The sequence below is a fragment of the Balaenoptera acutorostrata genome, chromosome X (assembly GCF_949987535.1).
Source record: "Balaenoptera acutorostrata chromosome X, mBalAcu1.1, whole genome shotgun sequence".
Classification (NCBI taxonomy): Eukaryota; Metazoa; Chordata; class Mammalia; order Artiodactyla; family Balaenopteridae; genus Balaenoptera; species Balaenoptera acutorostrata.
Genome location: NC_080085.1, coordinates 104,950,895 through 105,095,073, shown reverse-complemented (window position 1 = coordinate 105,095,073; position 144,179 = coordinate 104,950,895). Strand labels below are relative to the sequence as shown.

At 43.3% G+C, this 144,179-nt stretch overlaps 3 protein-coding genes across 11 annotated transcripts in view; 1 reads left to right on the top strand and 2 right to left on the bottom strand.

The window, feature by feature from the left end:
* ATP1B4 (ATPase Na+/K+ transporting family member beta 4) overlaps positions 1–2,959 on the bottom strand; it is a 20,910-nt gene extending 17,951 nt beyond the window's left edge. Inside the window, exons 1-2 of one of the 6 annotated variants that reach the window (XM_007178604.2) lie at positions 2,706–2,792; positions 2,096–2,252 (exon numbers count right to left, since the gene is read on the bottom strand). Coding sequence is in view for 3 of the 6 variants with exons in the window: in XM_007178603.3 (XP_007178665.1) it covers positions 2,706–2,768 (63 nt within the window). In the remaining 3 variants the exon portion in view is untranslated. The other 5 variants (XM_007178605.2, XM_007178603.3, XM_007178602.3 and 2 more) reach the window with 5 other exon arrangements.
* Positions 2,960–52,975: 50,016 nt separating this feature from the next.
* TMEM255A (transmembrane protein 255A) lies at positions 52,976–100,499 on the top strand. Its single transcript, XM_007178600.2, has 9 exons — positions 52,976–53,210; positions 59,738–59,880; positions 68,252–68,314; positions 70,498–70,587; positions 75,543–75,611; positions 77,839–77,927; positions 84,909–85,071; positions 91,371–91,514; positions 98,121–100,499. The coding sequence occupies exons 1-9, from the start codon at positions 53,153–53,155 to the stop codon at positions 98,277–98,279; spliced, it is 978 nt and encodes a 325-aa protein (XP_007178662.1). The 5' UTR covers positions 52,976–53,152; the 3' UTR covers positions 98,280–100,499.
* Positions 100,500–100,762: 263 nt separating this feature from the next.
* On the bottom strand, positions 100,763–117,235 carry ZBTB33 (zinc finger and BTB domain containing 33). Of its 4 annotated transcripts, none has more exons than XM_057537554.1 (4): positions 117,067–117,235; positions 115,706–115,784; positions 110,193–110,558; positions 100,763–105,766 (listed from the first exon to the last, which is right to left on the bottom strand). In XM_057537554.1, the coding sequence occupies exon 4, from the start codon at positions 105,762–105,764 to the stop codon at positions 103,746–103,748; it is 2,019 nt and encodes a 672-aa protein (XP_057393537.1). In that variant the 5' UTR covers positions 105,765–105,766; positions 110,193–110,558; positions 115,706–115,784; positions 117,067–117,235; the 3' UTR covers positions 100,763–103,745. The 4 variants fall into 4 exon arrangements, with proteins under 4 accessions (XP_057393537.1, XP_057393536.1, XP_057393539.1 ...); XM_057537553.1 differs by having other exon boundaries at positions 117,076–117,235; XM_057537556.1 differs by lacking the exon at positions 115,706–115,784.
* Between the last annotated feature and the right edge of the window lie 26,944 nt (positions 117,236–144,179).

Genomic DNA, 144,179 nt, shown 5'->3' with positions numbered 1-144,179 from the left:
ATACAGCGTGACAAGGCTATACTCTCAGCATTCAGTCTGCCCGGCGCTATCTAGCTCTTGATTATAAGCACTCTTGAATTGCTCTCTAGTTTGTTCAAATGTACAGCTTTATGTCACACGCCATATCAGCGCTGACAGGGACCTTGAAGATTCACTTCTCCATGTGAGGCCCAGAGAGGGGATAGGATCTAGCAGAAATCACTCAGCAAGGTCATGATAGAGCTGACAGTCTCAGAACCGCGCTTCCTGGTACCCTGGACGATGATGCTTCTCACGCTGAGCACAAGTGCCTAGAGGCGCTTTAGCAGAGGTGGTTTATGGAGCACGACGATGTGGTAGAGTCTGTGTTCCCAAGACACTGGAGGTGCTTATAATCAGAGATTTCTAACTGACAAGGACTCACAGAGTAAGGCTTAGGAAAATAAACCTGAATGGATTAATAAATGTTCTTAAACCTCTTTCCCTTGTGCGTGAACATATGTACCCATTTGACCTCCAGAATGACATTCTGAGCACCTGGGGGCAGGGTCCATATTTTCTAACTCCTTGATGGCTCTCCACAGTGTGGAGCCCGCAGCTAGGTAACCAGCGGGTACTGAACAAACGTCAGTGATGACTGCCCGACTGAAAACTCCTGAAGCAGAGCTCTGGGGGAATGCTCTCACAGAGCTTGCTGCTCTAGCCTCAGCACTCATTTGGACTGTAGTGGGTCGTCATCATGGCCCCCAGAGAATCTAATGCAACTGAGAATCTCAGAGAATTTGAAGTGTAACATTTCAACGTGGAGACATTTATATTCCCTTTATATTTTCTGGAAAACTTCCTTTTCTCTCCTTGTTGCCTCTTTGCCTGCCCTCCACCGAGGAGGCAGCTGGCTTTGGCCTGAGCCTGATCTTATTTGTAGATATGAGCTCTCACGATAATCCCATTAAAGATGGCTTGTCATTAAAGCTTTACCCTCCCAGGAAGAATTAACCTTCTCAGAGCTAATTTCCCCACGGCTCTCACACCGCCTGAGCTTCAGGAACCGCAAATACCTTTTCCCCTCTCCCCTGCTTCCAGGTATAGGAGAACCTCACGTTGTACAAGAGAGGCACTTTTGTGCAACTAACTATTTAACGGAATCCAGTAGGGAATCCTTTGGTAATGAGAGGGTCTGTTTTTGTCAGTTTCCTAAAGTGGCACTGCCCTCATGTGATAGTGTGTGTGAGTGTGCTGGGGCCATCGTGTTGCCCTAAAAGGAAAGAGTCTGAAGGGCAGAAGGTGGCTCCATTTTGAGCACTCTAAATATATAAACATATAAACAAATGTATAAACAAACAGTATGACCCGAAAGATAAATTCGTGCCCTGCATTAACACCCTGTAAACATTCGAACAGTTGGTTAATTGTCAAAGAGACATTAGCACCCGATTATTCACTGCATCAAATAATTTCTTTTTAACTTTGATCAAGTAGCCCCTATAAAGAGCAAGATCCCCTGATGCATTTAAAATCCAAACCAGTTGACAGATAATTGAAATTATACACAACGCTTTAGCAGCATTATAGCGAGAAGATGCCAAGTAAGGAATAGTTATGTATGCCCTACAGACTGTGACTGCTCTGAGACCTGGAAGGGACTTTGGGGATGTCAAAAGAGAGATTCTACAAACTGTGGCTGGAAAGTTACGAGAAGCCCTCCGCAGGTTGATACTGGGTTGGAAGAATTCGTGTCTTCCTCTGCTGGCTGTCGACAGTCTCCACTTAGCTCCCTGGTTATATAAGTGGACATTCCCCAAGAAAAATGGATTAAGCTTTGTTTCTTCCTGGGGCCCAGATCACAACCCTCTCTGGGGGAGATTTCAGAATATACCTCCCCGCAAAAAAAAACTACTGCATGCGGCATATATTCATGATTTCTAGCAAAGTAAACGCAAAGAAACTTTGGGTTCAAAAAAATTTCTAATGCACCCTGGAGATAAATGGTGACATTGAAGGTGGGGTGCGTGAGTGTTGGGCAGGGCGGGGTGGCAGGCAGGGAGGCAGTGGGCTAGGGAGTGGCATGCTGCAAATATGATGGAAAGAGCACAACATTAGAAGTCAGGAAACTTACATTCTCACTTTGGCTCTTCCAGTAACTTGCAAGTCACTCCTGTGCTCTGAGCCCCAGCAGCCTCCTTTACATAATGAGGGGTTCTGGAGAGATGATGTCTAGGACTGCTCCCAACTTCTATCTAGGATTCCATGCTTTTAGCCATCGTTTGGAATTTCTGCTTTAGAAAAGAGCAGCTGGGTTCCTAAGAAGCTACCATCCAAAGCGACTGAGACAGCTGGGTAGGCAGCGCCTTTCATTTCCTCTTCCCCTTCCCTTCTTTCTTGGCTAAATTTCTTGCTATCGGAATGAAACCTCTATGCCCAGACTCCAAAAGGTCTGTTGAAATTCTAGACTCCCACGAAAAAATTTTAGAAGCCCCCTTATTCTCTGGCATCTTCCCCTTCCCTTATGTTTGTTGCACAGGAAGAGGGGCTTCCTCTTTCAATCCAGCAATTTAGGGTGCAGTGGGGTACTGGGAGTCACTGCTCGAGCTTGAAACAATGGGCTTCCTTAAACTTCACTGTTCCTGCCCATCTTAAGGAGAAGCAGCCCTAAGCCACGACCTATACAACCCCCAACCCACCCCACTAAGAAGGGACAGCAAAATATTCTGCTCCCTGGGACTCACAAGTCTGTAGCGATAACCGTAAGGAAAGGCCGGAGCCCTTCTGGACCGGAGCTGCCTTCTCATGGCTGTTCAGTGGGCAAAGACGCGGCAGAGGCAGGCAAGTGGCTGAGAGCTCTGGAGCTTCTGCTGGTACAGGAGACACTGGTTGCTGGGGATACTTGGCGCCTAGTAAAAGTGAACCCTCCTGGCATGAGCCCTTCCCCAAAATAATCTAACATGCCCCGCTCTCATTGGTTGGCCCCTTCCCTGAATCAAAGGAAAGCCCTTATGGAAAAGCAAGCTCATCATTACAGGGAGGGGGAGATATTCTGGGTCACGAGGATGAGCGACTCACCCCCCCCCCCGAACTTCGTGTCTCTTCCCACTCCCTGCTCTTCTCTAGCGCCTGAGCTACTATGGGCCCAATGGAAATCTTAAGTTGTGTTCTTCTCAACTGAGAGTTGGATATCAGTGTGTGCAGGGGGTGGGGCGTGGGTGGGAGTTGGGGGTGAGGGGAGTTGGCCAAGAATAACTTTCTTTTTTCATAAGGCTGATCTCATGCAAAAGGATCTAGGGTGTCAGGAAAGATTCCCTTTGCTCTCCCCACCTCCCCACACACACGCACCAAGCCACCTACGATATTCCTTATTTGTGTCAATCCACCAGCCCCTTAAAGGTGGATTATGCGTTCTGATTTTAGAGGCCAGGCTCCTGCTTTGCCCCTCCCTGCCCAAAGAGGATCTTGGACATAAGAAGCCTTTTTCTAGCGTACATGTCAGCATGACCCCATCAGCACTACCCCTCACACACACACCCCTTGGAATCCTGGCCAAATTTCTGTAGTGGTTGAGATCTATATTTATCCCTTAGCATCAGGGCAGGGAACAAGCCAGAACTTTGCAGTGTCAGTTTCCCAGACATATATAACTCCTGAAGCCAATGTGGGATCCAACAAAAGAAAAATTAGTAAAAACAGCCAAGAACATTGTATAGCATTTTTGGTTTGTTTGGTTCACCCCACTGGAGCCTGGGTGGCTAAAAGGCCTAGGATGAATATGAGATCCTTCACAAATCCCCTCCCCCCCATTACACCCAGGTGACTGAGAATGTTGCAGGTACTGAGATTCTGGGCACATTCATAACCAAGAGAGCCAGCCCAACCTCTTAGATAGACAGATTTATTCATAATGCCAAGCCTAGGCTCTTCTGATGAAGACAGCTTCAATAGTGGTTAATTTAAAATATAGACTTCATTTGTTAGAACGTTATTACTCAGGATTCTTTCTTCCAGAGTCTCCCCCGATACCCTCATTTGAAGAGAAAGAGAACACTGACAAAGAAAAGAGAAACTCATTCCTCTTTTTGGATTTTAATAAAAGCAAAATATATTCCAGGGGATAACCTGGTCTCAGTAGACATTGAGCTTTATCTTTACACTTTCTCCACTCGAGATTTTTGTGTGATTCCTGATGTTAAGTATATGAGAAACCTGAAGCCCTTGGGAGCCTCAAAAACCAAACAGAGGATAGGTAAATTGGTCTTGTCTTACTAAGGCAGAAAAGACAGTACAGTCATGTTAGCAAGATTTAAAAAACTAGGAGTAGGGGGTAGCATTATTCACAATAGCCAAGATACGGATACGTGTCCTGTCAACAGATGAATGGACGAGGAAGGTGTGGTATATATGCATACAACGGAATATTATTCAGCCATGAGAAAGAAGGAAATCCTGCCATTAATGACAACATAGATGGACCTTGAGGGCATTGTGCTAAGTGAAATAAGTCAGACGGAGAAAGACAAATACTGTATGATCTCATTTATATGCGGAATGTAAAAAAGCCAAATTCATAGAAATAGAGAGTAGAATGGTGGTTACCAGAGGCTGGGGGGTGGTGGGGGAATTGGGGAGATGTTGGTCAAAGAGTACAAACTTCTAAACTTCTAGTTATGAAATGAATAAGCTGTAGGGAACTAATGTATGGCATGGTAATTGTGGTTAATAATACTGTACTACATACTTGAAAGTTGCTTTTTTTTCCTTTCTTCTCTTCCTAGTCTTCCTTCTCTTCCTCTTTTCTTTTTATTCTTCTTTCTTTTAACAGTGTTTTTTTTTAACATCTTTATCGGAGTATAATTGCTTTACAATTGTGTGTTAGTTGCTAAGAGAGTAGATCTTAAGTGTTTTCACCATAAAAAATAAATGGTAATTATGTGACATGCTAGAGGTGTTAGCTAGCACTATGGTGGTAATCATTTTGTAATATATATGTGTATCATATATATTGCACATATATACACATATATATGTGTATAAAATCACATTGTACACCTTAAACTTACGTAATGTTGTATGTCAATTATATCTCAATAAAGCTGGGAGAAAAAACTAAGACTGGGAGATAAAAGAGGATTTGGAGCAATGTGAACTCAGGTAACGAAATGTTCCATTCTCCAGAATCTCTCGTTCCCTAGCATTCTGGGTAATTTGGGGTTTGCCATATCCTTAATATATTTGCAGTGTATTTTGACTATAGCCCAGGCTGCCTTCTGGAATGCCAGCTGTTGGGTGGGGTAAAATAACAAAATCCCATAGGATCTCAAAGACAGAAATCTGTATGAGCTCACACTCAAAAGACTAAAGGAGAAACCATTCCTGCCAACTTTGGAAAAAAGCAATCTGCTTAACAGTGTAGCAGACTGGAGCCAGAAGTGGCCAATGGGGCTGCAAATGAAGCAGTGGCTACAGAGGCAAGAGAGGAGGGAGACAGGAGAGGCTTTGAACTTGATAGCAAGTTCAAAGGCAAATGATTCAAGTCCCTAAAACTATATGGCCAGTCCTTGTGCACAGATGTTAGCAGCTGCTTCTATAAGCCCCTTTTCCTGGTTGCCTGCCTCAGGAAAACCACCTGGTGGCTGATGGGGAACAGAAAGAGTCTTATGGACTGGGTTCTCCTGTTCCCAAAGGAAGGAAGAGAAGGTAGCACTTTTGAGAGATTCTTTGCTTCTGAGAGGGGCTAGTTTAAGGCATCTATTCCTGTGGGCTATTTACACAATCGTGTGTGTGTGTGTGTGTGTGTGTGTGTGTGTGTGTGTGAGGGGGAGTGTCCCAGAGCCATCAAAGAGCGGTTATGTACTTTCCCTGCCTAGGGATTGGCTAAGTCTTCAGGGAGTCTCTAGGAGGTCATGTGCAGTGGAGCTTAAGAGTTGTTTGCTGTTGGAGTCACCCAAGCATTGCTGAGTGCTCTCTAGAACCCCAGTCCCTTCCAGCAGTAGTGACCTTGAGGACTCTGAAGTCACAGGTGAGGAAACTCCAGGCTGGCCTAGGACCTGAGGCTGCCCATGAAGGCTGCCCAGCATAGGGTGTCATCTTCAAAATTTGTGGAGGAGGGGAAACTCATTTGGGACCGCAAAGATCAGGGAAGGCTTCCCAGAATAGGCGGGGTTTGGGCTGGACCTTGAAGGGCAATCCTTCAAGCTGGAACAGCTACTGCTCGACTTTGATGATGCCAGTATGGTCCCCAGTGCCCAAAGTTCCCCTCCTGAACAGCTAGCCTCTGAGTAGTGGCCAGCAAGCGTGGCCAGCAGGCTCACTGGCTAAGGCCAGAGGGTTTCTTTGACCTGAATGGTCCAGATAATGGCCCCAGATCCTTATTTCACTGAGTTCCAGGAAGAACCCTTAGCACATCACATTCCTGAGCAGAGTTTCCGTCTGTCGAGTACAGTTGTACAGTGAGCGATGCTTTCATTTCGAGGGACTGAGGGCTCTAAGTTGGTGACTATATAAGCTTAGACCCCCTAGGGAAACAATGAAGGCTTGGGAAATAGTGAGGTCCTTGTGGAGTTTCAAGCCTATTTCCAGTGGCTAAAAGGCACTAATGAGTATAATGCAGGCAAGAGACGTTGGTTCAAACAAACAACTAATTGGAATTAAGAGAAGAAGTGTGCAGAGGCCCCTAATGAATGGATATGCTAATTGGTCTTCTTTGCTAGCCCCTTGGGCTTTGGCTGTGACATAGACTAGCCTATTAGATGCCTGCTCTGTAATAGCTGCTGAATGCTGGGGCCCATTATTGCCATGGTAACATTGATGTCGAGAGTCTAGCTGAGCCCCGGATCTCTTAATTTACTACTCAGGCGGCTACAATTCTTTGGGTTTTATTATTCTTCATGCCCCGGGTGCCAGAGTGGCAGTGAATCATGCTTATTCATCCTCTGCACCACCCACGGTGTCTTTGAATAAGTCAGGGTGTCTCTTACTGTGTGTGATGAGCAGATTATTAAGTTCGAGCCTGTTTCTGCCTTAGCTAGACTAGTGCCTCTCAGAAACCCAATGTACCTCTCTAACCACTTGCTCACCTGACGCATCAGATGGCTTTTGGCAAGCGGAGTGATGGCACTGCAGTGGGCTGGCAGAGGCCCAGCCTCCCAGGAGTTTTGCGCTTGCTTGGTGGGCAGGGAGAAGCAGAGCAATATAGGTGGGACAGCACCCACCAGGAGAATGAACCTTGGAGACACATGCCATCCAAAGGGAGCAGTCAGAAGGGGAGAAGGGTCACTGCAGAGAAGGTCCTGGCTGGGAACTGTGGTGCTGGAAGTTTCAGTCTCTCTAGGGTCAGGGGGAAGGGCCTGGGTAGAAAAGGCGATCCCTCGTTCTTCGTGACTCCAGTGGAAGGGAGCAGCCCCCAAAAGCTAGAAGTTACTAGGAGGATGGATTTCACTTTATTTTCTCAAAGCCCCTTGTTTAAAAAAAAAAAAAAAGCTGGTCACAGAGACCAGCTGCCTCTGAAACTTAGTAAGTAACCTGTCACATGAGCTGCCCAAACTTTGGTCTCTCAGTATAGAGATGTTCTAAGATGTTCTAAGCGTGCACAGCCAGGGGTGAAGAGTAGGATGGAGGGTTTGCTAGATGACCTCTTAGGACTCTTCCAATTTTGAAATCTTTTGTGTCTATATATGATGTTGTTTAATTTATCAGGACATATGCTAAACTTGGGTGATACTTTATATGCACATGTGCTTGCTTTAACAGTGCAAATGCTAAAATTGGGATGATACTCTATATGTGTTTGTCTGTGTCTATCTCCAGCCATAGATGAAACCTTGCAACAGGTGCAGAGGTATTTTCCTGACACCCCTGTTGCTAAGAAATGGGCAACCTGAAACTAAAGATAAATCGGTCAATAACCCCCCAAATTACAAATGACTCTTGCTAGCAGGAGAGAGTCTTGGTTTTTGTGGGGTTTTTTTTTCCATTTCACTGCAGCATTTGACTGGGCATCCTCATGGGAGAACTGGCAGACTAGAGAAAACTGTGGGCTACACAAATTCAGAGCACCTTTACAAGGTTTTTCTTTCTGTTTATTGGGAATGGAGGGTGTAGGGTGAGAGGAAGAGGTTTTCTTGAGCTAACTAGAATCTAAGAGGTAGCATTTTCCCCTGTGACAGGCTGGACAGAGAGCTGTAAACATAAAGACAGTCAACCAAGTGTGCAAAGCACAGAAAGGGGCTGTTAGGCAACACCAGTCTTTTCCACCAAAGCCTGCAAGCCTGTTTATTATCAAGCAGCAGCATTTCCCCACACAAAGGACAATGATATTAATCCAACCTGAACCCACTCTGGATTCAGCAAGCACCAGTCAGAAATCACAGTGGCTCTCAGCTGCCTCTTAAATCAAAATCAAATTCATAAGCAAGAGCTTAAGGTCTCTCCATCAACATCCCTGCTTGGTTACTCACTTGCTGTAAGACCACAGGAATGCCAATTGATTTCTCTATTAAACCATCTCTCCACCTTTAAAGATAATAAGTCCAGTGTCCCTGCTTCCTCACTCTCAGGAATGCTGTGGGCCTAGAACTCTTCAGAAGAAAATGGCAAGAGAATTCTGAAGTTGGGTGGAATTATTGCTCATTAGGGAGTATATAGCTTAGTGTTAAAAGCATGGGCTTTATAAGTGGTACTGGATTTGAATCCAGTTCCCACTCTTAATAGCTGTGTAACCTTAGAGAAGTTACTTCACTTCTCTGAGCCTCAGTTTTCCCATCTGTAAAATCATCAGATTGGCATAGGATCAAATGATGTAATTTATGTACAGTGCTTGACTTAGTTCACTCAATTATTATTATCATTATTATTATTGATAATAATACAAACCAAACAAACAAAAATACCTTGTCCGTTTCAAGGGCGCTTCCTCACAAGGCCAATGACCAGAGTAGGGGAGAAAGCTCCCTCGGGTTGTAGGCAATGCCCCCATCTGGCCTACTAATGTCTCTCATGCTAGGGATTTGGGGCCAGGCAAGAGGGAGAGGGTATTTGGAGGTGGAGTGAGAGGTGAAATGTGAAGGCAGACATGCTAAGCCTGAGGTATTTTGGAGGCAGATAAGGCCTTGGAGGACCCTCATTCACATCACACCATGTAAAACAGCAGTTCAAACTTCAGTGCACTCAAGAATCACCATAAGAGCTTGTTAAATGTGCTCATTCCCGATTACTCCGCAGATTACTTATTAATTTCAAAGGGAAAATTTACCTTTGCAATGAAGAGTTCTAGAAGACACCACCTTACATAAGTGATCAAATTTAGCATCACCAATAACAGGGCAATTGCATGTGAACCTCCTGATGTGACACAATGGGAAGTAAACAACATTACTTCTGTAGTATTCTTGCCAAAGATGTTTAATATGAATCTAATCATAAGGAAGCAATCAGACGAATCCAGACTGTAAACAAGACAAAGGACCTGGACTCTTCAAAAATATCAGTATCATTAAGAAAAAAAGCCAAAGGTACTGTTCTAGAATCTAGATTAAAAGAGACTAAAAAGAAAAGACAATCAAATGAAATCCATGATTCTTGACTGAATCCTGTATCAACACAAACAGCTAGGATGTTTTGGAGATAATTTGAGAAATTTTGATATGGACTCAATATTGAATAATATTATTCTATCAATGTTACATGTCTTGGATGTGAGATGGTGTTATTATTATGCAAGAGAATGAGAGAATGCTTTTGTTTGTAGGAAATACATGCTGAAGTATTTAGGTGCAAAGTGGCATGATACCTGAAAGTTAATTTCAAATGTTGTAGCCAAACACATACATGTTTTTATTACATGTGTGTATGTGTGTATGGAGAGAGAGCATATGTGCAAATCTAAAATGTTAATTTCCAGGTGAAGGATATGCTGTTATTTATCATAGTTTACTTTCAGATTTTTCCAAACAAAAAGTTGGGAGCAAAACATAAATTCTTTCCTACAGCTCCATCCCACATGTGCCTTCTCATAGCCTCAACACTCCCTTGCACCCCGGTTCTTAGATGCCTAATATCCCCTACTGCATAGCATCAGGAGATAGTTGGAGTTAAGGAGACATGAAATCAGGGAAAGCTCCATGAAGGCAGCTACACCTGAGCTTGGCCTCCAGGGTTGGGGCAGGATTTTGCTAAACAGAGATAGCAGGAGAAGAACTATAAGAAAGAGGCAACAACTCAAATGAAGCTTGAAGAATATAGAACAGAGGTCCTCAACTTTAGTGGACACAGAGTCATGTGGGGAGCTTGTTACCTATGCAGATTCTCTGATCCCGACTCCAGAATTCTGATTCTGTAAGCCTGAAGTTGGGCCCAGAAATCTGAAGGTTTAAAGCACGAAGATGACTCTCCTGCAGGGGTTTGAGGAACATGATTTGGGAAACACTGGCATGGGCAGCTGCCTATTCCACACACACACAGAACTGGCCCTGTCTCTCTCGTGTTCACCTATGAATCTCTCATAGGTGAATTGTCACCAAGGCTGATGTAAACCTTCAGGGGAAGTCCTCTGTACTAGACCTGTTAGTCACGGTGTCTGCCGTGTCCAATACTCTGCTCACTGCCTCCTGGTCAGGAAAGCAAATCCAGCTAGTTGTGGCATAGGGGTGACCTTGACTGTACCAGGAATGGGCCGCAAGATTTGGTGACAGATAAGGTAGCCAGGCACAAAGAGTTCTGTCCAACAGGATTGATGGTATCAAGCTAAGGCAATCAGACCAGCAACCTGTGGAACTGTTCATATAGACTACGGAGAGAATTTTCTAGTCCCTGGCAAGAGGAGAATAGAGCAGACTTACAGAGGGAAGCAGGGCCATTATACAAGAGGAAGGGAACGTGATGCTGAGGACTAGAGCTGCTTTGGAATCTAGGAGTCTTCCAGGCTATGTGTATCATCATCATAATCTTTCTTTTCTTGAGGTATCCTAAATAGACCTCTGTTATCTATGATAAAAGGATTAAATTAATGTGCCTTCTATGAGGTTCCCAGTTCTTAGAGAACTGCTAATGCCCACACTGAAAAAGAAAGTGTCTCTGGGGCATGTTGCTGCTCACCTGAGGAGCTGGCAGGACAGAAATAAGCTAATTGTTTCCTTGTCTCTTGCCTCTTCAAACAGGCATACAGCTCAAGAAAAGAAACCCCGAGCCTACTTTCGCGAGACCCTCCTTATTTCATACATGCCTGCATCCCAAATGCCTCCCTTTCCTATCCCCAGTCCTCCTTGCTTGGTTCACCATGGTGGAAACTCCAAGTTATGTAGCCCTTTTCTGAACTGTTTGCTTCCCATCAACTCTGGCTCCAACCCAAGCGGAGCCCAGCTTGGTAAATCCATGCCTAGAAGTCAAGAAGTGAAACAATCATCCTCTGTTCAGACAAGAGCAACAGCTGCTAGAGGGGGTCAGGAAGGGGAGAGACGAAGGCTGTGGGGAGGTTAATTCTACTGCTCGAAACTGCCAGTGGGCCATTCGACCAGGAGAACTGGTTATCTGGCTGGACTCTCAGACCCAAAGGCACCAGCACATTGTAGATTTTGGATGCAGGGTGGTGAAAGAAAAATTCATGGTCCAGTCATACCTTAGGACTCCCAGTCCTCAGCTCTTCACAGTACATCAGTCCTTACACCACCCTTCCCCCCTGCTTTTGTGGAAGGAAGCATGATGTGGCTAGGCATTGACGTTGTCCTGCCCTTTGCCTCCGGAGATTCTGTCTTATGGCAGGATGACCAGAAGCTGTCAAAAGGAAGATTCCTCACCCTACTCCTCTACCACCTGAAAACTAGGACACTAGCCTCTGAACTCACTAAATAGACAAGGTATAGAGAGAAATTCTAGCCCCAGATCTGCTATGAATGTACAGTATAATGTTGGACTAGTTAGTCACTTAAACTCTTTGGACCTGTTTCCTCAAAGGGCTGTTGTGAGGATAGCATGCAATCACTCTGGTGCAAATGCTAGACAAATCATCAGGCCTTCTGGTAGAGCAGTCCTCTGGGGACATGATAAGGGGGAATGGCCTCACTCCTCCACAGCCTCCTGTTTCCCCTCTCCCCAACGCTATAGCGGCAGCTGTAGCTCCAGCTTTAGTGAACAGAGAGAACGATTGCCTGACCTCCCAACATTGTTGAAGCTAAAAAGAATTTGTAGATAATAAGAGCAAAAGACCTATATGAACAAAAGGGGTATTTGGGACTCCTGAGATTAGAAATGTCTACTGAAACCACTTTATACAATTAATTTTGGGGTTAGAAATATGTGGCAAATGTGATCTTGGGATCCCACCATTGTATACCCCCTGAACTACTACCTAGGTGGCCCAACAAGGATATAGAAGGCCCAGTGCTTTTTGATGTAGAGCTTGGCAAATAACCCCCAAAGAGCTAAAACTAGCCGGTTATTTATGAAGTATCTAAGGTGCTCCAGTTGTTGTGTCCTCTGGGAACTTTTGTTCATCAGGATGAATATGCCTGACAAAAGCCTGACTATTACAAGAACCATAACCCTGGGCAAATAGCGCGATTAAGCAGATAGGATGATAGATTAAAGACTTCCATTAACTTAGGAGACAGAGGGAAAGACAATTATAATCAGACACTTTAAACCTCTTCTCTGCTTAATGGAACACCCAAATCATCCAACCTGAAAAGTAAAGTCAGGTCTAGTGACACATAGGTATCGGAGAAGGGCAGGGAGGAATGACATCATACGATGCAGCAACTACTCCTGTGTACGGCTCAGGAAGCAACAGCATCCTGGGAAGAGAGTGTGGGTTCTGGAGCCAAACAGATACGGGTACAGTTCCCACTTCTGACACTTCACCTGTGTAACCATCAAGACTTGTGATGGTTCTGAGATTTTATCTTACTTGCAAGCTACCAAGTTAGCCTGCCACATTTTTTTCATGGATGCTGGCAGAAGACATGAGACTCCTGGGTCAGCAATAGTAGTAGCCAGAGTATAAGCTTTTTCTTGTGTCAGTTCCCCTTGCCCCCAAGTCTCATAGGAGCTACTCAGAAAGGGCCAGGTGACACGTGCACATGCAGTGGGTTGTGTTACAGGAGAGCAACACTGAGCTTAATGAGTCTGAATCTTTTATGATGGGCAGTAAGTTTGCCTTTCCATTGCTCCACAGGGAGACACTGTGTCTTCCAAAGCTGTTCACTATACAGATATCCTTGAAAACATAGTCCAGAACCATGTCAGTCAGTGTCTCTGTTCACAAGATGTGCAAAAACATGAGAGATCCATGGGAAATTGTCTCACAATAATGATCATTAGCAAGTTATTGAACCTCTTTGAACCTCTTCTTTTTCACCTGTAAAACATGTATTATAATATGGCCTATCTCATGGAGCTGTGAAGATTAAATGAATTCATACATGTTAAAGCACTAGACACCTAGAAGATGCTCAACAAGTGTTAATTTCATTCCTCTCACCCTCACTTTCTCACCACTGTTACTAGAAGGCCCTACTATTCCACACTTCCTGTTTTGTTCCTGCAGTCACTTCATGGCTTCCCAACGAAGACTTCAGTTTATTTCTCACCACCTTTTCTCACTCATTTGCTAGTTTCCATCTACATCCCGTCAGGATTTAAGTCCCGCTTAACTAATTAATTATTTATTTATTTAAAAGATATTGATAGGACACTGACTATGTGTCAGGTACTGTGCTGGGTGCTGGTGATACAACAAAGAATGAAAAAGACATGGTCAACAGCCTCATGGAGCATGCCCTTTCATTGGGGAGATTGACACTAAACAGATAACTCAGAAATTATTGGTCACCAAAAAAGCATGACATATGGAAGAGAGCATTATCCCCATTTCCCTCATTTGATCCGCACTGCCTCACTGAGAAACACTGTCCACGTAGGAGCATATCTCTTACCACTTTTCCTTGATGGAGTCAGCTTCACTCCTGGGCCCTAACTAGGTGAAAGGTCAATCTAAACTTGTGGACCAGCTAGGATGTAGAACACTGTCCAAGGAGTGGAGTCCTATTACTTTCCAAGACAGGCAGCAGCACTGGTGATAGAAAGTAGGGTCAGAGAAATAAAGCTTCTATAATCTGCTGAGGATTTGAAAGAACAGATCCCAGCTGACATTAACAGACATTCTTTAAGAGAAAATACAGCTGCCAAAGGTGGTTTTTGTTTCTTTGTTTGTTTGTTTTGGCTGCACTGCGTGGTGTGTGGGATCTTAGTTCCCTGACCAGGGATCCAACCTGGGCCCGGGTTGAAAGCGCTGAGTGCTAACCACTGGACCACCAGGGAATTCCCCAAAGGTGTTTTTGACAGCAAATCTGTTGGCCTTCACTTTTAAGGAACCTACACAGTGCCCTCATTTTTCACAATTAATTAGCTACACAAACCTTCCTCCCCTTCTTCAAAGGTCAGCCTCACCTCTGGCATATAAAGAAATGATCATGCACTCCAAACCAGCGAGATATTTTCTCTTCCTTCTCCTAGCTGAATATTTTTTTTCTCCAGTAGGATTGTAAGAACCTTGAAGGCAAGACCTGTACCTTACACTTCTCTTGTAACCCACTTCTACTCTTTCCCTTCCCAGCAAAGCCTGCATCTGTTCAGTGACAAAAATCTGTTCTCAAAAAAAAAAAAAAAACCTAACTAAAAAAAGGAATGATGGTGTGGAACGGCATGGTGTTTACAAGCATATTTGTGGTCATTTTATTTATAAAAATTCCCAGACTTCTCTGGTCAGTCACTCTTATGGTATCAACAAAAACATTTTTTTCCCAAGTATATTTTGTTAGCCCAAACAGATCCGTCTCCCTAGTTTCACAGATAGAAAGTCAGGTGTTAATTTGAACCAATCCCGTGCTAGTACAGTACTGCTAGGAATAGAAGCAAGGAAACATTATCCCTAACTCTCTTTAATCATTAGCTCGGTCTCTTTCTTAGTCTAATCCCTTTGATCATGAGTCAGGGACCTTTCCAAGCGGTATGCCAAGACTTATGTCACTGTTCCTCCCCAGGGCAGGGGGCAAGGCGTGATTAACTTCAGGGGAGGGCATGAGAGAGAAGATTGTTACCTCTCAGCTATTGTAATTTGGAGGTCAAGGGGAGAAGCCAACTCTTTGGAGAGAATGAGATTGGAGGGAACTTTGAAATGCTTGTAAGGAGACCCTCACAAGACGGGAAGAAGAAGCTATGACAACTGCAAAAATTAGCCCAGGCACTAAATCTGGCTGTTCACTTATCATGATTGAACCTAGGAGACTTTGGAAAGTCAATAATTCCTTACTTGGTTCTAGAGAGGAAGACGGTGTAATGGGGAAAGCATAGAATTTTGACTTTGATAGCCCACTATACTTAATTAAGTCTAAAGTTAATATATTGACATACCTCTTAAAAAGTGTGAGCAACTTAGAGCACTATAACTGTAATGACTTCTCTCCAGACATTTCCTCCTTTAAAAAAAACTGTGGAATATAATATACATACAGATTTTAAAATAGACTTTGTTTTTTAGAGCAGTTTTAGGTTGAGAGCAAAATTGAACAAAGTACAGAGAGTTCCCATATACCCCTTACCCTCCCCCACACACAACCTCCCCCACTATCAGCATCCGCCACCAGAGGGGTACATTTGTTACAATCGATGAACCTACACTGACACATCAGAATCACCCAAAGTCCTTAGTTTACAATGGGGTGCCCTCTTGGTGTTGTACATACTATGCATTTTGACAAGTGTATAATGGCATGTATCCACCATTACAGTATCATACAGAATGGTTTTACTGCCTTAAAAATCCTCTGTCCTCCATCTATTCATCCCTCCCTCTCCACTAACCCTTAGCAACCACTGACCTTTTCACTGTCTCCTTAGTTTTACCTTTTCCAGAATGCTGTATAATTGGAATCATGCAGTAGGTAGCCTTTTCAGATTGGCTTCGCTCACTAAAGTATATACGTTTAAGTTCCTCCATGTCTTTTCATGGCTTGATAGCTCATTTCTTTTTAGTACTGATTACATACAAATGTGATGCATAAAATATTATCGTGTAGCCTAATGAAAAAATTTTAAAAGCTAATGCCATAGGGAAACGACTACCCAGGTCAAGAAATAGGAGATTGACAGCACTCAAGAAGTAACCATCCTCCCGTGTGGACTTCTAAAAGACAACTAGTCTGGACTCTTCAAAATATAAATAAGATGAAAAGAAAAAGTGGAAGGTTTGTTTTAAATTAAAGAAATCTAGAGAGACAAAGCAACAAAATGCAATATGTGAACCTTGTTTGGTTATTGGTTCCCCACCACACACCACCCAAAAGAAGGCCCATAAAAGACCTTCTTGGAGAAATTTGAATATGGACTGTTTATTAGATGATATATAAAATTATGTTAATTTATTCAAGAATGATAATAGTATGGTTATATAGGAAAATGTCCTTATTTCGGGGAGATGCATGCTGAAGTATTTAGGGATGTTTCCTGATGTCTGCAACTTATTTTGATATGGCTCAGCAAAAAATACATATGGATATATATGGAAGTTCCACTTCTGGCAGGACAATGTGAGGAGCTCTGTGGACCAGCTCTCCAGTGAAACTGGTGAAAATTATGAAAAAATACATACAACCATTAAAAAATCTCTGGAAATTATCCTAAGGACATACAGAAAATGAAGAAACATCTACTCAAGAAAAAGTCTACTAAAATTTGATTAGAACATGGGGAGTATGTGGTATTGGAACCAAGACCCATTCCCTTCCTCCCCCTTTTCTAGCTCTGCAAGAAGGAAACTCCTCTCCGGATTGGTGCAAGCAAGAGCACAGGGCTCCACCTTTCCCTAGCTCCCAGTTGGAAGGCTATCTTCTTAGAAGGCGCAGGATGTAAGCTTTTCTCATCTTGCCCTTAGCTACCTGTCGCTGAGGCTAAGATCCAGTGACTATGGCCAAGAGGTGCAGGCTTCCTTCTTTTACCCAGCCACCACTTGTGGGATGGAGGCTCTACCCTGGGCACGGCACCGCTGACAGTACTGGGACCCCATTACCCTTGTTCTGGCTTGTAAGGTGGTGGTTCTGTGCTGGGAGAAGCAAGCCTAGAAAACTTGAGGCTACTGCCCTCCATTCCACCGAATACTAACCTCCTAGAAGCAGAAGAGAGGAAGGAGCAGAAAAATTATTTGAAGAAATAATGGCTAAAAACTTCACAGATTTATTGAAAAACATTTGTCTACACATCCAGGAAGCTCCATAAACTGTAAGTAAATACAAAACAAGACAAAAACAGGAAATGCAAGGAAATACGAAACAAGAAATTCATAAAGAACTCTTACAACTTGATAATACCAAGAGAAATAACCCAATTAAAAATTGGGCAAAGGATTTGAATAAACATTTCTGCAAAGAAGACATGCAAATAGCCCATAAGCACATTAAAAGGATGCTTGATATCATGATTGATCAGAGAAATGCAAATTAAAAGCACAATGAGATGCCATTCACACTCACTAAGATGGCTATAAAAAAAGGTCAGATAATAACAAGTGTTGTCAAAGACTTGATAAAATTATAACCCTCATACACTGCTGGTGGGAATGTAAAATGATGCAGCCGCTTCAGAAAACAGTCTGGCAGTTATTCTAATGGTTAAACATAGAGTTACCACATGACCCAGCAATTCAACTCCTAGGTACATACCCAAGAGAAATGAACACACATGTCCACACAAAAACTTATACACAACTGTTTATAATATAGCAGCAGCATTCACAATAGGTAAAAGGTAGAAACGACCCAAATGCCCATCAACTGGTGAATGGATAAAAAAGATGTGACATATCTATACAATGGAATATTATTTGGCCATAAATAAGAGAGAAGTGCTATTATAGACTGAATTATGCCCCACTCCACCCCCGCAAAATTATATGTTGAAGCCCTAACCCCCAATGTGACTGAATTTGGACGTAGAACCTTTAAGGAGATAATTAAGGTTAAATGAGGTGCTAAGGGTGGGGTCTTAATCCCATAGGAATGGCATCCTTGTAAGAAGAGGAAGAGATACCAGAGATCTCTCTCTTTGCAGGCACACAGAAGAAAGGCCATGTGAGGACACAGTGAGAATGTGGCCATCTGTAACCCAAGGAGAGGTCTCACCAGAAACCAACCCTGGTGGCACCTTGATCTTGGACTTTCAGTCTCCAGAACTATGAGAAAATAAGTTTGTTGTTTAAACCTCCCAGGTTGTAGTATTCTGTTATAGCAGACCAAGCAGACTACTACAATTACTGACACATGCTACAACATGTATGAACCTTTAAGATACTAAATGAAAGAAGCCAATCACAAGAAACCACATATGATTCCATTTATATGAAATGTCCATAATAGGCAAATCTATAGAGACAGAAAGTATATTAGTGCTTGTTGGGAGGATGGGAGGATAGGGAATTGATAGCTAAAAGTATGAAGTTTACATCTGAGGTGATGAAAATGTTCTAAAATTGAATATGCTGATGGTTGCATATATTCATGATTATACTAGAAACCATTGAGTTGTACATTTAAAATGGGTGAATTGTATGAGATATGAATTACATTTCAATACAGCTGCTAAAAAATATATGTAAGTATACATGGAGAAATATAAAGCAAAATGCCAAAATGTTAGCAACTGTTATATCTAACTGGAGGGTACATGAATGTTACTTGTATTATTCTTTCAACTTTTTCTGTATCTGTGAAATTTTCCATAATAAAAAATTGGAAAAAAAATAGAAGTCCTCCAGTGTGTCCCTTCCTGATCACTCCCATTTTTCCTCTTCCAAGAAATAACCAATATCCTGACTTTTGTTAATCATGTCCTTGGTATTCTTTATAGTTCTACCACCTCTATGTATGAGTTCCTAAACAATGTAGATTAGTTTTTCCTGTTTTTCTGCTTTATATACATGGAGTCATACAGTATGTAATATTTGTTCTTGGCTTGTTTCCATCAATGTCATGTTTGTAAGGTACATTCATGTTGTTGCATGTAGCTGTAGCTCATTAATTTTCACTGCTAAATAGTTTTCCATTGTTTGGAAATATCACAATGTTTTACCCTTTCAACTGCTGGTCAAAATTCAACTGCTTGAATTTTGGCTTATTCAAGTGTAAGGGCTATTAAGACAGTGCTGCTAAGAACATTCTTGCACATGTCTTTTGATGAACATATACACAAATTTCTGTTGGGTGTATACATAGGAGTGGAATTGCTGGGTCACAGAAAATGCATTAGTTTCAAATCTGCTAGATAATGCCAAACTTTTTCAAAATGGTTAAATCAAATTACATTGCCACTAGCAGTGTGTCAGAGTTTCTGTTGTTCCATATCCTTGCCAACAGTTGGTATTGTAAGGATTAAAAAAAAAACAAAAAAACCAGCCACCATTCTGGTAGATGTGTGGTGGTATCTCATAATGGTTTTAATTTGCATTTCTCTGATAAAGTTAAGGACATTTTCATATGTTTATTGGCCATTTGGATTTCTACTTTTGTGAAGTAAGTGTTTATGACTTTTTGCCCATTTAAAAATTTTTCTTATCATTTTCCAGCAGTTCTGTATATGTCCCAAGTCCTAGAACTTTATTTGCTACATATATATTACAAATATCTTCTGCTACTGTATGGATCAATTTTAATTTTCTTCATGGTATCTTTTAATGAACTGTTTAATTTTAATATAATCAAAGTATCAATTTTTTCTTTTATGGTTAATAGTTTTGTGTACTGTTTAAGAAGTTCTTAAACTTCCAAAGCTGTGAACATAATCATTTACATTGTAAAAGCATAATTTTGCCCTTCAGATTTAGATGTATAATCTACTTGTACTGATCTTGGGGTATTAATTGAAGTAAGGGTCCAATCTCTTTCCTTTTTTCCATATTGGTACCCAATTGTCCCAGCACCATTTTTGAAAAGAAGCATCTGTGTCTCTTGGCTATTCTTTCAAAAAGAATTTGCCATCCAGCTGCAAGGAGTGCAGTTAGCTGTCAGCCTCAAGGTGCAGCACGTTTGAGATCGCTAAAGCATTTAAGCAGAAGCCAAGCTCTTCCCACGCAGCCCCTAGCCAATGAGTGAGCATGGGAGGCGTACTAAGGCCTGATCCTTTCTGCCCACTGAGGGATTCCTCTAATGAACTCTTCATCCAGGATGCCAAAACTTTTACAATCTGAGGTTCTCCACGCCCAATCCTGCTTTCCCTTCCTTTCAAACATTACCCTCCAATAAACCTCTTGTACTTTGTACTCCAGTTCAGTGTCTCCTTACCAGAGGACCTAAACTAACACATCTGCTACCAGGAGTGATCCAAGAAACCAGGCAGTAAAATGGAATTTGGGAGATGGGATTACTCACTACCAGGCTGTCAACGTAGACCCCATCCCCAGTGGTATGTGGGGTACGGATTGTCCCAGGCACCAGATGGTGGCGCACTTGCTAAAACTTTCACAAGCCGTGTCTTGGGGAAATGTTCTGTGGAAGGGAATGCCTTGCCAGTGCAATGATTCAGGCTTTTGGGAAATGGGTTGGTGCGGGGTGCGGGGTGGGGGGTGGGAGGGGAGAAGAGGGAATCATACAAAGACAATGAGATTTTCCAGCTGTCATTTAGTTGCATTGATACCTACAGAAGGCTAATGAAAAGGTGAGGGCTGTTAACAAACAAATACTGTGAAATCCAGAGTGTCTCTTTGGTAGCTTACACCAAAGTTCTTATCTTCTGCAGTGGAAGAACAGAAAAAAAATCTCAAGGCCAAACTCAGGATTTTAAAGAATCCAGGTTCTTTAATCCAGGTTTAAAACTTCGAATCCAGCTTCGAAGATGACTGTTTGGTGGAGGCAAGGCTATTTTGTTAAAATCAGAGTCTTGGTTGGGAAAACTTGGGACACATGTTGATGAGTGACCCTGAACATTTTGACGTCTCCCTTAGTCCGTTTGGGCTACTATAACAAAATACCACAGATTGGGTGACTTATAAACAACAGAAATTTATTATTCACCTTTCTGGAGGCTGGAAGTCTGAGATCGGGGTGCCAGCATGGTTGGGTGAGGGCCCTCTTCCCAGGTCTCAGACTTCTCTCTGTGTCCTCACATGATGGGAGGGGCTAGCGAGCTCTTTGGGGTCTCTTTTATAAGAGCACTAATCGCATTCATGAGGGCTCCACCCTCATGACCTAATCACCTCCCAAAGGCCCCACCTTCTAATACCATCACATTGGGCATTAGGATTTCAACATACGAATTTAGGGGGGACACAATCATTCAGATCATAGCAGCTCCCCAAGCTAGCATTGCCAGATTTAGCAAATAAAAATATAACAAAAATTAAAATATTGCATAGGACATACTTATACTAAAATTTTATTTATTTATCTGAAATTCTAATTTAACTGGGCATCCTGTCAATTATCTGACACCACTACCCCAGGCCCCTCTGCACCCTCAGAACCTGCACAGATGGCCCATTCCTTCTTCTTTTCTTTAATACAAATTTTATCCACATTGTTTTTTTAAAATTAATTTTTATTTATTTATTTATTTATTTTTGGCTGCGTTGGGTCTTCGTTGCTGTGTGCGGGCTTTCTCTAGTTGCGGCGAGCAGGGGCTACTCTTCTTTGAGGTGCACAGGCTTCTCATTGTGGTGGCTTCTCTTGCTGCGGGGCACTGGATCTAGGTGCACGGGCTTCAGTAGTTGTGGCACACGGGCTCAGTAGTTGTGGCGCATGGGCTTAGTTGCTCCGCGGCATGTGGGATCTTCCTGGACCAAGGCTCGAACCCATGTCCCCTGCATTGGCAGGCAGATTCTTAACCACTGCACCACCAAGGAAGTCCCCCATTCTTTTTTTTAAGAAATAGCACTCCAGCCCACCCCCATGTGGGAAGACACTGCAGAGGCCTCTTTCCCTCAAGGCAACAGGAGACCCCCCCTCAGGATCTGCCCCCACCTCTTCTCCTGTTGGGCAGGCATAGCTGCATAACCCATCTAAGAACAACATGGGCCTGATAGGAGAGAACAGGGCCTATAGCCCAAGGGATCCACACAAATTAGCTAGAATGTGTCAGCAGCAGTCAGAAGGGTATTCATGGGACTTGATTTTGAGGGTGCTCAATCAAGGGGGCCATGTCATAAGACTGGATAAGGGAGAGTTTATTGATCTGGGGGTACTCTCTTGGGTTACAAGGTCTAATCGTTGTAATAGTTCATTTTATGTGTCAACTTGACTGGGCTAAGGGATGCTCAGATAGCTGATAAAATATGATTTCTGCATGTGTCCGTGCGAGTGTTTTTGGAAGAGATTAACATTTAATTCAGTAGACTGACAAAGAGATCCACCCTCACCAATGTGGACAAGCATCATTTTAAAAGGCGAAGGAAGGGCGAATTTCCTTTTTCTCTTCTTGAGCTAGAATGTCCATTTTTCCTGCCCTCAGACATTGGAGCTCCTGGTTCTCAGGCCTTTGGACTCAGAAGAAATTATAGCACCAACTTACCTGGTCTCCGGCTTATAGACAGCAGATCATGGGACTTCTGGCCTCCATAACCATGTAAGTCAATCCCTATAAATTTCCTCTTATATATATCTATATATATCCTATTGATTATATTTCTCTGGAGAGCCCTTATTAATACAGATTTTGGTATTTGGGGTGGGGTACTGCTGTAACAAATACCTAAAAATGTGAAAGCGGCTTTGGAACTGGGTCATGGGTAGAGGCTGGAAGAGTTTGGAGGTGCGTGCTAGAAAAAGTCAACATTGCCATGAATGGACCATTAAAGGCGATTTGCGTAAGGGTGCAGAAGAAGGTAAGAGTGTAGAGAGAGCTTCAATCTTCTTAGAGAATACCTAAGTGGTCATAAACAGCCTGGTCACAGTATGTCACGGCATGGACACTAAAGGTCATTCTGATGAAGTCTTGATGGAAATGAGGAACATCTTACTGGAAAGTGGGGGAAAGGCCATTCTTGTTATAAAGTGGCAGAGAGCTTCACTGAAGTGTGTTCATGTCCTAGAGTTTTGTGGAAGACAGAATTTGTGAATGATAAAATTGGATATTTGGCTAAAGCTATTTCTAAGCCAAGTGTTGAAGGAGCAGCTTGGCTTCTCTTGAATTCTCATAGTAAAATGAGAGAAGAGAGAAATGGCTTAAAATTGTTAATCAAAAGAGAAACAGAAATTAAAAGTTTGGAAAATTCTCAGCCTATCCATATGGCAAAAAATGAGAAAGCATATTCAGATGAGAACACTAATAAGCGTGACCAAGGGATGCTTTGATAAGGGGATTAGTAGGGTTGTCAGCCATGGACTTAATCAGCCACCTCAGCAGGAAAACAGCCAATTTGAACTGAAGAAGGAGACAAGAAAGAATGAAAGGAAAGTTGTTATTAGACTTCTTAGATTTTGCAGGACGGGACCATAGAGCTATTCACCTACAAAAGTACAATATTCTTCAAGACTCTTAAGAAGAAGGACCCAAAGGCAATTCAGAGATTATCAGGGCTGCCTCCTTGGTTTCAAAAGGGGGGGCCATCTCCAGGGTTTCAACAAGCCAGATGACTCCCACTCAGAGGTGTGGGTGCTAGACCCCTGCTCAGTGGAGTCATGGGGGGTAGGGTCACCCCCAAGACCCAGACTGATAGAGCCACTAGCATGTGATTTCAGCCCGAGAGAGCTGCCACATGGTTCAGCAAAGCCATGAGAGTCGAGTGCCCCAATGTGTCCAGAAAGCAGGACCTCTGCCCCAGAGGGCAAAGCGTTACGTTAAAGAAGATTATTCTCAAGCCTTAGATTTAATATTGTTTGCCTTGGAGTTTCGACTTGCTTGGAACCTGCCACCCCTTTCTTCTCTCCTATTTCTCCCTTTTGGAATGGGAATGTCTGCCCTATGCTGGTCCCACCATTGCATTTTGGAAGCACATAACTTGTTTGATTCCACAGGTTCACAGCTGAAAGGGAATTTGCCTCAGAATGAATCATACCTTGAGTCTCATCCATATCTGGTTTTTGATGCTATTTATTTTATTTATTTATTTTAATTTGAATAATGTATTTTATTTAGCCTATGTGGTATTATCATTGTAACATGTAATCAATATCAAAATATTTATGAGATAGTTTATATTCCTTTTTTTTTTTTCGTACTAAGTCTTCAAAATCTGGTCTGTTTCACACTCACAGAGCATCTCGATTCGGGATAGCTTCATTTCCAGTCCTCAATAACCACGTGTAGCTTCTGTATTGGGTAGCCTAGGTATAACCAAATCCTGTCATTTAAAAGAGAGAGAAACCAAGGATCTGAGGGATCTCTTAGAGATTCCCCAATAACAAAAGAGTTTACATTTGGAGAAACGGTTGTATACCAGATTTTCCCTCCATCATGCGCCTTTGGGAAACAATTAGATGCTATTTAAATGAGACTTTGGACTTTAGACTTAAGTTGATGCTGAAACGAGTTGTCTTTTGGAGCTGTTGGGATGGAATGGATGTATTTGCATGCAAGAAGGGCATTAATTTTGGAGGGCTGGGGTGGAATGCTGTAGTCTGCATGTTTGAGTTCCCCTCAAATTCATATGTTGACATCTTAACCCCCAAAGGTGATGGTATTAGTAGGTGGAGCCTTCTGGAGGTACTTGGGTCATGAGGGTGCAGCCCTCATGAATGGGATTAGACCTCACAGAGCTCCCTAGCCCCTTCTGCAAAGTGAGTACACAGTGGGAAGGTGCTGGCTGTGAGCTAGGAAGAGGGCCCTCACCAGGACACGACCATGTTGGCGCCTTAATCTTGGACTTCCCAGCCTCCAGAACTGTGAGCAATAAATTTCTATTGTTTATAAGATACCCAGTCTGTAGTATTTTGTTATAGCAGCCTGAACGGATTGAGGCAATACTCCAGCCAGGACCCTAGGAGAATGATGCACATTTGCTGCTAGGGTGACTCCTAGGAGCCTGGGGAACGTGGTGACCCACACTGAGTGCGGTAAAAATGCCTGAGTTGCTACGGGAGACAGTGGAGGAAGGGATTAAAAGGCGCAAGGAAGTAGGCATGCTGCAGTGTATATATTATGTGAGACCAAAAGACCCACTGGAGACTATGTTCCATGCAAGGGCTCAGGGAACACACTGTTCAGCAAGGCCATGAGGAAAGTGCTAGTGAGACAGGCAGTAGCATTACTAGGAAGCTGAGTACTCATTCACATATATATATCTGCAATGAATGAGCAGGAGTCTGAGAAAACCATGATCCCTTGCCAAGTTCCTGCACCTGACTCAGTTTTCAGACCTAGAACCCACTGGCTGAAAAGGTGGCCAGGTCCCCAGGAGGAAGGACCCTAAATCACTATGGCAATTACAGACCATAATACTAACCCCAGTTCTTTCCCAAAGGGACCTATTGCCATTTATTTGGGTGACTGTACATTGGGGAAAGGGGAGACATTTAGAGGAATACTGGACATTGATACCCAGAGACCCAAAGTGTCATCATGACTCCCTTTAGAGAGTGGATTATAGGGAGACCGGATAATAAATAGAGTCCTGGCAAAAAGACATCTTACAGAAGGTCCACTAGGTCTTTACATGTACCAGATGCTCATTTCCCTGGTCACTGCATCTTCACTGGGATTGGCATACTCGACAGCTGGAGTAACTTTCACATTGGGTCTTTGTCGTGTGGTGTAAGAGCTACAGTAGTGGAAAGGCCAGGTTGAAGTTTCTAAAGCTGCAGCTGACAGTCATGATAATAAATAAAAATCAGTATTCCATCCCCTGCCCCAGGATGGGATATGGCAGAGATTGGTGCTACCTTAAGGATCTCAAGGATGAAGGGATGGTGTTCCCCATTTCACACATACACCAGTATAGACCCTGCAGAAATGAGTAGAACTTGAAAGATGACTGGAGATGACTGAAAGTTTAAGCAAGTAGTAGCCAATCTCAGCTTCTATGCCGGTCATGGTATCTTTACTAGAGCATATTAATTTGGCTTTTAGGTACATGATATATGGCCACTGATTTGGCAAATATGTTCTTTGCTATTCCAAACAAGAGAGAGGATCAGAAAGAGTTCACATTTATGTGGAATGTATAACAATATTCATTTAAAGTTTTGTCCAGGGATATGTTACTTCTTCTCCCTTCTGTCATAATATAGTTCAAAGAGACCTGGCCTCTCTGAACAGCCACAAAAACATCACATTTATCCATTACATCGATGACCTCATCATGCTGATTGAGCAGGACGAGCAAGAGATGGCTAGTACTCTGGAGGCCTTGGTAAGACACATGTGCTCCAGATTGTAGGAGATAAAGCCTATAAAGATTTAATGAAGTTTTTTTAAGGATCCAGTGGTTAGGAGCATGCAGGAAAATCCCTGCCAAAGTAAAAGACAAATTGTGGCATCTTATAATCCCTACTACAAAGAAGAAAAGCACAGTACCAGGAAGAACTGTTTGGGTTTTAGAGCAAATCATTCCATACCTAAGAACACCGATCCACTCATATACCTGGAGACGTGGAAATCTACTGCCTTTGAATAAGTCACAGAGCAGGAAAGGGCTCTTTTCAACAGATCCAGTAAGTAAAAGCAGCGCTGCTGCTCAAACCATATGATCCAGCAGACCCTATGGAGTGGGCAGAATAAGGGGTGAGAAAATATGCATTGTAGAGTTTATGCCAAGTCCCAGTGGGCTGCTGTTACAAAATGGGGACAAGATGAAATATGAATGGAGTTTACATAATCCATTTGGACGACTCCTGGTACTCCTTTGCCTTGCTACATTTTAACTGTGAATGGACAAGTGCAGCAACCCCAAACCGAGGTGTGTATGGTTGACAGGGGCTCAGATTTCGCAGTAATGAGGGTTTTACTGACATCACCAAGTAAGCCACCAGGACTAGCAGAGGTGGTATCTGAGGGTGAGAGGAATTTAGGATGGATAGTGAAGGAAGGAGACAACACACATAAAGCAGCTCCAGAAGTTTTAACCCATACCACTGCAAAAAACATACCCACTACCTAGTGTACACTATTTGTTTACAATTATTTTGCTTTTAAGTCTAGGTTATATAGTCAAAATATTGTGTTCAAAAGTTTCTTGGGTTAGTTCTCCCTCCACTCCCAACCCCTAAAATGGCTGTATTATTTAGCAAGAGTAGAGTAAAGCAAATGACTTTTGTATATTGATTTTGCATCCAGCAACCTTGCTAAACCTCTAATTATTTTCATGCAATTATTGCTTAGTATTTTCATTGTATTATTTTTTAAAATATTACCAATTATACATTATTGTTTTGCTTTGTTTGTTTGGGTTTACCCACATGATCACCAATTCTTTCTCACTATTTCTTTTTGTGATTTAGACCTTCTTTTTGATATCATTTTTTTTCTTGAAGTACATCCTTTACTAAACTCTCTAAGTTTTTATCTGAAAATGCCTTTATTTCACCATCGCACACAAAAGATCATTTTTCCTGGGTATTAGTTCAGAACTGACAGACTTTTGCCAGCCCTGTGAGGATATTATTGCATTATCTTCTTTTTTTATTATTATTATTACTTTATTTATTTATTTATTTTTGGTGGCATTGGGTCTTCTTTGCTGTGCACGGGCTTTCTCTAGTTGCAGCGAGTGGGGGCTCTTCTTTGTTGTGGTGCGTGGGCTTCTCATTGCGGTGGCTTCTCTTGTTGCGGAGCTCAGGCTCTAGGTGCGCGGGCTTCAGTAGTTGTGGCGCATGGGCTCAGTAGTCGTGGCGCACAGGCTTAGTTGCTCCGTGGCATGTGGGATCTTCCCAGACCAGGGATCGAACCGTGTCCCCTGCATTGGCAGGTGGATTCTTAACTACTGTACCACCAGGGAAGTCCCTCATTGCACTATCTTCTGATTTTCATTGCTGCTATTGATAAGTCTGCTGACAGTCTGTCTTTCCTTTGTGCGGGATCTGTATTTTCTCTCTGGCTACTTTTTTAAAATTAAAAATTGTATTGATATAATTTTAGATTTACATACAGTTGTAAATAATAATATAAAGATATACCTTGTATACTTTGCCAAGTTTTCCAATGGTAACATTTTGCAAAAACAATAGTATGATATCACAACCAGGATATTAATATCCACTGATTTTATTCAGATTTCCCCAGTTTTACTCACATTCATTCTTGTGTATATGTCTGTGTGAATGTATATTAAGTTCTATGCAATTTTATCACCCGTACAGGTTTGTGTATCCACCACCACAGTCAAGACAATAAACAGTTCCAACACCACAAGAATCCTTCATCTTGCCCCTTTATAACTACACCCATCTCCCTCCTACCCCCTTCTCCTGTCTCTAATCTTTGGAAAACACCAATCTGTTCCTCATTTTTATAATGCTGTCATTTCAAGAATGTTATATAAATGTAATCATACAGTATGTAACTTTGGGGTATTGGCTTTTGTCACTCAACATAATTCCCTGGAAATTCATCCAAGTTGTTGTGGGTACCAATAGTTTGTTCCTCTTTATTGCTGAGTAGTATTCCATGGTATGTACATACAGCACTTTCACCATTCTCCCATTGAAAGACATCTAACCAATACCATATTTTGCCCAAAAGTTGCCATGAACATCCAGGAACTGGTTTTTGTGTGAACATAAATTTTCCTTTTTTGTGTGATAAGTGTCTCTGGCTACTTTTCAGATCTATTAATCTCTGGTAGCCTGGTTGAGTAATGGAATAGAGTTTTGATGTAACTCAGAATGCAGCACAGAGTAACAAGGAGATGATAAATATGAAAGAAATTAAAAGAGATAGAAGATAGTATGAAAGTCCAATATACATCTTATTGGAATTTCAGAAAGAGCAAATTGAAAGAGCTGAGGAGAGATAATATTTAAAGAGACGATGGCTGCAAATTTTCCAAAACTGGTGAAAATATCTGAATCCATAGATATACAAAGCACAATGTATACCAAGCAGAATAACTAAAATGAACCTAGAGTAAAATTCAAAAAAAAAAAAAGACACATGCACCCCAATGTTCATTGCAGCACTATTTACAATAGCCAGGTCATGGAAGCAACCTAAATGCCCATTGACAGATGAATAGATAAAGAAGCTGTGGCACATATATACAATGGAATATTAGCCATAAAAAGAAATGAAATTGAGTTATTTGTAGTGAGGTGGATGGACCTAGAGAATGTCATACAGAGTGAAGTAAGTCAGAAAGACAAAAACAAATACCGTATGCTAACACATATATATGGAATGTAAAAAAAAAATGGTTCTGAAGAACCCAGGGGCAGGACAGGAATAAAGACGCAGATGTAGAGAATGGACTTGAGGACACGGGGAGGGGGAAGGGTAAGCTGGGACGAAGTGAGAGAGTGGCATGGACATATATACACTACCAAATGTAAAATAGATAGCTAGTGGGAAGAAGCAGCCACATAGCACAGGGAGATCAGCTTGGTGCTTTGTGTCCACCTAGAGGAGTGGGATAGGGAGGGTGGGAGGGAGATGCAAGAGGGAGGAGATATGGAGATATATGTATACATATAGCTGATTCACTTTGTTATACAGCAGCAACTAACACAACATTGTAAAACAATTATACTCCAATAAAGATGTTTAAAAAAACAACAAAACAAAACAAAACACCAAAACTCTATTCCAGCATTACCCTGATACCATAATCATAGAAAGACATAAAAAAGCAAAGTGCAGACCATCTTCAGGACCCTAGACCCTTCAGACACATCGACACAAAAACTTCAAATAAAATTTTAGCAAACAGAGTCCAGCAATATATAAAAAGGATAATATACCATCACTAAATTATTATTTCTCCCAAGAATCAAAAGTTGGTTTAACATTTGAAAATCAATCACTTTAATTCCCCACATTAACAGACTAATGCAAAAAAAAAGCTTTGACAAAATCCATCATCCATTCCTGATAAAATCTCTCAGAAACTAAGAAGAGAAGAGAACTTCCTCAACTTAATGAAAGCAACTGTGGAGGGCCTATAGTTAACATCATAATTAATCGTGAAAAAATGAATTATTTCCTCCTAAGGTAACAAAGCAAGTATGTCTGCTCTCACCACTTCTATTCAACATTGTATCAAAGATTCTAAGTCATGTAATAAGGCAAGAAAAAGGGAAAAAAAGGCATACAGGTTGGAGGAAGAGGTACAGCTTTTTATTCACAGGCAACATGATGATCTGTGTAGAAAATCTTAAGGAATCTACAAAAAATGTTATTAGAACTAATAAGTGAGTAACAAGGTTGCAGAATATGAAGTCAATATACGAAAATCAATGGTATTCATAATTCAAAAAGATACATGAACCCCAATGCTCATTGCACCACTATTTACAATACCCAGGACATGGAAGCAACCTAAATGTCCATCAACAGAGGAATGGATAAAGAAGATGTGGTACATACATACAATAGAATATTAGCTATAAAAAAGAACAAAATGATGCCATTTGCAGCAACATGGATGGACCTAGAGATTATCACACTAAGTGAAGTCAGACAAAGACAAATATCAGATGATATTATGTGGAATATCATATGATATTATATGTGGAACCTTAAAAAATGGTGTAAATGAACCTATTTACAAAACAGAAACAGAGTCACAGATGTAGAAAACAAATTTATGGTTACCCAGGGGGAAAGGGGGGGAAGGATAAATTGGGAGATTGGGATTGACATATACACACTACTACATATAAAATAGATAACTAATAAGGACCTACTGTATAGCACAGGGAGCTCTACTTAATACTCTGTAATAACCTGTATGGGAAAAGAATCTAAAAAAGAGTGGATATATGTATATGTATAACTGAATCACTTTGCTGTACAGCAGAAACTGACACAACATTGTAAATCAACTATACTCCAATAAAAAATTTTTAAAAATATCAATGGTATTGGGCTTCCCTGGTGGCACAGTGGTTAAGAATCCACCCACCAATGCAGGGGACACGGGTCCGAGCCCTGGTCTGGGAAGATCCCACATGCCGCGGAGCAATTAAGCCAGTGTGCCACAACTACTGAGCCTGCGCTCTAGAGCCCTCGAGCCACAACCACTGAGCCCGTGTGCCACAACTACTGAAGGCCGTGCACCTGCAGCCTGTGCTCCATAACAAGAGAAGCCACCACAATGAGAAGTCCACACACTGCAACAAAGAGTAGCCCCTGCTCACCGCAACTAGAGAAAGCCCACGCACAGCAAAGAAGACCCAACGCAGCCAAAAATAAATAAAATAAATTTATTTTTTAAAAAATCAATGGTATTTCTATATACTAGCCTTGAAGATCCTAAACTTGAAATTAAAAACAATGCTACTTACAATAATATCAAATATATGATTTTGACATAATGAGCAGACAACAGATGTGGAAGATCTGTGCACTTAGAAGTATAAAACATTACTGAGAGAAATAAAAGAAAACCTAAGTAAATCGTGAGATATAAAGTATTACTGGATTAGAAGACTCAATATTCTTAAAATGTCATTTCTTTCCAACTTGATCTGTAGATTCAGCACAATCCCAATCAAAATCACAGCAGCTTTTTTTTTTCCAGAAAGTGATAAGCTGATTCTAAAATTTATATGAAAATGCAAAGGGGACCTAAATGTCCAAAACAACTCTGAAAAAGAACAAATTGGTATAGATATAGATATAGACATAGACATAGATATAGTTATAGATAGTGGTGAAAAAAAATTTTTAAACTTCAGGGAGTCAGCATCAAGGATACATATTGCTTCTTCTTTAATTCATATTGGGCTTCACAGAGGAGACAGAATTTGAGCAGCAGTTAAAAAGACCAGTGAAGGAGACAAACTGAGGGCTGGTAGACCTGATAAATGACCTGAGGTCTCTGTCCCTGAGTGGAGGATGGAGCAGTTCTAAGCATCCTGCTGGTCCAAGGCTAGGTGGACACACAGGATAGTCTATGTTGGCAAAAAACAAGATGGGAACTACACTGGATTTCAAACCACAGAGGGCATGGCCAAGGACAAATGCATTCGTAAATCCAAGTTTTTCTGGTTTCTCTTACCTCTCTTATTGTGCCTTCTCAATCTTCTGGGTCTCAAAATGACCCTTAAATATTGCTGTTCTTTACAGTTCTTTCCTAAAACTTCTATTCTTTATATCATACAAATTCTTCCTGAGTGATTTCACCCACTCCAGTGTTTTAAACTATTCTGACAATTTCCACATTTTTATCTCTATACCAGACTGACCCTCCCAGTCTTCAGCTTTATATACTCAGCTTCCTACTGGATATCTCTATCTAGGTATCCTATGGATATCTCAAACTCAAAATGTTCAAAATTGAATTAATTAGAATGATGTCAGCAATAATGATGTGGTAAGGACCACAGAAAATACCCTTTTCCACAGAAGCAATGAGAACACTGGTGATAATGGTCAAAATCAACTTTTTTAGACCTCTGGGAATTAACAAAATGCTTGCAGGAATCAGAGAGCATTTACTGAAGAAAAGCAGCTAAGTTGTGATAAGAACAGCAAGCTTAGTGGCATTGCTCTATGCCCATCCCCTTCTCTCCAACTCTGCAGTAGCCTTTAAAACTGACAACCCACAATCATGTAGAAAACCAAGAGCCTGGCAGCCACTGGGGGAGGCAAAATGAGGTTAGAGTGCCTTCAAAGCACTATACCCATATACTTGTCATCATCTGACCTGTCTGATATTTCCCTGGAAGACCCTACTCACAAGACTTGTCTTTATTTGACCTGACTCAGAGTTCACCCAGTGTGAACAGCCTTTTCCTGGAGGGTGTTTGCTGAAAATAATAAGTGCCAATTATTTAACGTCATTGCTGCTGGATGCAATGGATAATAGTTTGGACACAATAGGCTAACCAAAAAGCTTAAAAAGAAAAGCAGGGAAATGAAAGATCCATAGGGGTTTTGACAAGCTCTGACAAATTCCTGGGAATCTAGAAGGCCACACACATGTGTTGGGCTATGTGCATGTTTAGGAAAAACCTGAGGAGGCCCAAAGCTCTCACCTCTGGCTGATTTTGAGGTTCTACATAATCAGGAAATGCAGCTAAGACAGAATTTCAAATTATCTGGCCCAGTGTTGAAAGCCCCAAAGTGAACACAGAGCCCCTCAATAAATACTGGGAGACATTGATTCCAGGCATTTAAGGAAATCTCTGTCTAATCATTAGCTGATCAGTAAGCTAATCAAGCAAAAATTTCAGTGGTCACACATGACAAAGAATACAAACGTTACAGAATTACTTCAGAAAAGTCATTAACCAAACAAACAGCAACAATAACAAAGACAAACAGAAAAACAAAACAAAACATAAAACACCCTGGGCATAAGAGAGCATCTAATTTCAGGAGTTGCCACATTATATTTTTCAAAAAAGCAAAACAAAACAGTATAAGACATGCAAAGAAACAAGAAAGATAGGCTCATACACAGGGGGAAAAAGAAGTCAATAAGAACTGTTCCTGGGAAAGTCCAGATACTGGAATTACCAGACAAAAACTTTAAATGAGATGTTTTAAATATGCTGAAATAAAGGAACTCAAGTCTACTGAAACTAAAGCAAAGTATGAAAATGATGTCTCATCAAATAGCAATTATCAACAAAGAGATAGAAATTATAAAATAAATGGAATAGAAATTATGGAGTTGAAAAGTACAATAACTGAAACGAAAAATTCACTAGAGGGACTTGACAACAAAATTAGCAGGCAGAAGAAAGAATTAATGAACTTGAAGATAGGTCAATTGAGATTATTTTTTAATCTGAGGAGCAGAAAGAAGAAAAGAAAAATGAACAGAGCCTCTGAAACCTCTTGGACACAGTGAAGCATACAATGGGTGACCCAGAACGAAAGGAGAGAAAGAATGGGAAAAAAAGTATATTTGAAGAAATAATGTCAGAAAGTTTCCCGAATTTCATTTAAAAAAAGAAAACATGAATCTACACATCTGAGGAACTAAATGAATCCAAGTAGGATAAATGTAAAAAGATCCACACCTAGACACATCATAATCAAATTGTCAAAAGACAAAGAAAAAAGAGATCATCTGGGCTTCCCTGGTGGTGCAGTGGTTGAGAGCCCTCCTACCAGTGTGGGGAACATGGGGTTTGAGCCCTGGTCCGGGAAGATCCCACATGCTGCAGAGCAGTTAAGCTGGTGCACCACAACTACTGAAACCTGCGTGCCTAGAGCCCATGCTCTGCAACAAGAGAAGCCACCACAATGAGAAGCCCATGTACCACAACGAAGAGTAGCCCCCGCTCACCGCAACTAGAGGAAACCCGCGCACAGCAATGAAGACCCAACACAGCCAAAAATAAATAAATTTATTAAAAAAAAAGATCATCTTGAAAGCAGCAAGAGAGAAGTGACTCATTACATATGAGTTACTCAATAGATTAACAGCTAATTTCTCATCAGAAACAATGGAGGCCAGAATGCAGTAAGATGACACGTTAAAAGTGCTGAAAGAAAAAGACTGTCACCCTAAGAATTCTATATCCAGCAAAACTTTTCTTCAGAAATGAAGGAGAAATTAAGACATCCCCAGATAAACAAAAACTAAGAGGATTTATTGCTGGCAGATCTGCCCCACAAGAAATACTGAAGTGACATTTTCAGGCTTAAATGAAAGGACACTAGATAGCAACTTGAATTCACATGAAAAAATAAACTGTTAAATTTAATTACGTAGGTAAGTATGAGACAATATAAATGTATTTTTTTTCTTTATAATTCCTTGTTTTGATCACCTCCTCTTCACCCCATTGGTGAAGGATGGGTTCCCCATTCTAGGGTTATGGGGATGGCTAGGACAGGTGAGATGGATAGCAGTTTATTAGTCACAGTCCAGGGGAGGAAGACACCACATGCCATGCAGGGCCACAGGGGGGTTGCACTTGGGAACAGCGTGAACAAACAGGGTCTGAAGGAGTCAGACTTTATAGTATCAAGAGTATGAGGTGACCCTTGGTTTCCACAGAAGGATGTGATTGGCCTGTTTGAATAATTCCATGGGCTGACATGCTACTCAGGGTTAAGTAAGAACTTGCCTGATTCCCATGATAAGGAGAATTTTTTGGCTGGGGGACTTCATCATCCATACGAGCAGAGTGAGGAGAGGAACTTGGAGTTAGGCTATTTGAGGCCCTCCTGATTTTATCAGCTGTCAAGGCAGCACTTAATTTTAAGATTTACATTGCAGCTGACCTCTTGAAGGTCTTGATATCACTTTAAATCTTGGTTATGATTGAGACTTTTAGGGAGTAGAAGTGCCTCCCTAGGAAGTAAAGGAGGAACTTGACCAGGAGAAAGAGGGCCACATGGTGAGGTGATCATCAAAAAATAGTAACTTTAGTGGTGACCCCTTTGTGGCCAATAAACGCATTGGAGGGACCTGTGCGGCATTGGTGCAGGGAGTACCTGTCCCCAGGGGGCATGAATTTAGACTAATCAATGCCTGTGGCAATAGTGACACCCAGTGGGGGGTCCATTTGCCGCTCTGTAACTTAAATAAGAGTTCTCTGAGGAGCTCAGTTTGCCTTTCAATTAAACCAACTTCCTGGGGCCTATTGGAGAGGTGGAAGTTCCGCTGAATGCCTTCTTTAAGAGCCAGCATTGTGTATTTTGAAAAGTGAAATGAGTACCTTTGTCATGATCAGTTATATCTACAACTCCAAAGGAAATAAGAAGTATCCTGGTAAGGCCTGGTATTGTGGCCTTAGTATATGTCAAGACATGTGTGACCTTGATTTATATTTTGGGTATCTATGAGGCAAGAGATTCCCAGAGTTTTTACCCCAAAGGGGCAACTCTTAGGCAGTGGCCCAAGAGTTTGTAAAAATGTGCAGATGAGACTATTTTTTGGCTAGGGCATCCACTGTTAAAATGACGACCTGAAGTGTGGCCAATTGGGCTGACTCTTTTTTTTTTTTTTAATGATGTTGATGATTTTTTAAAAATTATTTATTTATTATGGCTGTGTTGGGTCTTCGTTTCTGTGCGAGGGCTTTCTCTAGTTGCCGCAAGTGGGGGCCACTCTTCATCACGGTGCGCAGGCATCTCATTATCGCGGCCTCTCTTGTTGCGGAGCACAGGCTCCAGACGCGCAGGCTCAGTAATTGTGGCTCACGGGCCCAGTTGCTCCGCGGCATGTGGGATCTTCCCAGACCAGGGCTCGAACCCGTGTCCCCTGCATTGGCAGGCAGATTCTCAACCACTGCGCCACCAGGGAAGCCCTTGGGCTGACTCTTGTGTGCCATCCTTTTCAGAGACATTCTGGTTAAGGGATGAAAAACAGCAACATTCTACTGAACTCCATCAGGTATGATGGTGCGATGCCACCCATAAAGTGTATGAACTCCCATTATTAGTCACTCAGTTGATCCTAAGGGAGTCCCCAGGTAGCCAAGGGAGAGGCTTGACCTCCTCCAGCATCATGACATCTGGCAAAGGACTGAGGATAGAGGAGGCCACGCCTCCTGTAGCTGGGATCCACTAGAGGGCCCAGGTTCAGTTCCATCCTGTGTCAAGGAGGCCTCATTAGCTGTGATGTGCTTGTGGGGTGCTGCTTCCAAGACCCAAGGCATAATGAGCCGCTAGGTATAAAAGGTCACAGGCTCAGGGACTGTGAGAACCTCAGTTTTCAGGGGATCTCATATGTGGCCATCAATTGCTGCCCTGATGGTATATAGTGCAGGCCTATGAAGGGCAATTTCTTGCATCAGAAGCCTAGGGACAACTAGGTCATTGGAGGTGGCCTAGAGATTCCAGGAGGTATGAAAGGAGGTTGCTGAAGCTACAATGAAGGAGTCTCTGAGGGCACTAACAGAAGTGCTTGTTGATTTCAATTTGACAGATTCTAGAGCTTTCTGTCGGAGAAGGCCCCGTTCAAGATGGGTCAGTTTGCAAGTAGCAGCATCAGTGAGGTAAAGTAAAATTTGTAAATGAAGAATATGGTGCCTCCAGAACCCCAAAAAAGAAATACTCAAAGATATTGGACTTGCATTAACATTGCGGGCACTTAAAGGGTCAATAGCTGTTTCCTGACGGTGTCAGAGATGGAGCAGCTCTCAGTTTCCAAAGAATTTTCAGGATTGTAACACAGGTAGTGGGGCCTTGCACTGTGTGTGGAGCAATAGTCTATCCCCTTTTATGAGGTCCTTTGTGAGTATTTGTATGTCCTTAATAAATGTGTTAAATGAATCTCCTTGGAGGAGGACATCATCAAGGTAATGTCATACCTGTATTCCTAGAGAAAGGTGGATGCATTTAGGATCTTTCGTGTGACGGCAAGGCCGCTGAGGTACCCCATGAGTAGCCTAGTAAAGGTGTATGTATCCTTTCGGAGGTGAAGCCAAACAAAAGTTGAAAAGGTATTGAAATAGATACTGAACAGAATATATTATCCAAATCTATAATAGCAAAATAGTTGCCGAGTGGATGGAGTCAGTAATTCCAATAATATTGGGTATTGGATATGGGGGCCATAGTGGATGGGACCGCAGAATTGAGGTTGCACTTACGTACTGTGAGGCACCATTCATTCTTTCCAGGTTGAAGAACAGGCCAAATTGGGATGTCAAATGAAGGAGCAGTGGAGATAATCACCCCTTCACTAGTTCAGTCTTACATACAGTAAGTTCTAATCCTTGAAGGCCCTGTTTTAGGTTACATTAGGTCATATTAACTATTTTAACTGGGGAATCCATGGCACCTCACTTAGTCAAAGAAATTTGTAAGTGCCAAAACTTTATTTAATTTTAATTTATTACTCATGGGTCAGAGTGTCCATGCCCACTACAGGATATTTTAGGATAATGGGTGCTATGACCATGGAGAATTTAGGCAAAATAATAATTCTGATGGTTAAGGTGAGGCATACCTATTTGTCCTATATTTTACAGTCAGTAATTCCCTTAAGATTATAGAGGGTACCTTGTTTAAATTTAATGGGTCCCCAGGTATAACTGTGATTTGAGCCCCAGTATTAGTCCACGAACGTTTGCCAATTGGTGCATTTCAACTGCAAGTGTTGAAGTGAATTCAGAACCTATGTTGTAAAGGTGTAAAAGTGCCCTTTTGTCTTTTTTGTTGTATAAGTTATTTTAGTAAATTTTGTATTTCCAGTTGTGTTAAATTGTGGGCCTTTGTTTCAATTTAATTTTTTTCCTGCAACCCTGAGAATTGAGCTCTTTGTTGCAATGGAGGCATAAGCAGCAGAGTGGTGTAACAGAAGATCATTGGGTCCACAATTCTGCTACAGCCCCACTCTTTCCCCCACAGGGACTTCCCTTTCCCCCTCTCTTTTCTTTTTCTAAAAATTCCCTCATGACAATTTAGATTTCTAGCCATGTAAAGCTGCTGCTTTCAGTTTCTGTCTCTACCCAATCACCTGTGATGTGGACCTTCTTGGTGGTTACAGGGAAAGGTTCAGGGCCCTGGGGCCCACTTCATAGGCAGCTGCCTTCTCTTCCAGGGAATGCCAGTCAATCTTCCCTGAGCTGAGTCCACATCCAGTAAGATCATTTTGTCTACGGGCTGGATGGGATTCATCAAGCCCCGTGATTGCAAGATTAGGACTTTTGGCGTGCTGGTAAGCAGCAGTGTTAGGTAAAGCCCAGGCACATTGGCTAGAGGTTATGGATTGGGACAGCAATTAAGTATGAAATACTCCTTCCCATTTTCTTTTTATCATCGGTGCCTGGGCCATGGGCCCCAATGGATATGCACCTCAATACCTTTGGGGGTCAGGAGAGCATACACAACAGTAGCAAGGGAAGCAGCAGTATAGAGAGAAGCAAGAATGCTACCCTTGCCTGAATAACAATGACTATTAGGCAACTAATAGTCAACTTAATTCTCCCCAGGGTGATGGTCTCCTTCCTTTCCACGAACCTCACAAAGGAGTGTCCCTGGGCCCATCCTGGCAGTGCACAATCATGAACAAGGTATGTTATGGCTGCCCAAGCAGCTAGTGATAGTAACCAGGCTAGATACTGTGACCACAGAGCTATAGCCTCACTGCTGGTAACTGTGACTCAAGTGCCAACTGGTCAAGATGCTGTGTGTGCTGCCTTCACAGGCAGGAGCCTCAGAGACCACCTGCCAAACACGGGCCCAAACCAACAGCATACCATGATGGGATATAGTCAATTAGCAACCATTCTTATCTTGAGGATTAGAGCATTCAGAGTAGGAATAGAGGATAATACCTAGCAAAGACAACACATTGCCTTGCAAGCCAAAGCACAAGTCCACTGGCAATTGGCAGTTCTGTCCCAGACAGTATTTGCCATATCACGGAACCAGTTAATTAGCCGTGAACAGTTAATTAAAGCTGACCCAGTGTCCTTGGTCATGGTTGGTCCATCCTGTTCATGACGCCAATTGTGTTGATCACCTCCTCTTCACCCCATTGTTGAGGGAGGGATACTGCCCTAGGGTTATGGGGATGACCAAACACACAACACCCAACACTGGACAGTTGAAATAGACAGCAGTTTATTTGTCACATATATTTACAGCCTGAAGGAGGACACTGCATGTCACACAGAGCCACAAGCGGTTTGCACTTGGGAACAGAGTGAACAACCAGGGGTGTGGGAGGCAGGCTTTGTAGTTTCAAGAGGATGGGATATTCCCTGACGGTCCAGTGGTTAAGACTCGGTGCTTTCACTGCAGAGGGCACGGGTTCAATCCCTGGTCAGGGAACTAAGATCCCGCATGCCACACAGCGCGGCCAAAAAAAAAAAAGAAAGAAAAGAGGATGGAGTAACCCCTGGTTCCTGTGAGAGGATGTGACTGGTTTGTTCAAATAATTCTCTGGGCTGGCAGGGAACTGAAGCCCACTACTCAGGGATAAGCAGGAACTATGCCTAGTCTCCATAATGAAGACGGTTGTTTGGCTAGAGGACCTTATCTGTGGAAGGAGAATGGGGAGGGGAATTTGCAGTTAGGTCATTTGAGGCACTCTCAATTTTACCATATGTCAAGGCAACACATAATATTAATTTTAGGCCATATACCACATTCCTTTTCCTCCCTTTCTGATTTAATACTTATTTATTTAGTTATTTATTTGGCTTCATCGGGTCTTAGTTGAGGCACGTGGGGTCTTTACTTGTGTCATGTGAACTCTTAGTTGCGGCATGTGGGATCTAGTTCCCTGACCAGGGATTGAACCCGGACCCCCTGCATTTGGAGCACGGAGTCTTAGCCACTGGACCACCAGGGAAGTATCCCCCCTGCCCCCCACCTTTCTCATTTAAAAGACAACTGTGTAAAGTAATCACGACAAACCTGTGTTGATGACATACAATGTATAAAGATGTAATTTGTAAGACAATAACAGCATAAAGGAGTGGGGAGAGAATGGAGCATTCTTGGAGCAAAGTTCTTAAATAATATTGAAATTAATTTGGTATTAATTTAAGTTGGTTTTTAGAAACTAATATACTAATTGCAATCCCCAAAAGCCACTAAGAAAATAACTGAAGATATAAAAGAAACAAGGGGGACTTCCCTGGTGGCACAGTGGTTAAGAATCCGCCTGCCAATGCAGGGGACACGGGTTCGAGCCCTGGTCTGGGAAGATCCCACATGCCGTGGAGCAACTAAGCCCATGTGCCACAACTACTGAGCCTGCATTCTAGAGCCCGTGAGCCGCAACTACCGAAGCCCACGTGCCTAGAGCCCATGCTCCGCAACAAGAGAAGCCACCGCAATGAGAAGCCCACGCACCGCAATGAGAAGCCCACGCACCGCAATGAAGAGTAACCCCCGCTCTCTGCAACTAGAGAAAGCCTGTGCGCAACAACAAAGACCCAACGCAGCCAAAAATAAATAAATAAATAAACAATAAATTAATTTTTAAAAAACCCAAGGTAATCAAAATGGTAGGCTAGAAAATAATCCACTTAACTCAAAAGAAAGCAGTAATGGAGGAACTGATGGACAAAAAAGACGTGAAATATAGAAAACAAATAGCAAAATAGCAGACATAAATCCTACCTTTTTGCTAATTACATTAAATTCAAATAGATTAAACACTACAATCAAAAGGCAGAGGAGATTGGAAGAATGGATAAAAAAGCATGATCCAATTATATGCTGTCTACCAGAGACATGCTTTGAATTCAAAGACACAATTAAATTGAAATTAAAAGGATGAAAAAAGACATATCATGAAAACAGTAACCAAAAGAGAGTTGATATACTAATGTCAAACAAAATAAACTTTAAGACAAAAATTATTACTAGAGACAAGGGAGAACATTTTATAATGATAATAGGGTCACTAATTCAGGAAGATATAACAATTGTAAATATATACATACCAAAAAACACCCCCTCCCCCAGATACATGAAGGAAAACCCGACAGAATTACAGGGAGAAATAGACAATTCAGCAGTTATAGTTGGGGACATTACTACTGACCTTAGAGAAATTTTTTTAAAGGCATACTATGAACAATTGTATGCCAAGAAATTAGATAACATAGATGAAATGGACAAATTTCTAGAAAGACACAAGTTATCAAAACTGATTCAAGGAGAAATAGAAAGTCTGAATAGACCAATACAAGTAAAATGATCGAATCAGCAATCAAAAATTCCTACATACACACACATACACAAAAAGCCCGGACCAGATAGCTTCACTGCCAAATTCTACCACGGAAGAATTAACACCAATCCTTTTGCTCAAGCCAAAAACCTAGAAATCTTCCTTGACTCTTCCCTTTTCACCACCCCTCCCCCATGTATCCCAAGTGCTTAACACAGCACTTAGCACAGAGTAGGCATGTATTCATTTATTCAATGAATATTGTGTTCTTACCATATTCCAGGTACTGTTCTAGGCATTAGACCTACAACAGTGAGCAAAACAAGCCCCTGACCTCATGGGACTTACATCTTAGAGAATGAATGAGTGAATGAGTAAATCTTTTAATACTTAAATCAGACACCACTTCTCCCCTCCCTTCTCAGTCCTCTGTCTGAATCCAGGATAAATCTCCTTTACCATTGCATTAAGTTTTTTGTGTTGAAATTATTATTTTTATTTGTTTATTTTCTTTACAAATCTCTCTACCCCCCACTTAGCTGTGAACTCCTTGAGGGAATTCCCTGGCTGTCCAGTGGTTAGGACTCCATGTTTTCACTGCCAAGGGCCTGGGTTCAGGGTTCAGTCCCTGGCGGGGGAACTAAGATCCCACAAGCTGCACCATGTGGCCAAAAAAAACCCCAAAAACCAAACAACAAAAAAAAACCTGTGAACTCCTTGAGAGCAGGATTTTATTTATTTATTGAATCTTGTTTATTTCTAGGACCTGGTACATAGCAAGTGCTCAATAATGGTTTGTCCTATACTATTCAAGGTGTTTTCTAACTTTAAAGACAGTCTCTACTCTCTCTGATTCAATTCCGCCTCTAGCCCCTCCCACACGGCTGCACAACTTGCTGTGGCCAGGAACACTGGTCAGTTCTTTGTTTTTCCTGGCTTTCAGGTTCATTTCATTCATAGGACCCTGGGGCGGTGCCTCAAGCAGAGCCTGGGAGTCTTGAAGTACTCCCAACTGCCCAGGAAAAGAGCCCGCTCAGCCCTTTTCGTTTAGAAAGGGTTCTTATAGCCCAATCCACTTTGATCCTTTTAGTCCTGAAAGGCTACCCTTTCCCCTGTAAACTGGGGCCTTAATAATTCCAAACACTTCCCTCATCCTGGGTCAGGTCCCTGTGGTGATTCTGGGGTACACCCTGGAGGAGTTAAGTGGAAGTTTTTCAAACTGGGGAAACAAAGAGCGGCAAGAAGGTGTGACTAGCTCATTCAACCTGGCTCTACTACTGGGAAATCATCTCAAACCACAGATCCTGGTGAAGAAGGCCCAGCACAGTCAGCTCGGGTATAAGGCACAGCATGGCATTTGAGTGGCAGGACATGGCAGTCACCTAGGTATCTGCTGCATTTCCTACCTGTTAAGGAGTATAATACGGACTACAGAATTTCTGTGAGTCCGTATAACAACCTCTGTGCTTCTGATGGGAAAATAGGCCAAGAAAGGTTAATTAGACCAAGGGACTCCAGTCATTTTGTGAGGAGAGACCGTTTTTCATTTCACTTAAGCCTTGAGAACACCTGTGTGGGGAGGGAAGGGACGTATGCTTGTGTGTCTGTGTGAGTGTGCTGGAGGAAGCTGGTGGGGGAAGCACTAAGAATGATGGATCTGAGAGGCCTCAGGGAATGGATAATAATGATAAGAGGGGGTTAACGGAGCTGACAGGGAAGACCCTGGGGGCAGGAAGGTGGCGGACAGTAAAGGTCCTTGGAGTGGGAGGAGCTGACAATCTGACAGCGACGACCCTACACAGAGCCATAGAAGGGCCGCTGCTGTTTGCAGCATTTCCTTACTAGTTGATCCAGTGTCCTAGTTGGGCCCCCCTGGGCTGGACTAATAATGTACGTGCCCCACTACAATGCCAACACATCAAACAAGCCACCATTAGAACAGGATCATTTTCCTCCAGGCAGCTGCTTGCTGCAATCATTCTGCTGATTAAATTTCATTCTGGAAAGTACTGCACAGACATTAATCAGGTGTCACAGCCACTCCATCCTATAGAGCCAAAGCCTCTCTGACCTTTAAAAATATACCAAACAGTTGCTAGAACACATCTCCCCAGGGAGAGTAGGTCCTCAGGCCAGCCCACAGAAATCTATGCTGTTCTTGCCCCCTTCCAACCGATCTTCCTCTCCCCCGGAGATAGAAAAGGGAAACAAAGACCTTTCTGACATTTTTGCCTGGGGGACTCTGGTCAGCCTTACATCTTGGTGGTGCCAGCAACCCCTACATACGTGGATTTGAAGGTCTGGAGGGGTTTCCCCATCTCAAAATAGCTTCCCCACTGGCCTGCTCCACTGCCTGACAATTTCACTGTAATAAGCACTCCTCCCAGTTAAAACACTGTAGTCTCCAGAAATCCCCTGTTTAAACAAAATAAAATCAAACTGGTTTATTTGGAAGAGAGAATCCATAAATAATAACGGCACCTTACAATCACAAAACACTATTCCTTGCTTTCAATGGACCTTCCCCTATGCTACCTCATTTCACCTCTACATCAACCCTGTGAAGAAGATATTATTACTATCCCCATCTTGCAGATGTCAAAATGGAGGCTCAGAGAGATTAACTGATTTGATCAAAGTCCAAGGGGTAGAAAATGGTCTCCTGATGCCAAACCTTAAGCGCTGTCTGTCATGCTAACACAAATGAATACTGGCAACTGAGAGTTCTAAAAAGAGATGTGTTTGATGGTGGTGCAGGCAATGGCTGAGGTCACCTCCAAGTAGGGCGACCCTTTCCAGAGAAAGGGCCTGCGAACAGCCAGAAGGTTAGTGGAGACAGTGAGCACCTGGGTGTAGGGGAGGGAGGTGGGGAGGCGAGAGGGGTGGAAAGCAGCCGGGTCTCCCTCATTTCAGATGTTACTATTAGTGCTCCCCTATTTCTTTCCCCCAAGCCAGTAGGTGGCAAATGAAGTACCTTATCTCTAGTTGGATCTTCCTGCCAGAAGTGGTGGAGAGATGCTGGATGGAAGTGGAGGAGGGAAGGTCACGTATTTGTGTCCCCCTGGGTTGGGCTGCCCCTGCTGATGTGTACCAGCAGTCTCTGGCCGCCCCACCCTCTACAGGCAGTACCTGTTCAAGTCCAGGGCATTAATATGAAGATAGAGCATTATAACACTGTGTCAGTAATGTAAGACAGTGCCCTGTCCTTAAAGCATAATGTCGTTTAAAATGCAGTGTGTAGTAGGCTGCGACTTAATTGGAAAGGATGCCTTGGACCATTCGGGATGCTACAGAACATTTGGCATGGCCATTAAAAACTGTTCTCCAGAGCCCAGGAAACTAATTGCAAATGCTTAGGTAATGCACAGCTGATGGAAAGAAGATTTCCCCTTAAGATGATTCCATGGTATATGTACAGGGATGTTTATTGCACTATTGCTTGTAACTATGAAAAACTGAAACTAAATTAAATGTCCAACCATGCAGAGTTGGCTAAATAAGTCTGAAACATTCCCACGACAGAATGCTATGCAGTTGCTAAAAAAATGAGGTAAACCTATATATACTGATATGGAAACATGCCCATGAAATAACATTGGGTTTTTTTAAAAGTAAGTTGCAGAATAATATTTATAGTTTGGTTCCATTTTTGTTCACTACCTATGTGTGTAGGTCTCTGTGTGTGTATATGCATATACTTATTATACATGCATAGCAAAAGTGGAAAAGTATAGGAAAATACACACCAGACTTTTAATAGAGGTTACCTCTGAAGAGTGAGATTGGGGAGGGAAAGAATTTCACTTTTTAATTTATACACTTCTGTATTGTTTGAAATTTAGGTGCATATCTCACGTTGGCTGTTTGTTAAAGGAAGGCAGACTTTATTGAGCAACTGCTTCCTCGTTATAGCAGGATCTGGGTTCCTAGCAGAGCTGAGAGGAAGGCATGGAGTTAGGGGCATTTCACCTTTAACAGAACTTCCTACAGGACCATCTGAACTGCAGTGCTGTATTTCTTTTAAACAGCAAGACACTAAAATACAACCTTACTAACGATATCCTAATAAACAAAGCTGCTCATTTTATCCCTCTCTATATTCTATCTTTCCCTCAAATTCCAACCACCCCACCCTACCCCAGGCAGAGTTCCTTTTATCTTCCCAGGCAGGTCAGTTTCCCAGAAAGCTGTTCCTTTCAGGCAATCCACAGAGTAGACAGCCCCCTACCGGTGTGATTTCAGGGGCATAGAAAGAGCTGGACCAGAAAAAGTACTTGCCACCTGCCAGCATCAACAAGCTTTAATCACACAATGAAAGAGAAGTACAGATTCCCTTTAGTGAGGTGACACCTTGCCTGAAACTTGCACTCAGGCAAGGAAGACTGAAAGCAGAGCCGCGCGTTTGTGTGTGTGTGTGTGTGTGTGTGTGTGTACTTGTGTGTGTGTGTGTGTGTGAGAGAGAGAGAGAGAGAGAGAGAGAGAGAAGAACCAGAGTAAGTGAGCCCTGAGTGGCCCCAAGCACACACCGCAGGGAGGACAGAGTACAATTATGAAACATTCACCTGTTTGTTTAATTTGTTTATAAAATAGAATTTGGAGGGTTTGGGGGGCTAATGTGAATAATAATACATTCTCATTGAATATATTTGAAAGGTACAGAAAAGTATAAAGAAGAAGGTAGTCGCCTGTATTTCCACCTCCCAGAGGTAACTACAGTGAATGTTTATGACTTTACTTCTAGGCATTTTTCTGTGCATGTATATGCAATTTGAAACAAAATCAGGATCAAACTATACATGCAGTTCTTAACCTATGTATTCGCTCATTATTATGGATATTTCTCTGTCCTTAACATTTGAAAACCCAATTTTAATAGCTATATAATATGTGCATCATATGGCTGTGGTATCATCTGGTTAATCATTCCCCTAAATTTGGGCATTTCAGGGGTTTTTTACCCCAATTTTTCTCCTGATTATAAATAACATTGCCATGGTCATCCTTGCACATAAATCTTAGTCCAGATTTCTCTTTCCTTAGTACAGGTTCCCAGAAGTGGAATTACTGGGTCACAGAGTGTAAACATTTTTAAAGGCTCTGTGGAGCAGTTTGAACTGGGAGCAAATCTATTGCTTCCCAGAAACTACTGAACACAGAAATCCTCTCCAGTCAAACCTGAAAAAAGCAGTTGGACATACACGCCCCTGCCCACGACAATGCCACATCTAATTAGGTGTTTAATGAATGTTATTTGATGGGGATAAAGGAAAAGGATGTACTGAGCTCTGTAATTAATTAGAGGAAAGAAACAAGGCAGTTACAGCTTCACTGAATCCTATTCGACGATCCCCGCCAACCACCATCTCTGGCAGGTAAACCAGGGCATCCAAACGGTGGAACCCACCAAATGATCCCCCAACCCATTCCTGTGGGTTTGAGGCCACTCAACATCATCTCCTGCCCTTTTTTCCTGATTGTAAAGCAGTACATATGGTGAATTTTTCTGTATGGAGTTTTTCCTTCAATAAATAGTTTACAGTATAAAATATGTTAATTTTGTTTACTCACTGATCTCGCTCTAACCTTAACATTTTGTGATTATTAACCTGTCACATTTATTCTAAAATTCAAAAAAGCATAATCTAGCCTTTTTGAATATCAAGATTTCCCTAGTGTATTCATTGCTGCATGCATTATTGTTCTCTGTTTTATGCCTTCAAATTAGGAAAATGTGAAATTCTGTGGGGAAAAAAACACTGATTTTAAAAAGAAACTACCTTCTTTCTGTAGGAAGAAACAGGTTGTTTGTTCTTCAGAACTTTCCTATCAAGAACTTACTAGAAGTATGTATACCTGTATCATTTTTTATGCTTTTGGTAATGTTTCCAAACCACGTACTTTGAAATCACAATCATTTCTTTATATTCATTTTCATATAATTCTCTTGATACTCTTCATCACACATTAGTGATCAGAAGCGAGATGTAATTTCCATTTCCTGCCCATAAGAGCTAAGTAGGTATTGTAATGTAAGTTGAAGGGGGTTTTATTGTGCAAGGATGAACTACTGTTGGGTTTGACTGATTGAAGATGAACTTTGATGTGGCATATTGGAACGCTACTAAATGCAACTTACAATGCCTAACAAAAAATATATTATTTTATTATTGAGAAAATTTACTTTTTAAAAGGAGTATTTAACTCTCAAAACAAACAAAAGGAAAAGTATACATGGAGAACAAAATCAGGAAAGATGCACTCCAATCCGTAAATTGTTGTTATCTCTGGGGAGTAGAATTGTGGGGAGAGGGTAATTTGCTGCATCATGCATCTCTGCAGTTTGGAGAATATTTACAGTGTCATGTTTTATTTCAGTAAGCAGAAAAAAGCAATGGATAAAAAGTGCCATATATTCAACAAGTATTCAAGTCCCTACTATGTACCAGGCGTAACTAAGTGATCACTATAGAAATTTTGAGGGGCTTCCCTGGTGGCGCAGTGGTTGAGAATCTGCCTGCTAATGCAGGGGACATGGGTTCGAGCCCTGGTCTGGGAAGATCCCACATGCCACGGAGCAGCTGGGCCCGTGAGCCACAATTGCTGAGCCTGCGCGTCTGGAGCCTGTGCCCCGCAACGGGAGGGGCCGCGATGGAGAAAGGCCCGTGCACCGCGATGAAGAGCGGTCCCCGCACCGCGATGAAGAGTGGCCCCCGCTTGCCGCAACTGGAGAAAGCCCTTGCACGAACCGAAGACCCAATACAGACAAAAATAAATTAATTAATTAATTAAAAAGAAAATCCTTAAAAAAAAAAAAGAAATTTTGAAAGCTGCATAAAAAGAAGACTTTGGGTATGTGCAACGGAGAACAGTAATGAATACAAGAAAACAACTGAGCAGTTGGCAGTTTCTAAGGACTTGTGGACTGTGGTGTGTTGTTGCCTGCCTTCTGGGCCTGCCCTCCACCTCTGGCTCCTATATCTGTGGTTCCCACTGGATGCCTAGTGCCCAGCTGAACTCCAAGCTGGCTTCTTGACTGGCCCTTCCGGTCGCTGACTGTAACCAGGTGTGTCTTAAGTGCGAAAACATCTCTTTTGCAAGGTAAAGCCTAGAGGGTGCGAGGCCCCAGCTACTTTCACATGCTGATGGTGGGAATGTACTTTGCTACAAATATTTTGGAGGACAATTTGGCAATATCTATTTAAAAACCTTAAATATATTCGGATGATAAAAATCAGAATAGTGGTTACGTTCTAGGAGGGTTATTGGCTGGGAAGGGGGCTCAAGGGAGCCATCTGGGATGTTGGAAAGGTTCAACATCTTGATCTGGGTGGTGGTTACAGGAGTATAGTTATGTAGAAACTCATCGATATGTACACTTAAGGCCTGTGCACTTTACTGTTATGTTGATAAAAATGTTTTAATTGGGAAATATATTTGAAACGTTTGAACCAACAAGTCCACGGTAACATCGTAGCCAATGGAAATAAGGATGCAAATATTTAGTTCATTGTGTTATTTATAATGGTGAAAAATTAGAAACCTCTAAAACATCCCATACCAGGGAATGATAAATAAATGATGTTCCATCCGTTTAAAATCATGTTATCAAAAATTTTGTATTGGTATTGGAAAACACTTATTTATGATATAGTGTTTGGTAACTGAAGCAGGTCACAGAATAGGAAGAAAACAATAACAAGTAAAGACAAGTACCAGCTTTATTCCCTGGTGCTGTGGCGATTTTCCTGGTACTCAAAGAAAATGCCCAGCTGATGGTGGGAACTAGTCAAGCTTCGTGAGCAAAATAACACCATCAACCATGGCTCTCCTCTGATTCAGCTCTTTGTGGTGCAGGCACTGGGTACTAGGCATTGACCTAAGGTAGCCTGGTGGGCACAACTCCAGCCTCAATTAGGGATGTTTGGACTCTTTCAGGTTCTCCATTATTCTGAAGCTCCTTTCTATCCTTGGTCAACTCAAGTCTGGAGCTGAGAGGCAGGTGGTGGTAACCACGGTGGAGAGGGAATGGTTAGGATGTAAATAGGTATGTGTGTGTATGCGTGTCTGTGCATTTGTGAATACTTATGCAGCCACTATTTCATATATGCATGAATGCATGTATGTTTGTGTACACATGTAGACATGATCCCTCTAGTTTGCATGCCCATATTTGGAATCAGGAAGGTACTACGGTATTTTGAGCAGTCAAACTGATCATCAAAATAAGGGAGTGATGGAGTGCTATGACTATTCCCAGGGCGAACATATTAGAGGCAGAGCGCCATCTGGCATTTTTCTAGTGGTCTGAAGGCTTCTGGGGAGCGCGCTCATCATTGGTTTGAAGAAGACGGAGAGAAGCAGGCTGCAGCCCCATTGGCAAACGTCTCCTCATGCTATAAAACAGTTTGCAACCTAGGGCAACATTGTATGCTTGATTAAGCTTGCAATGAAAAGGATTCATTTTAAGCCATTTTAATAATTTCTTTTTTATCAAAAACTAACCAAGCAGTTTTACAGTAGCCTTCATTAGCATGAAAGACCCGTTTCTTCATCTAGGTGGCTTGCCTATTGGTAAATTTTACTATGAGCTGATTTATGTATAAAACCCACAAGTGTTCTGACATGAAGAAAATCAGAATAGAGCCCATGAAAATTCACCTCTTGCTTTTTAATTGTCCAGCTCATTCAGAGTTAAAATAAACTTTCTTTTGGAGGAAAGGGGGTCTCTGTGCCAGGCTCAGTTGAAATGTGCTGTGGGTTTTTTTCCCCAAGTTCCCCTTCTAGTTCCTCCCCTTATCCCAGATCCTCTGACCAAACAAGCACAGCATCTCTGGGGAGAAGACTGCTACTACTCTCTGAGCTGCCGCAGCTGCTGCTATTGTCACTGCTACTGGTCTCAAAGTCATTTTTAACTTGACTGAGAGCCTGCTGTGTTCCAAGTCCCATACGGTACCCCGAGAGACAGTATGAAGGAAATGTACAGTATGCAGTTCTTTGAAATAGCTAGCTCCTCTAGTATTTTTTAAAATAGTGTTTCATTTTCACGCCAGATTCAGGAATACAGATGTTGCGTAAAGCAAGGCTCACCTCCATTAAGGGCACCTCCCCAGTTTACGGCTTTGATTATAAAAGTCAGATTACATACGCCTTCTGTGTCAATTATCCTGTAACATGCTTCTCTCTAAAGTGAAAAGTCCTCATTATACGCATCGAAACGAGCATAGTAACAAGTTTCTATCTGGCTTCTTTAGGGATCTCTAGCTGTATGGTTGCTATTGGGGGGCCCAAATCCCCGAAGAAGGTGTGAAGCTGTCTTTTCCAGCCTGTATAAAAACCTCTTCAAGGCTACTTTCACAGAAACAAAATCAGTTAATTATGAAGTACTCCTGAGAAATCAGTGCTGGTTGCAGGAGTTCTTCACATTAAATATATGAGATACTTAGAGTGGGGGAAGGAAGAGACTAGTAAACAGAACTGGAGACAAACATGGCAAGAGTGTACATATGGGGTTTCTCTCTGCCTTTGTGGAGTTTATGGAGACTGATACATAAGCCAAACATGCTTAAGACACACACCCCTGCAATAGTGGGCATCTTGTCTCTATCTAGGGCATGTATCACAGATTTCTAAACTGCATCTATAGTGTACAGCTGCTAATAATACCTGACATGGCCTTCAGCGTGGCCCCTGGGGTGCCCTGAGTTCTTTACAAAGGGCTTCCTTTTCAACCTTCAGGAAGCTTCTTTTCTTCCTTCGGAAGATGGGAAAGGGCAGGGGCCCTCGGTTCCATTTCCTGGATAAGGAAATGAAGCCTCGCAGTAGATTAGCAAGCCAGAGCTGGAAAGAACCAAGTACTCTTCTTCATCCCACCAACTCTCAGGAGTGTTTTATACTTGATTTGGGGATGTTTTGAGGGTGCACATGGAGAGAGGGTTGCAGCAGTCATCAGGGGGAGGTGGTTGGAAGGAGACCTGGCAAGCAGAACCTGGGACCTCTCACTGGGGCAGAATGAGTGCCTTCAAACAGGTGAATTCCCTGCAATGCCAGGCCCGCAGGGTTGAGTTTCCAGAAGGAGCTGGAGCCCACTGCTCTCCCCTTCCTCACCTTCCTCCTCCCTTGGCCACCAGCCAGATATCTTGGGGTACTCCAAGGAGGCCTCATCCTGTTCAGCCCTTTTGGGGACATCAGAACCACCCTCTGGGCCAACAACGTAGTGATTCCAGCCCAATATCCTAATGGGGTCTGGGAGGATGGGTTGGGGAAGGACTTGGTTGTTCTCCAAGATCAGGAACATTCCTACCACATCCCCAGTTTCCCTTAGCAATGCACAGTGGGTCTGTCAGCCATGACTTTCTCACTCTTTCCAAGGCTACTTGTGTTTTCATCCTATTTCACCTCTTGGGGCTAATGAATTCCTCAGGTTTTCAATATACTAGATAGAGTAGCATTTCTCTACTAGCTGCCGTAGCAGGAAGAGCGCTGAGCTGGGAGTCCAACAGATCTAGGTTCAAATCCCACCTCTGTCACGTACTAGCTGAGTGAGAACAGGAAATTTTCATCCCTTCTCTGAGACTCAGTTTCTTCATCTGTAAAATGGGGTTATCGATACCTCTTCTTCCTGTCTTGCATGGCTGCTGTGACGAGAAAATGAGATCCTTAACATAAAAGCACCTTGAACAAAAGCACAAACTCGGGTGCTGATGCAGAGTCATATTTGCTTTAGCTGAATCTCCTTCTAGCTCTTAGGGGGCTATTGGTTCTAGAATTCTCAGATCTGGTGAATAAGGCTGTGTTCCCTTGCTCCATCTCTGCATAATGTTATACACTCTAGTCACATCCCTTCCCAGCCTTCATCTTTCTAGACTAAAGAGTCTGCATTTGTTTAATATATCTTAATATGGCAGCCCCCTCCACCCTCCCCCATCCCCTTGATTATAGAGTGGCCCTTCTCTGGATCATCTCCAGCTCCATTATGTCATTCTGGAAGCACTAAGACCAAACCTGCACAAATGTGTGTGTGTGTGTTCTCAGCTCTGAACCTCTTACTCTGCCCCCTCCCCAATTATAAATCCTAGAACAGGGTGCTAGCGCAAGACCCTCGCTCCAAACTACAGAGGAGACCGGTCAGCCCCAGGTTGTAGCCTCCCCCTCTTTCTCTACGCAGTCCTGGCCCCAAGGGGCTAAAACGGCTCCCTGTCTGGCTTGGGAGGCTGGGAGGTGGATAACTAGGATGGGGGGGCCGAGGGGGAGGGAGGAGGGGGGTCTTGCGCAAGCGCACGTCGCTGCTCGGACCGCCAATGCTGCTGCCTCCCGGAGCAGAGGGAGGCAGGAGACGAGGGAGGGAGAAGAGGGGAAGGGAGGGAGAGGCGGCACTTGGGCTGCAGCTCGCAACCAGAGGCAGTCTCTCTCAGCTCTCGGGAGGGACGGGGAGCGGCAGCGCGGAGTAGGATGCTCTGCGGGGCGCCCTGAGCCTGGGGCTCGTGAAGCAGCTTCGGGGGCCGGGGCCACAGGGCAGCTTTCACCATGCATCAGTCCCTGACTCAGCAGCGGTCCAGCGACATGTCCCTGCCGGATTCCATGGGTAAGTCTAGCCGCCCTGCCTAGGGGCGGCGGCGGCAAGGGGTGAGTGCGCTACCCCCTGGACTGCGAGCGCCCTGGCCGCCCCGAGAGCCAGGGAGCGGGAAGCGGGGCGAGGGAGGGGGGTCCGCGCGCCCCAGCGTCGGGGTCCCGGACCCGAGCCCCAGGGGAGCGGCCCGGCGGGGGCGGGGACGACGCGCGGAGATGCGAGCGCCCAGCTTGCGTCGGAGTATCCCTGCCCCGGAGTGCGGGTGTGTGCGTGTTTGTGTGCGTGTGCCGACAGTCTTGCAGCCGGTGGTAAATCCCAGCTGTCTGGGGATCAAAACACTTCCCTGCAACCTGCGCCTTCGCTTTCCATTAGACGCTCCCTCTTTGCAAAGTCCCCGTCACTTCTAAGAGCTCACGACTAACGAGAATTAGAAGAAGCAGGGTCCTCGCCCCCTCCCAACTCTGTCGAAGCTGCCCTGAAATTCAGAGCTGCGGTGGGGGGAGGCCTGACTTGCACCTCGCTGATGGGGGGTTTGCGCAACCCTGGGGGATGGGCGGCGGGGGGTGGGGAGAAGAAAGGGGGGGCTGGCAGGAGGGGAATTCCTGAGGAATCACTCAAGACAGCCCAGCCCTGCCGTCTGCAGCGGCAGGATCAACATTCCTTGAATTCGATTCCTATTTTGCTCCAAATGCCCGGAATTGTGCGTGAGTGTGAAAAAAGAGGGGGGACGACGAGTGAGAGCGCGAGAAAGAAAGCGAGCGCGAGCCCGCGCGTCTTCTGAAGTCGCGCTTTTCCTCTCAGGGTGGAAGGGAGGGGGAGGGGGGAAACCCACTAGCCTGATTTGGTTCAACACCTTTCCTCATGAAAAGTGGGGGACAGCTGCCTCCAGGCACCAACTTGGCTGCCCCTGGAAGCTGCTTTTTGGTAGTTACAAACAAACAAAAACCCCAGTCCCACTCAGCGGTTAGGCACCTTCCCAAGTACTATGATTTCACTGGGCGGAGAAATTAATTTGGAGCCCAGGAGAGCGGGAGGGGATTGTCAAACCATGATCCCACCTAACCTTAAAATTCGCCTCGGATACACTTTAACCAAATCGAACTCTCTCTTTCCAACATACTTTACATTCTGCAAAACCCCTCCGTCCCGAATTCTTGCCATCCAGTCCGCTCAGGTCTTCTCCGAAGAATTTGCGGGAACATCGAGGGGAGGGGGCGGGGAGGGGTTTGAACCCGCTACGTGAGCTCCCTACTGCCTGCAAAAGACCCCGTCTCAACAGAATTCGTTCACCGGAGGGGCCCCAGAAAGTGTTATCTCCTGGATGGTGGAAAGATCCGTATTTCCAGTGGTTTTGCATATTCAGTATAAGAATTTGCTCTTTTTTTATTTTTAAGGGCGTAGTTATTTGCAACGTGGTACAAATGAGGCCAAGGACTCGGGTCCGAATCCAGAACCCAGCAGTACCAGCCCCCCCCCCCCAGCTCTCTCTCCCCAACACACACGCGCACAAGCACACGCACACAGAATGCACTCCTCACCTTGGCCAGCTGTGGCGCCAACGCAGCCCTGGCTCCCCGACGCCAGGCCGGTGCGCGAGGGAGGGCTGGGTGGAAGAGTACGAGGTTTCGGCCGCGCGCATCCCCGCAGTGGGCCACAACCGCCTGCAAACCCGGCCGCCCGCGCCCGCCCGTCTGCCCGTGCGGGAGTGGGCAGGTTAGGGACCCCGGGCGTAGAGCGTTGCTCCTTGGCACCCTGCTCTGTGGGTTGGGGAACGAGATGAAGAGAGTTCTTTCTTGGGCTCCCAGGGGCCCTCAGCCAATCATGCATTTCCCGAAAGATCTGCGCAACAAGAAGATGAGTGGGCTTCGCCTAGCCCAGACTCGACACTGAGGGGAAAGAATCACAGATCCCGTATGGACGCGCGAGCCCTCTCCACGCAGCCCGCTTCGTAAAGTGCGCAGACCGAGGGCACTAGCAAATTCCCCAGTCGAGTGGTAACCCTGGGTTTCCAGAGTTTGGACAGGGGAGTCTCCCCGGAGTTCCCTGGCGCTGGTCCCGCACAGCCCAGGCCTGAATCAGCGTCTAGGCTACTTAGGAGCTACTCCCACTTAACTCAGCCCTGGCAACGCCACCTTCCCTTGCATGGGGGGAAGGGAAGTAGAGGTGGGTGGGTTAGTGTTTCAGCCTCCAAGGGCAGCATTTCTGAGGGGATTCCCTCTACTGGCAGGACACAACCGCAGCCAAAACAATAAAATATAAAACACACGGACACACACTGCACCAAGGTGCCTGCACTCTACGCTTGCTGGCTGGCTGGGGCGGAGCAGGCACGTGGCTGGTAATTTGACTCCGGCGCCCCTTCATCCCCTCCCAGCTACCCCCATCTCCCTTTTGGCAACACCGCCCCCAGGCGCTAAGGCACCTCTACTACAGCGGGGCTCTCCTTCCCTTGCAAGTAACATATTTGTGATTCACCGGTGGCCTTGGATGTCTCCGGTCAAAGAATTGCCCAAAGGGGGGATTTCAGCACCTTTAAGGAAATGTTTGGGAGACTGGCAGAGCCTTGAGGCTCTTGTGTGGGCAGCCACCTGTTTCCACCGATGCTCAAGGCTGGGACTTCTGGGACCCTCCCTGTATGGCAAAGCTGACTCAGGTAAGCAAATCCGAATCGGTTCAAAGATCAGCCCGAAGAATTAGCCAGTCAGCAACAACATAGTGCACAGGACAGGATACTGGGCCTCCATCCTTGCTGCACTCTGACAGAGATTACACACCCTATAATCAAGGGGTGGAATCAAGAACAGGTACTAGGTAGAAAAACAAGTGAGCAGAGACAATCATCCTACCTTCTGGCAACCCACACCTTGGTTCCTGTCAGATACATAATCCTGGAACTGGTGGACATCATATGGGTTGTGGACCAGACCCACAATTACAACTGTAATTGTAGCAGTTATAATTAATATACTTACTGAGTGACGTATCTAGGAACTCAGGGACATGAAATAATGAGTGATTAGAGTGAGCTTGATCAAGAAAAACTTCTCGGAGGAGGTGAATTTTGAGAAGGTTTCAGAAGAAGGGAGGGACTCAAATTCAAAGACCGCAGTGCAGGTGGGGCTCTGACCAGGGAGGGGACTCGGAGGAGGGAGAAGCTGGCTGTATTGGGAAGGGTGGAGACAGCAAATAATTGGGCCCTTCTAGAGCAGAGCATCCTGGTCGTCACGAATCTGGGGTGGAGGAGGGGCACTGCAGAGAGGGAGGGCTGCAGTATTTCTGCAGGGAGGCTGCTGGGGGCAGAGGGGGGCAGGCAGTGCCAGTGACGGGATTCAGACTCTCCCACTGCTGTTGGTTGCAGGGCTGGCTGTTGTTGTCTAAACAGAAAGATACTGGGCGCCAGGTAGACAGGCTAGTGAGAGCCATTGGGGTTGTGACACTAGTTGGCCAGAAAACTTTTAGATCTGGGGAGCCCTTGGGTGTACCCTATTGTAAAAAACCAATTCCATGAGCGTAGCCCATATTTATTCTCACAGTTCCCCCCTACAGCCTTTTTGATTAGAAAGGAAGTGATTCTGAGATGTTGACTCTTATTTATTCAACAAGTATTGACTGCTCACTAGGTATCAGACACTGTGATGGGCACTGTTTTCACATACCTGCTGCTTTATTGAAGTACCTCATGGTGTCCGAGGTTTTTTTGATATGTTGATTTACTAAACAAAATTGGAATAAGATGTTCCTGTGTTTACGGGAACATCTAAGGCAGGCCCCAAATTGTACCCTAATAAGAACAGAACTCTACTTCTCCCTTCTTAAATAGAACAACAGCCAGGAAAATGTCCTAAGTAGACATAGACAAAAGCAGCTAAAAGAGCTGCTTTTTGGGAGCCTGGGCCACACCTTTAGAGGACAGGTGCATCTTGCTCTAAGTAGATGTGACTTTTCAGTCAAATTGACACTAAAGATAAATGGAAGGGGTGATTCTTCACTTTTCAAAAGGATTCACCCTGGGGTTCCTCAAAATGGTCAACTCCCCAAGTGCAGCTAGAAGTAATTTCATTTTACACAATTTTAGTCCTTAGAGTGTAAAATAAGGGGTGACTTGGGGGAGGATGTGAGAGGACAGAGAATAGATATTCAACCTAGTGATGGGAGAGTTTTCTTAGGAATTTTATCCCAAACTAATCCTATCTGGAGGCAAGGCCCCTGTGGAGCTGCAGGATCTCTGCTGGGTTTCTCAACTGACTGGATTTTCAATTCAGCTTCCAAAGCAGGAAAAAAAAATAGATTTTTCAAATGACACCATGTGGTTTGCTGAGTCACTTTTCTGACCTGGCTCCTGTTCTTTTAAGAGTTAGAGTGGTATTTGCAAAGGAGACCCAAGAGCTGTGAATAAGATCAAAAGTCAGTTGGCCGGGAAGGAGCAGGCGAGTGATACCCCGAATTTAGAAAGACTGTATACACACACTCCCCCACATCTAGTCTCTAAGGTGACATGTTTTCCCTGTGAGGTGTTGAGACACTTTTGTGTGCCACAAAGGTACCCTTGTTTCCAGATGTTCCCTCACTCTCTTTGGCCAGTTTGGGGTCGGGGAGGGCTAAGATGGTGTAGAAATGCAGACAGGGATGGGGGGCGATGTCGGTAAGTTTATGTTAGAGCCCCTCTGTGGAGCCAACTGGCAGATTCACTGAGAACTGGCTATCATCAAATGGACTTAGGGATCCTGGTTTGGAGGCTCATTTAAGGTCCCTCGAAATCTAGAGGAGGGGTAACTAACCTTCAGAGAAACAGAAGAAATAAATCCTGCTCCTCCCCCGCCAACCCTTCGCAGTCTGTGTCTCCCTGCTCTGCTCCTCTGTTTACCAGCAGTCAGCTCCCCATCTGCATCCCAAATAGCCCTCTCACACAAAGGGCCCTGATGTCACAGGTGTCTCCAGCGGTCCCGTTGTTTTTCCCCCTGGAGGCTGGACTCAGGCCCCCCAGGAGAGGAGCCTCGTTTCCCAACTCACTTTACCTCTCCTCCCAGGGTGCGATATGGCGCTTTAGTCTGTGGGTGCCTCCAAACGCTCAAGCCACTTCTACATTTCGATGTAAAATGGTCTTGGAACAGTACTGTATTAGAAATGACCCTGATGAGTCACGGCCCTCACTTTCGAGGCTGACGTCAGGGGAGAGACCGCCAGCCCCTCCCACCTCCCTTGGAGCCTTGGGCAGGGACCGCACTGGGAGAGACGAGATGGATGGTGGGGCTCACCCAGGGTGGCACTCCTGATGCTCTTCTTCCCTCGAGGAGGGGGCATCTGCTGGGGGCTGCAGAGCCAGCCACAGTGCCTCCCTCTCAGCACCGTCAGGCCTCCTGGGTCTCCCTGGTTTTCTCGCCTCCCTCCCCCTTCCTTCATCCCCTCTCCCCTCCCTCCCAGTGGTGCAGTCTGGGCGGCTTCAAAGACAGCTGCTTCCTGAGGCTGCAGCGAGGCCTCCCAGAATGGCAGGGTCCTGCGATCAGTCCCAAGTGGCCTCTTTAGGCCCATAAATGACAGCCAAGCCACCTGAGTGGGCAACTCTGTCATAAGGCTCCCCACTAGAGAACTGGACTCTCATAGCAAGTCCCCCAGTTGCTTATTTTTATGAGAACTCCTAGGTGGTAACTCATCCCTGGTATTTTCTGTTGAGAACCCCCTCCAGAAAAAACGCACGCAGAGTGTTGAGCAGTGCTTCATTCCTTAGAAAAAAAATTAAATTCAAAAGCAAGTCTAGATACCATTTTTCTATCTGACTTAATAAGCCTGTTTTCGAAAAAAAATATTGGTTTGCACTATCATGTCCGATAAGCACTGAGTGGGAGAATGGGTTTCTCATCATTTGTATTTATGTCACCCTCACATAAGCCTAAACGGTGTAAGTTATAATCCTCCCCATCTACCTCCCCCGATACATATCTTTGTGGACTAATGGCCTCCAAACACTTACTTAATTACACGCATTTGTTATGTGGCAAATCTTGCCAACACACCATTTTTAAAGTTTATACATGAGGTGGCAAATGTCAGAAATAAATGGAAAAAAAAAATCCCAGTACCTGGCTTGGTTCTGATATTTACACTGAAAATGAAATTTCATATCTCCAGCTTATGAAAAAACCCTTTTTAGTTGCATATTGGCCTTAAAATATTTTCATTTAATATCTCCACAGTATACTTTCCATCTATCATGTACCTTATAATTTGGCTTAAAAAAGAAACACTTCACTAAGTGGGTATGATACATCTTTTATCGAATGTGTTTAGTTTTGTTTTTATGTAACTGGTACAATTTCTTCTGTTGTTTATTTTCAAACTGGAAACGTATATACATTATTGTAAACGTAACACCTGATGACTGCAAAAATCTAAAGCTCCATCCCTTCCCCATAATCCCACTCCCCAGAGATAACCCCAGTTACGAGTTGAAGTAGGAAAGAAAAACCTTCCTAGTGATTTTTTTCTGTAAGTCCATCCCTTCTCCAGCCGAAATGAGCAATTTCAGTTTCTCTGTGTGCTTTCAGGAGCCTTTAATCGGAGGAAACGAAACTCCATCTATGTCACCGTGACTTTGCTTATTGTGTCCGTGTTAATTCTCACGGTGGGCCTCGCCGCAACCACCAGGACCCAGAATGTGACTGTTGGAGGTTATTACCCGGGAGTTATTGTGAGTATCAAAGGCATAGGTAGGTCTCAGTAGCTTGCTGGCTACAGACATTTGGTTCTACTCTGATGGTTTTCAATTCTGTTTGAGTTTCCGTGTTTGCTCAGTTTTCCTCCTTTATATATCTCTACCTTTATATAGAGAAACAGCTCTGGGCTGGTTTCGAAGAGCACTGGACTAAGACTCAGAAGAATCCCAGCTCCATCCCTAACTAGCAGTGTGATCCTGAGCAAGTCATCTCACTCTTTAGGACCTCAGTTTTCTGGTCTAGGACATGTTACTAATTAGCAGTGTTAACCTTAGGCTGAGGTCCTTTCCTCTCTGGGCATCTGCTTTCCTATATATATAATAGGGGTCACCTGACCTTACCTGAAATCTGAGGACCCTTGCAGCTTGACAGTCTGTGACGCACAGCACTGATCTCCAAAGTCATCCTGCCCTCCTCTCAGGAAAAATATGTGGAATGTTTACTCCTCAAATATGTGTATTTATTCATTTACGAATTATATGCATATTCATAAAACATACAAAAATGGAAGTTCAAAAATTAGATTAAAATGAAATACACTTTAATTTTTAATATCTTCATACTAACACTAACTACAATTTCAAGGAGTGATATGCACTTCGCATGAAATCTCATTAAAGATAGTGGCTGTAAGTCGTTATTTCAAATAGCTTACTAGATAATTTTGAATATTTTGGGCTTTCTTCTCAGATATGAACAGATTGTCATGGGCATCGTTGTTTGTTTTTTTTAAATAATTAATTAATTAATTAATGGCTGTGTTGGGTCTTCGTTTCTGTGCGAGGGCTTTCTCTAGTTGTGGCAAGCGGGGGCCACTCTTCATCGCGGTGCGCGGGCCTCTCATTATCGCGGCCTCTCTTGTTGCGGAGCACAGGCTCCAGACGCGCAGGCTCAGTCAGTAATTGTGGCCCACGGGCCCAGTTGCTCCGCGGCACGTGGGATCTTCCCAGACCAGGGCTCGAACCCGTGTCCCCTGCATTGGCAGGCAGATTTTCAACCACTGCGCCACCAGGGAAGCCCATCATTGTTTTTTTAATGTGATCTCACAGTGTGGCTGACAAAGAGCTCACCCTGAGAGTTCCAAGGGTCAGCTCTGTCATTTTCTCGCTGTGTTACGTTATTAGGGTCATCTTCAACTCATGGTTTATCAACAGGAGTCTTTCCAAACTCCTTGTCCATTTTCTTGGGACTAGTTTAGTGAAGACTAGATAAGACTATCCGGGCACACGTAAACTGCCCCACCACCAACCCTTTGCTGCTTGGAGCCTGCCCTCCTCCAGAACGATAGCTCTCGCCTTGTCACCTGACATTCACACCGAGGGAGGGCGCCAGTGACAGTCTGTTCACTGAGTATCTGTAACGCGTTAATTTCTTTCTTATTCTTTTAGATAAACAAAAAATAGGAAACAAGAGTTCAAATAGTTTCTTTCCATACTTAAGTGGATTGTTTTACCCATCCCCGGGCTGCATGCAATCCACTCTGGAAAGCGCTGAACTCTTTGCATACAAAACCTCATTTTATATCAAATCATCACGTTGTATATGAAATGAAATGAAATATATACCATTTTATTTGCCAATTATACCTCAATATAATTGAGGAAAAAAGAAAAGAAAAAGAAAACCAAACAAAAACCTCATTTGGATCTACACACACTGTTATTGAACCCTAAAACCTAACTCTATAGAGGTTGGATCGTATTTTGAATATTAACTAAATGACTTCCCAATTGTAACTGCTAGAGAGCGGGAAGGAAGGTTAGGATGGGTTTTTGTTGTTTACATTTTAGGTTATCAGGGAGGGCAGACGGCTTTGTTGCTGTTATTTTGTTTCTTTTCTTTTTTACTCTTTTTTTGGAGTGGGGGGTGTTGGAAAGAGAAGCAAAGGAAGGGGAAGGGATTAAAGATGGATGCCTTTGACAAACCGGCGCCGTGAGTGACCAAGCCTGACGCCTGTTGCCTAGGTCACCGATTCCGCAGTCAGCCTTCTCAATAGCCCTAGCAGGAGCCGGGGCCTGACACGGGGGCCCAGCTGCTGAAGGCCGCCCGCCCTTCCCGGGAAGTTCCTTCGCAGCTCTTGAGCCGAGCCGAGGGCAGGTGTCCCACAGACACCGTCTGGTGCCCTCTGCTAAGCATGTGATGTGAGAACTCACCCGGTCCACTTCCTGTGGTGAGGCAAGAAAACCAGTCATCAGCAGACTTGGCTTTTATTTTTAAACACAAGAGGGGCGGGGGACAGAGGAAGGGGGGGTAAGATTGCATTTTGGTGGCTTGGGAAAGCAATTTATAGGGTCTGCGTGACTTCGTGGGCTTCAGGTAGCTGCATTTAGTAAAAGGTTTCTGACTGATGAGCAAATGCTCAAGCCAAGATTCAGACTCTCCCTGGGTGAGAGGAAGGTGTTTTCCATGTCACTTAAGAGTAGCAACTACTATTCATGAACGGTGCCTCTGAACCTTCTCTGTAGAATATCTGCCTGTGGGTGGCTGGGTTGGAATACATTAACAAAGGAAGGAGGGCGCGTGATTGTTGTTACTGGAGTACCTGACGTTCAGCTAGCACTGGAAGTTGAAGCAGTGGGGGCGTGTGTCTGTGCGTGTGCGTCTGGCTAAGAGCTAATATGGAAATGTTAATAGGAGAGCCAGCCCTAGCAGTGTGCCCTATGGTTTAACCTTAAATTTTTTGCTTTTATAGTTCCTGTAGATTGTTTCTTTAAAATGGGTTTTAATTATAGGAAGTGAAGGGGGGAAGACTGCAGATTGAAGAGCAGAAAAATCCATTTGAGTTGATAGGTCAGATCATGTTATAACAAATACAATAAACAACTCATACCTCTGAAACAATAAGTGCCTGAGAATCCAGATTTATCCGGGACTGGGGTGCTTTCACTAATTGAATAGTTTGGTTATTAGAGAGGTATTATATAAACTCTAAGCCAGTGGTTTCCCCACCTTGGTGTGTATTTTAATAAACACCCCAGGGGAGTCTAATTCAGGTGGGTCGGCAACCACCTGGAGAACTAAAACACAATAAACAAAGTACGCTTGCAATAAAACCAGAATGAGCAAAATGTGGCATTTTCAGATTCCACACTATCAGATTGGTCAGTTTGAATATAAAGACCATTGTATAGATTTGTGGGAAAATGTCAGGTTATTTGGAACTTTGCTGTTTTAGGACTCTGGTTAAATGTGTACACGAGAATTTAAAATTTTAAAACAAACAAATTGGGGAGCAGTTACTAGATTTAAAGACGACTTAAAGACTACTTACCATACAATTCATTTAAATATTGAGATCTCAGGCATTGAAAAATATAATCGTGTTTGCATAACTCTAAGTCATGCAAAACTTTTCTGAGCCATCTTTATTTTGCCAAACGAGATGCCCTTGTACAGTGAGGTGTATTATGATAGGGTGTTAGCTACTCTACCTGAGCTAGAATGTGGTATCATCATCCTAAGACATGTATGCAACAGGCATCTTTAAAGATGTGCTCATCTGTACAGGCTAAAATGTAAATTTTTTTAAAAATTAAAACCAACACAGAAAGACAAACTGGCTTAGGATTTTTACTGTCCTCGAATGTTCAAGACATAGTCCATTCCAGAAGAGTTCCAGTGAGCTTTCTACTCTGGAGGCCTAAAAAAAGCCAAGAGCCTCAGTTGTATGAAGATGGAAAAGGCAGGGGAGAGAGCCAGCTCCTTCGCTATAGCTCTCTAACCTTACATCCAGGAGAACGAGGCCTCTACATGTGTTTCCCATGCAACCCACAAGATGGAGTTGGCCACCTGATCAGTGCTGAAAGCCTTTCACTCTAGAACCTTCTCCCCCAGCTGTTATACTGCTAGGGCCCACACCAGCCTGGGTTTTCTTTCAGGAAAGAAACCAGGAGCTTCTGTCCCCTTTCCCAGGCGGGGGAAGGGGGGGGGTCCAGTTAATTGAAAATTATATCAGAGTTGCCATGGGGTAGTAGGAGGCAGAGACAACAGGGGTCATTCAAAACAGTCAATTGGCCAGAAACCTTCTCTAGGCCAGCATGGCTTCAGCTTCACACGTGAAGACTCTTGATAAATCCAGCAAAGTTTTGACTAACTTGAATGTTCAGGAAATAGAAGGAGGTCTGGATAGTGGGATTTTGTGGTTTATTGTGAATTAGGCAGAAATTTTTTCTACCTCTTGTTGAAAATGTTTCTAAAATATAAGATCATTCTAAGATAAAGTTCCTAGCATAGTAAGTACATTTCAGAGATGACACTTGAGTCTTGATTTGCTAGATAAGACTAACCTTCATTGGCTTCCTGTTGCCTCCTTAGCATTGTCATTCAAAGCTCTCTGAAGATGCCCTTGGCCTGGTCTCCCACACCTTTCTTTTACCAAAATTGTCAATTCACAGTCCCCTGAACGTGACTTGGGCTGGAACAGCCTCCCTGTGCTCTCTCTCTCTGTTTATCCAAATGCTCTGTCCTATTCCAACTTAAAGACACAGCTGGGACATTTCTCAGCTACTGGAATCCACAGTGGTGTCTACCATCTTTGAACTCCCTACCGTAGATTTCCTTCCACTCATAGTTCTTGGGAAATAGTCACATTCTGCTTTGTGGGATGTTGGGCTATATTCTCATTTAGCTTTGTTTATACAGGTCCACAATCCCTTTTCTGAACCCTTGGGTCAGATGTGTTTGCAAATTTAGACTGTTTTGTTTTGTTTTAAATTTCAGAAAGATAATAGAGTGCATATATCATATATTATCTAACATCCCAGTGGGGTCTTGAGATATACCCCATAATCAAGCACCTTCATCTTTCTACAATAAACTGAATTTTTACACTAAGTAGATAAACATTATAAAATAACCTCACGTCAGTTCAAGGTCAGGTTTTGCCACCAAGTTAGTTACCAAAAACCCTTTTGGTTTTAAGAGCTTTGTTGATTTCAGGATTACAGAAAGGGATTGTGGACCCATTATCTAGTTACAGCTCCTCGAGGCTGAGTCTCGTTGGTCTTGGTATCATACCCCACCCCGCTTCCTGGCCTCCAGATCACAGGTCTAGCAGAGTAGATGTCCAATTAATACTTGTTGAATGATTAATCCATTTGCACCTCAGTCCCAGTGGATGGGAATAGGCATAAATTATAGGGTGCAGCCTAAAAAGAGCTCTTGAATCTGAGTTCTAATGATTTGCCTTTTTTTCTTCTACAAGTGGAGGGCAGCCAAAACAAAGCAAACTGGTTATTTGTTCAGGTAATGGGAAGTCAAGATGGAGTTCCAAAGGTCTGAACATTCCATGATTCCGGGCAGTTCTCGAGCGAGGACCACAGAGCTTACCTTTCTGAGGCCTCAGGAGAGCAAACAGTTGATTAGAAGCAGCTGCCCATTTTCAGGAAATTCTGTTGATTTTTCCTTCTTTACTTTCACCCCCTCAGCTCTTCCTCAAATAGGACTTCTCGCTCCATCCTTACAGGGAACTTCTTCCCTGGGGGGCAGCGGTGAAGGTCACTATTCTGCTAACACTGACCACAAATACAGCAAAGTGTGGCTGGAAGAACACCAGCTGTTAGGGAATCTGAGGGCTCGTCCTGGCCCTGCCGTGAACTTGCTGTAAGAGGGGACGAGTCCATACAATTCTCTAGGCCTCCGTTTTGCTATCTATCAAATGGGAATGATATGAGCTCCACCGAACTCCCTAACATGACTGTGACCAAGGTAGAGGGCAAGCGCTTCTTTAAATTCAAATGCTTTTCAAATGTAAGGTAGTTTTAGTGATACTGGTGACTTAGTTCATAAACCTGTCATCCAGATGAATGAATTCTTCCAGCGAGGACTCAGTTGATATTAGTTCCCCACCTGGTGAACTCTACCTGTCTTTGACCCCATTTATCCCCTCTGTGAGATCTGAGAACGACCATGTATATGTATTTAGCAGCCTACCTTATGCAGGTCACGCTACGTACATACCTTATCTCATTTAATCCTCACAGCAGTCCTGTGTGGTCAGGACCATTATGATTCCCATTTAATAGATGAGGAAACCGAAGCACAGAGTGGCTAAAGAACTAGCCCAAGGTCACACAGTTTATAAGTAGCAGAGCCAAGGATATAATACAAAATGAATTATTCTCTGCTCCTTCAGCACTTTGTTTCTACCTCGCCTGTGGTCCTTAAGTCACAGTCTGTCTCTCCCTCACTAGACTATGCACTCCTGCAGGGTAGGGGCCATATCATTTATTTATCTCCCAAAAGTACTCAGTGAGTGTTAGAAAATGGAATGCGTTGGAGTGGAATAGAAATGGAATGGAAGGAAAGGGGAGGGAACTGGATGAAGTAACTGGTTGGCCTGGGATTTCCAGTCCCAGAGCACCTTGTCTTTCCAGCCAATTCCATGAGACTTCAGGCCACCTCTTCCGGTCACTGCCATCAGAGAGTTATTTAAGAGTGTCAGGAAGAGCGAGTGTCTTTGCTTCCCGTCTTAAGGCAAAGACTGCTGTTGAGGCTCAGAAGAACATTCAGTGAATATCTGTGGAAACAGATGAACTGCTCAGTGAAAGGACTTATTTTCCATGTAAGAAACTGCCCTCTGACTTTCTTTCAGTCTCCACAAATGGCCCAGAGTGTCATAAGCACAGGCTATTCATGGAATTCTTCCTGAAAAATAAAAGCTGTGCAACATATTGGGAGGGGAGATAAGACAGAATACGAAACTCTTATGAAATAGAGCAAATAATGATAGGATTTGCCAGCTCAAATCAGGTTAGAGCTGCCCCAAAGTTAAATGTCTTTAAAAGTAGTAATAATAATCACTAGAACAAGAACTCGTATTTACTGAGTACTTACTGTGTGCCAGGCCCTGTGCAAAGTTCTTTGACTGTATTATCCTGGCTAATCCTTACAAAAATCCTATAAGACAGCTACTACTCTGGTCCCCATTTTCCAGATAAGGAAACTGAGGTTTAGAGAGGTCAGTCAGTTTGTTCAAGTCCCACAGCCATGAGTGGAAGAGCTGGGGTTAGAAGCCAGGCTAGTCTGATGACCAGGTTTTAATCACTATACTTCATCACAACACATTTTAATTACATTTCAAATAAGACCAGGCGGGAGACAGACATAGTTTAACCGCTGAGTGAGGATGTTCCCGGTAGAGTCTGGGACGGCATGGGTTACACCTTCATGCTCTTCAGCTTCTATTTCTCGAGAGGGGTTGCTGGCCGAGTGGCCCTGCAGAATGAGTCCTTGGAAATTTGTATTCACTCCTTCCCTTCATTCTCTTTCATGCTTGGGTTTCTGAGGTAGGCACCCAGTCCCCCTACACTGCCCCACCAGGCTCCTGCCCAGCCCTTGGGTCCATTAGATTTCCAAGACTTGGTGTAAGGCTTGGGGGCCTCAGACTGAAAGAGATGTCCCTGTGAGCCAAGGTAAGGCGGCAGATGGAAAGCCAGATCCTTAGTGAGGCTCAAGAGAAATGTAACTACATTGCTGGACTTGTGTTAAGATTTATTGGTCCATTCCCACCACTTTTTACTTCTTCCACTTTCACCCCTGACAGCAGCCATCGGTTAGTGATCATTTTCAGCTGCGAATGGCAGACTCAATCCACTAATGGCAGAACTGAGAGCAAAGTGGAATCTGCTACCCCGAGCCATCATCCCAGCCGCTTAGACGGGGAAATTGTTTTTCAGGGTTTTACACTGCCATTTCTATTCACCCTTTAATGAATGCTTTCTGTCCATAAATGAAGCAGAGATGGAAGAAGAGGTGAATAAGTGCTAACATAAATTGCAGTGGGTCAACCACAAATACAGGCTTTCAAAAAAAATAGTTCTTTTCTTTTTTTTTTAAGTCTAGGTTAAGGTGCTTGCTGATTGCTAAAGTACTTCCTGGGTTTGATTAGTGTGCCTGATGCATCAAAAATCGCTATTTCAAACCTTTATTTTGTAATTCGTGCATCAGGATAGAAGGTCTGTTTTCAAAGAAAAGATAAAGATCAGAATATCATGCGTGCTTTTCACCATTATCCGTCTCTTACTGACTCACCAGTCACATGCTAGGTAATGGATATTGAAATTGATATAAGCAGGCTCTGAAAAGCTATGGTTGACTTTTACTTTTAGCTTCTGGGCGCACGAGTTTCTTTTTAGGTGTGATTCATATCTACGAGGAAAAATTGGCAAATGGTGGGAGAAATACTTTTCTTACTCATACTGTATTTGTGTGAGTAACAGCTGCACGGGTTTAGCATCTGTACCCCGGGTATTTTCTGTTATCCTGAATTGTATCCCAGGGGTGGAACGACCGTGTGGTCAGGCTAACCATCTTCCCACGTGCTATCTGTGCCATGTTGCTTTGCAGCTCGGCTTTGGATCGTTCCTTGGAATCATCGGATCAAACCTCGTGGAGAACAAACGGCAGATGGTAAGTTTTCATTGCTGTAGAATCAAATTCTTCATCTGAAAAAGCTCAACATTTCTGTGGATAAGTGACACATTTCTTAAGGTTGCCCAAATTGTGCCACAAAAGAAACAGCTACTTTACTTTTCTCCTAAGCCTCCGGGGAACTTGTTTTAAAGTGACCCTGTGGTATGGGACTTGTTCTCACCCTGCCTGATGTTCCCTCAGTGGCCCAGCTAGTCTCCTTAAGTCACAGGGATGGAATTATCTGGATCTTGCCTTTTGCTTTTCTCCTCATTCGCAAAGGAGTGCGCCAGCCTATCCAGTCAGGCCAATTGTCCTCGCATCGGATGCCTTTGCTTCTTTGATTCCTGCTGCTGCAGCCCTGGCTCACTGGTGACCCTCACACCTTCCTCTCTGATGCATAATCTTGGAGAGGAGTTTTCGCAGAGGGTTCCTGCCTTTTAGGAGATTCCAATCTAGGGGACTTTAATTAACAGAACAAATATATTTAGGGCGCAAGAAGACGAAATGAAATTACGAAGCCAACCTCAAGTATTCCCATTACCCATACATAGTTCAAAGCTAAGTATGTGTAAGGTTGAGAGGAAGGGTACGCATATAACAGGAGGTAAAACTCACAAAGTTCTATGTCCGAATGGGGGCCCGCAAGGGCAGGCTGTTGTATTTTCCTGCTTCAGGCTGAGAAGGGTTCCTAGAGGGCAAGAGAAGATGGTACAGACCGAATTGCAAGCATATTGCAGTTTTATGGGCTTGTAAATCAAGATGCCTGGTGAGTGGTCAGATGGTGGACTGATTAGGCTTCCCCGTACAAGTCACTGTGGCATCTAGACTGATGCTAGGGTCTATTTAACAGCAAGTTTAATCAGATAACGTAATAGCTCCAGGGACAGGGAACTCTAACCATGTGTTCTCCCCCCAGCAATGTAGGGAATCGCCCTCAGGGGGGTTCTAATAGTTCTCTTCTTCCATTTCACCTGGGCTCTCCGCTGCCAGTTGTGTTTGCACTTTGGGTTTAAATTATTCAAAATGACAAGGGAGCTCTAATTGTAGAGCTGATCATCGCATAGCTGATAATGCCAATTTCATGACATCTTTCATCCATTATTTACCAACTCTCTGTAGTGCTGTGAAGTGAGATTTATGGGGCGAGGTTTCTGAACAACTCCCAAAGGAGATCAGTATTACCTTCTAGCCTGTGAGATGGGAGGCTAGCCTCTGAGATGGGAGGCCACCTTAGGGTGGCCTTGACTTTGATTTCCTCCTTCTCCCTGGGGAGCAGCTTAATGCCATGCTATTTCTCTACTTTACCCCCCAAACACCTCAAAGAGGGTGTTTTGAGGGTCAACACGGGCAGATGGTGGGCTTAGGCAGTACCTATCCCTGCCCCTGGTTACGCCTTGAAACACCTAACCCCACGTTGGGTTGTAGTATCACCCTTGTAATGGAAGACAAATTATTAGGAAAATTTCTGTTATCTAACACGATAGGAGAAGAGGGCAGTCTGGTTCCAGCAAACATTTCTCTTACTTGAATGTTTTCGTATGTACCACACAGAGTTGATCAATTTCAGAGACTTCAACCCCTGTAAAATGTCTTTGACACCTAAGCCGTAATAAGTTGAGTGTTCTCTTTCTTCAGTGGTGCAGGGCCATGTAGGGTTGTGCAGGGCCTCAGAATCATCCCTTCTTCATCATTGCCCACCATGAGGGCTTGGGAAGAACACTGGACTAGGAGTTGGTGGGTACAGGCTCTTCCATAGACTGGATAGTGACCTTGGACACACCACTTACCCTCTCTGAGCCTCCAATTCCACAAATAATAAAATAGGGGGTGGGACTTCATGATGTCAAAGGTCTAACATTTTTCTGAGTCTGAGAATGGAAGAGCCATGCAGTCTAATTCCTCAGCCTCCTCTTCCTTGGGCGCTCATAGACTCATGGAGTGAATTTCTTAGCTTTCCCTGAAAATGTAAGAAGTGCTTCAATGGCCCCTTCTCCGCGTCCCCCTCCCCCTGCTCCCACTCATGCTGCGTGACTGAAAAGGGCATTCACACTTCACACGGGGTGGCAGGCCAGAGTTCTGCTTTGGCTGGCGGTCTCTTGGGGATCGCCTTGTCTCCAGAAGCAGCGAGAGTGGAAGGCTAACAGACACTTTTGCTTTGTCCCCCACCCCTACTCCCACAGCTGATGGCTTCCATCGTCTTTATCAGCTTTGGTGTGATTGCAGCCTTTTGTTGTGCCATAGTCGATGGGGTCTTCGCTGCCAGACACATTGTGAGTATTTTTAGTCCTGGGTTAAAGTAAGTGGGCAATACAACAAGGCTTCATCGAGTGTGTGTGTGCTGGGTGTGTGCTAAGGGCTGTGAGGGGTACAGGAGAGGGAGGTGACATCACCGGCCTCAAGGAGGTGATGTCAAAATGAGGACATCCCTGGACACACACGGGCATCTAGAGAAATTGGTCTAAGCTGGGCATATAAACTCTAAGTGCCCAAGTGGTTTACCTTGGATCAGAGCAGGCTTCCCAGTGGTGGAGGGGTTGGAGCTAAGCCTTTGTTGACATGTGGGTGAGATTTGGAAAAGTCAGAGACAAGGGCCAGGGGACTGGCTTGGAATTGGTGTTGGGAGTGAGGAGGTAGGGAGAGAGCCGCAGGAAGCCACATGACTTCCTGAGAGCCTTGGAGGTGGCAGTAGCTGACCTCCCCCACCTCCAACAGTGACAAGAGCAGCCCATGAGGACAGACACCTTTTCTAGGATACCTGAACTTCGCTGTCTTCATGGCTGGAGAGGAGTGATGTGATTGGGATCCGGAGAAAGCCCCAGAGCTGGAAGTCTCCAAAACGAGCCCAGTCCTGGAGCTGAGGCGCCAAATGCTTCCTGTTCTGGAGAAGCTGTGCCTCGAGTAAGGCTACTTTACTCCTGAAACCCAAACCTGTGCTCCTTCTTGGAGAAGCCTGGGATTCGGGTCCTTCCCACAGGGCTCCCTGCAGGAGCCCTCACCCCTCGGTCGGCGCTTTCCATCTCTTACGATTCCAGATATCTGGCCTAGGGCCGCCTTCTCCATTGGGCTCAGTAGACAACAGTGCCTGTGACCCATGGACTTTCAGGGTCCCAGAAAAATATGATCATTTCTTTTCAAGTCAGAGGAAAAATGATGAACTTTTAGGCCAAAAAAAAAGTTTTCACACATAATAGAAATTTGTCTTTATACCAATGCAGTCATAAGATATAATCAAAATAAATGAAATATCATTTTCAACAATTTTTAATGGAGGAAGCTGTCCACAAAATGCAAAAGTCCCAGGGAGGTCATAGTATAGCCCTGATCTGGCCCACAAACCCAAATCGAGAGCAAGCCAAGCAGCTTACTGAGCTGCCACAAAAACCTCAGATACTCATTTTTTCCCCCAAGTGAACCAACATTGAAAATGAAAACATCCTATGAACTAGTTGGAATTATATGTTTTCTAAAACAATTGAATTAGAGAAAAATTGTATTATCAGAATATTGTGTGGATCAATCATATTTTATTCCATTTCAGTCGTTGGCTAATAGTGCAGGTCATCCTGAGGGAGTGTCCTGGGTATGGATGGATCTGGGAAAGGATGATTTGCAACATTATTATTTCAATCCCAACTTGCTCTTGGACTCTCCTCCTAGACATAAGAGTCAGTCCCTCATTTGCCAAGATTAGTGGAATTCCTATGGTCAGTGCTGGCATGTCAGGAGATAATTACTGGGCAGGGGGAAAAGTATGGGATGGAAGAGAGAAGCTTTTTGCCCAGTTTTCTTTTGGAGTCAGGAATATGTCGGCCCCTATATCAGACTCATCCCTTTTGAGTTTAGCTGAGAGAGCCATCTTTTTCTTCATCTTTTTCTTTTTGAAAAGGCAAGTGACACAACAGGAACTTGTAACATCCACTATCCTACCACCCTAACATAGCAATTCTATTACATATGCAATTTTTGCATATTACCCTCTGAGTATATACCTATTTTTGTAGCATGCTTGTAGACAATCATAGTATGTGTGCTATTTTGTTTCAATATGCCTTAACATCTATTATCTCATTTGAGACCCACAGCAATCCTGTGAGATATGTAGGGCAGGTGTTATTATCCCCATTTGACAAGCACTCTTCACTCTGAGGCAGTCTCCATGGCAACGTAGGCCTAGTGGCCAAGAAGCCTGCAGTAGATTTTCATGGCATCATGAGCTAAAATGGCTTCCTCCTTTTCCCTCCTCCTCCCACTCCTAATGTTTTTTTTTTTAAACATCTTTATTGAGATACAGTTCACGTCCCATATAATTTACCCATCTGAAGTATATAATTCAGTGGCTTTTAGTACATTCACAGGTATGTGCAAACTATCACGTCAATTCTAGAAGATTTTTCTCATCCCCCAAACAACCCCATACCCTTTAGCTATCACTTCCCTATTCCCCCTGTTCCCCCAAGTCCTAGGCAACCACTAATCTACTTTCTCTATAGATTTCCCTATATTAGTTAACATTTCCTGTTAATGGCATCATATCATATGTAGTCTTTTGCAACCTGACTTTTTTTACTTAGTATAATGTTTTCCAGATTTATCCATATTGTAGCATGTATCATTGCTTCCTTTCTTTTTATGGTCTAATAATATTCCATTGTATTGATATACCACATTTTGGTTATCCATTCACAAGTTGATGGACATTTGGGTTGTTTCCACCTCTTGGCTGTTATCAATAATGCTGCTATAAACATTTGTGTTCAAGTTTCTATGTGGACATATGTTTTCATTTCCTTTGAGTATATACCTATGATTGGAAGTACTGGGTCATATGGTAACTACGTTTAACCTTTTGATGAACTGCCAATTTTCCAAAGTGACTGCACCGTTTTACATTCGCACTGGAAGTATCTGAGTGTGCCAGTCTCTCCACATCCTTGCCAACTCCCGTTATTATCTGACTTTTTAATTCTAGCCATCCTAGTAGGTATGAAGTGGTTTCTCATTGTGGTTTTGATTTGCATTTCCCTGACTCCTAAACTCCTCAAGGTTTTGATCACTGGCCTCATCCAAAGGCAATGGGAGAAAAATCCAAATTATATTTATTGGAAGTTTCTTCCAGCTTCTGAGTCTAGGCCGTCTGTACCTCCTGCCGTTAGTGGCTTGCAGTAGAGCGTTTGATTCGGGAGGTTGGGGTAAGGCTTTGAGAACACCTTTTTGCCTACACTGTACCTGTCCTAAGACATCTGCCAGCCCTCACTGGTACCCAGACAGTTTTGAGGGAGAAGGCTTTATTAATCTATGGTGATGTCTGTTGGCCAGTTTAAATGAAAGGCACATTTGGATCCCAGCACCGCTCGGGTGGGTTAGAGCCAGCCTTTCCTGTTGTTGGGGCCCTTTAACCTCCTGGTGCCCTGTCCTTTGGCTTGGGGGCATATGCGCTTCCCCTTAAGACCTACCTCCTGACCCCCCTCTAAATGTGTCTCATTCCTTCTCTCTCTTGTCTCCAGTTTCCTTCCTTTCCCCTCCCCGAATATAGCAATTAACTAGCTGGGAAAATCCCTTTCCCTCCTCGTGCCACAGTCTCTCCTCTTCCACCTGGATGTGATAGTAACTTAGTTGCCTCTCAGGGTTAACATGAGGATGGTATGAAATAATGGGTGTGAACGCGCCCTGAGAGGGCCTCACCCAGAGCACACTGACACTCAGCAGAAAGCAGTCTCGTGGCCAGCCCTCCACTCCGGAGCTGCTAGCCCTTCGGATGTAAAAGGCTGCCTTGGCTAAGTGGCCTTTTCTTACCTCCCAGTCACATGGGCTTGTTCCTCCCCTGGGGCCTCAGTGCACAAGAGCATCCAGAGGCAGCATATGGGGGACCATCACACACACACGTCTGTCTTCATTTAGGCAGTTGGTGGCTGAATGCTCTTTGCAGAACCAGGAGGTCAGGAGGGCTACGACCAGCACATCAAGCCTCCCCTTCGGCAGGATGATGATGACTTCTGCCACTGCCCAAACTCGGAAAATAAACCCTGCCGGCAGTGACCATAAGAACCCTCATTCCTTTCCAGCCTGACTCCAGGCTGAGCCCACAGGGCAGTGTACTTTCAGAACATGGAGCGGTCAGGACATTCATGTAGAAGCAGCTGATGGAAGGTCCTAGGTCCTTGACGGGGCAGCAGGCAGGGAGGCAGGAGGCACTTGGGTGTCAGGCACAGGAGATGCTCAATCACATGTGTGGGGAAAAGCAGCCACCAGGATTATTGAAAACGGTGAGAGAAGTGGGTTTAGGGGGAAGGAGGGGCAATAGATAAACTCCCTCTGCCAAGGTGCTTTTGGCCAAGTTCCAAAGGTCAGTTTGCATAAACTGCTTGTCCTGTGCTAACCTGCTTTTGGTCGAAGCCCCCTACCAGTCAGGGGATGTTTAGTGTCCCCCGGAAAGTGGGCAGCATCCGCTGACTGACAGTTTCCAGGTAGCACTGGATTGCACCTCTCTGTTCTACCCCAGTCCCTGTGTCTGAGCGCTCCCTCACCAGGAAGCTGCCCAAGTCAGCAGCGTTAGTCAACTGTCCTTGAGCCCCATGTTAGTTTTCTGGGCTTCAGTGGTATTTTTGGAGTTCACTGTCTTTAATCTGTGTAGTTGAGTGAAATTGGCTCATAGTTCAGTTGAGTTAAAATCTCCAGCAGGCTCCATGGCTACCCACCCCACTGGGGCTCGCTTCCTGAGCTCTTCCTTCTGAAAAAGCTGTGGCAATGACAGCAGGGTGTACGCGTCAGCCAGCCCTGGTCCTGTCCCCAGGTGATAATGGATCCTCATTGTTGGAGCTGGCCTCCCTCCGACTGGGAGTGTGATGTTGCAATAACTTGGAGTTTTGACTTTTGTTCCCTGGGGACTCTTTGCAAAGAGACAAAGACTAGAAATAAAAGAAAACCAGAGCGGAAATTTCAAGAAACCCACTTCTCAGTCAATTTCCTAATTTCTCATTAACCAAGTGGCCCAATAGAAAGCAGTTATTAGAACATTTTTATCTGATCCTCACATTCTCAGCCTCCCTAGATGGGCAGCTTTCAGAAATCAACCCAACTCACTACCTGCTCTGGGGAGTGTGTGTGTGCGTGTGTGTGTGTGTGTGTGTGTGTGTGTGTGTATTCAAATCTTTTATTACCAGTCAGAGCACCTGCTGCTCTATTTTCCAAAGCCAAAACCCATTTGGTTTGGTGTTTCCGTTTCCAGGATCTGAAACCACTCTATGCTAACCGGTGCCACTATGTGCCCAAGACATCCCAGAAGGAAGCTGAGGAGGTAAGAGCCAGAAGGAGGCTGCACGTCTTACCTTTGGGGAAAGTCTCCTGTTCTGCCTGGAACCCCCTTTCTTTTACTCTTTTTCCCGGGCCTACAGCTTGCTACAAGGTATGTTTAGTTGATTTGTTCAGTGGGTCAGAGCACAGTGCTAATGGGGCCACGGTCATAGGTTAGAGCCTCATGAGGCCTAATCAGATTTACTTTGTTCTGTGGCCACAGGCTGCCCCTCTGACCCCAGCAGGCAGCCTCTCAGTGTGTGGCTTTGATCCCGAGAGGGACAGATGAAGAGTACAGAGGCCACAGGGTAGGTCCCTCCCCCATGTCTGTGGATGACGGTTCAGCTGCCTGGACTTGATGTCCAGCTGGAAGAAAAGTGGGAGCCCCACCAAGGCAGCAGGCCTGGACCGGGGAGACAGAGTTTGAGTCCCACACGTGGGAGGGGTCAGGAAGCCAAACGAGGGTCACTGAGAAGCCTGGTCCACTTTGAGGCTCTGGGGAGGCCTGGGCTGGAGGCCTGGCCCCTGTCATGACACGCCCAGAGGCCAGTCTGATGATGCTTGAGTGGACACATGAGGGTGTGTCTCTCCTGCCCCGCACGGCTCTCCTTGGGTTCCTTGTTGCCTCACACAGAAGCAGAGGCAGTGGGCGGTGAGGTGAAGCTTGGTTCCAGGTCATTTTTGGAGAGCTTTCATTTCAGCTCACAATCACCTCTCTCCAATCCAGAGAGCCCTTTAATATAAAACTCTACCATGTGCTTCTAGCAACCTTGACCATTTGGTTCTCTATTAACTTCAAATTGAAAGTCAATGCGCCCCCCCCCCGAGAATAGTTAGAAAAATGGTAAACTTGTGACTGTTAGAAAAAAGTGGCGGGCTCCCCTGGTGGTGCAGTGGTTGAGAATCTGCCTGCCAATGCAGGGGACACGGGTTCGAGCCCTGGTCTGGGAATATCCCACATGCCGCGGAGCAACTAGGCCTGTGAGCCACAACTACTGAGCCTGTGCGTCTGGAGCCTGTGCTCCGCAACAAGAGAGGCCGCGATAGTGAGAGGCCCGCGCACCGCGATGAAGAGTGGCCCCCGCTTGCCGCAACTAGAGAAAGCCCTCGCACAGAAACGAAGACCCAACACAGCCAAAAATAAATTAATTAATTAATTAATTTTTAAAAAACTTCAAAAAAAAAGAAACAGGCCTTAAAAAAAAAAGAAAAAAAAGAAAAAGGTGGCAAGTGGATATAAAATGGTGACTGCATTGCATAACTTCAGGGGAAGCTGTTTTCCTTAACATACGGTGTGAACAGTGCCATCCACTTGCCCCATTTTCCTTACCCAGTCACTAGTTTACCATTTTTCTAACTATTCTTGGGTTAGAACGGAGTAGAAAGATGTGTGTGCCAACAGCTTATCAGAAAGGCATGAGTTTTTGGATGAAGGACCCAATATAGAAAAAAGTGCATGTTTACCACCAATATTCTCTATAACACAGTGAAACAAATTTACAAGCACTTCATTGCATCCATATGGGGCGGGGGAGAGCCTGGAAGATTTCTCACAAATAAGAGACGATAAATGGAAGTTAATTTTTACATCTTTTTTGCAAACTCGAGATGTGTAAAATGTCATTGCTGTTCTCTGGATTTCATCGTGTTCGCATTCTTGTGTTAACTTGGTGACTGTAAAAATGTTAATAATGACTTCCATAGGTTCACTTGTAACCCTGGTCCCCCTAACCCTATTTTTCCTATATAAGGTCATAAGTTCCTCAACCAAAAATTCTCCTTCCGCGAGGGTTATGAGGAACCTTACCCAGGCAGCTCGAGAGGTACTATTGTACTTCAGAGTGCATGTGATGGCCCCTCTGTCTTCCTTCCCATCTGGTCCCCTTTTCCCCATACCCTGATTTCCCGCCCCTTGTATCCTCATTTCCTACCATCCATTTGTTCTTCTGTCCGTCCTTCCATCCGTCCTTCCTCCTCTCCATCTCCACCCTTTAGGGATGGGGCCCTGAGGGCTGTAGCTGAGACTGCACGTGAGCCCAGCTCCCCAGTGACTTGCCTCACACATGAGTTCAGCCAGCCACCTGCCCAGCCCCATTCTGCCCGTGCATTGGTGTGTTCATTTCACAGCCATCCTTACCGTCTCCATCAGTCACTAACTCACAGTGCCAATCCCAGAGGGTCCCGCCTCCCATCCAGTGCCAGCTCACCTCCTCACTGTGGTGTGTCCCCAGGTGAACTGCCCTCACCTCAGCCGTGGATTCTGCACACCTCGCATCCGGGGCAACACCTGCTTCTGCTGTGACCTCTACAACTGTGGCAAGTGAGTGCTGAGCCCCTGATGGTTTGACCACAGTGGGCACGAGCAGGGCTAGGGTCGGGGAAGGGCGCACGGTAGGGATCAGAGAAGTAGAAGACATTGGTCTTCAAAGGATTTCAGCTGACATGCATTACTTGCCTTCTCTGTGCCAGGCATCATGCTAGGTGCTGTCAAGTATCTGATCTCATTTAATTCTTACCTATGATGTATGTAGAATTATTATCCCCATTTTACAGATGATAAGACTGAGGCTCAGAGGAAACAGGTAGTTCAAGGTGACACAGAGTTCGAAAATGGTAGAGGTTGGGTTCATACTCAGTTCTGTCTAAGTCCAAGTTCAACAAATAGCCTGACTCTGTTCCAGACGCTAGAGATTCAGCAGCAAACAAAACAAAATTCCTTGCCCTCACAGAACTTAGATTTTGGTGCTAGTTCTGCTACAACCACTCTGGCGCTCTGCCCTTCAATTGTTAAAACATCATTTATTCTCTTTCAAGACATATTTAGGTGCCAGGAATACAGAGAGTCCTGCGGAGAAACTCGCAGACTAGCAGGGATGACCGACCTGTGAGCCATTGATTACAGTCTAGTGTGAGAAGTGCGGTGCGGATCTGGGGATGTACCGGAGACCCTCTCTATGCAAATGACTGGAAGTCAGAGTCGCTGGGGGCAAAGAGGGGGGGCGTGTCAAGGAGGAGGGGATGTGGGAGCTGAGACTTAAAGGATAAGGAGGGAGTTAGGAAACAAACCCAAGTGGGGTGGAGGTGGGCAGGGTCTTCCCAGAAGTTGTGGGGGAGGTGAGGGCAGAGTGCTGGTCACAGATCAGATCACGGAGGGCTCACTGGCCATAGGAATGCCTCTGGAATTGACCCTGTGAGCAACTGGGAGCCATTGAAGGGTATAGCGTGGAAGATGGATTTGAGTGATTAGAGACTGGAGGCTACTAGGGGGCCACTGCAAGAGTCCGGGCCAAAGGGAACAGAGCCTAGATTAAGTTGGTTTGGGGATGGTGGAAAGCAAGGAGTACTTTTAAGAGCAATTTAGAAGGTGGAATAGACAGGAATGCGTGAGCAGGTGATGCAGAGCATAAGTGAATGGCCCTGTACACGGGGTCTGTCAGCCAGTGCCTGCCATGCACGTATTTTCTTTCAGCTCTCAGTGCAGGGGTGCTGGGGAGGGGGAGGGCGGAAGGGAGGGAGGAGTTGGCAGAAGGGGCCTGGATGGAGCTAGGTCCAGAGGGGTCAGCTGGGTGCACCCCTCCTCACTCACACTCCCTACTCATGGTTTTGGGGGGCCAGTTTCTCCGGTTTGAGGATTAAAGACCTGACAGACCAGAGGCAGTGGGGCGGGGGGAGGAGAAGGGGGGACTCAACGCCAGCCCTTTTACTTTCTTTGCTAGCACCGGTCTCATTTCGGTCTCATTTCGTTAAAAGGTTTGGCGGTGGAGGAAGAGAAACTTAAAGACTCAAATGAGGTTTGGGGATTATCTGGGAGATTCAATTATTCATGTTGTAATAATAACTAACACTTGTAAAGGACTTCCCTCCTTAGCGGTGATGGAGAGCTGGCTATAATTGTACTCCCTGAGCCCATCCTTCCAAAAATGATCAAAGGAATGTAAAATAGGTCCTAGGGGAATTGGGGTTAGTTTGCTATCTTTCCTCTTGCCTCCCCGTGTCCATCCCCCTCCCCCTGCTCAGTCCTCCCCTCTGTTTCCCCCCCCCTCCTTTTGACACCCTGTCCTCTGGCTAGCTCTCCTCTCCCCTCTCCTTTCCCTTTCCGTTCTGAGATCCCAGGAGGAGAGAGGAGGCCCGCTGAGAGGGCTGAGAAGTGATTCCTTATGGGCACACCTTTCTCTCCACAATTAGGTATGTTTCTGAAAAAGGTCTGAATAAACTAAATCCTACTTTAAATTCCATTTAGCTGAGCCCTTAGGTGAATTTTTTTTTAAGTGGAGACTCAGGCCCAATTTATCTTCCTGTCAATCTGAACTTCATAATAACTGACTTTCTTAAAGCAAGTCATGCCAGGATCGTCTTCAAGGCCCTAAAGGAATTCTATGAGGAGCTCTGCTAAACTCTGGGCTCCCTAAAGGCAGCGAACACAACTTCATCTTATCTGTATCCTCAGGCCCCGGCACAGGACCGGGCTTGAATGAAAGACCTGATGACAAGGGAGTGACGTGTGTTGAAAAGGATCAAAAAGAGGAACACCCTTTTCCCCAGGAAAATAAACTATTGGACCAGACAACTAAGAGGGTTCATGGGGACACTGCCCCTAACAACCTTTGAGCTGGAAATGCTGTTCACCTACCTGATGCCTGGGGACCAGCCTCAGGCGGCGATCGAGGCCTTGCCCAGGTCTGTAGCGTTGAGATTCCAAGGGCAAAGCCACTAGAAAACCACTTACTGAGCTTTTCATCAGGAAACAGTCCCATGCGGTCAGAAAGCAAGGCCGCGAGACTTAAGAGGTGATGGTCCTACAATAGAAGGAAAAGAGTTTCCTTGACCCGAGACTTTTTCCAGCCGGCTCGAAGGAGACCTAATCTCCAGGCCTAAATATAGCTAGCTGCAAGCATTCTGAGGCTCGGAGACTTTAATTTTGCCGAATGCGTATTTTTTTTCCTCACATGAAGCCTATTTTTAATCAATTGCCAGCTCCTCTAGTCCATTTCCTGGAAAGGAGGCCAAGAAAAAAAAAAAGTGGGAACAAAAACATCAGGCAGTCATTTGTATAGCGCTACGGAAACAGAGTTTCTGCTGTCCCCTCGAAGCCACAGACCTTCTTTGACATCAGGGGCAGCGAGGTTTTAATACCAAACATAGATGATTCCATTTCATCCTGTGCAGGAAGGTGGTTTCTCTAGGACGCAGCTCTGCAGCAGCTGCCTTTCAGCCTTCACTCAGCTTTGGAGAGATCAAGTCAATATCACTGGTTTTCGGTGTGTAACCTAAAGGAAGTGAAAGGAAATGGGGGTGGTTTGTGAACTGCTGCAGCTGGTGATGAATAAAATGAAAGATGATAGCTCACTTTCATCCATTCCTCCCTTTGCCAAACTTTTATTGAGCTCCTACTGTGTGCCAGGGACTGTTCTAGAAGAATAGATATCCTTAAAATAACATTTTGCCCTTAAGGAACTCAATTTACCAGGGGGATTATGGGGAGGGGGGTTTAGACCGATACACAGAATACACGCAGTGAGAGAAAGATGCACAGAGGCTGCCCATAGCCGCTGCCTGCCCACCAAGAGTTGGTGAATAGTTCCAGGCCCTTATCGAAGAGCAGAAGGGTGCCCTTTGGCTTTATCCAAGATCTGTTGCCTCCTACTCTGTTGAATGCGGACTGAAACACAGAGAGGTTATCTATTTCTCCAGGCACACCCAGCAAGTTGGGAGCAAGGGGGTAAAAGCCCGCACTGGGTAATCAATCTTATGATCAATGCAATGATCCGTCTTTGAACTCAGTTACTCATTCACCAAGTATCTATTGATGACCCATAACGTTTCTACCACCCAGCTAGGAGGCAGTGAGGGAGACACAAAAGAAGTGTAAGAGATGACCTTGCCCTCCAGAGGTTAGAATTTAGACAGAGCCATCGTGTCCACCTTGGCCTTGGTTGTAGCTTTAGCACCCGGCATGGTACTCAGCACTGGGTAGGCTCTCAGTAAATATCAGATGAAATGAATAGCTGAATTATTGACATATGCAACATGCCAAACTAAGAAGAACAGACTGAGACTGTGGGAGTCCAGGTACAAAGATAATGAATGGGCGCTGGAGTCCTTGAAGAATGAGACGTGTGTGTTGAAGCTTTGTGCAGCGGGAGAGATCAGGACAGGCAGAGAACAGAAGGCAGTACCTCCCACGCAGGGGGAGAAATCTGAGCAAAGGTCTGGAATAAGTACCCAGCATGGCCAGTTTGGTGCTTCTGAGGATTCCAGCCTGGCTGGAATGTGGATTCCACTTTGGAGTTGGATTATGGCAGACTGAGGAATTGGGATACTTTTTCCTGAAGGTAATGGGTAGCCAGGGAAGGGTTTTGATTAAATGAATGACTTAGTTTTACAAATGTGTTAGGAAGCTGAACCAGGCAGTGATGGGGTCTGGCAGGAGGGCCCTGCAGTCACGGAGGCTTGAGGGTGGGAGCAGTGAGAATCCAAAAAGATGGAATATCAGACGAAGCTCTGCCCAGAGACTGAACCAAATGGAATCGTGAATCTCAAACAGAAACAAACCACATTAATTCGCTAAACCCTGAACCAGATCTAGTATTAATGTTCTTTTGCTTCATGGTTCAGTAAAAAAACATTTTAGTAGCTGCTGAACCCGCTCAAACTGAAACCAAACATACATTCTCTACAATTAGTGAATACTTTTAAATGAACTACTAACCTAGCCCCATGCTGTGGTCTGTGCTTTTTAAGCGTCACTGCCTTTAAGAACACGATTCAAAGGTTTGAATCATTTTGCCAGAGGCTGGCTCTTAAAAGGGAAAAAACACAGCTACATGTTTTGGGGGGGGCCCCTTACAATGTGCTAGATTACTGCTTCCGTGCATTTGCTCATGAAATCCCCCAGGCTCAGAGAAGTTAAGAAAGTTGCTCAAGGTCAGACAGCAAATAAATGACAGAGCCAGGGTTCAAATGCAGTCTGATTCCAGAGTCTGCTCTGCTGTACCACCCATCTGTATGTGCTACCAGCCCACCCTCGGTGTTTTAGGACATAAGCAAAGATACCTGGGGAGAAGTCAGAAGCTGATTCTCAAGCCTCCCCTGCACCCCTACAACCCCACACTCGCCCTTATACACAGGCCTGCCTTTTTCAGGGGAGAGTCCTTGTACAGCGGTGCCTTTTTGAGCAGTAAGTAATCTGTGTGTCCTCCCTGCCCCATCCCCAGGCTCGAGTACCATGCCAGCTAATAGGAGACACTCAATGTATGCTTCCAGGTGGTGTCCAGCTATGTTCCTGAAAAACCTGAAATCCAGCTGAAATTCTGATGAATTGACACACTGTTAAAATTCCACTATGAAAGCTTACTATTTAAAACAGCGGGTCTCAAATATCAATGAGCTCGTTAACACAGATTCCAGAGCCTCACCCCAAGAGATTCTGCCAGATTTAGTAGGACTGTGGCTGGGCCTCAGAATCTGCATGTTTAACCATCTCTTTCTCAAAGATGCATGCACACACAGACACACAGAGACTCCCACAGGCACACACAACTAACACACTGACACAGGCAGGCACATAGACAAACAGATTTTGACGCAGGCTGTCCTGTAACCACACTGATTTCAATTCCTTAAAGAAGCACTGGTTTTAAAGAATTCTAAGATAATTCATCTGTAAAGTTTAAAAGTCTTCTGTGAATAATCTCTCCCTGATTCATTTTGGAGGTTAACATTTAATTTTTTTTTCTTTTTCATTTTCTGTATTCTTATAGCAGGGGAGTCACACATAACTATCCTGATGCCAGGGGGTTTAGTTCTAAGTTTAATTGTAAGAATCACAGTGTTTAAGATTCATTATTGATTCCAGTGGCCAAGTTGTAAACTAGTTTGCAACATCCAGGAAGACAGGAGCTTCCATTTAATTAATTTAACCAGTATTCATGTAGCACCAACTATGTGTCCAGCACAGCAGTGAACAAAACAAACCAAGTCCCTAACCTCATGGAGCTCACATTCAAGTTAGGGAGACAGACAGTAATGAAGCACACACATTAGTAAGGAGTAAGTGCTGCAGAGGATTTAGGGAAGGGAAATTAGCTTGGGCTGCCATAACAAAATACCATAGACTGGTTGGCTTAAACAACAAATTTTTATTTTCTCATAATTCTGGAGGCTGGAAGTCTGAGATCAGGCATCAGCATTGTCAGGTTCTGGTGAGGGCTCTCTTTCTGGCTTGCTGATGGCCACCTTGTTGTGTCCTCACGTGGTCTTTCCTCAGTGTGTGCATGCGTGTGGAGAGTTCTCTCTTCCTCTTTTTGTAAAGCCACCAATCCTATCAGATTAGGGCCCCACCCTTATGATCTCATCTAACCTTAATTACCTCCTAAGAGCCCTTCTCCAAATACAGTCACCTTGGGAGATAGGGCTTCAATATATGAATTTTGGAAGGGAACACAATTCAGTTCATGGCAAGTAGTGGGCTAGAGAGTGACCAGGCTGGGTGGGGGTGGGGATGTCTTTGGACAGAGTGGTCAGGGAAGGCCTCTCTGAGGAGGTGATATTCAGATTTTGTGCAGGAACTCAGCTTTAGTACTTTATTGGGATGTTGTTTTTCGTTTGTTGGTGTTTTGTTTTGTTTTGAGAGAGGAAACACTGAAATCTTCGAAGCCTGAATTCAGATCCCAGCTCTACCGCTTACGACTTGAGGAAATTCCTAACGTCTCTGTGCTTCAGTTTCTTCATCTGTGAAACGGGAATGGTGGTAGTACTTACCTCTTACAATATTGTAAGGATTTGCAGCACAGCCTAATAGAACTTTCTGCGATGATGGAAATGCTGTAATCTGCTCTGTCCAGTACAGTAACCAGCCACTAGTGTGGCCCTTAAACGTGTGGCTGCTGAGCACTTAACATGTGCCTGGTGAGACTGAAGAACTGAATTTTTTACTTAATTTTAATAGTCACCTGTTGACTAGAAGCCGCCATATTAGCACAGATGTAATGAATTCACGTCTGTAAAATGCTTAGCCCCGTGCTGGGCACATAGCAGGTGTCAATGATTGCCATCTAGGATTAGCGTTAGCTGATGGTAACAAGTGTTTCTCTGGCAGGTAGGAGGGTTTTTGGGGATAAACGGTAATCACACTTTGATTGATTATCGTATCTTGCTCCCCGAGTGCACTGTTGGCTACGATGTCCCTTACGATAGCTCCCCACCTGCCCACCTGTCTTTTCACTGAGCCGCATGGTAGCCAAAGCCCTAGAGGGACAGCCTGCCCCCTGGAGACTGACTGGATGTGCTTCTCCCCGTCCAGCCGGGTGGAGATCACCGGTGGCTACTATGAGTACATTGACGTCAGCAGCTGCCAGGATATCATCCACCTCTACCACCTGCTCTGGTCCGCCACCATCCTCAACATCGTCGGCCTCTTCCTGGGCATCATCACTGCCGCTGTCCTGGGGGGCTTTAAGGACATGGTAAGGAAGGAAGTGACTTCCCATCCCACAGAGGCCCCTCCTCCTGTCAGGGCTGGGGCGAGGCTAGGCGGTTGGGGGCAATGGGGACCCACGCTTTGAAGGGAGGAACAGAAACCGTTGGTTCAAGAATGTAGCTGCCTTTGGGACTTCCCTGGCAGTCCAGTGGTTAGGACTCCGTGTTTCCACTGCAGGGGGCGCGGGTTCGTTCCCTGGTCGGGGAACTAAGGTCCCACATGCCATGCAGTGGGGCCAAAAAAAAAAAAATGTAGCTGGTTTCAAACATCTCAAGTCGAAGGAGCCAGGTGATGCCATCAGCCTGCAGACATTTCTTGTTAACATGAGTTGCCTGTGTTTTTGAGGCACATTCTGGGGGTGGGTGGGGTTCATGCTAGCTATGTAAACATAGCCTTAATTACCGCCCCCCACTCCCTCCACACACACACACTTTTAGTAGAAACCTTTTTGGGTGGTATTTCTATTAACAGACTTTGGGAGAGCTGGAAGCAAAGACGTTTTTAGTTACAGGTAAGAGTACTGCTCGTCTCCCCCTCCCCAGGAATTTCCTCCTGGAGTTTCTCCAGAAAGAGCCTCAGGACTCTTTCTGCATGTGAAGGCCCAGCCCTAGGCTAAACTGCTGGTCAGGTCTTGTCCTCAACCTTAACCTCACTCTCAGTCTCCCTGCGTCCCCTGTGCTCCCTTTCAACTCTTCCATATTCGTGTGTATGTCTGCAAAGGCACCCCAGGACTCAGCGCCCAGTAGGTGCTCCATAATAGTGGGGTCCTTCCTTCTTTTGCTTTTAAAGCATTTCAAAGCATTTATTTGCTTATGTAATAAACCTTGATCTCTAATTATGGAGATAATAATAGCTTTAGAGCTATGGTTCTCAACCTGGCTTCAGATTAGAATGGAATCACCTGAGGTGCTCTAAAAAATCCGGCTGCCCGGACTGCTCCTCCAGAGATGCCAATTTGATTGGCCTAAATTGAAGCCCAGGCGTCAATACTTTTTTAAAAGCCCCCCAGGTGACTCCAACTGTGGCCATGGTTGAGTATGGCTGCTTTAAAGAAATGTCCCACCCATGTCTAGGGAATTATTTTGTGCCTAAAAAGGGTTTTCCTTTGACCCCAGAAATGAGGCAGATAACCCCTAGGCCTTTGGCTGTTTCTGTCCCATTTGGGGGGACACTGAGGAACAGGAAGCTGAAAGGCAGCCTGTAGTTTGGCCCTGGACCGTCAAAAGGATGAGTAATGGAAAGTGAAAGGTGCGGTAGGACCAGGGAAGAGAAAAAACTGCAGTTTTGGGCAACAAGTCCCCAGTAGAACCGGGCTAACTGGAAGTATTGAGTGTTCCTGCTGGTGACCCTGCTGCCCAGCCCGACTGTCCTTCTCTTTTTTCCCCTCCCTCTCTCACACACGCATTTCTCATTCCCGGGCCCCTCCTCCCGCCCGGGAAAGCCCAAGCTCGGCGGAAGCATCAAGGTAGGGGGGCCCCTTGGAGGGAGAAGGCTGTCCTGTAAGTTCGGGCCTGACGGAGCATTGGGGTGAGAAAGCTTCAGAAAAGCTGTTTCTGGGTTGGAGCTTCTTTGGAGAAAAGAATGCCCTTTGTTCTTGGAGACTTTCCCCAGGGGGCAGGTGAAAGCAGAGGCCTTGTGTAGAATCTGAGCCGCTCGGGCTGGAAGAGAAGCTTCTGGTTGGGGCTGGCGAGTTGAGATGGGACATCAGGATGAGTGTTAAGGCTTCTCTGAATTATCCCTCGAGCTCTCGGACATGGACAGCCGAGCGCCCTGATGTACAAATGGAGTGGCTGGCGGCCACTTGGTAGGCTCTGTGGGGCTCCTGCAAGGACCCTTGTCAAAACTCAGTTGACCATTGATGTTTAGGTTTATTTCTGAACTCTTTTTAATTGTTGAAGTATAGTTGACTTACAATAGCATATTAGTTTCAGGTGTACAGTCTGCACTGTTAATTTCACTGTGACCTTGATCTCTAGGGGAATAGGGGCTTGTTGACAGTCTGTCCTGAGAGGTGCCAGTAATGGCCCCTTTACTCTCCGTAAAGGGCTTTTGTACAATTTCTTTCTCCGCTTCTCACCACCACTAGTACCTCGTGAAGTAAATATTACTCCCCCCATTAACAGATGAGGAAACAGGCCAACAGAGGTCAAGTTACCTGCCCAGGGCTAAATAGCAGAGCTGGGAGTGGAGCCCAGGTGTGTTAGATGCCAGAGCCTTTGCTCCTTCTGCTTCATCCCAGCTGCCCCTAACGAGCATTCGGCTGGCCCTTTCTGGTTCTACAAGTGTTTTAACAGACATGACCTCCTTTGTTTAGTTGCTTTCATTAAAAAAATTAAAAGCAAGTTGTTTCCAACTGTTGGGAGCTTCTCTGAGAGGAAAGGAGGAGGGCGAGGGAAGACCTGAGCGTCATCAAATGCCAGGCCTGGGAACCCAATCAAGGGCCAGTGGGGAAAACGAAAGATGAAGGCAAAGAGCAGGGGCAGAAGATTTGATTTGTGACGGGAGAGAACAAACGGGGGTTATAAGATGGGGGCACCAAGGAGGAACCATTGTTTCCATCACTTTATTAAAATGAGGCACATGGTGTGGAAAATCCTGGAGCATCAACCAGGTAGGCCTACATAAAATCCTCGGCCCGGGTCCAGATGTGCTTGGTGACTCTTGGCGTGCCTCCACCTTGAGTAGGATGCCTTGGGGGCTGCAGGGAGGCCCAGGGGTGCTGGCTGATGAAAGGCATTCCTGAGGAGTGAGGCCAGGAGCCAATAGCTGTGAGCTGGCAGCCTTCAAAGAGATCAGCTCAGAGCATCGTTTCCAGAGTTGTGGGAACCTGAAAGGAAAAAAGATGTCTTCTTTCCCTGACCAGAGGGGCTTGGTGAAAAGGGTGTTGAACAAATGTTTGATGACCAAAGTGTTTGCTGCCCAAAGATATAAGAATTTGAGGTGAATCTTTAAAAGGTGATTATATCTTGCCATTTTCTCCTACTTGGTGTCTCTGGTTTAGAGTAAAGTGGAGAGAAGTCAAAGCGGCCTTCTTTCCAAAGTCCGCAATTGTTGTCTCAGAAGAGACTCAGTGTTGTCCAGGAGAGACAGCTTTGACCATTTCCCGTGCTACCTAGTAACTGTTTGTTTCACTGGAGCTCAGAATGCTACTGGTCAAAAATGGGGGTCTCATAACTTAAGCCCCAGAATTATTGGTACAGAAATACACGCACTCCTATATGCACACACAAGTAGAGATGGAGCCCAGATTTATTGGAAAATCAGAATTACTGATTTAAAACATAACCGACCATGGGACTTCCCTGGTGGTCTAGTGGGTAAGACTCCATACTCCCAATACAGGGGGCCTGGGTTCGATCCCTGGTCAGGGAACTAGATCCCACATGCATGCTGCAACTAAGAAGCCCACTTGCCACAAGTAAAGATCCTGCATGCCGCAACAAAGGATCCTGCATGCCGCAACTAAGACCAGGAGCAGCCAAAATAAATAAATATTAAAAAAAACAACAACCATAAGCAGACCATTATTTGGGGCCATCCCTTTTGCTTTTCCCCTGCCTGACTCCTGACTTCACCCCCCTTCACTCCCTCAACCTCTCTTGGTGCCCTGTCCATTTTCTCTACGTCCTCTACACTTCTCGTCTGTGGCTTTCTTGTGCTTATTTAATCTTCCTCCTGTGTTTCTTTCTGTATAATAGTCAACTTCCTTTCAAAGATTGTCCTGGACCCCCAGCCTCGCTGCACACACAAAACCTTTTCTAGATAGAGTTTACATTGCATGATTGCTTCTCTATGGTTAGGCTTAGTTTATTTGCATAGAAGAACTGGTTTCGTTTTGCAAGAGCTGGAGGGTGTGTTTTTAACTGACACAAGGCCAACGGAACATGGTTTCTGGGACTTCCTCAGGGATGACATTTCTTTTTGGAATCCTTGTGGAGAGGTAAGGGCATTTCTGAGCACTCTTCTGTAACGCGAGCCAGCCCTTGGAATGGTCAAGATCTAAGTTCTCTCCCACACAAGAGAGAGGCTGAGAAACATTTCTCTGGTTGTCTGTGAGCAGCATCATAATGACTGAGGCTTGTAGCTCTTCAAACCTCCTAGAGATGTAAACAGTAACCCACTCCAAGGAAGAGAGCAACAGACTGTGTTGAAACTTGCTATAAGGGAGTTTCCTCTGCCAACATCCCACCATGGTTGCCTGTGACATTGCCAAAGCCTGCCCACACATTTTCATCACTTGAGAGGAAGCTTCTGCTCTCCGTTAATGCCAAGTAGATACGTACCAGAAACAAGACACATTGATTTTACAGACAGCTGTTGATTATCCACATGAATGGAGGGGGTGTCAATGACATGGATGATGGAAAGAACATTTACCCACACCTTGACCCATGTGGCACTCATAAGGTACAGAGTACAGTCCTGCTTGGGAACTAATGAGCGGTGGTGGCTTCCTTGAGCAGTGTTTTGGCCTTGTTGAAATCTGCAACCCCATCCTGGATAAGATTAGCTTTAACCCTTGAAGGGCTACACACGTCACCATGTTATAAAAATGGTATTAAATTCTTTCTGCATTGCTTTGTTTTCCCAAAAAGTGAGGGTGGAATCTGCAAGAATCCTTACAACTTTTACAAACCCTTTGTGATCGATCACATTTCTGTCACAGCAATAGCAATAGCCTTGTCCGTTTGACATTTTGTATTTGGGGTCTCAATTTCTTCTTTTTCTTTTTTGCTTTTGAAAATCATACAAATGATTTCAACTTTTTTATAGGTTTGAATTTTTCAAAATAATAAGTTGTGGGGAAATGACACAAGTAATACATATTAGTTGTGAAAGCCTTGGCTATATAATTGAAAGTGAAGAGTCCCCATTTACTTCCTAGTACCGCTGCCCTCCCCAGAGATAACCATAGTTAACAGTCTGTTGTGAATCTTTCCAGATTAATTTCATTGACAAACACACATATGTGTATAATTGTTTGAGTCTTTATTTTTTACATAAACTGGGATTATGCTACATTAATGTAACATGGTGGCTTTTTAAAAAGATTTTATTTTTTTAGAGCAGTTTTAGGTTCACAGCAAAATTGAGAGGAAGATAGATTTCCCACGTACCCCTTCCCCACACGTGCGCGGCCTCCCCCATTACCCACAGCCCCCACCAGAGGGGTGCATTTGTTACCAAGGTTGAAGCTATATCACCACATCAGAATCACCCAAAGTTCATAGTCTACCTTAGGGTTCACTTTTTTTAAAAATTATTTATTTATTTATGGCTGTGCTGGGTCTTCGTTTCTGTGCGAGGGCTTTCTCTAGTTGCGGCAAGTGGGGGCCACTCTTCATCGCGGTGCGCGGGCCTCTCACTATTGCGGCCTCTCTTGTTGCGGAGCACAGGCTCCAGATGCGCAGGCTCAGTAATTGTGGCTCACGGGCCTAGTAATTGTGTGCTCCACGGCATGTGGGATCCTCCCAGACCAGGGCTCGAACCCACGTCCCCTGCACTGGCAGGCAGATTCTCAACCACTGCGCCACAGAGAAGCCCCGCTCTTTTTTTTTTTTTTATAAATTTATTTATTTATTTATTTTTGGCTGCGTTGGGTCTTTGTTGCTGCGCGCAGGCTTTCTCTAGTTGTGGCAAGCGGGGGCTACTCTTCATTGCAGTGCGCGGGCTTCTCATTGCGGTGGCTTCTCTTGCTGTGGAGCACGGGCTCTAGGCGCACGGGCTTCAGTAGTTGTGGCGCGTGGGCTTCAGTACTTGTGGCACGCGGGCTCTAGAGCGCAGGCTCAGTAGCTGTGGCGCATGGGCTTAGTTGCTCCGCGGCATGCAGGATCTTCCCGGACCAGGGCTCGAACCCATGTCCCCTGCATTGACAGGCAGATTCTTAACCACTACGCCACCAGGGAAGCCCCAGGGTTCACTCTTGCTGTTGTAATTCTATGGGTTTGGACAAATGTATAATGACATGTATCCATCATTATGGTGGCAAACAGTATTTTCACTGTCCTAAAAGTACTCTGGGCTCTGCCTATTCATCCCTCTCCCCAACCCCAACCCCTGGCAACCACTAATCTTTTTATTGTCTCCATAGTTTTGCCAATGGCTTGTTTTTGTTTTTTTAATTTAACAATATATCCTGGACAACTTCCCTGTCACTAAATATAGGTGCACATCATTGTTTATCAATAGCTCCATAGTATTCTGTAGTATAAATGTACATGGTTTATTTAACCATTCTCCTAGTGATGAACGTTTATGTTGTTTCTAATTTATGTTTTTCTGCAGAACCCAACTCTCCCAGCACTGAACTGTTCTGTTGAAAATGCCCATCCGACTGTTTCTTACTACGCTCGTCCTCAAGTGGCATCCTATAATACCTACTACCATAGCCCTCCTCACCTGCCACCTTATTCTGCTTATGACTTTCAGGTATGTTTTGAGAGAAAAAGAACTCTCCATTACCCTTGCTCTCGCTCATGCTGTCTCGTTCTCTCCCTAATTATGGACCCTTCCTAATATATATGACGTAGCCAGGCTCTCTATCCCTGAGGGCCTTTAGCAGCCTGTGGGTACCAGTGACTAGCTTAAGGACTGCATAGGCAGGCAATGATGGGAGAGATGGGGAGGGTGGGAAAGACACAAGAGGAGAAGAAACAGAATGAGGGAAGAAAAGGGGAGAGGAGATAGGATCCAGGTGTCCCAGGTTGCCTTGACCTACACCGAGGTACTCATGAGTATGTCACCACGGACCCCTGTCCAACAGGGGCCTTTTCCGTTTCTCTGCCACCGGGAGAGGACTGCCTAGTCCTGCTCCTTAGCACAAGGGCATTCTGAGCCACACAAGGGTTTGAATCAAATCTGTAATGAGGAAGAAGTCCCTTCTTTTCCTCCAGACTTCCTAACTGGGACTCTACAGAGAAAATATTTTTTATACACCCTCCTCCCCTTTTTTGCCTTGTTATCACGTGGGTCAGAAATAAGTGTTACCAAATTTGCCCTTTACCATTTTCCTTTTGAGCTAAGACTAAGCACAGAAGAACAGAACCCAAAAGGCACATAATTAAAAGGAATTCATTGTATGCAGAGCACTGAACTAGACACTTCAGGAAAACAAATGAAACAGTCTTTTAGGCATTTACAGTGACCCTAAACCCTGGACCACAGAAGGATGGGATTACACTCGAATCTGGTTAATTCAAAGTTTGGGGACCAAGGAAATGCCTTTGAAAGGAGGGAAGCTCATAATGAATTTACTTCTATTGACCAAGAGCTCTGAATGCTCCAAGGGGACATAAAAGCATGACTGTTTGGGGGTGGTTCCAATTAACCAGCCAGTTTAGAAAAACAGAGCCCTTGGGCAACCTAATTTCCACTTCAGATTAACAAAATAATTGAAACTGAAAACCCCCCTATTTAGTTGAATAAAGTGTACTTTGGTTTGGTTTACATACTGTACGGGGAGGTCTAGGACTCTATATGGCAATAGGAATACGTATCTGTAGTGTGAAGATGGATTTGTTTGCTGTCATAAAATACAGCACCAGCACAAGGAGGCATCCATTAAAGCTTGGGAAAAGATGTTAGAACTTGTTTTAAAGCCTACTGTATTCACGGGTAGACAAATCAGGGAACTTGTTCCCCAAATAGGTAACATAGACCGGAAAACACAAATATGTTCTAAAAGGGCATAGATAATTGCAGTAGTGACAGAGGCAAAGGAATCCTTTAAAAGAATGCAGGGATGTTGAACCTAGCACAGGAGGGTCACCATTCTTTGGGGACGCCCATAATAAAAAGTCATCCTGGGGCAGAGGGGCCGTGCGTGGCTCCCAAGAGGCTGCTTCCATTTTTTTTATATCGAAGTAAATTATATTGACTATATTGATTTTAGGACTTTTCACTTTATAACGAACCCCTGAAGTAGTAACAATAACCTCCTTGGTGATGGCTGCTGCAAACTCTAAGATAGGAAGCCCCTGTTTAGGGGATGGAGCCATCTCTCTGTCCATCATTCCTCATTCAAACACTACCCCAGGCATGAAAACAAGATTGCCAATGCCAGTGGTGGCCCAGGCTGTTGGTTTCAGTTCAGTCAATGTTGACTCTGTGTTCCCATGTGCCAGGAACTGGGCCAGGAGCTATGGATGTAGAGATTGAATGAGACATAGGCCCTGCATTAAGAGACCAGTCTAGGGACCTGAAGGGGACTGGTCAGGGGACAGCAGTGGGGACAAAACAGTAAGTAGACTATTACCCAGAGTGCTATGGAAACCCAGACACAGGGTACCTAACTCAGAGAAGGGATCCAAATCTAGCCACCTAACCCAAACCTACACCGTGGGCTCAAAGCAGGCACTTCAGGGATTTGTGGAAGCCTCTGCTTTTTAATGACAGCTCCTATTCAATGAGCACCTACTATGTACCAAGCATTGTGCTAAGTGCTTTACAGATATCTCATTTTTGTCGTTTGAGGGAAATACTCTTGTCATTGCCATTTTTAAGTTGAGATGACTGAGTCATGGAGGAAGTAAGTAACCTCTCCACAGTCACAGAGATGGTAAGTGGAGGACAAGAATATGTATCCAGGTCTGTCTGATGCCAGAGATTGGCTTGAGGGATTCTTTGGAGAAGCTGTAAGTCTGAGTATAGCATTGATCTTTTCCCCAGTTAATTTTAGGATATTTACACATTCTACTGGTTTAAATTATGGGCTTCCTAATCATGACTCGGAAAGGGTCTCTTTACTCTCTCTCTCTCTTTTTTCCATTTGGCTGTGCCACGCAGCTTGTGCAATCTTAGTTCCCTGACCAGGGATTGAACCCGCACCCTTGGCAGTGAAAGCGTGGAGTCCTAACCACTGGACTGCCAGGGGATTCCCTTTACTTTCTCTTATTACGTTATTAAATTGCTCCCCACTCCAAGGACTACTGGGACACTTCTTATACCTCTCCTGGTTCTTTCTGTAGGTTCAAGCCGTCTTTTGTATTTACTTTTTGGAGACTTTATAAATTTATGGGTTTTAAGGTGTATGTTTTTAAGTGATTTGTTTCCTTCTAGAACTTACAAAGTATTTCACTTTAGTATTTGAGTGGAGCTTTCTTTTGTTCACCAAGTTCCATTCCCTTATTGTTTCATAGGAGGAAATACCAGTCTTTCCCCAAGAAAGCCAAGAGGATGAAGGAACATCTGCTATGTTCCCAGATAAATAGAAAACAGTCAGCAAAACGCACACCACCTCTGACAATAAAACCACCAGAAGCACAGACCTACCAAAAAAAAACAAAAGCCAGAGCTCCCTTAGTCTCATCTCAGATTGTAAAAGGGCCCAAATCATAGCAGGAAAACTGACCTTTCTAGACTTTCTCCTGAATGACTTCCCCATTCTGGTCGTTTCCAAATAGGACTATTTATGTCACTTTGCCTTTGAAGACTTCTCTTTCCTTTTTATCCCAAGGCTGATAGAAGGAAGAGGAGATTTATAGAGTTTTGTTTTCACCCCTCAAAGTCATGCTCTTATTGGGTAGCTGTCCAGTCAGGAAGCTTGGGAAACATTTCTTGTGGTCAGACGGGAGCGAGGACGTGGGTCTGGTCAGCTGGCCCTGAGGATGTTGTGACTCTTGCAAATGTTGGACTCCAAGGCGTCCAAGATTAGAAGCCAAGACTGCTGGTGCCTCCTTGCTCACCTCCCCAGCGCTCACTTCTCTTGCCCCTTGCACTCATTTCCCCATGGCCAAGCAGTCCATATCCTGTAGGGTATAAAGCATCCATTTCTACTTCTGCTGGGAAATTCAACCCAGTGTAGCTTTGGGGTAAATCCCTTAAGGCTTCCAGCCATACTCCCCAGTCTGGCCTACTGGGCCAGACCCCCTATTTCACTCTAGCCATTTGGTGAATCGCCAAGTTTAGCTTAAAACAAAAGCCTCTGCAAAATGCGAGCACCTCTGTTTATGCTCTTTATTAAATCACATGAAGGTACGCTAGGTTTCGTCGTAGCCACTGAACAGGACCCATTATAAATGGGGCCCCTTGAATGAGAGGGTCGCGCTAGTCCGGGGGGAGGCGGTAGATGGTGCAGGTTGCTGAGAGCCTTAGGAGGCCGCCGCTGCTGCCGCCACTCAACTTTTTATTTCCCCTCTCCTGCTGAGGTTCTCCTTGCCTCTCCTCCTTTCTCTTGTTTCTGATCCCTCCCTTTTTCTTCCTCTTCCTTTTCTCCACTCTTCTCTCCGTCTCCCCTGGCTTTGCTTTCTGGGTCAGAAACAGAGGGGGAATGCAAAGAACCAAGAGACCCTGGATTTCACCCTTGGGACACAGCATCTTTTGCTGGTACCCTTTATCACCCGGCCAGTTCCGGGCTCTTTTTGGAGTCACTGCCTCCCAGTGCTTCTGAAGAGAGAAGCACACGTGACAGAAACGCACAAGGGTCTTGCGGAGTGTGGGTCTGCATGGGGCAGGGAGGGGCAGGCTGAGGCGGGAGAGAGAGACGGCTCCCTCCTCTGTAGCTCCACCGCCCTAGGCCACCCCAGCCTCTAAGCAGCAGCTCGGGAAGCTCGCTCGAGCTGACGAGGCCCAGCAGTAGGCTATTTAGATGCTTTTCATGCTTTTCATGCTTTGTGGTGCGAAAGGATTCAAAGCTCTGTTCTTCTGAGCTGCCTGTCCCTAGTCCAGTCGACTCTTAGGCAGGAACCAAAATGCACCGGGCCAGCTCCCCAGCTGCAACAAAGCCAGATCTTTCCCAAGGTGCCTGCCTGTTGCTAGGAAACTACGCACTGGTACGGTGGGCGCCCCCCACCCCGCCCCACCCGCAACAAATCCCAGGGGTGTGTGTGGACTGCAGCCAGTTAGCTCCCTAACTCTGCCAGGAGCCCTTCGAGTTTATCCCTAAGACTCCCAGCATCCTCAAAGGGAAGTGAGAAGCATCCCACCCCCTTCCCCCTTAATACTTTCCCAAACATGAAACTGAGAAGTGAAAACCCAAGGCCGTTGTACCACCCCCTCTTATTATCAAAGTGTACAACTGCCACCCACGGCAGCTGCTGCCCACGGCAGCCTTTTACTGCCTCTCAGGACGGAACGGCCTTTAGCTCCACTGTCAGAAACTTGCCCCTCCCTTCTGTGGCTGGGCCACGGAGAACTGGCCTCCTGGCTCTCACTGTCCTGGAACGGGATTTAGAAGGGCAGAGTGGCACATCCCCAGCCACAGAGATCTTGTCCCTGGTGGGTTTTTGCTCTCCTCTCTGGTTTAAGAGGACAGCGTTCTTAGTTGAGGAAAGCAAAAGAAGAGGAGGGAGAGAGAGGAGAGAGTTGTGTAGTGCGGAGTGGAAAACTAGGAAATCACGATTCCAGTGTCTTAGAAAGCATACCTCCTCCTGGAGGGAGGAGAAATTTTGAGATTTTTGAAAGGAATCTGGCTTGTCTCGAGTCCACTGCCTCAAGTTCTTTTGTCTTTAAAGGCTTTCTATGACCCTGTCATTCCTTCTCTCAGATCGAAAGGATGGATGTGATGGGGAAGGAGGGGATGTTGGCCGCTACGGCCTCTTCTCAGTCCTGACATTATGTGGTGGGAGATGGAGATTTCAGTGTCTCAAGCAAGACCTAGAAACCAGGACAACCCTTTCTAAGGAGTGCAGAGGTCAGGACTGGTGATAAGGAGAATCAGCCAACTGGTCTCAGGCTCCATATACCTCATGGCAAGGCTGACTCTAGATTGCCCTAGGCCTGAAAATGACATGATCTACTTAGACTCCGGCCAGCAGAACAAAGAAAAGGCATTGACCTCCCCAGACAGCACTTGAACTCTTGAGAAATTTTTTGATGTAAGTGGGTCTTTTTTTTTTTTTAATATAGCAGTTCCTCCTAGAGCTAAGGCACAACAGAAAATTGCAGTTCTGCAGCCCTGTTCGTTAGCTTACATTTGCTCTTCCTGAGAGCCTAAAACTGGCCTCCTGCCTCTTGCCATCCCTATAGACCCCTCCAGCCTTCAGGCCTCAGCCATGCTCCACCACTGGAGCAAGGCAACAGTACCCACAAGATGTGACCGTAGTCTTTGAAAATAGATTTTATTTTTTAAAAAACATGCCAAGTTCATCTTCTATGCTCCTGAAGTTAGAGTACCTCCTACTTGCCAAGCACTGTTCTGAGTTCTGGGAGAGAGAGCAGTGAACAAAACAGGCCAACTCTCCTTGAGCAGGAAAATCATTAGGGTCGAGGGTATACACGGGCCAGGGAAAGAGAAGTGGCAGATGACTCCTAACACGCCAATTCACTGGGTATTTTTTTTTAACCCATATCTCGCTCCCTTCCCAAAGACTACAAAAGTTAGACAACACAAAGTGTCCCTGCAACCTGGTAGATTGGTCCTCACTCTTATCTTTGTGATTCTCACCTCCACGCCTTTGTTCCTCTTTGCCCTCCAACATACCCTGCATTTTGGGGTGGTGGGCCACAGTTAAGATGAAATAGAAATTGTTGGACTTTGAGTTAGAAGACCCCAGATCCAAGAAAGCCATTTAACATCTCTGACCTTAGTTTTTTTGTTTTGTTTTGTTTTGGTCTGTGAGATGGGCTCTGTGATGATATATTTTTGTAGCAAAGACTTTCCCAGGTATTAATGGCTTAACCTCAAATATCCTTAAGGCCCAAACTACCTTTTTGAAGACTAGTTGGGATGCTGTTGCCATGGCTCAGGGGTAGTTGTTGGAGGCTTGAGTTATAAACATGGTAAAGGGAATGATGGATTCCAGAGACGACACAGAAGTACGAGCAACAGGGTTCGGTAACTGACTGAATGAGGGGGTCCAAAGGGAGGGGTGGGGGAGGATTCCAAGGCCTCTCTGCATGAGCTCTGCAGCCTGAGTGACTGAGAGAAGGTGGGACCAGCTCAGTTTCATGCCCCTCATTAACCCTGTGAGGTTTAGGAACTCTTGGTTGTTCCAAACAGAAACACACTGGGTCCGTATTCATTTTAAAATAATGACTGACATTGGAGAATCGCAACCTCACTGCCTAAACTGATGTTGTTCTATTTTGATTACACAGCATTCCAGTGTCTTTCCATCCTCCCCTCCCTCTGGACTTTCTGACGAGCCCCAGTCTGCCTCTCCTTCGCCCAGCTACATGTGGTCCTCCAGTGCTCCACCCCGATACTCTCCACCCTACTATCCGCCTTTTGAAAAGCCACCCCCTTACAGCCCCTAAAGAGGAATGTCTGCTGGCTATTGAGATTATTGTGGCTTTTGTATTTCTGCTTTAGTGGAAGTGTGTAGGGTACAAACTTTAAAGTGTGATTCTTATGCATAAAGTTTTGCAATGGCCTGCCAGGCTAAGGAAAGATAGGGAAGAAGCTTATTTGTTATCAGTGCAGAGCAGGGGTGGCTAGACTGAGCCCAGCACTTCCAAGAAGGGCAACGCAAGGCTGGAGAGCCATCCCAGCAAGCAGCTTGTCTTGTTTGGACCTGCGTTACCCTATGGCCCCGCCTCTGTGTGCAGCGGAAGTGTGGTTGCCATCTGCTTCACTTTGTGTAAATGGAGTGTTGTCCTCCGGCCGTTGGCAGATCGCCACCCTAGCACCTTGGTTGAAGCACCTGGCTTATAGGCCCTGTCTTTCCCTACCACTAAAGTCAGTCCCTAAGGAAAATTTCCCAGATGATGGGGCTACACGGTAGTTCCAATGCAGAGAGTTCTAAGATTTTGTTTGCTTGTGTCTGGATGCTGAAAAAAGCTGCCCATGTCTCTTACTCCTTTCTTCTCTGTATTGTAAAAATGGCTATTGTGATCATTCAGCTCAGCTTCTGTGATTGGTACCTCCCAAAGGGAAAAGTGCAATAGTCCTTTGAGTAGTGGGGAACAGGATTGATTGTTCAAGAGGCACTGAAATACACAGAACAACACGTGAGATGTTTTAAGTGGATCTCAGTTATACATCGGGTAACTTAGGAGACAGCGGTTCTACTACATGTTGCATTTGCTGCAGGAGATACAAATCTTACGGTTAAAATTGAGTTCAAAAATGCTAGATTAAGTTCTTGGGTCGTGTTATGATTGTTATTAATCTTTGTGACTGTTTATCTTCAAATATTGTGCTTCAATCCCAGCAAACCGCACGTATCCTGCACCCCACCCCCAAAAGAATCATCTGTATTTTAATGCCACTGCTCTTATTGGTCCTTTTTTCTGTTGAGACCAGTCATGATGACAGCGTTCAAGATTATGAAAGTGTTACAATGCCGCTTTGTCTGCAATACCTCAAATGTAGCCAACTTGACAAATTCTTGTGTTATCGTAGATTTAAAATCCATCTGGCACATTGTGGTAGGTATTTGTACAGTTCTTTTAATTATACACAGCTTTAAACCTCAATCTGATGAATTTAACACTTCGGCACCATGCCTTCACTTCAGAATGAACACTTTCATTGTGATCTTATGTTAACCTGAGAATCGATTGATTTAAAGGAAGATTGATAATCCTACACTTGTACAACATAAAAATACAGGGCTACAGGAGGGTACCTAATTAGACAGTTCTGCAAACACAGAACACATACAGGAAAAATTTCCAGCCAATTTCGCTACCTCCCAACGTCATGGATTAGAGGTAGCAGGCAAATGCTGGTGCTCCCATCTACCTTGTAGACACCCAGCCATCAAGAGTTACCAAGGTACAACCAGTGTGCTCATTGTTCACAGTAAATGTTTGCAAAACATTCAGTTTAACTTTCGGCATCACGACTGATGTCTCATCCGGATTTCAAATCTGAACAACTATAATCCTTTTGCGTTATATAAAGTTACTATTATTTTCTACAGTTCTGAGCATATTAAAATTCTATTGGATTTCAAAAAGGGACTAATAACCAATTGACTTACTATACAAATATCAACTTGTAATACTCAATGAAATTTCTTGCTGTTTACACTTTACATTTTGCTTTAGTGAACGTGTATGGGTATTTAATTTTTTTAAAGGCACCATTACATAGTATATCCTACATTTATCACATTTCTTAAAGTGTTAAGATTCTATGACTCATTTCTATGTATTTTTCTTACTTTACAAAATAACTTGAAACAGTATAGATTTTGTAACACTTAATTTGAGCAGCTTGTTTTTTTATCACATTGAACTATAAAAAGTGCATGTTACCTTAGAAAAGTTAATATTTACTGCTTTACTCTTTTGCAAAAACATTTGCTGTAATGAAGGAATTTGTATTTCCAAAATGTACCTTGACTGCATTTTGTAATATTTACCGCTTTATTCCTAATTCTGCTTTAAAGTATTGAACTGGGCATGAAACATTAAAATATTAATCCAGAACCTGTATAACTGGATGTTGCTTAAAATCTGTATCACTGCCATGTTGGAAACCCAGACTGCTTTTGTGATGTTTCAAATTAATAAAACTATCCTCCTCCTTATCAACTTACATGTGTCTTCATGGAATCAACAGAAGTATCACAAACACTCTAAAGCAACTGACAGCAGCTGACTCACTTTTGACTATTATGGTTCAAGATAAAATGGGCATGCGATTAACCAACATATAAAACCTAATGGGAAATTCTGTCATGCTGTCATCAGAAATACAGTTCCAGTCTCCTGCTACAAAAACTGAAAAACAACAGAACATAAGCTATATAATTTCTGAAAGATCATCTTGTAAAAAATGCACTCAAAAATCAGAATTAAAACATTTTATTTTTGCCATAAGAAGCTCTACGAACTAATATCAGGTAACGGTTAATGAAAAGTAGAACTTAAAGTTATGACAGAGAAGAGTGAACAAGTATGAACATTACAGTATTGGATGGAAATGAACAAGGTTTCATATGATTGACAGAGATGAGAAAGCCAGTGCTGCTGAATTAGTATTTAATTCTTTAGAATATGCACGCCTTGACAATACAAAATACCTTCATCATTTTTACCATTTGTTTTATCTTTTTGGTACAACGGGAAAAACCCAGCATCAATTCCTCATAGTGGTTGTGTGTGGGGGGGATCATTACCACCAAAATGATAATCATTTAAGATTTATTCTAAAGTGAATCTTGCAAGATTGCTACAACATTTTAAAATCTTTGCTTAGTTTGAGCACTTTCATTTTCTGTCATCTCTTTTAACAAATTGCTATTTCAAAGTTCCTATCCAGAATATTTATAGGTAATTTAGCACAGGAGCAAATTTGAGGCCAACTTGAAAGGAAAAAAAGGAAGTTCAACTGCCAGAAAACTAAGTATAAAATAGGAACACCCCATGACAAGCTTTGAACAGCCTCTTGCCACAGATTTCCAACCCCATAAATACTGGGGGTGAACGGTTTTAATCCCAAAGGAGTATTCCGCATGAATTCTGAACTTTGGATATAGAGACTTGTAGAAAAACAGAAGACCCTGACATACATGCAAGTAAAAGTCTTCTGGCAAAAATACAATTTAAAGTGATTTTTCCAGTTTTCCTCCTCCCAAAAAACTCTAGAAGATACCTTCAGTAGGCAAAGTTGAAATCTCATCCTCAGAATTTACATAGAGCACAGCAGCAGCAAATAATTATATCCAGATAATTAAGAATGGATAGTTTTCCATTATAGAATTAACTCCTGGTTTGTCATAATGGCCTTGTAGAAACCACCAAGTTTTATTATGACAAACTAATTTGTCTAGCAGTTAAGTCTGAAAGGACTGGAAGCTCTGCTGGTATCAGTATCATTCACACTTGTAGAAGAATTATGTCTAACTGGTAAAACAGCATTAATGAAACAAACAAATTTCCACTGAAAATATTTCAGAGTGTACCCTATAGTCAAAGAGTAATGTTATCAGTACCTACACAGAAAGGAAACAGATACTGCAATTCCAGAGGTCAGACTCTTAAGTTGTAAGGTAATTTAAAAATTTCCAAGGATTAGTTTACAAAATGGTCTTAAGGTCTCAACTCACAGAACAGAAAACAGAAAGATGCACATCATTCTAATCCTTGGTAAAGCAAAGGAGTATACTATTTTTCTTTCTTCTCATATTACTGCAAATACTGATGCCTGATACCCTCAGCTACCATCTTAAGAAACACTGAAACCATTATCTTCAAATCTAGATTACTGTCAGAAGAATGACATATACATGAGAAATTATGATTAAAGCTTTAAGTTCAAAGTCAAGAAATAGACTATTTTGAAAAATACGTGGTTAGGGAGAAAGAAAATATCTATGTTGAATTAAGAAATACTTAAGCAAGGTTACAAATGACTAATAACTATGCACAACAATCATTTTCAGTATCTATTAATTTTTTTCCTTTGCAAAAAGTCATTTACAGAAGTTCGACAAGTCAATCCTGTTATAAATGCTAGGCTATATATTTGTTCCAACCTGCTTCCCTTTTAGTACTAGCACTTCAATAAGTTTTGACTTTATTTTCTAAGTGTTTAAATATGTGTCATTTTAAAAGGGAGAAAGGTGGTATTTATTGTTCTCAAGATAAATGGGAATCAACAAGCCTATTTAACTTCCACGTATAAGCTTCTGATTGCTATAATACTGCAGCAATTTGCAGATGGAATGGAACTTATTTTAGAAGGAGTAAAAACCTAAAAGGTCTTGCTGAAAGGAAAATACTAGATCACTGATTCAACTATGTCAAATAAAAACTTCCTATTAGAGATTCTAAGTAATATGAACATTTAAAAATATATGCCAGTAGCCTCCCGCCCAAAATATATAGGCGTCTCATTTATGAAATTTGTCATTTATAAAGATTTATACATAAAGATTAATTTGGTGGCTTTCAGATTCAAAATTTGAAAAATGCCATGGGAATATTTTTAACCATAACAAGCAAAAAGGAAATCTCCATTTATTTCCATTCTCTGTCGCTATCATATAAGAGTGCAGAATTCAAAACAAATGCGATAGAACATTTCACCTCTTCCTGTCTGCACTAGAGATTTGTTTTCCTTTAGTATTTTTGCCCACGGAAACCACATTGCAAAGGTATATATACAGTAGCCCAGCCACAGGTCTTTTCCAGACTATGGCAATAAAAGCAAGGTTTAATTCTAATTAGCTAAAACTACTTCATTCTTCAAACGAGAGATTTGTCTGCACGGCCATTTTCATGAGGGGCAGGAGGTTGCTATCCATTTGGGTTAGCAGAATACACAACCAAGCAGAGACTTATTCTGAAAATTTCCAGGACAACTTTAGAAGTTCTTGTTTACTTTTTATGCCATATACAAGACACGACACATTTATAGTCTCAATAATAAGAAAATTGAGAATTAATCAGTAAAGTGCTAACACGGAAGGGGAAAGTTGCAAGATATACTAGGGTATGCTAATAACTCCAGTTATTTTCAAAGAACATTCAGACTGCTTCAAATTCTATTCAGGAAACTATCTCTCCAAGCTTTTTTTTTCTTTTTGCCTCTTTTAAATGTGCTGAAAGCTAACTATAAAAATGGATACTTGGGGGGAAAAACTTCTCAATCTCTATTCAAACTTTCAGAATAATTTGCTTCTAAAAAATTATCAACAAATAATCCAACTAGACTACCTTCAGATGACATGGCAGATCAAATCAACTTGTCTTCACCTTTGTTTTACAGGTCTTCTGAAAGCCCTGACCCTTAATCCAAACCAAAACTTTCTGATATTTCAAAGGAGTTCAGTAAGATTCTGGTATTATAAATTCAAACTCAGTACTGCCATCTGTTACATTCTGTTTAAAAATTGAATCATTTTCCTGCTGAATAAAAATATCTTCCCAGGTCATTGGCTTGTTCTGAGGAGTAGATGTGGTCCCTACTGGAGGTTCTTTCCCAGCATCAACCTTATACCCAATACCATCATCCTTCATGACAGGCACGGTGCCTGACTTATCAGAAAGGTATGCATATTGTCTGATCTGTAAAGACCTGCATGGATGTAAACGATAAAGCTTTGAGTCTCCAGAAGGATCTTGACTATGAACTGACTTTATGTGTGAAGACATAAACTGATAGTTGATGAAAGACTTGCCACAGGCCAAACACTGATACCTTCTCTCCCCTGTGTGATGAATTTCATGCTTTGTGCGATATTCTGCAAGAGGAAATACCTTCTCACAGTAACGGCAAGGATACTTCTTCTCCCAAGAATGAATGTTAAAATGTCTCCGCAAGCTTGTCAGACAGACATATGACCTTTTGCATACAATACAGATATAATAGACCCTTCCATCTACAATTAACTCATAGTGATCATCATGTTTTACCTTCATACGTTTATTTGCCGTCTCACTGCTAGATGTTTTTGGTATCTCATTCTCAAGTCTGGCCTCCCCTTCGTCAGGGTCATCTTTGACAGGGATCACTATATCATAAGTATCTTCACCAATATTTGCATAAACCTTGCAACCCGTCGACAAGCCTTCAATTTCAGTAGCTGTATCTAAAGTAATAATCTTCTGACCCTCCATTAGATGTTTTGATCCTAAACCTGGATCATTAGTGTTTCTAGTAATTATATCTGAAATTTTTAAAGAATTAGAAAGTGGCTCTTGCAGAAGTGTAGGAATCTGCATCTTCTGTATCAACGATCCATCAAAAGCGGTATTTGGGGGGATCTCAGCCTGTGGGACCAAAGATGTATTACTGACCGCCGAGTCTGGACTGGAGCTAATAGTGTCATCATCATCATCTATAATTTCCTCCTCCTCCTCTTCATTGGCCTTGTTTCCTGTTAAAACAGCACTGTTTGGTGGCTGCTGATTCTGCACAAGTACATTGATTGAAGGAGACATATGATTTGAAAGTGAAGAACTGACATTTGGTGGTGTAGTAAGTGATGTCTGATTTAACAAAATGATGTTGGGAGTCAGATGTGTTGGGGCCGAAGATACCAACAATTTTTCACTTCCTTGTGTTTGGTTCAGAGTTGCCTGATTCACAGAAGTAGGAAGTTTCTGAGTAGGTGTGATATTTGTTAAAGGGGGAGAGCTATTGCTCGCACAAGGTGCAACATCTGAAATAGCAACAGAGCCTGGGTTAGGCTGGACCTCTGCCACTGTATTGGTACTCGGCAAAGTCTCCTTTGCAGGCAGAATCTCAGAGCAGAAAATGACATCATCGTCGTCATCATCTGAATCGGTAACAATGATCTTTTTCATCTCATAATCTTCAGCAGATAAGGAAAAAGACTCTGTTATAATTGGCATTATAGTGGCCCCATTTTCTTGGGCTTCATCTTTTGATTTTTGTATTTCAAGGTTCTTGTCACTAGAACCAGGAGGTAAGGTTTCTGCATTACCATCCTGAGCTGTACCTGAGATGCTTTTAACCTGTGACAACGGGACACCAAGCTCTGCTATAAATTTAACTCCTAATAACTGCCCTGATTTAATTAACTCATCAAGTAAATCTGATCTAACACGAACAATTTTAGAACTATAGATATAATTGAGAATTTCTGCAAAGATCTCTGCTCTTATAAAGCTCAGTTCAACAACTTGCCCAGCAACTGAGAAGAGCTGATGGAAGTAAGTACTAGAAGCTGAAAGGATGTTCCTGTGGGCTCGGAATTTTCGGTCTTCCACAATAACGGTAACATCACAGAAGAGTCCATGGCCGCGTTGCTCATTCAAGGAGTTCAGCAGACTGCCAGAGTATTGAATGTCTGTAGCAGAAATCAGTTTTCTACTCTCCATGCCTGTAAGAGAAAGGGAGGGGGAGGATGGGAGATTAGGAAAGAAAGACAAAAGCACTTCATCATTCAGAATTTCAGCTACAGCATCATTAACTAGTTTATTGGAGTTTTACCCAAAGTTTGGCACAACTTTTTGGTTTTTATATAAACTATTCTTACAGGCTGGTTTTTGGACCACATGTCAAATCTCATGACCTTCCCCTGAGAAGAGACAAGCAAGTTTTAAATTGATCTACAGATTTGAACATTAATCTCTTCCTTTGAATCTTAGATACGTGCATCACCACTAAGCTATTTTTAAAGACTAAAATTAATTTTCTTAGTTCCAATTTTGGATTTTCTCCTCAAGAAGAGTTAAGAGTTAATTTTTTTTTGTATTACAGGTTATTTTTATTTTTAAAAGCAGAAGCAAATTCCAAGTGGAAGAGCTAAACTATCTGGCATAGTCTCATTAATATGCTGCCTCTCTGATTACTAGCTCCAGAAATTGTAAAGAATCGGTTTTAAAACTGATGTTCAAATTCAATATGATTGTGCTTTGCATCTTGTTCCAGTAGAGTCTCTTGCTGGTTTGCTTGTCGGGAGCCAAGAAAAGCAGCAATTTTTGCTTTGGAAAATCCTGTGAATATTTATATAGTATCTCTAAGTTGCAGGGAATTTAAGAAGCTCAGAAGAATTTTGCAAAGTTTTTAAATCAGGGAGTCACTGTATTGCCATGACTAGGAATACACTGTGTCAAACTTGAAATTGTGTGAGTGCTTTCCGTTATTCTCTTGGACCTGGCCTTTTGAATGTTTCTGAAGTAATTTGACGTGGTGGTTTCTACTTCCTCCAAGTATTCCATTCAAGATTATCTGCACTAGTTTGCTAAACTTCCACCAATAAAGGCTGAGAGTTTTGGTTTTGGCTTTTCATAAATACTTGTCAAAATCAGGCAAAAAACACCCCAAAAAAACAATTATAGACCAGACATCACCGCTCATGTAACTTAGCCTCAAAATTCTGTTGTTCTTGGTTGAGTCTTACAAACAGAATATTGCTTGAAGGAAGCTGGAGACGTAAGTTTTTATACTATATTATCCCATTTATATAAAGTTCAAAAACAGACAAAATTAATCCCTGGTGTTAGAAGTCCACATAGTGGTTGCCCTTTCGGGGACAGGGACAGAAGTGACAGAGGAAGCTTTGTGGAGTTCAGGTGATGCTCTGCTCCTTGCTCTGTTTTCTGGTTATACAGGTGTGTTCACTTTGTAAAAATATATCAAACTACAAACTCACGATTTGGGCACATTTCTGTATGTAACTTACATTTCAATACAGAGTTTACTTTTTTTTTTTAAAAACTGGCTGATTCTCTTTAAAAAAAAAACAAAACTGATTCTCTTTGAGATTGTGAAGCGTTTCAAAGAGTGATTCTAAGTGAACAAGATTGGCTTCCAAGAGGATGTTGCTGCAATGAGCCAGTGACTGAAAGGGGAACAGAATCCTTACATAGAAAGACTTGGTTGTACCATACGGACTCTGCCACCTGACTCTATGAAAGAAAAACTTGCACTGCATGGGGTTCAGCAATTTTTCTCAAGGGACACTTTCATGCTCCCCCAACCGAGAGGTTGTTTGTGATTAAGAAGCCAACATTGTCTTTCTGCTCTTTAAAATATGATTGGAAAATAAGAAAGACATTTAGGGGGAAGAGTTAATTTTTAACTGTCTTAAAACTTTAAGAAAAATCTTATCATGAACACATAAAAGTTATTTCACCTGTAAATGAATGTTTTGAATGTCAGAAAAGCTTGGTGTGTGCAACACTGAGTCCAAAATATGTAGTCTTCCTAAATTTTAACTTATCTTTAAGAACATATTCAACAGCTATTCCCTGCAGCCAGTGACTAAATCAGCATTTATAAACACTGGCAATTATTACCTCTATTATTTTTCTATTCTTATTTTGATTGGGACGCCTCATCTGGATAAACTATGGAACACCTTTCTTACCCTCTCCTCTTTCTTCTTCCCCTTGCCACTTCCCCTCACCTGCCTACCCTTACAATCTCCAGAGGCGGAATGTTAAACAGAGTGCCAAATGAAGTCAACAGATGCTGTTGTGAAAAAATAAAACAAAGGAAAAGAAAAGTTTACCATTTCTTAAAGCTCATTTGCATGAAAACACGAAACATTTAATTTTGTTGGTAAAGAATCATGAGCATTGATATGAGAACTTTCTTCACACCAAATGAACTACTGAAAATGAAGATATAAACTTACTGGAACAGAGCAGACATCACTCTAGAAAAAAGGGGAGGGGGACTGTCAATAAATAGTACTGCTGTGTACCACCCCCAAAACAATTTTTGGCACTTTGCAGAAGATATATCCAGTAACAATGACACGGAATTTAAATAAATAAATAGATAAATAAATAAATACATGTATATATAATTAAAAATTAGTTGACCTGAGAAAACCATAATTCAAAAAGAGTCATGTACCACAATGTTCATTGCAGCTCTATTTACAATAGCCAGGACATGGAAGCAACCTAAGTGTCCATCGACAGATGAATGGATACAGAAGATGTGGCACATATATACAACGGAATATTACTCAGCCATAAAAAGAAACAAAATTGAGTTATCTGTAGTGAGGTGGATGGACCTAGAGTCTGTCATACAGAGTGAAGTAAGTCACAAAGAGAAAAACATACCGTATGCTAACACATATATATGGAATCTAAAAAAAAAATGGTTATGAAGAACCTAGGGGCAGGACAGGAATAAAGACGCAGACGTAGAGAATGGACTTGAGGACACGGGGAGAGGGAAGGTTAAGCTGGGACGAAGTGAGAGAGTGGCATGGACATATATACACTACCAAATGTAAAATAGATAGCTAGTGGGAAGCAGCTGCCTAGCACAGGGAGATCAGCTCGGTGCTTTGTGACCACCTAGAGGGGTGGGATAGGGAGGATGGGAGGGAGACACAAGAGGGAGGAGATATGGGAACATATGTATATGTATAGCTGATTCACTTTGCTGTACAGCAGAAACTAAACATTGTAAAGCAATTATACTCCAATAAAGATGTTAAAAAATAATAAAATAAAATAGATAAGCGGGGGAAAAATTAGTTGATAAGTACTTTTGGTAAAGAAACACTTTTTATTGCTAATATTCTTTCTCTTTAGAGTTACCAAAATAGTACCACTGTCAGTTCTTAAGTTATATACACGTGGAAGACAGGGCGTCTCAAATATCTTCTAAATTTTTCAAAATAATAGCTTAAAAACAAAAAATAGGAGAAAAGTCTAGAAATCAAGGATTTAAAACATCATGTTATAAGGCATTGCTTGTTAACGGTACCAAGGAATTCCAGGTTACCATAAAGGCATTCATTAGAAAGGGTGACCTTTGGACAGCGAGCCAGCAACCTGGGCTTCCGAAATATGGGGATTTCGACACAAGTCCCTTTTCAGTGGATAGATAGGTTTTCTGAATACGGTCCCACTATTTTTGTCGTTTGCAAATGGGTGTTCCCAATGGGGGAATTATTTAAAGGTACGTGTCCAGGTGACACCGGGACTTGGTTTCATTTTGTTGTTTAGGTTTCCTCCTCTTCCCTGTTAAGGTGGATCCAGGAACAGCACAAATCGGTCTGAACCCACCCCAACCAAGATTTGCGACCCGACTGTGGAAAAGCCGTTCCTCATTCCTGTGAGACAAATCCTTGACCGAGGGCAGGTGAAGGTGGAAAAGAGAAACACCACCCGCGAGACTGAAACAACCGACACGCGGCTCCCTGCGGCAGCTGAACCCCATCTTCCTCCCTCCACCCCCTCTTCCCATTCGCACCCGGCCGGCTGCAACCGAGGTTTTTAACCCCGATTCACGCGGAAAGCTTCACGCAAATACAGATGGAGGTCCAGCCAGCACAGTCAGGGCGGGGGTAGTAAGGCGAGGCGAGCCGGGGAAAGTAGAAGGTGGCGAACCGGAGGGTGGGGTGTTGGGAGGGGATGAGGCCAAGCAGGCGGCATTGTTATGCCCTGGGAAGGGGACGGAAGGGGAGGATGGGCCAGGCCGAAAAGCTCTAAATCAAAGTAAGGGCTAGGAGGGGAAAAGAGGCGCAAAAAGGCAGGCAGAGGGGCGAGGAAAACGCCGAGTGGTTCTCCGCGGTGGGCTCCCCACGCTCCGGGCCTACCCCGGGCGCCGGCAGCCCCTCGGCCCCTGACGGCGGAGGGGACCGCGCCGCGGCCCTCCCGGTTCGTCCCCTCCTTCGCTCCCGGGCCCACACAAAGAAAGGGCCGGAGGAGCGGAGACTCCGTCTCCGCCGCTTCCTGGTTCAAGTGAGGAGAAAGCGAAGGCAGGCGCGGCCCAGGGACGGAGGAAGCAGGCGCAATCCCTCGCCCCCTCCCGGGTCGCGGCCGGCTCCTCACCTGCTTCCCGGCGCCGCAGCTTCTCGTCGTCGGGCCGCGCGGAAGGGTGGGAGTCCTCCAACAACCAGAAGCCAGACTCCGCGGCGACTCGGCTCCTTCTTTAAACGTCGCTCCAGTCTTGGTCGACGTCGACGCGGCTACCGCCTCCCGCCGCCACCGCTGCCACAGCTGCCCCAAGCCGCCGACAGAGGGCACCGCGCGGGGGCCAGGCGCCGAAGGCAAAGGCGCCCTCCTCTTCCGAGTGCGGTTCGGCTCTTTCCGGAGGGGTCCGAGCGCTAGGCCGCCCCGCTTCGGCGCCCCACTCCGCCTTCGGCTCCTTCCGCAGGGGGCGGAGGAAGACTGGGAAGTACCGGGAGAGCTCGGCCCCTTCCGGAGGGCGAAAGGGTGGGAAAAAGGAAAGGGAAAGACGGGGTAATGCGGTCACAAACGGTTGGGATGCGAGGGAAGCTAGTCGCTTTCATCTACGTTCCGTGTAAGCTTCTAGGGAGTAAAAACTTTGAGAGACTAGACGGGTTTCATTTCTTTTGAAAGTTTGAAACTGCTCTATTTAATAGCCTGTTTGTTAGATGATAAACCACCTTGAAATATAATCAGAATAAATATAATCAAACAATGTATCGACTCATTATGATTTATGATAATCCAAGTTCTAGGATAACACGATAACAACTGCATTATAATATCTACTTTGAAGAAATAAATTCAGTTTTTGGACAAGTACTATCTTCTTAACTTAATACTAAAGGATGCAACACTATGTTAATTCCTTCATTTCACCTATCGTTTTCTGACCACCTGTTTGATCTGTACCAAATCTTATGTTAGGTTCTGTGGAATACAAAAATGAATAAACCAAGGTCTTTACCTTTTCAAAGAGCTCAGTAGATAGGTACTCAAACATCGACAAAATATTTTTAAGGTGCAGAACACAGAGAAAGGAGTAGCAAACTGAATTTGAGCTGCATCTTGAAAGATAAATAATATTAACACTTGCATTGTTAATTTATTATTTTTATTTACATAGCATTTCCTCCTCAGAGGGCTTTACTGTCTGAACATAGTAGGTGTTCAATAATTGTTTAGTGAATGAATATATGAATGAGTTGTGGTAATTTTAAAAACTCTTCTGGTAATACACTTCCGACTGAGTACCACGATGAATGAAGCAATGGGATGGGTGTTTGGAGAGCAAAATATTTCCCTTTAGGCTGGTTATTGATCATATTCAACTAAAGAACAAAATAGCAGCATTTTCTTCAACAATTAGAGCCATTTACTACCTTCATTTTCTTTTTTAAAAATATGTATAGGATAATATTGCATCAGTTTCCGAAAACTTGAATTGGCACTTATTTACCATTCAGTTGGAATGTCCACCAGGATATTCCAGAATAAAAACAGATCTACTAACTATCTCTAATTTTCTTCAACATAAAATCAGACAAAGATGTCATCATCTATTGATCTCTCATCTATTCTACATTCTCCTCAATAAAGTAAAGCCACATAGCATAACATCAAAGTAGTGTAATACAGCTGTATTTTCACATGGAGATAAGAAATCCAAATGAAATTCCTTAGGCATTTCTCCAAGGTTTGGTACTGTGGGAAAACAATCTATGTGGGAATTACTGCATTATTAGTTTTTGATTATGCCTTAAAATTATGAAAGTTTTATTGTCTAATATAAAAACATTTCATGGAAAATAGGAGTGTGCTGTTGTAAAAGAAACTAAGACAGATGGTAGTATTTTCCTGGTAACTGAGCACTTAACAAAACTAGTTAGCAGATTAATGACCATTTTTCTGAGTCATCCTCCCCCAAAATTTAGTAGCAAAAAAAAAAAAATTTAGGAAATAAGACAAAGTACATTTTGAAAGTTTAGGATCTATTTATCTTTCAGTAGCTTAGTTGACTAAAACTAAAATGAGACATTTCTTTGAAATACAGATCACAGTGGCAGTAGCTGCCACTCTTGATATCAAATGTGTGTTGGTTACCTCTCAGTAAATTGTAAGATGCAATACATTTTCTTTTGCACCAGCACCAACAGCACCAAGGCCCCCAACAGAATTGCCTTCCCTTTGTCCCTTTCCTGAAAGGGCTTTAAAAGTGTGGAGCCACAACTGAGGTATGATGAAGGCCTATTACTTCGAAGTGCAGGAAACCGTCTCTTCCCTTCTGTCCATGTCGCTCAGCCCCTAACTCAGCAAAAACTAAGCTAAAATTTAAAAGCTACCTATAACCCATGCACCTAAGGTCAATTAATCTATGACAAAAGAGGCAAGAATATACAATGGAGAAAAGACAGTCTCTTCAACAAGTGGTGTTGGGAAAGCTGGACAGCTACATGTAAATCAGTGAAGTTAGAATACTCCCTCACACCATATACAAAAACTCAAAATGGTTTAAAAACCTAAATGTAAGACATGACACCATAAAACTCCTAGAAAGGAACATAGGTGAAACATTCTTTGACATAAATCGTAGCAATATTTTCTTAGCTCAGTCTCCCAAGGCAAAAGAAATAAAAGCAAAAATAAACAAATGGGACCTAATCAAACTTAAAAGCTTATGCACAGCAAAGGAAACCATCAACAAAACTAAAAGAATGGGAGAAAATATTTTCAAACAATGCAACTGACAAGGAGTTAATATCCAAAATATAAAAACAACTCATACAACTCAATAGCCAAAAAACAAACAACCCAATCAAAAACATGGGCAGAACACCTAAATAGACATTTTTCCAAAGAAGACATACAGATGGCCAATAGGCACAAAAAAAGATGCTCAACATCACTAATTATTAGAGAAACGCAAATCAAAACCACAATGAGATAACACTTCACACCAGTCAGGATGACTGTCATCAAAAAGTCTACAAATAATAAATGCTGGAGAAAGTGTGGAGAAAAGGGAATCCTCGTACACTGTTGGTGAGAACGTAAATTGATGCAGCCACTATGGAAAACAGTATGGAGGTTCCTTAAAAAACTAAAAATAGAACTACTATGTGATCCAGCAATTCCACTCCTGGGTATATATCAGGAAAAAAACAAAAACTCTAATTCAAAAAGATACACACACCCCAATGTTCATAGCAGCACTATTTACAAAAGCCAAGACATGGAAACAATCCAAGTGCCCATCAACAGATGATTGGCTTAGAGATGTGGTATATATATACAATGGAATATTATTACTCAGCCATAAGAAAGAAGGAAATATTGCCATTTGCAGCAACATGGAGGGACCTAGAGGGTATTATGCTTAGTGAAATAAATCAAAGACAAATACTATATGATATCACTTATATATGGAATCTAAAAATAATACAGATGAATCTATATACAAAACAGAAACAGACTCACAGACATAGAAAACAAACTCATGGTTACCAAAGGGTAGAGGGAGAGGGGGAGGGACAAACTGGGAGTATGGGATTAACAGATGCACACTACCATGTATAAAATAGATAAGCAACAAGGATTTCCTGTATAACACAGGGAACAATACTCAATATCTTATAATAACCTATAATGGAAAATAATCTGAAAAAATTTATATATATATATATATATATATAACTGAATCACTTTGTTGTACACTTGAAACTAACACAATATTGTAAATCAACTATACTTCAAATAAAAAAAAAAGAATTTAAAAAGAAAAAAGTTACCTATAATTAAAGGGGATCCAATGATCAGGAAAGGAATATTTTGGTAGGAAAAGCAGAGCAGACCAAGAAATCTGAGTGGCCTTAACAGCTGCTTTTGGGACAAGGTCTTTGGAAAGTTTCATTAATTTTCTGTTTCTCAACAAGTTATTTCACCTTTCACTTTCTTTTCATCTGCAGGCTTAACCCTACTTCAAACAACGTAGTAGCTTTTAAAGACAAGAACCTTTATCAAATGGATTTGGAGGTATCAATTGTTTCACATTCTAAAAAGATTTTTGATTGGCTGATAATGGAATCAGGTTTTATAACCATGTGTCAGTGTTTGCTTGCCTTTGCCTTTTTTGAACTTGATTATGAATTCCATGAGGCCAGCAACTGTCCTCTCCTGTGTTAAAATGTCAAGAATCTTGTGGATGCTTAATATATATTAATTGATGATGATAAAAGATAAAAAACTGGGACTTCCCTGGTGGCGCAGTGGTTAAGAATCTGCCTGCCAATGTAGGGGACATGGGTTTGAGGCCAGGTCCGGGAAGATCCCACGTGCCGCGGAGCAACTAAGCCTGTGCGCCACAACTACTGAGCCTGCGCTCCAGAGCCTGCGAGCCACAACTACTGAGCCCGCGTGCCACAACTACTGATGCTCACGTGCCTAGAGCCCATGCTCCACAACAAGAGAAGCCACCGCAATGAGAAGTCCGAGCACCGCAACGAAGAGTAGCCCCGGTTCGCCGCAACTAGAGCAAGCCCACGTGCAGCAACGAAGACCCAACGCAGCCAAAAATAAATAAATAAATAAATAAATTTTTAAAAAGATAAAAAACGGCATTCATTCAGTCCTACAGCCCTTCCACTGAGTTATGCTTAGCTACACAGATTTAGTAAGGTCACTACACAAGTATAAAAAGAAACCACAACAAGGTATAGTGGAAAAAACAAAGACTTGGGCAGATGTGAGTGGGTTGGGATTCTGGTACTCCCACTTAGCTGTGTGACCTTGAGCCTGATTCTTCATCTGTAAAATAGAGATAATAATACCTTCCCATAGAGTTGTTTTGAGGATTAAATGAGTTAACTACCGATAGTGTCAAACTGCTTACAGTTTCCAAAATATGACATGCTGTTTACTGCTTTCATGTCTGTGCCTGGAACCCTGAGCCTGTAATAACCATTCCTTTTGTATTCACACTGTGCCTCTCCTGTTGTTTGGCAAGTGCCTGGTCTTCAAGAAAGACACAACTCAAATACTAACATGTTTGTGAAGCCTGCCTTGATGGTAGATGATAGACAGATATGGTTACTTAATATTGAATGAATGAGTGTCTGGAACCCAGTAAGTGCTAAATACATGTTTGCTTTTTCATCACTCTCCCCTTTTCTGCTTTATCCCAACAATTCTCTCTTTAAGTGACTTGTTTGATACGGCTGATTCTCCTTTTCTTCTTAAAACCTTCTAAAGTCAATTGGATAAGGATATATAACCCTCCTACTGAGAAAGAGGAAGTGGATATTGCCGACAATAATACAATCTACCCCCCAAAAGCAACAGGTAGCTTATTTCTAATATGAAAAAAGTTGAGAGAATATACTACAAATGTGTCCTTTGTGAAAAATTACTTGGCAATATGAAATCAAATCTGATAAGAAATGAGTCAAAATGAAGAATTAAGAATGGACATTTTGCAGTGCGCCAGTCTATGTAAATGGAGGACTAAGACCAAACAACAAGGTTATGAATATGTGATAGAATGAAACTATTATAAGCCCTGACACAATAAAAATCCATTCATTCATTTGTTCATTAAATACATATCACTTAGTACCTACTCTGTGCCAGGCAATGCTCTACACACTGTGGATACAATCATCATCAAGATGAAGTCGCAGTCTTCATGAAACTTAGATTCTAATGGGAGAGACATACAGTAAACATATTATCTAAATATATAACATAATATCAGATAGTAATGAGTGCTATGAAGAAAAATAAATAGCATAAAGGGAGAGAGAATAATGAGGGTGCTATTGTAAATAGTGTGGTCAGGGACGACCTCTCTGAAAAGATGATGGGTGAGCAAAGAACGGAATGAACTAAGGGAAAGAGCCATGCAAATATCTGGGGAAGAGCACTCTAGGCAGTGGAACATGTCAATGCCCTTCAACCAAAGACCATCAGGAACTTACTCATAGCTGACAAGTTGGGTTTATTATTCTTTGCAGGCAGGCAGAATGAACACCATAGGGAACCATGGGGTGTTTCAGTAAGAGAATGCTAGAAAGAACCTACTATAGTATTTGAGTGATTTACGGGAGGGTCTAAGGAAGTGGCAGTTCGCTCTAAATCAGATGCTGTCAGAAAGCAGGGGCAATTGTATGATTGGGCATCTCAATAACCTCATATATAGGGAGGGCAGACTAGGGCAAGGATAAAGCTGTAATTGATAAAGTAGCAGTCACCCATTTTGGCCAAGAGAGGGGGTGTTTGGTGTTTTCTGGGTGGCACAGTGACTTTTTTTTTTGTCTGTGCTTAGACAAAATTATGAAGTGGTCTTATTTCGTCTCACGTTGTCAGTCACCTAGTGACCTTGTCTTAGATTGGTGTTCTGTGAGTTTATGTTCAACAGAAGAACATGGCCTGAGCGCTAGCCAGCTTCCAGATATCAGGGGCTGCTTCCCAATCCATTTTCTCTAATAGCAAGTGAAAAGCCTTAGAATATAAGGAATAAATTTTAGAGGTGGTGGGAGAGGAGGGAGGAGGTATAATATTGGCTATCTCCTCATCTTTAGTAGAAAATAGTTAATAGTACATTATTATTGTATGGGACGTACTTATACTAAAACATTATTCACTGTTTAGCTGAAATTCAAATGTAAGCGAACCTACTGTATTTTTTTTCTTTTTGCTAAATCTGACAACACTAAAATAAAAACACTGTCAGCTGCATAGGAAATACTTTGAATACTTGGTGCTTTTTCTTCTCGTCCCACTTAGATTTTTATTTGAAATCAGGATAGACTCAGAAAAAAATAGGTAATTCGATTTGAGCCATTCCTATATATTCTACATGTACATAGACGCCCACATCTGTGCATATATTGATATAATGTATATGTACGTATGTACATACATACACACACACGAGAAACAGTAAGCACCCAATAGTATAGAATATGTAACACACACGCACAGAAGGCACCTGAAACACAAGCAGAATTGACTGTGTTGGTGATACGGCCACTCAGTGAAATGTATCTTGTGGTCTGTCATCCTTCCTTTCGGTCATTTCAAGTACGAGGCTGAGAAAGACACGGTCTCCGATCCAACTTGGACCTGGCGCGCCTCCTGCGGAACTGGAAGGATGAGCGGAACCGATCGCAGCGGCGGCTTATTTACACGGATGCACACACCCCTTTCACGTCGGCGGGAGGCCACGTAGGCCTGGGGAAGGATTTTGCCGGCGTACCCGGAACGGTTTCCTCAGCTTTGGTTGGGCGGGGGAGGGTTGCGCAGCGGCGCGTTCTGGGAGCCGAAGAGACCGAGATCTTCCCGGGCTCTTGAGAGCGTTACCTCTTTCGCGGCAACAATGGCTCGGGTGTCTCGCTCGCGCAGCCCGGAGTGGGAAGCGTCGCAGTTCGTCGAAGAGCCCCGAGCCCGCGGGGCGGCCGCTCTCGTTCGCTCTCTTGCTCTCGGCCCGGGGACCGGAATGGCCTCGGCCATCATCTGGGTGGCCTCAGCCGAGGCTCCCGAAACCAGCTCTGCGGCCCTGGCTTGCGGTGTCGTTCGCGAGAGCGTCCCTCGGCACCTCGGTGCGCCCCTTCCGCTTCTGCGTCCTCGTCCGCTGAGCGCTGCCGCCACTCGCGCCGCTGCGGGAGCGACGAGCCGGGACCCAGCCTCCTGGACCGGGAGGAGGTGAGTGATGCGGCTGCACCTTCGCTTTGAGGAGCCCACCTGCCTTCAGAGTCCGCTTCATCTCTCATCCCGCTTCTGAACTGTCCCAATTAAGCATTTTCTACCTTCTTTGCGCCCATTTCTATCTTTTGCTTCAGTCCACGACAGCTCCTTATTTGCCCTTTTTCTCCCTTAATTCTCATTCATCCTTGGGCCCCTTCATACCGTGCTCTGACCCCTCCACCCCCTTTCACCTCTGGTCTGGCAGAAGGCATGGTCAAGGGTCCCAGACCTATTTACTTTGTGTTATCATTTGTGAGCAAGTTTTTATTCTCCATTAGACTGAGTTCGTGGAAAGGAGCCCGATTTTACCCATCACAGAATTCGCAGTGCCTAGCACTTAGTAAGAGCTCAACCGTTGTGTGTTGAATGAATGAACAGATTGGTTTGAGATGATAACAGGATGTGTAAGTGGAAATTCTTTGTAGGGAGTTGGGAAAGGTTGAGATTAAGAGTTTAAACTGGAGAAGAGAAAACCTTCCCCCACGACAGGATTGGATGAATGTAGGAAAAGCGATGTGCGTAACTGCAAATGGGGCTACCTTGAGAAAGGTCTTGTGAAATGGTCTCAATCTTGACCTTGAGGAATGAGGGGAGGGTGAGATCAATTTTCCTCTAATGAAAGTGAGTATTGGAGCGGAAAAATAGTTTAAGAAGGAAAAGTTCTAATTATTGCTGTGTAAGTATTCATACCTCCCAAGTGCCTTGAATGTGTTAAAAATGAGAAATTTACAAACATTACAGGCATTGAGGGGCAGGTTGAAATTACAACAGTTGGGAGATGTCTTGATGATTCTTTTTCTTCCAGCAGTGGGAGGTAATAAAGCATAGTGAGGAGGAAGATAGTGGCTGGATTCAGACTGCCTGACTTTGAAGCCCTGCTTTGCTACTTAATACCTGTATAACTTTGGGTGTCGAGAGTTTACCTGAGCTACTCTGTGGTATTGCTGCCTCAACATCCATTCTGTTTGCAGGGACTAGCCCCCTCCTGTAAGCACATGCCCTAGATAGCAACCCGTAAAATCACAAGCAAATGTAAGTTCCTGATATGACTTCCCTACCAGCCCCTGTGATCTGCAGTCTCCCCTGCCTCCCAGTGCCGGTATGCTGTATGGCCCCCTTAGAGAAGACCCTCGTGGGGCTTACCAAAACCCCCGCTCTTTTGGTTTAAAATGACCAAAATGGCCCTAGCCTGGGAACCCCAAAGCACTCCACCCACAGACCATAATAAAGGCATGTGCCCCAGGTCCTGTCACTCTCTGCACCCTATCTTGACCTCCCCATGTAACCCCTCGAGGTGTGCTGGATACTTCCTACCGGACCTGTGAGTAATAAACTACTCTATTTCAATTTCTCTTGTGGTCTGTTGTTGAACTTTGGCTCACCATCTGGCACCCTGTGCTCCACTTAACAAATGTTAATTTAAAGAAGTCAAAACATTGGGCAAATTACTTAACCTCTCCAAGGTACATTTCTTCACCTGTAAAAACGGGGATAAAAATAGTGCTGACATTTTTAGGGTTGTTGTAATGATTTAGTGCCTGGAACATAATACACATTATGTTTTAGCTATTAGGGTTTCATACCTGGGAGCAGGAACAGTAAAAATAGTCCTGAGTTATATTGGAGACCTACCTCTCCAAGTTATATGTTTCAGAAAGGTCACCCGCAATCTGTGTCAATCAAAAACCAAACAGGTTATTTTAGAATCCTAACCAAAAGGTGTAAGAACAGCTTGGATGAAATTTGCATTTGTGCATGTAGAACATAATTCATCTTGAGTCCAGATGAAACCAGGTAGCAGCAGGGACTGTTTTAATGGTCTCCTATTCACCCTGTTGGTGAGAGAGGTAATCCCTCCCTAGGGTTATGGGGCAGCTGAACATAGGACACCTGACACTGGGCACATAAAATCCACTATGCAGGGATAATCTGGAACTGCACCTGTCCCTTTGATAAAGAGGGTTGTTTGGCTAGGGGACCTTTTCTGCAGGAGCAGAGTGGGAAGGGGAATTTGCAGTTAGGCCATTGGAGGCCCTACTGGTTTCCCCAGATGTCAAGGCAGTACATAATATTGGGCCTTAATTTTAGGCCCTACACCACAAGGACTGTGTGTCTTTACAGTCTGGCAGGCATCATTGGCCCCTATACTTATATATTCCAAGGGCTGTTATTTGTATGTTTACTTTTAGATTATCTGCTTCTGGAACTGGGCGACCCTCTGAGTCCAAATCTGCATAGTTATAATACCTTTTCCCCTGAATAAAGAAGTAAAAAATAATTTATTTAAGCAATGAGACCAAATATATTTATTTTGTAAGGATTAAAAAATAAACAGAGACATAAGCAGCTAAACTTTGGAGAATTGAGCCTCTGTTAGTCTTCTCCTTTTCTTTTTTTCAGTTTATGAGTAATAGCAAATACTAAACAGAAGAAATGACAGAAGAAGTGACAAACGTTATAATAAAACAAAAAAAATTTAATGTCCTCCAAAGAGCAGATAGACAATGTACTCTTTTTCCAAAAAGGAACTAAAGGAAAAACAAAGAAAACAAACCCTGAATCTCATTGAATACAACTTCTGTCACATAGAACTTTTCAGAGCTCCCTTTATTTTCTACTTCTTGTAGTGCTTCATTTTTTTTCAAAATTGAAATATTTACTTGACAGAAAATTTTTGAATTTAGTAAAGAAATGGCAATACTGGTACATACATTAATTCAAAATATTTCTACTAAGCACCAAATAGTTCCCAAACTTTTCACCAAGAACCTCTTCATCATTGAAAGAATGCCTAAAATGTAATCAGTTTAGTTAGGTTTTAAATCAAGAAATCTAAAGCTGCCAATCAGTAGTGCTTCATTTTTAAAAATTGTCTTTACTAGTTCCTCGGTTTCTGAAAACTAAAGTTTTAACCAAATTGGAACAGACTTCTTTTTCCTTTCATAAATATGCATAAACAAATGAAGTTATTTCCAAATGTAAAACTGTTTCTGTCACATATTGCAGAAGATGAAATGAGCAATTAGGAGCTCTGTCATGCATGCGGCAGAAGGGATGCGCTTGACAGCCTCCCAGGCTGAATTTCTAGCCTGGCTGTTCAGGCTGTCTGTAGTCTGTACCATTTGATAGTACTATCAGAACATCAGACCCTAAGTGTTAAGTTTACATTTATACCAAGTTTTTATTAATTTAAAGTTTAAAACATAAAGGGAGAATAGAATAACTGGACTTGTTGAATTTGAATATATGTAAAATTTATATATATATAGAGAGAGAGAGAGAGAATGGAATTCAGCTATTTTAAAATTTTTTTATTTCTATATTTAAATTTATATTTCATAACATTTCTACCTATTGAAATCCATGAGTTCACACCAGTGCCTCAAATTCCAATCCATAGCACAGCGTTCATTCTAGCTTTCCCCTTTTTTCTAGAATTCACCTATTGAGTTATAATTTACATGCCTATATCTTCTGGAAAATTAAGTGAGATAGGATTAGAGAATTGGGAGCTCCTGAAGTATGAGGATTTTCTGCCAAGAATCCTTGTTTTAGACTGAATTGTGTGCCCCCAAAATTCATATGTTGAAGCCCTAACCCTTGAAGTGACTGTAATTGGCAATAGGGCTTTTAAGGAGGTAATTAAGGTTAAATAAGCTCATAAGGATGAGGCCCTAATTCAGTAGGACTGGTGTCCTTATAAGAGGAAGAGACACAAGAGATCTCAGTCAATCAGTATCTCTCTGTCTCTCTCTCTCCTTCTATCTCCCCCTTATCCTCCTCTCTCCCTCTACTCTTCCTCTCTCCCTCTCTCCCCACTCCCTGCCTCCCCTGACCTGAGCACAGAGGACACAGAGAAGAGGCCACGTGAGGACACAGCAAGAAGGTGGCCGTCTACAAGCCAGGAAGAGAGGTCTCACCAGAAACCAACACTGATGTCACCTTGATCTTGCATTTCTTTTTTTTTAAATTTAATTTAATTTTATTTATTTTTTTAAACAGCAGGTTCTTATTAGCTATCCATTTTATACACATTAGTGTATATATGTCAATCCCAATCTCCCAATTCATCCCACCACCACCACCACCCCCCACCACTTTCCCCCCTTGGTGTCCACACGTTTGTTCTGTACATCAGTGTCTCAATTTCTGCTCTGCAAACTGGTTCATCTGTACCATTTTTCTAGGTTCCACATACATGCGTTAATATACAATATTTGTTTTTCTCTTTCTGACTTACTTCACTCTGTTATGACAGTCTCTAGATCCATCCACATCTCTACAGATGACTCAATTTCGTTCCTTTTTATGGCTGAGTAATATTCCATTGTATATATGTACCACATCTTCTTTATCCATTCGTCTGTCAATGGGCATTTAGGTTGCTACCATGTCCTGGCTATTGTAAATACTGCTGCAATGAACATTGGGTGCATGTGTCTTTTTGAATTACGGTTTTCTCTGGGTATATGCCCAGTAGTGGGATTGCTGGGTCATATGGTAATTCTATTTTTAGTTTTTTAAGGAACCTCCATACTGTTCTCCATAGTGGCTGTATCAATTTACATTCCCACCAACAGTACAAGAGGGTTCCCTTTTCTCCACACCCTCTCCAGCATTTATTGTTTGTAGATTTTTTTATGATGGCCATTCTGACTGGTCTGAGGTGATATCTCATTGTAGTTTTGGTTTGCATTTCTCTGATGATTAGTGATGTTGAGCATCCTTTCATGTGTTTGTTGGCAATCTGTATATCTTCTTTGGAGAAATGTCTATTTAGGTCTTCTGCCCATTTTTGGATTGGGTTGTTGGTTTTTTTGATATTGAGCTGCATGAGCTGCTTGTAAATTTTGGAGATTAATCCTTTGTCAGTTGCTTCATTGGCAAATATTTTCTCCCATTCTGAGGGTTGTCTTTTCGTCTTGTTTATGGTTTCCTTTGCTGTGCAAAAGCTTTGAAGTTTCATTAGGTCCCATTTGTTTATTTTTGTTTTTATTTGCATTACTCTAGGAGGTGGAACAAAAAAGATCTTGCTGCAATTTATCTCAAAGAGTGTTCTTCCTGTGTTTTCCTCTAAGAGTTTTATAGTGCCCGGTCTTACATTTAGGTCTCTAATCCATTTTGAGTTTATTTTTGTATATGGTGTTAGGGAGTGTTCTAATTGCATTCTTTTACATGGAGCTGTCCAGTTTTCCCACCACCACTTATTGAAGAGACTGTCTTTTCTCCATTGTACATCCCTGCCTCCTTTGTCATAGATTAGTTGACCATAGGTGTGTGGGTTTATGTCTGGGCTTTCTATCCTGTTCCATTGATCTATATTTCTGTTTTTGTGCCAGTACCATATTGTCTTGATTACTGTAGCTTTGTAGAATAGTCTGAAGTCAGGCAGTCTGATTCCTCCAGCTCCGTTTTTTCCCCTCAAGACTGCTTTGGATATTCGGAGTCTTTTGTGTCTCCATACAAATTTTAAGATGATTTGTTCTAGTTCTGTAAAACATGCCATTGGTAATTTGATAGGGATTGCATTGAATCTATAGATTGCTTTGGGTAGTATAGTCATTTTCACAATGTTGATTCTTCCAATCCAAGAACATGGTATATCTCTCCATCTGTTGGTATCATCTTTAATTTCTTTCACCAGTGTCTTATAGTTTTCTGCATACAGGTCTTTTGTCTCTCTAGGTAGGTTTATTCCTAGGTATTTTATTCTTTTTGTTGCCATGGTAAATGGGAGTATTTCCTTAATTTCTCGTTCAGATTTTTCATCATTAATGTATAGGAATGCAAGACATTTCTGTGCATTAATTTTGTATCCTGCAACTTTACCAAGTTCATTGATTAGCTCTAGTAGTTTTCTGGTGGCATCTTTAGGATTCTCTATGTATAGTATCATGTCATCTGCAAACAGTGACAGTTTTACTTCTTCTATTCCAATTTGTATTCCTTTTATTCTTTTTCTTCTCTGATTGCCATGGCTAGGACTTCCAAAACTATGTTGAATGATAGTGGTGAGAGTGGACATCCTTGTCTCGTTCCTGATCTTCGAGGAAATGCTTTCAGTTTTTCACCATTGAGAATGATGTTTGCTGTGGGTTTGTCATATATGGGCTTTATTATGTTGAAGGAGGTTCCCTCTATGCCCACTTTCTGGAGAGTTTTTTATCATAAATGGGTGTTGAATTTTGTCAAAAGCTTTTTCTGTATCTATTGAGATGATCACATGGTTTTTCTTCTTCAATTTGTTAATATGGTGTATCGCATTGATTGATTTCTGTATACTGAAGAATCCTTGCATACCTGGGATACATCCCACTTGATCATGGTGTATGATCTTTTTAATGTGTTGTTGGATTCTGTTTGCTAGTATTTTGTTGAGGATTTTTGCATCTATATTCATGAGTGATATTGGTCTGTAATTTTCTTTTTTTGTAGTATCTTTGTCTGGTTTTGGTATCAGGGTGATGGTGGCCTCATAGAATGAGTTTGGGAGTGTTCCTTCCTCTGCAATTTTTTGGAAGAGTTTGAGAAGGATGGATGTTACCTCTTCTCTAAATGTTTGATAGAATTCACCTGTGAAGCCATCTGGTCCTGGACTTTTGTTTGTTGGAAGATTTTTTTTTAATTAATTAATTTATTTATATTTTTATTTTTGGCTGCGTTGGGTCTCCATCACTGCGCGCGGGTCTCCCTTCAGCTGTGGCGAGCAGGGGCCACTCCCCGGCGCGGCGTGCGGGCCTCTCGCCGCGGTGGCCTCTCCCGCTGAGGAGCACGGGCTCCAAGTGCATGGGCCCCAGCAGCCGCAGCTCTTGGGCTCTAGAGTGCAGGCCTAGCAGTTTTGGCGCGCGGGCCCAGCTGCTCCGTGGCATGTGGGATCCTCCCAGACCAGGGCTCGAACCCGTGTCCCCCGCATTGGCAGGCGGACTCCTAATCACTGTACCACCAGGGAAGTCCTGTTGGAAGATCTTTAATCAGTTTCAATTTCATTACTTGTGATTGGTCTGTTCATATTTTCTATTTCTTCCTGGTTCAGTCTTGGAAGGTTATACCTTTCTAAGAATTTGTCCGTTTCTTCCAGGTTGTCCATTTTATTGGTATAGAGTTGCTTGTGATAGTGTCCTAGGATGCTTTGTATTTCTGCGGTGTCTGTTGTAACTTCTCCTTTTTCATCTCTAATTTTATTGATCTGAGTCCTCTCCCTCTTTTTCTTGATGAGTCTGGGTAATGGTTTATCAATTTTGTTTATCTTCTCAAAGAACCAGCTTTTAGTTTTATTGATTTATGCTATTGTCTTCTTTGTATTTCATTTATTTCTGCTCTGATCTTTATGATTTCTTTCCTTCTACTAACTTTGGGTTTTGTTTGTTCTTCTTTCTCTAGTTCCTTTAGGTGTAAGGTTAGGTTGTTTATTTGAGCTGTTTGTTGTTTCTTGAGGTAGGATTGTATTGCTGTAAACTTCCCTCTTAGAACTGCTTTTGCTGCGTCGCCTAGGTTTTGGATTGTCGTGTTTTCATTGTCATTTGTCTCTAGGTATTTTTTGATTTCCTCTTTAATTTCTTCAGTGATCTCTTGGTTATTTAGTAACGTATTGTTTAGCCTCCATGTGTTTGTGTTTTTTATGTTTTTTTCCCTGTAATTGATTTCTAATCTCATAGCGTTGTGGTCAGAAAAGGTGCTTGTTATGATTTCAGTTTTCTTAAATTTACTGAGGCTTGATTTGTGACCCAAGATGTGATCTATCCTGGAGAATGTTCCATGCGCAGTTGAGAAGAAAGTGTAATCTGCTGTTTTTGGATGGAATGTCCTATAAATATCAGTTAAATCTATCTGGTCTATTGTGTCATTTAAAGCTTGTGTTTCCTTATTAATTTTCTGTTTGGATGATCTGTCCATTGGTGTAAGTGAGGTGTTAAAGTCCCCCACTATTATTGTGTTACTGTCGATTTCCTCTTTTATAGCTGTTAGCAGTTGCCTTATGTATTGAGGTGCTCCTATGCTGGGTGCATATATATTTATAATTCTTATATCTTCTTCTTGGATTGATCATTATGTAGTGTCCTTCCTTGTCTCTTGCAACATTCTTTATTTTAAAGTCTATTTTACCTGATATGAGTATTGCTACTCCAGCTTTCTTTTGATTTCCATTTGCATGGAATATCTTTTTCCATCCCCTCACTTTCAGTCTGTATGTGTCCCTAGGTCTGAAGTGGGTCTCTTGTAGACAGCATATATATGGGTCTTGTTTTTGTATCCATTCAGCGAGCCTGTGTCTTTTGGTTGGAGCATTTAATCCATTCATGTTTAAGGGAATTATCGATATGTATGTTCCTATTACCATTTTCTTAATTGTTATGGGTTTCTTTTTGTAGGTCCTTTTCTTCTCTTGTGTTTCCCACTTAGAGAAGTTCCTTTAGCATTTGTTGTAGAGCTGGTTTTGTGGTGCTGAATTCTCCTAACTTTTGCTTGTCTGTAAAGCTTTTGATTTCTCCATCGAATCTGAATGAGATCCTTGCCAGGTAGAGTAATCTTGGTTGTAGGTTCTTCCCTTGCATCCCTTTAAGTATATCAGGCCACTCCCTTCTGGCTTGTAGAGTTTCTGTTGAGAAATCAGCTGTTAACCTTATGGGAGTTCCCTTGTATGTTATTTGTCATTTTTCCCTTGCTGCTTTCAATAATTTTTCTTTAATTTTTGCTAATTTGATTACTATGTGTCTCAGCGTGTTTCTCCTTGGGTTTATCCTGTATGGGACTCTCTGTGCTTCCTGGACTTGGGTGGCTATTTCCTTTCCCATGTTAGGGAAGTTTTGAACTATAATCTCTTCAAATATTTTCTCTGGTCCTTTCTCTCTCTCTTCTCCTTCTGGGACCCCTATAATGTGAATGTTGTTGCATTTAATGTTGTCCCAGAGGTCTCTTAGACTGTCTTAATTTCTTTTCATTCTTTTTTCTTTATTCTGTTCCACAGCAGTGAATTCCACCATTCTGTCTTCCACATCACTTATCCGTTCTTCTGCCTCAGTTATTCTGCTATTGATTCCTTCTAGGAATTTGTATTTTTCATTTCAGTTATTGTACTGTTCATCTTTGTTTGTTTGTTCTTTAATTCTTCTAGGTCTTTGTTAAACATTTCTTGCATCTTCTTGATCTTTGCCTCTATTCTTTCTCCGAGGTCCTGGATCATCTTCACTCTCATTATTCTGAATTCTTTTTCTGGAAGGCTGCATATCTGCACTTCATTTAGTTGTTTTTCTGGGGTTTTATCTTGTTCCTTCATCTGGTACATAGCCCTCTGCCTTTTCGTCTTGTCTCTCTGTGAACGTGGTTTTTGTTCCACAGGCTGCAGGATTGTAGTTCTTCTTGCCTCTGCTGTCTGCCCTCTGGTGGATAAGGCTATCTAAGAGGCTTGTGGAAGTTTCCTGATGGGAGGGACTGGTGGTGGGTAGAGCTGGCTGTTGCTTGGTGGGCAGAGCTCAGTAAAACTTTAACCAGCTTGTCTGCTGATGGGTGGGGCTGGGTTCTCTCCCTGTTGGTTGTTTGGCCTGAGGCGACCCAACACTGGAGCCTACCCAGGCTCTGGTGGGGCTAATGGCAGACTCTGGGAGGGCTCACGCCAAGGAGGACTTCCCAGAACTTCTGCTGCCAGTGTCCTTGTCCCTGCGGTGAGCCACAGCTGCCCCCCGCCTCTGCAGGAGACCCTCCAACACTAGAAGGTAGGTCTGGTTCAGTCTCCTACGGGATCACTCCTCCTTCCCCTAGGTCCTGATGTGCACACTACTTTGTGTGTGCCCTCCAAGAGTGGAGTCTCTGTTTCCCCCGGTCCTCTCAAAGTCCTGCAATCAAATCCCGCTAGCCTTCAAAGTCTGATTCTCTAGGAATTCCTCCTCCCGTTGCTGGACCCCCAGGTTGGGAAGCCTGATGTGGGGCTCAGAACCTTCACTCCAGTGGGTGGACTTCTGTGGTATAAGCATTCTCCAGTTTGTGAGTCACCCACCTAGCAGTTATGGGATTTGATTTTATCGTGATTGCGCCCCTCCTACCATCTCATTGTGGTTTCTCCTTTGTCTTTGGATGTGGGATATCTTTTTTGGTGAGTTCCAGTGTCTTCCTGTCGATGATTGTTCAGCAGTTAGTTGTGATTCCAGTGCTCTCGCAAGAGGGAGTGAGAGCACATCCTTCTGCTCCACCATCTTGAACCAATCCTCGATCTTGGATTTCTAACCTCCAGAACGGTGAGAAAATAAATTTCTGTTGTTTAAGCCACCCAGTCTCTGGCATTTTGTTATGGCAGCCCTAGCTGACTAATACAATCCTGAACCACAGTAAGTCTTTTAAAAATGTATTTTAAAATATTTTATAACATTTATTAAATCGAGTGCCTATTTTAAATTTTTTTAATTAAGTGAGGAACTTTAAATACATCTCACATATTTCTTCTTTCTTGTGATTTATCCTTTTATATCCCTTAAGTTTTAAAAATATGGAACATACCTAAGAATTAAAACATGTTGCCAGTGGATTTTAGCATGCTAATTGTTCTTTTTAAATTATAATTCATGGGGTGCTAATTTCCTATTCATAGAAGGGTTCAGTGTTAAAACAAATAATGCATTTATGTTATTTTGAATTATTTTTTTTCTTCAACTAACCCAATAACAGATTGCATGCCAGATTTTAGCATTACAAAGGGATTTTAAACATGAATATGCTAGTATGGTTTTGTTTAGTTAATTTTCCTATATACAATACTATCTGAAGGCTTAATACTTCTTCTTTTTCCTTGTTTCTTTTCTCTTTGGTGCTATTCATTAGCTGCTGCTTCCCTCTCCTCTATTTTCGTGTCTACTTTAGGTTGAGTTGAGACAATGTGCTTCACAGATAAACTTCTAATTTGTGACTAATTGATAAAGCATTATTATTAGAAACTTGTACTTACAGATATCCTTATAAGAACCTGAAATCAGAGAATTAGAGTTGGAAGACACCCTAAAAATAATTTTCTAGGCAATACCTAAATTATTCCAGATGTGATGTTAAGAGGAAAAGACTCTGTGATATGGAAATTCCCTTTTTAAGCTATTGTAGAATGTTAATAATACTCATTTTCAGAATTCTCTTACAACAGGATGAAATCTCTATACTGTAGTGTGTTAGGTTCTTGCTCTGGGGAGACAGAACAGTTGCTACTGTACCATATGTCTGTTCCACATGTAGAATGAAATTATGAAGTCTTCCCTCAGCCTTCTTATCTCCAGTTTCTTTCATCTTTCCTTATGGTTCCTATTTCCCTGCATTTGCCCTGTGGTTTCTTCTGAAAATATAAATCCTTCATGCTGCTTTCAGTGTGAATAACATTTTGTTAACTCGAAAGCATTACGCAAATGTAAATGATTATTCTGTTATTATGAAGGTGGTTGGCCGATAAGCTGTAATGTTACAAAAGCAGTCTGGTGCTGGCTTTGAATGGTTCTTGGACAAGTAATTTGTTACTGAAAAATTTTAAGTGTATATTTTTATACTCTGTGGTCCATATTTTATTGATTCTTACTACAATTTTCTGATTCTTACTACAATTTTCTTTAAATTCAGCTCTGATGAACATACACCAGTAGAGGACGAAGAGCCAAAGAAAAGCACCACTTCAGCTTCTACTTCAGAAGGTATTTTTTAAATATAGGACTTTTTTATTGAGAAGTTTAAAAAATACGTTTATAAATAGTTGAACATTAGACTTTACTCAAATCGCCTGTCATCAATTCCTTTTCAGTATTTTTAATACAATAAAATTGATGCTCAGAAATACTTCTTTAGAAGTTAGTTTTTTATTTGTATTTTATGTAGAAGAAAAGAAGAAGAAGACGAAGTCTAGTCATTCAAAAGAAAGACCCAAGAAAAGGAGGAAGAAAAAATCATCTAAAAGAAAGAAAGAAGTATTCTGATGATAGTGACAGTGACTCTGATTCTGAAACAGACTCCAGTGGTAAGAAAGCCAACATCCTTCTGTGAGCCTTGCTTCAAAACTAGTTGTACTTCTTGAAAGCTTATTTTAGAAGAAGGTTCTTAAAAACAATAATAACCAAGAGTTTTGAACACTCACTGACTTTGTGTTGGGCACCCTGCTAAGTGCTTGATATGCATTATTGCTATTTAATCCACACAGTCACTGTAGGACACATCTTAGAGATGGAGAAATGGAGGCCCAGAGCAGGTTATAAGTACTGCACCCAAGACCACACAGTTGGGATTCAAACCTAAGCCATGTGACTACAGATTGGTTGTGTGTAGCTGTACAAGGCATGTGGCACCGAACCAAGTTGAGGTTAGTCTGTGACACGTGTGGTGCCAAACCAAGCCACAGGGGGCTGCCTCAGCCCAGTGGAGCGGCTCTTTTGTGAGATTCTCACACTCAGTGGGCGCCTTTGTGCAATTTTCAAAAAGGTGCACCACAGGGGACTCCCTCAGGCCAGCAGCTGATTTAGGTGTCACACTTCCTGTGGGGCAGCACATCACAAAAAAGCCGCCTTTTTGCGCCCTCTCCTGGCTGATGACTGACAGAGGGTGCCTCCTCTGGGGACACGTTACACTAAGGCACCCCTTCCTCTGATGTCACCTGGGTTTCCTGGCCCTCACTGTCACCTTTCTTCCTCACTGCTGGAAGGCTGAGCTTTCTTGAAGCGCAAATCTGAGCATGGCGGTCCCTACTTAAAATCCTTCCGCAGTTCTCCATGGCCTTCAGGGTAAAGTCAGATCCCGATTGATCTCTCGCATCACACGTACCCTGTGGCTCTCCTGCAGCGTCCTCTTTGGCCTAAGAATGACTTTCCTTCTCCTTGATACTGCACATCCTTTCTCTTGACTCTGTCGCTTGATACAGAGAGTCCACCTGCCTACAATGCTGGTCTCTCCCTGCACGCGGCTTGGCTTACTCATTGCTATGATGGGCATGCATTACTTTTGTAATGAAACTGATTTTAAAAAGAACTAGCTTAAGAGTCACCTTTTCCTGGTCAACCGTTCCTCAACCACCCTCCCCAAATCAGCCTGATTTTGAGACTCCTCTGTATGCCCAGAGCACCCCATGCTTCCCTCTCACTCAGATTCTACTTGCCTCTTTCCCTGTGTCTCCTCCACTAGAATGAGCTCCTGGAAAGCAAACCCCCAAACACACACATCATGAAAATACTCAGACACTGAGAAAAGTAAAGGGAGTAGTATTATTAATGCCATGTACAGTACTTGTCACTCAGGTTTAACATTTGTTAGCATTTTGACATACTTGCTTCAGATAGGGATTTTTTTGTTGAGATAGTCAAGGTAAAATACACTAAATATTTCTGTATGCAACGCTTTAAAAAAGGACATTTTCCTACTTAACTACAATACCATTATCTCACCCAGTAAGTTAATAATTCCCTATATCATCTAATACCTAGTGTGACTTTAATTTCTATGCTTCCAGTGCCTAGCACGGTTCGTGACATAAGCGTTTGAATGAGTGAATTTCTCTGATATAACAAATGGGACAGCAAAAGCATATTTATCTGGTCAAAGGTATTAACATGGGGACTTCCCTGGTGGCACAGTGGTTAGGAGTCTGCCTGCCAATGCAGGGGACTTGGGTTCAAGCCCTGGTCCAGTAAGATCCCATATGCCACAGAGCAACTAAGCCCATGTGCCACAACTACTGGGCCTGTGCTCTAGAGCCTGCGAGCCACAACTACTGAGCCCACGTGCCACAACTACGGAAGCCTGCACGCCTAGAGCCTGTGCTCCGCAACAAGAGAAGCCACCGCAATGAGAAGCCTGTGTGCCACAACGAAGAGTAGCCCCTGCACGTCGCAACTAGAAAAAGCCCACACGCAGCAACGAAGACCGAACACAGCCATAAATAAATAAATAAATAAATAATAAATTTATAAAAAGGTATTAATGTTTAGAGGTAAACTTTTTTTTTCAATTTTAATGTGTTTTAATTTTCAGATGAAGATACAAAGGAAAGCAAAAAAAAAGCCCAGCAAAAGAAAAAGAAGAAACACAGATGATCAGGTTTTTTTCTTTAATTTTTATTATGGAAAAGGTCAAATATATATACAAGTATAGAGAATAGTGTAATGATCTCCCATGTACATATCACCAACTTGAACAATTATCAACTTGTGGGAAGTTGCCACCACCTCCAAATTATTTTGAAACAAATCCCAGATATCATTTCATTTATAAACAATTCAGCATGTTTCTCTAAAAGAGAGACATTCTTTCTTTTTTAAACATAACCACATTACCATTGCTATGCCTAAAAATTTAACAGTAATTCCTCAGTTCTTATCACACTTCATTTTTATTTTGTTTTCTAGCCTGGCAGTTTCACATGAGGAAGACAGTATGAAGAAAGCCAAGGTCTGACCGCTTCTTTTCAGTGATCCATTAATCTGGAATATTAATCAGGGCCTCCCGCTTGCTTCGAGCAGCAGTAAACCAAAATGTTCCCTTTTAGTGTTTAATCGTCAGATCTAGGGTCCTTTCAAGGACGCTGAATGAGACAAAATACATTTGAAGGCATAATTGTCACTTCTGAGCTGGGGAAGACAACAATATGGCTCCTGTGGTGGGGGGAGGGGTGAAAAGGGAGAAGAGCGAGCCTCTTTCTGGCCTCGATGGAGGCTCCTCTTGTGTTCCCTTTGAAGCAGCAGTTCCTTTGGGCCAGAATGGTTTGTTCCCCTATATCCTTCACAAAAAGGGAGGGTAGTGAACAGAATCTGGAGCATCTAGAACAAAACTAGGTGAATATTTGTATGCTACCTTCCCATAAAGCCCTATGAATAGTAATTTCTTAGGAAGGTTCCTTTAGAGTCCAGGCTTGTGCCTGAGCTCCTCATCATGAATGGAGCTCGGCCCCTTTTTGCAGCACACTGTTCTCTCACTAGCGACTTTTCCCACCTCATCTTACATGTGTATGTATCTGAGAAGTGCAGGGTCTAGTGATAGTGCTTAGGGACGTCACCTCATGAAAAGAGACCTTCTTGACATTCCTTAGCAATTCTTATCCATATAATACTAACCCCATTTGGCACATAAAAACAAGTATACAAGAGAATCACATCTTTACTGAAAATACAAAAAATATGCCCTATTAAAAACACAGTGCACTGTTTTCATTTATTCAATTCATTTATCAGGCATTTGGTGAACTGCTCTTGAGGTGCTATGAAAAATTTCAATCTGGCAAAAAAATACTTTGGAAAAACTCATAGAAAACATGTCTTACAAGCTAGGGACTAGAAAATGAATGCTGATGACAGGGACCCATGCCAGGCCAAGCAAAGCTAAGCCAAAGGAAGGCACAGGTGGAGGAGGCAAGGGCAGACAAGGCAAGGATGGCATGGGTGGCCCAGGTATTTGGGGCTGCAGTGGCACCAGAGGAACCCAACTCCAGTTGGGCTCCAGAATAAATATGGCATTATAGGGTCCATCCAGGATTATGATGACAGGGTGACCCATGGCCACGGGGGATGTATTTCTGAGAATTAAACCCCTCTGATACCTCCAACACTTGGCCCTCCCATTCTTAAACCAAAACTTCAATCAGAGGGAAAAAAGGGATTGGTTTAGTATATTGAACAGTTAATGTCTTAATAGAAAAACACAACATGCAAATCTATATGCTATTGATGAAATGGAAGAAACTATTTCATTATTGCTCAAATATCTTAGGAAAGTTAATACTGCACCCCTCCCTTCAGCCCACCCTTAGTGATCGTAGGCTATACGTGCCAAGCTCTGGTCTAGGCTTATTGCTTTGTTCCTGTCCTCCCACTTTTAGTATTCTTTAACTATTTTCCATGTCCTACATGCAAACCAGCTAGTGAATTGCACTGTGTCCTTGCTGTTAATGCTTTGCCTGGTAACAGGGTAAAGACATGTTAGTATTCTGACAGCTGTCCAGCTGCTCTGCCCCTCCTCACTAGGGACAGTGTCACCCTGGTGATGGGGGGAGCTGAGCATGGTAAAAACTCAACCCCTTTCAAAGTCATACTGAGGGAAGCAGCCCCTATTTTAAAACCCCATCATCTTCAGTCTGAAGTAAATAATAGGAAGGAACATGTTGGATTTTTAGACAGAAGGCTTCCTTCAAGGATGACTAAGGGGTCATTCACCCTCTGAAACATCTTGAGAGTTAGAAAGGTGGTCTGGCAAGGGGGCCCAGGGGGGTTGTGACTTGTCTTACTGGGACGTGAGAGTTGCTGAAGATCTGGTCACTGCCTTGATATCTTAGTCTTTAATGCTAAAGAAAGTTCAACCTAACTAGGTTCAACTCCATTCAAACCCAGTTTATGCCCAGCCAATAATTTGGAGGGAAAGAGGCAGACCACTGTCAATTCTGCATGTGCCAACCTGCCCTCATCCTCCAGTCTTTGTGGGCTGTCAGCTAACCCGGTTCTACCTCCAGGTTCAGGATTCTGGCTGGAAGGTGATGTTGCCGGAGTAGGTCCTGCCAGCCCTACTCCTCAACTAGGAGATCCCAACACCAACAAGAGTTCTAAGGCAGGAGAGTGGAACTAGGCATTTTAGAACAAGGTCAACAACAGTGTGGCACCCCCGTGTTCACTGCAGCATTATTTGCGATAGATAAGGAAACAACCTAATTGTCTATCCACGGATGAATGGATAAAGAAAATGTGTATACAGGCACATGTCAGAGATATTGTCGGTGTGGTTCCAGACCACTGCAACAAAGCAAATATCGCAATAAAGTGAGCCACACGGATTTTTTGGTTTCCTAATACATGTAAAAGTTATTTTTACACCATACTGTAGTCTATTAAGGTATGCAATAGCATTATGTCTTAAGAAACAACATAAAGGGCTTCCCTGGTGGCCCAGTGGTTAAGAACCCGCCTGCCAATGCAGGGGACATGGGTTCGAGCCTTGGTCTGGGAAGATCCCACATGCCACAGAGCAACTACACCCGTGTGCCACAACTACTGGGCCTGCACTCTACAGCCCACGTGCCACAACTACTGAGCCTGCGAGCCACAAATACTAAAGCCCGTGCGCCTAGAGCCCATGCTCCGCAACAAGAGAAGCCACTGCAATGAAAAACCCGTTCAAGGAAGGGTAGCGCCCGCTCACTGCAACTAGAGAAAGACCGCACAGAGCAACGAAGACCCAATGCAGCCAAATATAAATATTTTTTTTAATTTAAAAAAAACCACAACGTAAATACCTTAAAAATACTTTATGGGTGAGGAGATTCAAGATGGCGGAAGAGTAAGACGCAGAGATCAACTTCCTCCCCACAAGTACATCAGAACTACATGTGGAACAACTCCTACAGAACACATACTGAACGCTGGCAGAAGACCTCAGACCTCCCAGAAGGCAAGAAACTCCCCACGTACCTGGGTGGGGCAAAAGAAAAAAGAAAAAACAGAGACAAAAGAATAGGGACGGGACCTGCAGCAGTGGGAGGGAGCTGTGAAGGAGGAAAGGTTTCCACACACTAGGAAGCCCCTCGCTAGCGGAGACTGCGGGTGGCAGAGGGGGGGAGCCTCGGAGCCACGGAGGAGAGCGCAGAAACGGGTGCGGAGGGCAAAGCGGAGAGATTCCCGCACAGAGGACTGGGGCCGAACAGCACTCACCAGCCTGAGAGGCTTGTCTGCTCACCCGCTGGGGCGGGCAGGGGGCTGGGAGCTGAGGCTCGGGCTTCGGAGTTCGGATCCCAGGGAGAGGACGGAGGTTGGCTGCATGAACACAGCCTGAAGGGGGCTAGTGCGCCATGGCTAGCCGGGAGGGAGTCTGGGAAAAAGTCTGGAGCTGCCGAAGAGGCAAGAGACTTTTTCTTGCCTCTTTGTTTCCTGGTGCATGAGGAGAGGGGATTAAGAGCGCAGCTTAAAGGAGCTCCAGAGACGGGCACGAGCTGCGGCTATCAGCACAGACCCCAGAGATGGGCATGAGACGCTAAGGCTGCTGCTGCAGCCACCAAGAAGCCTGTGTGCAAGCACAGGTCACTATCCACACTGCCCCTCCTGGGAGCCTGGGCAGCCTGCCACTGCCAGGGTCCTGTGATCCAGGGACAACTTCCCCGGGAGAACGCATGGTGCGCCTCAAGCTGGTGCAACATCACGCCGGCCTCTGCTGCCACAGGCTCATCCCGCATCTGCACCCCTCCCTTCCCCCAGCCTGAGTGAACCAGAGCCCCCGAATCAGCTGCTTCTTTAACCCCGTCCTGTCAGCGAAGAACAGACGCCCTCAGACGACCTACACACAGAGGCAGGTCCAAATCCACAGCTGAACCCCGGGAGCTGTGCGAACAAAAAAGAGAAAGGGAAATCTCTCCCAGCAGCCTCAGGAGCAGCAGATTAAAGCTCCACAATCAACTTGATGTACCCTGCATCTGTGGAATACCTGAATAGACAACGAATCATCCCAAGTTGAGGAGGTGGACTTTGGGAGCAACGATATATATATTATTTTCCCTTTTTCTCTTTTTGTGAGTGTGTATGTGTGTGATTTTGTCTGTATAGCTTTGCTTTTACCATTTGTCCTAGGGTTCTCTCTGTCCGTTTTTTTTATTATTAAAACTTTTTTTCTTAATTTTTTATTTTAATAACTTTATTTTATTTTATCTTCTTTCTTTTTTTCCTCCCTTTTATTCTGAGCTGTGTGGAGGACAGGCTCTTGGTTCTCCAGCCAGGCATCAGGGCTGTGCCACTGAGGTGGGAGAGCCACGTTCAGGACACTGGTCCACAAGAGACTGCCCAGCTCCACGTAATATCAAACGGTGAAAATCTCCCAGAGATCTTCATCTCAACACCAAGACCCAGCTCCACTCAACGACCAGCAAGGTACAGCGCTGGACACAGTATGCCAAACAACTAGCAAGACAGGAACACAACCCCATCCATTAGCACAGAGGCTTCCTAAAATCATAATAAGGCCACAGACACCCCAAAACTCACCACCAGACGTGGACCTGCCCACCAGAAAGACAAGATCCAGCCTCATCCACCAGAACAGGCACTAGTCCCCTCCACCAGGAAGCCTACACAACCCACTGAACCAACCTTAGCCACTGGGGACAGACACCAAAAACAACGGGAACTACGAACCTGCAGCCTGCGAAAAGGAGACCCCAAACACAGTAAGTTAAGCAAAATGAGAAGACAGAGAAACACACAGCAGATGAAGGAGCAAAGCAAAAACCCACCAGACCTAACAAATGAAGAGGAAAGAGGCAGTCTACCTGAAAAAGAATTCAGAATAATGATAGTAAAGATGATCCAAAATCTTGGCAATAGAATGGAGAAAATACAAGAAACGTTTAACAAGGACTTAGAAGATCTAAAGAGCAAACAAACAGTGATGAACAACACAATAAATGAAGTTTAAAATTCTCTAGAAGGGATCAATAGCAGAATAACTGAGGCAGAAGAACGGATAAGTGACCTGGAAGATAAAATAGTGGAAATAACTGCAGAGCAGAAAAAAGAAAAAAGAATGAAAAGAACTGAGGACAGTCTCAGAGACCTCTGGGACAACATTAAATGCACCAACATTCGAATTATAGGGGTCCCAGAAGAAGAGAAAAAGAAAGGAACTGAGAAAATATTTGAAGAGATTAGAGTTGAAAACTTCCCTAATATGGGAAAGGAAATAGTTAATCAAGTCCTGGAAGCACAGAGAGTCCCATACAGGATAAATCCAAGGAGAAACACGCCAAGACACATATTAATCAAACTACCAAAAATTAAATACAAAGAAAACATATTAAAAGCAGCAAGGGAAAAACAACAAATCGCACACAAGGGAATCCCCATAAGGTTAACAGCTGATCTTTCAGCAGAAACTCTGCAAGCCAGAAGGGAGTGGCAGGATATACTTAAAGTCATGAAGGAGAAAAACCTACAACCAAGATTACTCTACCCAGCAAGGATCTCATTCAGATTTGACGGAGAAATTAAAACCTTTACAGACAAGCACAAGCTAAGAGAATTCAGCACCACCAAACCAACTTTACAATAAATGCTAAAGGAACTTCCCTAGGCCGGAAACACAAGAGAAGGAAAAGACCTACAATAATAAACCCAAAACAATTAAGAAAATGGTAATAGGAACATACATATAAATAATTACCTTAAATGTAAATGGATTAAATGCTCCCACCAAAAGACATAGATTGACTGAATGGATAAAAAACAAGACACTTATATATGCTGTCTACAAGAGACCCACTTCAGACCTAGGGACACATACAGACTGAAAGTGAGGGGATGGAAAAAGATATTCCATGCAAATGGAAATCAAAAGAAAGCTGGAGTAGCAATTCTCATATCAGACAAAATAGACTTTAAAACAAAGACAATTACAAGAGACAAAGAAGGACACTACATAATGATCAAGGGATCAATCCAAGAAGAAGATGTAACAGTTGTAAATATTTATGCACCCAACATAGGAGCACCTCAATACATAAGGCAAATACTAACAGCCATAAAAGGGGAAATCGACAGTAACACAATCATAGTAGGGGACTTTAACACCCCACTTTCACCAATAGACAGATCATCCAAAATGAAAATAAATAAGGAAACAAGCTTTAAATGATGCATTAAACAAGATAGACTTAATTGATATTTATAGGACATTCTATCCAAAAACAACAGAATACACATTCTTCTCAAGTGCTCATGAAACATTCTCCAGGATAGATCATATCTTGGGTCACAAATCAAGCCTTGGTAAATTTAAGAAAATTGAAATGTTATCAAGTATCTTTTCCGACCACAACGCCATGAGACTAGATATCAATTACAGGAAAAAATCTGTAAGAAATACAAACACATGGAGGCTAAATGACACACTACTTAATAACCAAGTGATCACTGAAGAAATCAAAGAGGAAATCAAAAAATACCTAGAAACAAATGACAATGAAAACACGATGACCCAAAACCTATGGTATGCAGCAAAAGCAGTTCTAAGTGGGAAGTTTATAGCGATACAATCCTACCTTAAGAAACAAGAAACATCTCAAATAAACAACCTAACCTTACACCTAAAGCAGTTAAAGAAAGAAGAACAAAAAAAACCCCAAAGTTAGCAGAAGGAAAGAAATCATAAAGATCAGATCAGAAATAAATGAAAAAGAAATGAAGGAAACAATAGCAAAGATCAATAAAACTAAAAGCTGGTGCTTTGAGAAGATAAACAAAATTGATAAACCATTAGCCAGACTCATCAAGAAAAAAAGGGAGAAGACTCAAATCAATAGAATTAGAAATAAAAAAGGAGAAGTAACAACTGACACTGCAGAAATACAAAGGATCATGAGAGATTACTACAAGCAACTCTATGCCAATAAAATGGACAACCTGGAAGAAATGGACAAATTCTTAGAAATGCACAACCTTCCAAGACTGAACCACGAAGAAATAGAAAATATGAACAGACCAATCACAAGCACTGAAATTGAAACTGTGATTAAAAATCTTCCAACAAACAAAAGTCCAGGACCAGATGGCTTCACAGGCGAATCCTATGAAGCATTTAGAGAAGAGGTAACACCTATCCTTCTCAAACTCTTCCGAAATATAGCAGAGGGAGGAACACTCCCAAACTTATTCTACGAGGCCACCATTACTCTGATACCAAAACCAGACAAAGATGTCACAGAGAAAAAAAACTACAGGCCAATATCACTGATGAACATAGATGCAAAAATCCTCAACAAAATACTAGCAAGCAGAATCCAACAGCACATTAAAAGGATCATACACTATGATCAAGTGGGGTTTATCCCAGGAATGCAAGGCTTCTTCAGTATACTCAAATCAATCAACGTGATACACCATATTAACAAATTGAAGGGGAAAAACCATATGATCATCTCAATAGATGCAGAGAAAGGTTGTGACAAAATTGAACACCCATTTATGATAAAAACCCTCCAGAAAGTAGGCATAGAGGGAACTTTCCTCAACATAATAAAGGCCATATATGAGAAACCCACAGCCAACATTGTCCTCAGTGGTGAAAAACTGAAACCATTTCCACTAAGATCAGGAACAAGACAAGGTTGCCCACTCTCCCCACTGTTATTCAACATAGTTTTGGAAGTTTTAGCCACAGCAATCAGAGAAGAAAAAGAAATAAAAGGAATCCAAATCAGAAAAGAAGAAGTAAAGCTGTCACTGTTTGCAGATGACATGATACTATACATAGAGAATCCTAAAGATGCTACCAGAAAACTACTACAGCTAATCAATGAATTTGGTAAAGTTGCAGGATACAAGATTAATGCACAGAAATCTCTTGCATTCCTATACACTAATGATGAAAAATCTGAAAGAGAAATTAAGAAAACACTCCCATTTACCATTGCAACAAAAAGAATAAAATATCCAGGGATAAACCTACCTAAGGAGACACAAAAGACCTGTATTCAGAAAATTATAAGACACTGATGAAAGAAATTAAAGATGATACAAATAGATGGAGAGATATACCATGTTCTTGGATTGGAAGAATCAACATTGTGAAAATGACTCTACTACCCAAAGCAATCTACAGATTCAATGCAATCCCTATCAAACTACCACTGGCATTTTTCACAGAACTCGAACAAAACATTTCACAATTTGTATGGAAACACAAAAGACCCTGAATAGCCAAAGCAATCTTGAGAAAGAAAAACAGGGCTGGAGGAATCAGACTCCCTGACTTCAGACTATACTACAAACCTACAGTAATCAAGATAGTATGGTACTGGCACAAAAACAGAAATATAGATCAATGGAACAGGATAGAAAGCCCAGAGATAAACCCACGCACATAATGGTCACCTTATCTTTGATAAAGGAGGCAAGCATATGCAGTGGAGAAAAGACAGCCTCTTCAATAAGTGGTGCTGAGAAAACTGGACAGGTACATGAAAAGGATGAAATTAGAACACCCTCTAACACCATACACAAAAATAAACTCAAAATGGATTAAAGACCTAAATGTAAGGCCAGACACTGTCAAACTCTTAGAGGAAAACATAGGCAGAACACTCTATGACATAAATCACAGCAAGATCCTTTTTGACCCAGCTCCTAGAGAAATGGAAATAAAAACAAAAATAAACATATGCGACCTAATGAAACTTAAAAGCTTTTGCACAGCAAAGGAAACCATAAACAAGACCAAAAGACAACCCTCAGAATGGGAGAAAATATTTGCAAATGAAGCAACTGACAAAGGATTAATCTCCAAAATGTACAAGCAGCTCATGATGCAGCTCAATATCAAAAAAAAACAACCCAATCCAAAAATGGGCAGAAGACCTAAAAAGACATTTCTCCAAAGAAGATATACAGATTGCCAACAGACGCATGAAAGAATGCTCAACATCATTAATCATTAGAGAAATGCAAATCAAAACTACAATGAGATATCATCTCACACTGGTCAGAATGGCCATCATCAAAAAATCTACAAACAGGGGCTTCCCTGGTGGTGCAGTGGTTGAGAATCTGCCTGCCAATGCAGGGGACACGGGTTTGAGCCCTGGTCCGGGAAGATCCCACATGCCGCGGAGCAACTAGGCCCGTGAGCCACAATTACTGAGCCTACGCATCTGGAGCCTGTTCTCTGCAACAAGAGAGGCCGTGATAGTGAGAGGCCTGCGCACTGCGATGAAGAGTGGCCCCTGCTCGCCGCAACTAGAGAAAGCCCTCACACAGAAACGAAGACCCAACACAGCCAAAAATAAATAAATAAATAAATAAATAAATAAATAAATATTTTTTAAAAAATCTACAAACAATATATGCTGGAGGGGGTGTGGAGAAAAGGGAACCCTCTTGCACTGTTGGTGGGAATGTAAATTGATACAGCCACTATGGAGAACAGTATGGAGGTTCCTTAAAAAACTAAAAATAGAACTACCATACGACTCAGCAATCCCACTACAGGGCATATACCCTGAGAAAACCATAATTCAAAAAGAGTCAGGGCTTCCCTGGTGGCGCAGTGGTTGAGAGTCTGCCTGCTAGTGCAGGGGACACGGGTTCGAGCCCTGGTCTGGGAAGATCCCACATGCCGCGGAGCGGCTGGGCCCATGAGCCACAATTACTGAGCCTGCGCGTCTGGAGCCTGTGCTCCGCAACGAGAGAGGCCGCGATAGTGAGAGGCCCGCGCACCGTGATGAAGAGTGGCCCCCGCTTGCCACAACTAGAGAAAGCCCTCGCACAGAAACGAAGACCCAACACAGCCATTAATAAAATAAATAAAATAAACACAGAATAATCATTAAAAAAAAAAAAAAAGAAACAGATAAAAAAGAGTCATGTGGGCTTCCCTGGTGGCGCAGTGGTTGAGAGTCTGCCTGCTAGTGCAGGGGATGCGGGTTTGAGCCCTGGTCTGGGAGGATCTCACATGCCATGGAGCAACTGGGCCCGTGAGCCACAACTACTGAGCCTGTGCGTCTGGAGCCTGTGCTCCGCAACAAGAGAGGCCGCGATGGTGAGAGGCCCACGCACCGCGATGAAGAGTGGCCCCCGCTTGCTGCAACAAGAGAAAGCCCTCGCACAGAAACGAAGACCCAACACAGCCAAAAATTAATTAATTAATTAATTAATTTAAAAAAAAAAAGAGTCATGTACCACAATGTTCACTGCAGCTCTATTTACAGTAGCCAGGACATGGAAGCAACCTAAGTGTCCATCATCAGATGAATGGATAAAGAAGATGTGGCATAAAATCAAAACTCCAATGAGATATCACCTCACACCAGTCAGAATGGCCATCATCAAAAAATCTAGAAACAATAAGTGCTGGAGAGGGTGTGGAGAAAAGGGAACCCTCTTGCATTGTCGGTGGGAATGTAAATTGATACAGCCACTATGGAGAACAGTATGGAGGTTCCTTAAAAAACTAAAAATAGAACTACCATACGACCCAGCACTCCCACTGCTGGGCATATACCCTGAGAAAACCATAGTTCAAAAAGACACATGCACCCCAATGTTCATTGCAGCTCTATTTACAATAGCCAGGACATGGAAGCAACCTAAGTGTCCATCATCGGATGAATGGATAAAGAAGATGTGGCACATATATACAATGGAATATTACTCAGCCATAAAAAGAAATGAAATGGAGGTATTTGTAGTGAGGTGGATGGAGTTAGAGTCTGTCATACAGAGTGAAGTAAGTCAGAAAGAGAAAAACAAATACCATATGCTAACACATATATATGGAATAAAAAAAATGCTCATGAAGAACCTAGGGGCAAGATGGGAATAAAGATGCATACCTGCTAGAGAATGGACTTGAGGATATGGGGAGGGGGAAGGGTAAACTGTGACAAAGTGAGAGAGTGGCATGGACATATATACACTACCAAATGTAAAATAAATAGCTAGTGGGAAGCAGCCGCAAATCACAGGGAGATCAGCTCAGTGCTTTGTGACCACCTAGAGGGGTGGGATAGGGAGGGTGGGAGGGAGGGAGATGCAAGAAGGAAGAGATATGGGAACATATGTATATGTATAACCAATTTAGTTTGTTATAAAGCAGAAATTAACAGCAATGTAAAGCAATTATATTCCAATAAAGATGTTAAAAATAAATAAATAAATAAATTTCTGTTGTTTAAGCTGTGAAGAAAAAAAATACTTTATTGCTAAAAATGCTAACCACCATCTTGAGCCTTCAGCAAATTGTAATATTTCTGCAATAGAAACAGAGATCACTGATCACAGATCACTATAACAAATATAATGATGATGAAAATGTTTGAAATATCACCAGAATTACCAAAATGTGACACAGAGACAAGAAGTGAGCAAATGCTGTTGGAAAAATGGCACCAGTGGACTTGCTTGATGCAGGGTGGCCACAAATCTTCAATTTGTTTAAAAAAAAGAAAAAATGCAATATCTGCAAAGTGCAATAAAGTGAAGCACAATAAATGAGGTGTGCCTGTATATACAGTGGAATATTATTCAGCCACAAAAAAATGAATGAAATCTTACACTTGCTACAACATGGATGGACCTTGAGGGCATTATGCTAAGTGAAATAAATCAGAAAGACAGATAATGTGTGATCTCACTTTTACATGGAGGAATCTAAAAACAACAAACCAACAACAACCCCCCTCAATTAAAGAAAACAAGCTCATAGAACAGATTGGTGGTTGCCAGAGGTGGGAGGTAGGAGAAATGGGTGAAGAGGGTCAAAGGTACAAACTTAAGTCATGGGGATGTGTAATGTACAGTATGGTGACTACAGTTAACAGTACTATTGAAAGTACTAATAGTACTAATTTGAAAGTTGCTAAGAGAGTAGATCTTAAAAGTTTTCATA

Excerpts from the sequence above, each read along its gene's own strand:
- ZBTB33 (XM_057537554.1), bottom strand. The coding sequence starts at position 105,764 with ATGGAGAGTAGAAAACTGATTTCTGCTACAGACATTCAATACTCTGGC.
- TMEM255A (XM_007178600.2), top strand. The coding sequence starts at position 53,153 with ATGCATCAGTCCCTGACTCAGCAGCGGTCCAGCGACATGTCCCTGCCG. Across the intron at positions 53,211-59,737 it reads GTCCCTGCCGGATTCCATGG|GAGCCTTTAATCGGAGGAAA; the intron begins GTAAGTCTAGCC and ends GTGTGCTTTCAG. Across the intron at positions 70,588-75,542 it reads TCTTCGCTGCCAGACACATT|GATCTGAAACCACTCTATGC; the intron begins GTGAGTATTTTT and ends TTCCGTTTCCAG.